The sequence below is a fragment of the Trichosurus vulpecula genome, chromosome 1, assembly GCF_011100635.1.
Source record: "Trichosurus vulpecula isolate mTriVul1 chromosome 1, mTriVul1.pri, whole genome shotgun sequence".
Lineage (NCBI taxonomy): Eukaryota > Metazoa > Chordata > Mammalia > Diprotodontia > Phalangeridae > Trichosurus > Trichosurus vulpecula.
The window spans coordinates 526567124-526697794 of NC_050573.1; the positions used below are offsets into that span (position 1 = coordinate 526567124).

At 37.3% G+C, this 130671-nt stretch overlaps 1 pseudogene; it reads left to right on the plus strand.

The window, feature by feature from the left end:
• Positions 1 to 24572: 24572 nt before the first annotated feature.
• On the plus strand, positions 24573 to 85377 carry LOC118833857 (annotated as a pseudogene).
• Positions 85378 to 130671: the final 45294 nt, after the last annotated feature.

A 130671-nucleotide genomic window follows, 5' to 3' on the forward strand; every position in this document is an offset into this window, starting at 1 on the left:
CTCCTTCTCTTTCTCCTCCTCCTCTTTCTCATCCTCCTTTTTCTCTCTCTTTTTCTTTGATCATCCTCAAAAGACCTTTTTTTCTGGCAGTCTACAGCCTCCCTTAATCTACCATCCCTCTTATCACTACCCTCTGCTTTCTCTTAGCCATCTGTCCCCCTATTTTTCCATTGGGTAAGGAGGATTTCTGTATCCGACTGAGTTTGTGTGTATAGTCTTCATTCTTTGAATAAGTACAAATGAGTGTGATTCAAGTATTGCCCCTTCCCCCACCTCATTTTCTCTTCTATTGGAAAAACTCTTGTGCGCCAGGTTTAAGTAATATAATGTAATTAATTTTTCTTCTCCCTTCCCTCTTGTGTCAATACATCCTTTTGTAAGGTCTGGAATTCCTCTACCTGGGGCACCCTGTGCCTCCCACATAACCATTGGTGTGATCTTTTAATGCCAAAGGAAGAGGCCAAGTATTTTTAGATTGATTATAGGTAGTAGTTTAATCAATTCATTATGAATGCTTACAAAAAGGGTCAATCATCAGTCTCGGCAGCAGCCAGATTGTTTAGTTAATCCCCCACTAAAGAACCCCCAAAATTCCCTTGGTAACCATAGAAAGCAGACAAAAGGAGGAGGAGCTAGAGAGTGAATCACTACTAATTTGTGGATATGTTTGGTTTTCTGTTTAGTAATGAGGTTGGGCATTAAGGCAATGTTATGCCAAAACATTGTTTTTCCTTTCATTGGTCATAGTATCTTAATTTATGACTCAGTGTCTAAGTCATGATTTCTAACAGGTCACCATGTCCAGGCTTCCACCTTTCACAGAGTTTAAATTTTTTATGACTTTTCACTTATTCCTATATTTCATGGCTTTTCCTCAATTGTTATCCCACACCCTCTTGTGCGGTTGTGGCTTGTCCTTCATTCTCAAGGATGACCAAGACATCAGGAAGATGATAACATGACTTGCAAATGAATTGGATTTGAGTGAGGGAGGGCTGTGCAAAGTCACTAGACTTACTTTCTCCCCCAGAGTCATCTGAGTCCAGTGGCCAGATATAGAGCAGGATTATTGGAGATGGCCCAGCATGAAGTGGGAGACCTTGTCCTTTTTAAACTAAGGCAGGACTGTCCAAAATGTGGCCCCCAGGTTGCATGCAGCCCACAGTAAATTTTATGTGGCCCACCAGTGGGTTTTATTTGTCATGGAGAAAAAATAAAATAATAATTTTCATAGAATGCATATTAGATTTTTTAATTCCATTGCTAACAAATAATCTTATCGATGCTAATTTTCTTTGCTGTTTTAAAGCAGTATTACATACAGAACATATTGAATGGAATTTTCAATTGATCTGCGGGATGTGTGCTGACTATATGATTGCAGATTAGTCAGTATGCACCTACCTTTATACTGTTGTGTTGTCACTTTGTTGTTTTGTTTTTGCTTTCCCACTTTGCACCTTTACCTGTTGTACTGATGACATGCATTCCCCCACTTTCTATTAATGTACTGTATTTTTAATTCTGGGTGTTGTCCACAAATAATTATTTTATCTTAATGCAGCCCTAAGATAACCTAAGGTTGGAGATCCCTCAACTAAGGTCTTTCCAAATTCTCACTTTGAGTGAGGCAATGCCCATTCAATGAATAGGTTTATTTAAGAAGTGATACAAGGGATGACCATTTTAACAAAAAAAATCCACCTGGGATGGAAGACCCTCAGGGTTGCTGGCCAAAAGAGACACAATTGCAATTTACTCTCATTCTAAGCCAGGAAGGCTAAAAAGCAACCATTAAGTGGTGTCTGGGCAGGGAACGACCTAATTTTGTCCAATCAATGAGATCCAGAGTGAATTGGGTTTAAGGCAGTGTCTTTAAGAAACTATTCTGGTGAGTGAGAGGGGCGGAGCCAAGATGGCGGCTGGTAAGCACGGACTAGAGTGAGCTCCGTACCTGAGTCCCTCCAAAAACCTATAAAAATGGCTCTGAACCAATTCTAGAACGGCAGAACCCACAGAACAGCAGAGGGAAGCAGGGCTCCAGCCCAGGACAGCCTGGATGGTCTCTGGGTGAGGTCTATTCCACACGGAGCTGGGAGCTGGGAACGGAGTGGAGCAGAGCTCAGCCTGAGCGGCATGGACGATCCAGACCAGAAGCCGGGCGGAGGGGGCCCTAGCACCCTAAATCAGTGAGCTGCGGCAGTAGCCAGACTTCTCAACCCACAAACACCAAAGACTGCTGAGAAGGTTAGTGGGAAAAGCTGCAGGAGTGGAAGGAGTTCGCGGTTCGGCTTCCAGCCCCAGGGGCAGCGGAGGTGGGGCAGCTACGGCTGCTGCTGCTTCCGGCTCCAGGCCCACCTGGTGGGAGGAATTAAGTGGCGGATCAGAGCAGGGGTGCACAGCCTGCCGAAGATCTGAGCCAAGTTCAGGTTGGGGGTCCTTGGGGAAGGAGGAGTGCGGCTCTGACATAGCTGGCACCTCCCCCCCAAACGTGGAACATAGAACTCGTTAGTCTACAAGCAGTCATACCCCACTGAAAAACTCAAGGGTCAAGTTAGTTGGTTGAGAATATGGCCAGGCAGCAAAAACATGCCCAGATTCAGTCTCAGACTTTGGATTCTTTCTTTGGTGACAAAGAAGACCAAAACATACAGCCTAAAGAAGACAACAAAGTCATAGAGCCTACAACCAAAGCCTCCAAGAAAAACATGAACTGGCCCCAGGCCATAGAAGAACTCAAAAAGGATTTGGAAAAGCAAGTTAGAGAAGTAGAGGAAAAATTGGGAAGAGAAATGAGAAGGATGCGAGAAAACCATGAAAAACAAGTCAGTGACTTGCTAAAGGAGACCCAGAAAAATACTGAAAAATACACTGAAGAAAACAACACCTTAAAAAACAGACTAACTCAAATGGCAAAAGAGCTCCAAAAAGCCAATGAGGAGAAGAATGCCTTGAAAGGCAGAATTAGCCAAATGGAAAAGGAGGTCCAAAAGACCACTGAAGAAAATACTACTTTAAAAATTAGATTGGAGCAAGTGGAAGCTAGTGACTTTATGAGAAATCAGGATATTATAAAACAGAACCAAAGGAATGAAAAAATGGAAGACAATGTGAAATATCTCCTTGGAAAAACCACTGACCTAGAAAATAGATCCAGGAGAGATAGTTTAAAAATTATTGGACTACCTGAAAGCCATGATCAAAAAAAGAGCCTAGATACCATCTTTCAGGAAATTATCAAGGAGAACTGCCCTGATATTCTAGAGCCACAGGGCAAAATAGAAATTGAAAGAATCCATCGATCGCCTCTTCAAATAGATCCCAAAAAGAAATCTCCTAGGAATATTGTTGCCAAATTCCAGAGCTCCCAGATCAAGGAGAAAATACTGCAAGCAGCCAAAAAGAAACAATTTGAGTATTGTGGAAACCCAATCAGAATAACCCAAGATCTGGCAGCTTCTACATTAAGAGATCGAAGGGCTTGGAATGCGATATTCCGGAGGTCAATGGAGGTAGGATTAAAACCAAGAATCACCTACCCAGCAAAACTGAGTATCATGTTCCAAGGCAAAATATGGAGTTTCAATAAAATAGAGGACTTTCAAGCTTTCTCAGTGAAAAGACCAGAACTGAATAGAAAATTTGACTTTCAAACACAAGAATCAAGAGAAGCATGAAAAGGTAATCAAGAAACTGAAATTGCAAGGGACTTACTAAAGTGGAACTGTTTTGTTTACATTCCTACATGGAAAGATGATGAGTATGATTCATGAGACCTCAGTATTAGGGTAGTTGAAGGGAATATGCATATATATATATATATATGTACATATATATATATATGTACATATATATATATGTGTGTGTGTGTATATATGTGTATATATATATGTTTATGTATATATATATAAGTGAATGTGTATGTATGTATATATCTATGTGTATATGTATGTATGTGTATGTATGTGTATATATATATATGTGTTTATGTATATATATTATATATATGTAAAAGAGAGAGAGCAGACACAGGGTGAGTTGAAGATGAAGGGAAGATATCTAAAAGAAATAAAATGAAATTAAGGGATGAGAGAGTAACATACTGAGAGAGGGAGGGAGGGAGAGATAGAATGGGGTGGATTATCTCACATAAAGGTGGCAAGAGGAAGCAGTTCTATGGGAGGAGGGGAGAGGGCAGGTGAGGGGGGAATGAGTGAACCTTGCTCTCATCAGATTTGGCCTGAGGGGGAATACCATACATACTCAGTTGGGTATCTTACCCCACAGGAAAGAAGAGGGAGGAAGATAAAAAAAAAATAAAAGGCTGGGGGATGATGGAGTGGAGGGCAGATGGGGGTGGAGGTAATCAAAACAAACACTTTGGAAAGGGGACAGGGTCAAGGGAGAAAGTTCAATAAAGCGGGATGGGTTGGGAAGGAGCAAAATGTAGTTAGCCTTTCACAACATGAGTATTGTGGAAGGGTTATACATAATAATACATGTGTGGCCTAGGTTGAATTGCTCAACTTCTTAGGGAGGGTGGGTGGGAAGGGAAGAGGGAAGAGAATTTGGAACTCAAAGTTTTAAAATCACATGTTCAAAAACAAAAAAAGTTTTTGTATGCAACTAAAAAATAAGATACACAGGCAATGGGGCGTAGAAATTTATCTTGCCCTACAAGAAAGGAAGGGAAAAGGGGATGAGAGGGGAGGGGGTGATAGAGGGGAGGGCTGACTGGGGAACAGGGCAACCAGAATATAAGCCATCTTGGAGTGGGGGGGGAGGGTAGAAATGGGGAGAAAATTTGTAATTCAAACTGTTGTGAAAATCAATGCTGAAAACCAAATATGTTAAATAAATAAATTGCATTTAAAAAAAAAAAGAAACTATTCTGGCTAGCAAACCCCAAGACAATTAGGTAGTCTTGATCCATCAAAATTTATCTTACTTTGAACTGAAGGGCATGATACCCCATGTTGGGGGAGGAGAGAAAAGAACAATACGGGACAGGAATTCCAAGAGTTCCTTAGGGTACTAAACTAGACTCTCTTGTGTTCTCCTGCTATGCTTCTTTACTTGGTAAGTCTATCAGTTTCAATGGATTTAATTACCATCTTTACACCTTTCAAATCTATCTATCCCACTCCAAACTCCAATTCATCTGCAGATGCCTTTCAGACACATTAAACTGGATGTACAATAGACATCTTGACTTCAATATGATCAAAACAGAATTCATTATCCTTTCCCATTGGTGTCCTCCCCACTTTTGCTATTTCTGGCAACATTAGGCTCTCAGATTCACAGCCTTGGAATTACACTTTATTACGGACTATCTCTTACCGCCCCCCCCCATATCCAATTTGCCTCTAAGGGCTTTGAATTTCACCTTTATGACATTTTTCAAAAATGTTCTCTTCACTTCCCTGATGCTGCTTCCACTCTAGTGTACGGCCTCATCATCTTACATCTAGATTATTATAATAGCCAGCTGGTGAATTACCTGCCTAAAGTCTCTCTCCACATCAATTCATTCTCCATTTAGCTATAAAAATGAAGTGCCTAAATGATCATGTAACCCATTCCTCATAAACCCTGTTGACTCCTTAGTGCCTCCAAGAACAAATGAAAAATACTCTCTGGCCATTCACACACCTTTGTACCCCAGGACCCTAATAACTTTCCCGTCTTTTACTACCTTACTCTCTGTCACCTATACTTTTATCTGGTTTCACTGGCCTCCTGAATGTTTAATAAACAAGACAGTCCATCTCAGCTCCAAGCACCTTCTCTAGCTATGCCCCATTCCTCGAATTATTCTGGGTACTGACCTCCCTCTTTTCCCTTAAGTCCCAATTGAAATCTGACCCTCTACTGGAAGTCTTCTTCAGCTCCTCTTAATTCTAGTCCCTTCCATCTGTTAAGTATTTCCTATGTATTCTCCATATTACTTTCATTGTGTATATTCCTTTGCATGTTGACTTTCCAGTTAGAGTGTAAGCTCCGTGAGGGCAAGGAATATCTTTTGCTGTTTATGCAACCCCAGCACTTAGTACAGTGCCTGTTCCATAGTAGGCACTACATAAATGTTTATTGATTGATTGATGGATCTCTTCCAGAATCAGATTCATTGTTCTAACAAGTCTTGATCTTCTTCTTTTCAATTACCTCTTTTCTCTTCCCGTTTTGAAAAACCAGGTTCAGCAAGGAAAACAAGGAGAGCATAAATCCCTATGTGTACCTGCCCTTTGGTACTGGTCCCCGAAACTGCATTGGGATGAGATTTGCACTTATGAGTATGAAAGCTGCAACTTGCCAACTCCTGCAGGAATTTTCCTTCAGAACTTGTAAAGAGACACAGGTGAGGAATCACATCCCTTATTCAATACTTAGGATGGTGTGTTGGTAAGCAAAATGGGCTCTTAGCACTTAGTTCAACAAGTGCCCTTGAAGAGTTTGGCTTTCTTTCCTTTGAGTAATTCAGTGTGTTTCACTGAGTCTTACTAAGTGCTAAGTCCCAGACTCTAACCCCTATTATGTGTTAACCTAACCTATGTGGATGTGAACCTCCCAGGGTCTTAAGGGGAGGGGCTGACCCAAGAGCCAATCATAGCAGCCTAAGTTCTGGTCATTCAGATGACATTTGATGACATCTGAAGCCCTATAAGAAGAGAGGGCAGAGACATTTGTGCAGGGCTCTCACTCATGGTGTTTCTGAGGCGGAGACTCTGGGTAGCTGTAGCTAGGAGCCCTCCACCTTGTAACCTGGATGCTGAGACTTTGTTAAACTCTGGTAACTATGTATTGGGATTTGAATCAGACAAGGTCTGTCTATTGATGTTTGTAATTTGTATGTATTTTGTATGTATTTTGTTCTGAAGTTCAGGGTGCAGGCTTTTTCCCCTGAAATAGGTGAATGACATTTGTATGCTGAATTAAAGTAAGCTTGTCAACCCCTTCACGTAGCTTTCCTTAGTTAAGCATATTTCTATATGCTATATTTCTCTCCTATAATTGAAGGATAGTGATTCCTAGGATTCTGAAAGTAACTTAATTTACGTTACAAACGACAACAAAAAGAAAGTGATTTTTTTAAAGCACAGGAAATGAGTACTTAGATTTTTCAGATGATCTTTTGGAGATCTCCATGTTTGAGGAGGGGTGTCAGGTGTCACAGACATTGATCTCCATCTTGTTCCAAAAAAAATGACCTCCACTCTATTAGAATGTGTTAGTACAAGTTGATATAACTAGACTGTAGTGATACAATGAATGAATAGAAAAAAAAAAACACCATGAATTGAGAGGCTGATTTTTTTATCAACAATTGTCCTTGACAATTGGTGACAATAATACTTTTTTAATATTCTGCATTTAATCTAAGCAAAATATTTTTTTCTTTTCATTTTTTTTTCCTTTGGGTCTGTTTCTTCTTTCAGAACAAGACAAATATCATAATATGTTTTGTGTGATTGAACTTTTATAACCTATATAAAATTGCTTCCTGTCTTTGGAAATGAATAGTAAGGGAGAGAGACAATTTGAAACGTTAAAAATTTTTTTAAATGAATGTTAAAAATTGTCTTTACATGTGATTGGAGAAAAATAAAATGTCATTTCTTTGATATTCTGCGTTGAACAGCTATGTTCTTACAAATCACAAAAGACATTTCTGGGAACTTATTGCCTGATGTCTAGTATGACTTAAAGCTATATGATTCTCTTTTAGTTGGATGCGAAATGTGTTGGTTTTGATTATTTTAATTTTTTTTGATTGCCAATTAACTGATAAGAATGTTAATATGGAAGTCCAATTTAACATTGATAGCTCTGGTAAGGGACAAATATTTCCCTTCTTTTTCCTATTTCATTCTTTTTTACTTTAAATTTATTTATTTAGCAAATTTAGTTTTCAGCATTGATTTTCACAAGAGTTTGAATTATAAATTTTCTCCCCATTTCTACCTTCCCCCCACTCCAAGATGGTGTATATTCTGGTTGCCCTGTTCCCCAGTCAGCCCTCCCTTCTGTCACCCCAATCCCCTCCCATCCCCTTTTCCCTTCCTTTCTTGTAGGGCAAGATAAATTTCTATGCCCCATTGCCTCTGTATCTTATTTTCTAGTTGCATGCAAAAACTTTCTTTTTTTGTTTTTGAACATCTGTTTTTAAAACTTTGAGTTCCAAATTCTCTCCCCTCTTTCCTTCCCAACCACCCTCCTTAAGAAGTAAAGCAATTCCACATAGGCCACATGTGTATCATTATGTATACCCCTTCCACAATACTCATGTTGTGAAAGACTAACTATATTTTGCTCCTTCCCAACCCACCCCCCTTTATTGAATTTTCTCCCTTGACCCTGTCCCCTCTCCAAAGTGTTTGTTTTTGATTACCTTCACCCCCATCTGCCCTCCCCTCCATCATCCCCCCTTTTTTATCTTCTTCCCTCTTCTTTCCGGTGGGGTAAGATACACAATTGAGTATGTATGGTATTCCCTCCTCAAGCCAAATTTGATGAGAGCAAGATTCACTCATTCTCTCTCACCTGCCCTCTCCCCTCCTCCCACAGAACCGCTTCCTCTTGCCACCTTTATGTGAGATAATCCACCCCATTCTACCTCTCCCTATCTCCCTCTCTCAATATATTCCTCTCTCATCCCTTAATTCCATTTTATTTCTTTTAGATATCTTCCCTTCATCTTCAAGTCACCCTGTGTGCTCTCTCTCTCTCTCTCTCTCTCACTCTCTCTCCCTCTTTATATATATATATATATATATATATATATATATATATATATATACACACACACACACAGACACATATATACATACACACATTCACTTATATATATATGTATATATATATGCATAAACATATATATAAATGCATATTCCCTTCAGCTACCCTAATACTGAGGTCTCATGAATCATACACATCACCTTTCCATGTAGGAATGTAAACAAATCAGTTCAACTTTAGTAAGTCCTTGCAATTTCTTTTTCTTGATTACCTTTTCATGCTTCTCTTGATTCTTGTGTTTGAAAGTCAAATTTTCTATTCAGTTCTGGTCTTTTCACTGAGAAAGCTTGAAAGTCCTCTATTTTATTGAAACTCCATATTTTGCCTTGGAGCATGATACTCAGTTTTGCTGGGTAGGTGATTCTAGGTTTTAATCCTAGCTCCATTGACCTCTGGAATATCGTATTCCAAGCCCTTCGATCTCTTAATGTAGAAGCTGCCAGATCTTGGATTATTCTGATTGTGTTTCCACAATACACAAATTGTTTCTTTCTGGCTGCTTGCAGTATTTTCTCCTTGATCTGGGAGCTCTGGAATTTGGCGACAATATTCCTAGGAGATTTCTTTTTGGGATCTATTTGAGGAGGCGATCGATGGATTCTTTCAATTTCTATTTTGCCCTGTGTCTCTAGAATATCAGGGCAGTTCTCCTTGATAATTTCTTTAAAGATGATATCTAGGCTCTTTTTTTGATCATGGCTTTCAGTTAGTCCAATAATTTTTAAATTATCTCTCCTGGATCTATTTTCTAGGTCAGTGGATTTTCCAATGAGATATTTCACATTATCTTGATTTTTCATTCCTTTGGTTCTGTTTTATAATATCTTGATTTTTCATAATGTCACTAGCTTCCACTTGCTCCAATCTAATTTTTAATATAGTATTTTCTTTAGTGGTCCATTGGACCTCCTTTTCCATTTGGCTAATTCTGCCTTTCAAGGCATTCTTCTCCTCATTGGCTTTTTGGAGCTCGTTTGCCATTTGAGTTAGTCTACTTTTTAAGGTGTTGTTTTCTTCAGTGTATTTTTCAGTACTTTTTTGGGTCTCCTGTAGCAAGTCATTGACTTCTTTTTCATGGTTTTCTCGCAACCTTCTCATTTCTCTTCCCAATTTTTCCTCTACTTCTCTAACTTACTTTTGCAAATCCTTTTTGAGCTCTTCCATGGCCTGGGACCATTTCATGTTTTTCTTGGAGGTTTTTGGTGTAGGCTCTTGCACTTTGTTCACTTCTTTAAGCTGTATATTTTGTTCTTCTTTGTCACCAAAGAAAGAATCCAAAGTCTGAGACTGAATCTGGGTGTGTTTTTGCTGCTTGGCCATATTCCCAACCAACGAACATGACCCTTGAGTTTTTCAGTGGGGTATGACTGCTTGTAGACTACCGAGTTCTATGTTCTACGTTTGGAGGGGATGTGCCAGCTCTGCCACACCAGCATGCCTCCTTCCCCAAGACCCCCCAACCCGGACTGGGCTTAGATCTTCAGCAGGCTGTGCACTCCTGCTCTGATCTGCCACTTAATTCCTCCCACCAGGTGGGCCTGGGGCCGGAAGCAACTGCGGCTGTAGCTGCCCCACCTCCACTGACCCAGGGACAGTGGCCGAACCATGAACTCCTTCCACTCCCGCAGCTCTTCCCACTAACCTTCTCTGCTGTCTTTGGTGTTTGTGGGTTGAGAAGTCTGGTAACTGCCGCAGCTCACTGATTCAGGGCGCTAAGACCCGCTCTCCCCGGCTCCTGGTCTGGTAAGTCCATGCCGCTTATGCTTGGCTCTGCTCTGCTCTGCTCCCAGCTCCCAGCTCTGTGTGGGATAGACCTCACCCGGAGACCATCCAGGCTGTCCTGGGCTGGACCCTGCTTCCCTCTGCTGTTTTTTGGGTTCTGCAGTTCTAGAATTGGTTCAGAGCCATTTTTATAGGTTTTTGGAGGGACTCAGCGGGATGCTCACACTAGTCCCTGCCCTCCAGCCACCATCTTGGCTCTGGCCCCCCATTTCATTCTCTCCACAAACCTTTGAGTGTAAACACTGATAAAAATCTTGGCCTTACTTGGATTAAATTCAGTCTCAGACATTCCTTAGAAGTCACACTCTTTTGGTTGTGTCCTCATTCAGGGTTTCACTCAGGAACACCAGCATTTTTCCCCTTTCTTATTCTCTACACAAATGGTAACAGGATCTTCAGTTTCCACACCAATATTTATGTTAACAATTTATCAATTACAGAATAGGCTTTCTTTTAGGTAATACAATTTGTAAAGGAAAGCATTTAAACCTAAGCTTCTGAACAGTCAAAGGAACTCTCCTTACATATATGATTAGTCTCTACTTTACCCAAGAATACATGTGGTCGAGTTACAATCAAATCAGGAACACATTTGGGGCCACTATAAAACCAACAACTATAAAGTTTGTTCCTCTTTACCCAGTCCTTTAGTCCCAGGAATTCTGTTATTTTAAATATTGCCACTCCCACTTAATTTAAGTCCTTTGCCTATTTTATAAGGGCTCTTGAATTTTTGAAAAAAAAAGTCAATAACAGGATATAAAATGGTGCTGGTGAAAGACTAGATGTTCTTCCAGCTAGAACATAATAAGATATTTGATTCTTGTTTCACCATCTCCAATCACCAATCAAGTTTTCTTTTTTAATATCTTTTTTAGTTTGTTTGTCATTGCCATTCTATTTAATCACTGTAGTGTAAACCTATATTATATCATCCCTTCATTGCTGCACTACTGGGGTAGGTTTTTAATTTGTTCTCTCCCTTGAATCTGCCTACATGAATCCTTCTTCTGGATGTATACCACATTACTCTTCCTAAAATGTTACTTGCAAATCCCCATTGTCCCAGCCAAATTTTCCATTTTATTTGTTATTTATAGGGTTAAATATAAACTCCTCTATCTCATGCACACATCTGTGATTAAAAATTACCACAAACATATTTTTGCAATGTGAGTGTTAATGTGGTGTAAAGGTGAAATGATACTGAGCAACTTGGTGGTGACTATTCAGCTTGAAATCTGGAAGACTAATCTTCATGTTTTCAAATCTGGCCTCAGACACTTACTAGCTATGTGACCCTGGTTGAGTCACTCAATACTCTTTGCCTCAGTCCTTAATCTTTAAAATGGGCTTAGAAGAAAATGGCAAATCATTCCAGTACTCTTATCAAGAAACCCCCCCAAGGAGTAAGTCATGAACAGTTGGACACAATTGTAAGAGCTCAACAACAACAAAAAAGGTGAAATCTGTACTGTTTTCAAATGTAAGGACCCATATGATTTCTGACCATTGGCAAGTCCTTTAACTATTCTTGCCTCAATTTTATCTTCCATGAAATGGAGATAATACTTGTCTTATCCTGACTCTTAAGATTATTATAAGGAAACAACATTTTAAGCTTTAAAGTGCTAAATAAACATGAACAGTGATGATAATCAGAATAAAATATTCTCCATGTCCAGGGAGAACTGAATTTAAAAAGTGGCTATATATTCACCTCATCCCCTTGCATACACACACACACACACACACACACACACACACACACACACATCATCTCTTGAGATTCCCTTGCCTGTTTCTATGTTGATCACCTACTAACAATGCTTGTAACTGAGAAGGATCATCTATTATTTCTTTATCTATCAAATGATGATGTTCTTCTAGGTTTACCTTAAGTCCTTCCTTATTCACTGAAGCCACAGTGATCTTGGACTTCTATAGCACTCATTTTATCTTCCATGTATTTGGCCCACATTGCCTTTTGTTTTTAGTAATTTTTTGACTTATAAATGTCTTGTTTGTAAGCTCCTCAAAAGAAAAGATCACCTGTTATTTTTAATATATATCCCCTATGTCCAGCGAATTTTAGTTGGCTTTCAAAAGTTGTCACTAATTGATTAATACAAATGCACTGCTATTATTGTAAACATAACTAAAATACATAAAAACATAATACATACCCTAATCATGGTGGGACAGTGGTTCTAACACAGTACAGGGAGAAAAGATAGTATGCTATCTTTCTTTTGTTCTCAATAAATTTATCAAAGCATCTTGGTGTTGGAAAATGTGTTAAGCAGTCATTCCACAGATTAGAGAAGGAAAAGGCAAGAGACAGAGTAAAGCTGGTGGTGCAGCACAAAAAGACCATTAGAGATTAAGAAATTAACAAATGATGGTAAAGAATTAGAAACTGAGGGAATGCCCATCAACTGGGTAATGGTTGACCCAAGTGTGCAGTATGGGTGTAGTAGAATACTATTGTGCTACAAGAAATCATGAGCAGGTAGATTTCAGAAAAACCTTGAAAGACATATTTGAACTGATGCTGGGTGAAGTGAGAAGAACCTGGAAAACATTGCACACAGTTATAGCACCATTGTACAATAATCGACTATGATTGACTCTGTTCTTCTCAGCCAAACAGCAATCTAAGACAATTCCAAAACAGTCATGATGGAAAATGCTATCCACATCCAGAGAAAGAACTATGGGTTCTGAGTGCAGATCAAAACATACTATTTTCACTTTTTTGTTTCTTTTTCCTTTTGTTCTGTTTCTTCTTTCAAACCATGACTAATGGGGAAATATGTTTAACCTGATCGTGGGTGTATAACCTACATTAGACTGCTTGCCATGTTGGGGAGGGAGACAGAGAATAATTGATATTCAAAATTTCATAAAAATGAGTGTTTAAAAGTAAGAAATAAATAAAAAAATTTAAAAAGAAATTAATAATTAACAAAACAAATATATTTTATTAAAATAACAACCATAGTATTGTACCAATAGATAAAGAATAAGGTCTTGACTATGAATAACACTCATTTTTGTCATAAAACAACAAACCTAAAGAAGATGTGCATAAAAAGATCATTTTTTTTTCACATTTTAACAATATTATATTTGAAGCCAAGAGCTAACATTATTTGCAGGGGAGAAATACTAAACTTCCCTAAAAATAGATGACTAAAGAATGATGCTAATTAGTTCACTTAATTTTAAAAATTCTATCGATAGACATAAGAAAAGGTGAACAACATTGCAGGTTTAACAATGGCAAAGACGACATGAGATAATTCCCATTTTCAGACTGCATTGTTGCTTACTTAGAAAATCTCAGATCATCAGCTAGTAAACTAATTGAGATATACTTTAAAAAAATAAGTCCATAAAATTAATATCATTTCTATATTATTATTACAAAAACCTGGAGGAAATATGAGAAAGAAATGTCCCTCAAAATCTTTCTAAAATTTCAAAAAAAATTCTTGTGGATGTATGTAAATACAACTTTTGTCTTGACTATATGAACTGATGCAAATTAAAGTAAGTAGATCCCAGAAAACAATGTACAGGCTAATGACAACAATGCAAATATAAAGAACATTGAAACCAAAAAATTAAAAGTAAATGTAACAAAAGTATAAAAATCAAATGTGACTTGTATGAAAACATAAGGAAGACATTCCCAAGCTAAACCTTAATAAAGGTGAGAGGTGCGGGGTGTTACCCATTTTATGGGCAAAAATATGTGTCACTTACATCAATGTATTGATCAGTTGGGTGAAAAAGTTTTTCACTATTAAAAACAAAACAAAACAAAACAACAATTTGTTGTATGAGATGGCTTTTGGGAAATGGGAGGTCTAGGTATAGTTGGAATCCTGTGTTGATATAAGAAACAGGAAATACAAATAAAAATTACAAAAAAAAACCCAATTGAACTCCAAAATAAAAATCCTAAAAACCAGAGGCAAGATTAAGAACTTTGAAAGTTAAAAATTGAATTAATAAGTAAAAGTATAAATAGTTTTTTTAAATCAGTAATCAATTAGCTCATTTTCAAAATAAAGAAGAAAATCAAATTGGCTGTATGAAAAATGAAAAAGATGAATTCACAACCAATGAAAAAAATAAAACCTTTATTTGGAAGCCTTTCTGCCATATATGTGCCAATAAAACTGACAATCTAAATGAAATAGAAGAATATTTACAAAATATGAACTTCCTAACTAACAGAACAGGAAATAGAATGCTTAAAGAATTCATCTTAGAAAAAGAAATTAAAGAATCCATAAATGAATTTCCTAAGGGGGGAAAATCTCGCCAGGACTAGATGTATTTACAAATTCTACTAAAAAAGTTTAAGAACAATTATTTGTATAAATAGAGCTCTTGCATCCCAGAGAAAGAATGAATAGAATAAAAGAAAAATTATTCCATATACTGCATACACTGTTTGAAAAATAGCAAAGAGATCTTACTAAGTTCCTTCTATGACAAATAAAGTCTTGTTACTTTCACCAGAGAGAGTAAAAAAGGAAAAGAAAAGTATAGACCAATTTTCTTAAGGAATATTGATGCAAAAATTCTGAAGAAAATACTATCAAAGAGATAATATATCCCAAAGTTGATATATTATAACCCAATTGGACTTATATCAGGAATTCATGATAGGTGTCATATTACAAAAAATACAAACATAATTGACAATAGTAATAATAAAACCAATCAAAATTATATTATCAAGTATTGTTATTGTTGTCATTTTGTGTTAATGCAGCTCCATTCATTTAAGTATATTAAAAGAAACAAAATTTTATAAACATCTTAAGACCTCACAGCGCTGTATTTTGGAGACCAGGGCATAATTCAAATTCAATTATTCAGCTTTTTGATAGCTACCTAGTGTTATCAGATTATTTAAATAAATACAGCCATTTACAAAATACAACCATTTATGTTAAAGCATTAGAAATCATAAGCATAAATAGATCTTTCCTTAAAAAATAAATAATATGTACCAAAAACAAAGAGCAAGCATCATCTCTCATAGACACCAGCTACAAATCTTTCTAATAAAATCAGGAGAGAAGCAAGTATGTCCTTTACCACCATTGCCATTCAATATTATACCAGAATTGTTAGCTGTATCAATAAGACAAGAGACAAAACTTAACGGAATAAGCATAAGCAAAGAGGAAAGAAGTTACCATTTTTTGGAGATGATATGATGGTTTACTTACAGAATTTTAGATAACAAAGTAAAATCCAATTGAAACCATTGACAACTTAGGTACAGAAAACTCTAAGATTCCAGCTATTGGGACAAGACTTCTATATTTGACAATGCTGTGGGAAAAACTGTAAAGTAGTCTGGCAGACACTAGACATAGACCAAAACCTCTTACTATGTATCAAAATAAACTCAAAACTGGTACACGGTTTAGATGTAAAGAAATTAGAGCATGGAAAAATTACCTGTCAGATCTTTGGGTAGGGGAAGATCAAAGAAGAGATAGTTTCACAGGAGGTAAAATAAATAATTTTGAAACTAAAAATTTAAAAGGTTTGCAGAAACAGAACCAATGCTACTAAAATGAGAAGAAAAGCAGGAAACTGGGAAAATATCTTTGTACCATATTTCTCTGACAGAAATCTCATTTCTAATATATATCAAGAACTAAGGCAAATATATAAGAATAAGAATGAATCTCCAATTGATAAGTGGTCAAGGGATATAAACAGGAAGTCTTCTGAGGAAGAAAACAAAGCTATCAGTAGTCATATGAAAATGTTCAAAACCACCAATAATTGGTGAAGTGCAAATTAAACCATTCTGAGACACCATATTCAGTAATAGCAATATTGTCATAATGATCAACTGTGAAAATGTTAGCTACTCTAATTAAGACAATGATCTACGACAGTTCAAAGGACAAATTATGAAAAGTGCGCTCACTTTCCAAAGTGAGAATCAATGAAGTCTGAGTGTAAATTCAAGCAAACTTTTAAAATTTTCATTATGATCCAAGACAACTCTGAAGGACATTATGATAAAAAATGATATCCTTCCCTAGAGAAAGAACTGATGATGTCTGAATACAGACTGAAACATACTTTTCAAAAAAAAAATTGAAATTTTTGAAATTGTTGTTTTAATTATTTGATCTATGTTTTCTTTCACAACATGATTATTATGGAAATATTTTACATGACTTTATTTCATTGACTTGTTTTTCATGGTTTTCTCGCATCGTTCTCATTTCTCTTCCCATTTTTTCTTCTACTTCTCTAACTTGCTTTTCCAAATCCTTTTTGAGCTCCTGCATGGTCTGAGATCAGTTCATGTTTTTCTTGGAGGCTTTGGATGTAGGCTCTTTGACTTTGTTGACTTCTTCTGGTTGTGTGTTTTTGTCTTCTTTGTCATCAAAGAAAGATTCCAAATTCTGAGTCTGAATCTGAGTGCGTTTTCACTGCCTGGCCATGTTCCCAGCCAACTTACTTGACCTTTGAGTTTTTCATCTGGGTATGAATTCTTGTAGAGTATTGAGTACTTTGTCCCAAGATTGAGGGTCTGTGCTGTTGTTTTCAGAGCTATTTCTACACAGCAAGCTCTGCCACACCAGCACTACTCCTCCCCCAAGAACTGCCAATCTGGACCAGACCCAGATCTAAGTTGACTCTGCACTCCTGCTCAGATCTGAGACTTAATTCCTCCTGCCAGGTGGGCCTGGGGCCAGAAGCAACTGCAGCAGTAGCTTTGTAAGAATCCTCAGAGCTGCATCACCTCTGCTGCCCCTGGGGTGATTGTCAGAACCATGAACTCCTTTCACTTTGTCCCCTGCAGGTTTTCCCATTAACCTTCTCTGTTTTCTTTGGTGTTTGTGGGTTAAGAAGTCTGGTAACTGCCACAACTCACTGATTCAGGGTGCTACGGCCTGTTCTGCCCAGCTCCTGGTCTGGTTGGTCTGGGGACGACTCATGCTGGGCTCTGCTCTGTTCTGCTCCCTGTTCTGTGCCATAGAACTTACCCCATGAGCATTCAGGCTGTCCTGGGCTGGAGCCCTGCTTCCCTCTGCCATTTCATGGGTTCTGCAGTTCTAGAATTTGTTCAGAGCCATTTTTATAGGTATTTGGATGGATCTGGAGGGGAGCTCATGCAAGTCCCTGCTTTCCAGGCAACATCTAGGCTTGGCCCCCCAGGTTTTGTATTTCTTGCCTTCTGAATACATGACAGAGGGTATTGAGGTAGGGAGATAATCTAAAACTAAAAAATAAATAAAATAGAATGAAAATGGAAAAATAAAATGAAAAAAAAACATAAAATAAAAGAATTACAGACAAGACAGCACACTTGGAAGTCTACTGCCAATACACAGAGGAATTATATGAACACAATTACAAAATAATGTTTATACCCATAAAATAAGATGCAATTTTTCATGGTTAAACCAAGTCAATATAATAAGATCACAAAATTTCATAATTTCTTTTACTTATTCAGTGTCCCCCAAATAAAACTACCAAAGGATTATTTTATAGAGCTAAAACAATAACAACAAAATTCATTTGAAGTTCTATTCAATTTAATAAACATCAAAGACATACCTACTATATGTCACCAATTAGGATATAGGCTGTAGGTCTAAGTAAAAAATTTCTCTTCCCTCAAATAGCTTTCAATCTCATTGGGGTTGACAATACACCAAAAGAAGGTGAAAACTGGGAGATTTCCAAAAATTAGGAGTGGTGATTTCTCACAGACAACTAGACTTCCTTCTAATGCAGCCCACAGGGCCACTGTTAAAGGGAAAAGTCACTGGGGAAAATGGGCCTGCTTTTTTTCATCTCCAAGGGCAGTAAGTGCTGACCAGCTGCCTCCAACAGACAGATGGCACAGGAGACATAGTCCAGGAAGTACCCCCAAGCTTCCTTTTCTGCTTTTAGCTAGGCATTCCCAGTCAGAATCCTGCGGGGGGGAGAGAATCCTGTGAAGGAGGTACTGCCTGTCCCCACATATTGTCAAACGATTATCTCAAATGTGACAGGCCAGCCAGAATAACTGAATGAAGTGATGCCATGAGGAAGAGTTAGGAGGTGATATGTGCCAGGCAGATCAAATTGCCAGCACCACCACCGCCACCACTACTTCACCTCAGCCACATTGGGAGATAGCCTAGGATAGAGCACCTAAGACACCTACGAATAGCAGCACTTTTAATCTGGTATAAGTAGCCATCATCCTGAGAAGCAACCTCTTTACTGATGCAGCCTGGAAACTGCTCCTGCAGGATACAACTGTCACAGCTTTTAAGGACTCATTAAAAAAATTTTGCCATCGATGATCCATGGGCTATAAAGAATCAGATAAGCAATTCTAGATATTTAGAAAGAATTAGTTTTTGTACTGGAAAGTGTAATAGATGTCCACTACTTATTACATGAATGGTCATGTATTTTGCCCTTTGTTTCTAGACTTTTGATCAAGCAGGGATTTTGGGAAATGCTATCACAATTGCTAAAGATTTCCTTTGGAAGAGGATTTGAACAGATTTGTCTCCAACATTTACAAGCGGAAAACTCAAGGAGATAAAGCAATAGACATTAGTGAGATTCCAGAAAACTGAGTCTTTGGGACAGCAAAAAAAAAAAAAAAATTCCAACGAATTTCTCCATTTAAAGCTTAATTAATAGACCCACAATTTTGAATTTCCTCTAAGGGAATATTTTCTTTCCTGTTTTTTGTGATAGAATGGAGAGAGAACATTGTCTCTGGTGTCAAAGAACCCAATCTTCTATCTCATCTCTGATACCTGTTATCTGAGTGACTGTTGGCAAAACACAACCATTCTGGCTTCAGTTTCCTCCTCTTTTGAATGAAATAATTTAAATATTTGGCCTAGAAGGCTTATTCTTTCTATAGATGTTTGCTTCTTTACATTCTGAAAGAGAGGAATGAATTTATGAAGTACCATTCTGCTTCTTTTGTCTTGGGAAATCTGGTTTGTGTTTGAACTGGGTTTTCACACATAACTATTGTCTTTTGACATTTAGATGTTTCCCATAATTAACCAATATGGAGTTGCATTAGTGAAGAACATGCAGAAGGAAGCAGAGAAAAGCAAGCCTGTAACTCTGAAAGAGTAAGTATGGGATGACAGCTGGAGGAATCTGAGGAGCAACAGGACACCCTGCTTGCCTAAGTCCCTCTCTTGCCAAAATTCCTCAAAAAAAAACCACCTACTTTTAGAATCATTCTTTTGACTTTTTAAATAACAAAACAAGAGTAAAGGACAATGCTGTGAGATCTTCACCTCTGAGGTTAAACACCTTGATCGAGCAATTCACAACTTATGACTCTACTTTTGCTCTTTTTACTTCATCTTTTCGTACTTTGAACTCTGTCTATTCTGGCTTGCAAATTAAAAAAAAAGTTTTTACAAAATGTCTCCAATATTCCTAATGATCTTTTTTACATTGATGAAAATATTTTAATTTTTTTCTTCACCTCTTGTTTTCTTTCTTACAAAATTGTTTTTGAATTTGTGCCAAAGTTGTGTTTTCTTTTGAGGCTTGGTTTGTAGATATTTTCTGGAGCTATTTTCTTCTGGATTTGTGTTTCGAGTGTCTCTGTCACCATAATTGCTTTTATTATGGGACTCTTTTTGTTTTTATTTTTTATTTTCTCAACTGCCTGATCCTATACTTTGTGTTAGGTCTAGGTAGCTTTCTTGGGTTATTGTTTGTTTTGTTATTTCAGGCTCCAAAGATCACATGTTGGAACTTAGTAGCTTTTGATGCTCCAATTAGTCTCATCCATGGTAAAGTCTGATCAGTTCCTTCCCCTTTCTCCTTGACCAAATGAGGTCTTAACTCTGCAGGTTCCTGCCCCACATTTGGCTCTGAATAGCAATAGACTGCTGTTGGACTGAGCCACTATCATCCAGCGGGAAAACTCTGCTTGTTCAGAGTCATAGGACTGTAGGCTTTCCTCTGGATATGGGATTCCTTTCACTTTTATTCCTCAGTGGTCTTCAGATTAATCTAAAAGGTAGAGCCTAAAAAAAAACCTGTTTTCCTGGAGTCATAGGCACATTGTTGTTGCTTGCTTCTGAACTTCCCCTTTGTTTGATAGAGCCTATGACTCACCCTCACATCTGAGTTCTGGTCCCTTCCAGAGTCCCCATTGTGTCTATCAACAGAAAGTTGTGGGGAGTGGTAAGCTGCCAGTTGGAACCTGTTCCTTTACCTTACCTGAGTTCCCAGTATCCCAGTATTTTTAGGCCCTTTTATTTCCCTTGGGCAAAGTCTCTATTTGCTGGAATGTTTCAAAGATTAATTTCTGCCGGTATATAAAGACCCTTATATCTCTTCCTAAGCCAACCTTGTCAAGACTAATGACTCATTGTTTTTTTCTCCTCCTTGGATTTCCCAACCATTAGTCATTCTGTTCCATTTTATAGAGAAGTTTTAGGCTGCATTGAGCTCTCTATGGTTTTTCCTTCTTTTCCTTATCAACTCATCTTTATCACTGCACTCTTAATTTTCAAAACAATGACTTCTTGAGGATTTTAATCCCTTTTTACCCCATTGCAGCATGTGACACTTGACAACCTTCTCTTTCTGGAGGCTCTCTATGTTCTGCTTTTTGTTATTCTGTTCTGTTTTGGTCCTCCTCCTATCTGTCTGACCATTCCCTCTCAACCTCCTTGCTGAATGACCATCCATGAAACTCCTACCACTTAGTGAAGAATAATATATTGTTATTTAATTTATTAAGAAAAAAACATGAAAAAGAAACCCTGTTCAAACCCCATTATACTGTAGACAATATGAATTACCAGGAAGTACACCAGGCAAAAGAAAACCAGGGGTGATATAAACAAAATTACAAGAAATACTTTGTATATGAATAATATCAGATTTAAGTAATTGGAGAAACATTAATCATTCATGGATAGGCAGGGCCAATATAGTGAAAATGTCACTTTTACCTAAAGTAATTTATATATTCAATATCATCCCAATTAAGCTTCTAAAACATTTTGCTGAATTAGAAAAAAATAACAAAATTCATTTGGAAGAACAAAACCTCAAGAATATCAAAGGAACTAATGAAATAATGTTAAGAAAGGATGTTTAGCAGATCTTAATCGATATTAAGAGGTAGAAATTATCAAAAGTATCTCTTACTGGTTTTGAAATAGAATGTAGATCAGTGGAACAGAGTATACCTACACTTTACAGGCACAAATAAATATCATAACTTTTTATTTGAGAAATATAAAGACTCAAAATTTTTGGATAAGAATTGCTATTTGGTAAAAATTATAGGAAATACTGAAAACCAGTACAACAGAAACTGGTCACAGACCAATATCTTATACCATTTACCAAGATAAGGCCAACATGGATATAAGACCAAAATATAAAGAGAGATATTACAAGAAAATATGAAGAACTTGGAACATATTACTTATCAGACTTATGGATAGGTGATCAAGTTATTAATAAACAGAAGATAGGGAGCAGAGTGATGTGGAAAAAGGATAATTTTATTTATTTAAATTGTTGGTTTTTTTTAACAGACAAAACAAATGTAGTCAAGAACAGAAGGAAAGTAGAAAACTAGGGAAACCTTTTTATAGACAGTTTCTCAGATGAAAGTCTCATATCTCAAATACATAAAGAACTCTGTCACATCCATAAAAAATGAATTATTCCCCAATTAATAACTGGTCAAAGGATATGAACAAGTAGTTTTCTGATGAAGAAATCAAAATGATTTATACCCACACAAAAATTGCTCTAAATTACTATTTTTAGTATCTTCTTTAAATTGTCTTTTATTTGAACTATCAGTTCCTTCAACAGACCTTTTGTTTTGAATCACCTCATTATACTAGTCATTGTACCCCACTTGCCTCCAGCTTATCGATGTCCTTTTCCAAATGGCCAGAACTTTGGGCACAGTACTAGGTATAGTCTGAGGAGAGCAGGGTGCACCAGGACCTCCACTTCTTTCATTCTGGTATATATGCCCTTCTTCTTGGACTCTAAGGGCCCATTACATTTCTAAATTATTATTTATTAGAAAATTGCAAGTTAAAACAAACTTGAGATATAATTTAACACCTATCAGATCGGTTAAAATGACTGATAAGGAAAGTGATACATATTGGAGGGGAAGTGTAAAAATTGAGATACTAATTCATTGTTGATGGAAATGTGAACTGATCCAATGATTTTGGAGAATAAACTGTGATTATTCCCAAACTGTTATTAAATTGTCTGATCCAGGATTTCCATACTAGGTCTATTTACAAAGAAGATTAGGGAGAAAGGAAAAGAACCTTTATATTCTAAAACATTTATGGGAACTCTCTTTGTGGTGCAAAGAATTAGAAATTGTGGGGATGCCCATCAATCGGGGAATGGCTGAACAAGTGGTATATGATTGTTAAAGAATACTACTGTTCTATGAGAAATTATGAACTCAATGGTCTTAGAAAAACATAGATAGACTTGCACAAAATAATGAACTGGTTAAGGAGTAGAATGAAAAGAATGTTGTACACAAAAATAATAATATTGTTTGAAAAACAAGTTTGAGTGACTAAGTAATTTTGACTACCATAAATATCCTAATAAATTACAAGGGACATATGGAGAATGACACTATCTACGTCCAAAGAAAGAACGGATAAGTAGAAATGTCTATAGAATGATTTTACACACACACACACACACACACACACACACACACACACAAACACACACGCACACACACACACACAAGACAGAGTAAGTTGAATATGAAGGGATGATACCTAAAAATAAATTTAAGGGGTGAAAGAGGAATATATTGGTAAAAGAAGAGAGATAGAATGGGATAAATTATCTCACATAGAAAAGGCAAGAAAAAACTTTTACAGTGGAGGGGAAGAGTGGGGAAGTGAGAAGATTGAGTGAACCTTACTCTCATTGGATTTGTCTTAAGGAGGAAACAACATGCACACTCAATTGGCTATCTTGCCCTGTAGGAAAGTGGGGGGAAAAGGTTAAGGGGGTACGATAAAATGGAGGGCAGATTGGGGGAGGGCATATTCAGAAGCAAATACTTTTGATAAGGGACAGGGTGAAAGGAGAAAATAAAATAAATGGGGGTGGGATAGGATGGAGAGTAATATAGTTTGTCTTTCACAACATGACTGTTAAGGAAGTGTTTTGCATCACTACACATGCATAACCTATATTGAATTGTTTGTTTTTTCAGTGAAGGTGGGTGGGGAGGGAAGAAAGGACAGAATTTGGAACTCAAGGTTTTAAAAATACATCTTAAAAATTGTTTTTACATGCAACTGAAAATAAGATATACAGACAATGGGGTATAGAAATCTACCTTGCCTTATGGGAAAATAGAATGAAGGGGATAAGAGAAGGTGGGGTGGGGTGATAGAAGCGAAAGCAGAGTGGAGGAAGGGGTAATCAGAATGCATGCTACCTTGGGGTCGAAGGAGGGGAGAGATGAGGAGAAAGTTTAGAACCAAAAACCTTGTGGAAATGAATGTTGAAAACTAAAAATAAATAAATAAGTTGAATTTTCATTTATGCATCCCAATGACTAAGTGTAGCACATTCACACAGCACATAGCACATAGCACATGCAGGCACTTAATAAATGCTGGTCAGTTGCTTCATTTGCCCTTTAGATCTCCATAAAACTTCAACTTCACTCTGTTGTTTCAACCACTATTTCTGATAAGGACTAAAGATGTTTGTATTATGGCATCACACATTTTAAAAGGCTAAGGTTATCTGAACTTTCTTTGCCTATATTTGGTCAATAAAGACAACCTCTTGAGACTTCAGACATGAAGATTTGTATAGGAGCCAGAAAACTTCCCAGCTGGATTATAACTTCATTGGTTGTCCCTTTAACTCCACCCCTTGTTTTAGAGTGTACGTACTCCTTTCAGAACTTGGCAGGGAATTACAACAGCCCTTGAAGTTGAGGTATTAAGAACAAAGGCACAAACAGAGACAAGGAAAAGAGACAGAAATAAAAAGCTGGTGAGAGGGCATGACAATGAACACCATCTCAAGCCTCGGTGCTGGAACCTGGGTACTACTTGTTCTCTTCCTGACTCTCCTGTTTCTGTAAGTGACAATTTCTTATTTCTCCCTATGATTTATCAAGAAATTAGACCCAGCTCTTTTGTGACTGTCACAGGACATTTCACAGTGACTGGCTTTGTGGTTGCTCCTACTCCTTGCTTACTATCTATAATTATATATTTGTTATTTCATATTTCCATAAATGAAAATGCTGATTTTCTTTGTTTATTTAAATGAATTGACAAAATTTGCTAGAAAAAGTATGAAGGGAAAATTATAAACTCTTTGATCAAAGCCTCTATTCTGTTTTCTCAAAAGAATTGACTTTGAAGTTATTCCTTTGATATTGGTTAAGTGATTTAAGAGCAAAGAAAACATCTTAAAGAAACCTTAGTTCACATGAATTGTCTATTTTTCTTACTACCCTTGCAATTTTGCTCCCTATTACTTTACTTTTCACAGTTGAAAAGGTATTTCCTTATGCCCAAAAAGTTATCACTCATTTGCTAATGCTCATCTTGACCTAGTACTGCAATCTTTTGTATCAACTGGTTCACAAAATTACTGTGTGACACATTCATGCATCCTCTTTTTTAAAGACTTTGGGGTGGGTGTGTCACCAAAAGTTGAGCATTCCTGTTCTGCCCTACCCATCTCTTTTAACTAATCACTGTTCTGGAATGGCAGAGAAGTAGAAAACTGGCCAGAACATGTCAGAGACAGAAGCATTTTTGTACAAAAAATACAAGCTGATCAGTTATGTCTAATGTTGCAGTCTTCACAAGGTGATGAGACCCAAGGATCATAATGGCAGGAGAATGGGTAGAGACACAACCTCAGATATTGCAACCCCCTAAACCTCAGCATTCATTGTCTTTATTTTTTTAAAGCTTCTGATGGCTTCAAGGTCTATCATTTAATTATGCTCTATAGTGTATAGATGTTTTGTGCTTAGGTCTTTGTTTATTCCCTTGCATGTTGGCTAATTTACCACAAAATGTGGCAGTGGTCACTGCTCAATGTTAGAGGAAAACTCACAGAATTTTGTAAATTTTCCTTTTATTTTTTCCTCCAGACTCTGCTTCATTCTAATTTATTCAGGTAGAAGAAGTTGATATTCATATGTTCTTGGTGTGTAATAGGATTTTCAAAATTCCCTGTAAGTGAATAGAGAGTACTTGTTAGTAATTCTCCAGATGGATAGTAAATATGACCAGTTTGGAAAAATATGAAGTTGTTATTGAACAGGGAGATAGTTTAATATCATAACCCCAGTAACCAGATTTCTTCCTCAACGCTATCAAGAAACAGTAGAAGGTCAAAGAACTGAGGAAATATGAACAATAGATGACAAAGAATCCTTCTGCATTCATGCTAAAATCACAGTAACACTGGTGGCTTAGGAGCTTCCTAGCAAACTAGAATGATAATGTGCTCCGGAGTGAAAGGGCCTAAATTCAAATCCTTCGCTTGATGCTCGCTTACCTATGTGGCCTTGGTCAAGGACCTTAGATTGCTGAGCCTCAGGTTCCTCAATCATATAATAAGGAGACTCTCAAGATGGACTTGGAAGCCTCCTAAAACTCTAGATTTATGATTCTATCATCTTAAATCCCATACTGGAAGTCAGAACAGTCAATGTGTGCTGCTTTGTGCCATTGGTGGCTGATGGTAATGATGTACTACAGTATTTATAGAAGCATAGAATATGAGACCTAGAAAAGACCTTGGGGATCATCTTCCACAACTCCTTCATTTTCTTCCTCCTTTGACGGTTGGGGAACTTGAGATTAATACAAGGGAAGGAACCTGCTTAATAATATAGTACAAAACAGCAGAAATGTAATGAAAATAACATAATATGATATAGTATATTTGTTAGACCTGCTATGTTGGGTTTATAAAAAGCAAACAGATATGCTGAGCAAAAGGGAAGGGAAACTATACACTAGATGAGGAAATAATATCAACATTAAATATTCCGATGATTAATAGTATGTCAACCAAGTTCTTTTTTTAAAAATTGTAGAAATTCTGTTGTGAAGTCAAAATTTACTGAGTTGAGCCTTTGAAACAATAGTTATAATCTTACCCCACACTGTAGCCCATACTGGAGTAGAATCAGGTGAAGTAATATATAAATAACAGGGATAGAAATGATATAGATCCCATCCAGGCTCACTAGAAATATTTTCCATATTTGAGCCCATATTCCTTTCTTTGTTTCTTTTTTTATCTTTTCTGTTATGTAGGTGAAGTTATTGTGTAAGAGTATAACCATTCTTGTTTTGTTGATTTTGTTATAGGTAATCTCATAATCGACCTTCTGTATTTCCTTGTGTACATTAACCACAATTATTATCAGAAATTTATTATATTTTATTATGATAGCATGCCATAAGTAGTTCAGTCAATTTTAAATATAATATTTGTGTCTTTTTTTTTACTTTTCAAAATGAAGAAGCAATGAATATACTTTAAGTACATAAGTAATTTAAAAATATTGTGTTTATTTCTATGATAATGTCCTGGTAGAGAAATTGCTTGATTAAAAGTCATATTCAGTTTTGTGACTCTCATAATGTATTGGGACATTGGTCTCCAAAATATTTTCTTAATTTTGAATTCCCACCAACAATATATTAGGGTATCTGATTCCTCATAGCCCCACCAAAAGTGGATATGAACATTGTGGATCTAATCACAAGGTTCTGCAATGTGTTCTAGTTTAGGGCAATGAACAGACACTTGTAAATGAGAACATGAGGCACCTTACCGCTTACCATCTCCATTTGGACACTGTTGCCGAACATCCTTCCTATAAATGTCGAACACCTTCAGCAAGCCTGTCTTCTTATTAAGTAGAAAAGCCATTTGAGGCATCAGAGTTGTGGGCCTCCCAAAGCACATTGTCTGATGGTCTTGATGTTATATGATGGTCTTGAGTTAGCTGCAGGATATGATGAGGGAAGAAAGAAAGAACTTTGGAAGGAAAGAAAGTAGAAAGGGAATATGGAAGTGAGAAAAACATACTTTTCCATGAATGTATTGTATTCCAGGTACTGTAGCACACACTTTAACATACTCCTTTGTTCCTCAAATAATCCTGAAAGATATGTACCATTATTATCCCTATTTTACAGCTAAGAAAACTGAAGCAAATAGGATTTAAGTAACTTTGCCACAATTTCACACCTACTTAGTGTTAAAAGCTACATTTGAAGAAAGGGTTTGCTCTCTCTAGAGCTAGAGTTCTACCCACCAGATCACCTAGCTCTGAAGAAGTAGTAGTACAAGGATATCCTGAAAGAGGTGTCTCCCATCTCCCCCCATACCAACCTACTATAATTACTAATTTTGATGTTTTGATGCATAAAATTTGTTTGTAATTAGCTGTGAATGTGTTAGAGTTATTAAAGAGATAGCATCCAAGAGGAAGGGGCGGTCAGTAATGACAAATGGCACAGAGAGATAAAGAACTTTGAAAATTGAGAAAAATTGAATTGAATTTCACAATTAAGAGATTGTTGTTGCCATTGGAGGAAGCAATCTCAGCTGAATAATGAGATCATTAGCCAAAATGCAAGTCAAGTTGGGCAAGTCTGGAATAGACCATAGAATCAGTCCCTAGGCCAGGGCAGAGTTTAGAGAAGTAGCCTGAGATGAGCATCTAAAACTCTGGAGAATGTCTGAAGCACAAGGAAACCTAGAGATAATCTTGAGCTCAGCTTAACTCCAAGCTAGCAACTTGGGTCTTGGGACAGCCTACTTACAAGGCCCTCAGTGCCCAAAGGCCCCAAGTGAATATACTGAGAATTCTGATCCTCAGATCCTCATAATGATGAACTATGAGTCCAAAAGATCAACAATTTAGAATGCTGTCCATCTCCTGAAAGGGGTGACAGTCAAACTATGCGGAGGGAAACATGCATTTTTAGAGATGGACAATGTAATGATGTGTTTTGCATGCGTATTTGTTACAGAGGTTTGTTTATCTTTTTTTAGTGTGTGTGTGTGTGTGTGTGTGTGTGTGTGTGTGTGTGAGTGTGTGTGCATCTGTGTGAGAAGAGGGCATAGGGAGATTGAGCAAATCCTTGCTAATATATAGTTATTATTTTTATGAAAAAGTGAAGCCAGAGTCTAGGAGGATACTGAATGGCAGTGGTTTGGGGAATAGAATTCAAGGTAAAGATGAATAATAAGATTATGAAAAAATAAGACATGGAGAGAAAAGGAATTATAAGATGTTGTCAGACAAAGCAATTTTAAAATCCTTGACCATAGAACTGGAATATTTGAGGTCTTATTGAGATCAGGATTGTTATTATCCCTGTATTTACCTGATGGAAAATGAAGGCATAGGACATGGGCTGTGAGATTAAGGAATAGAGAGGCCAGGGTGTTTTGGGGACACTGAATATTGATGTCACCTGGCATAAGGGCAGGGTTAGATCGCAGAGGAAAAGTGAGGTACTTGAGAAAAGAGAGCTGTAATCCAGTGTGTAACTGCTTCCAGAATTAGATTGGGTAAGATAGGACAGGTTGGTAATACCAGAGGAACTCTCTTGAAGTGGTAATAAGGAACAAGGAAGGGGTGTGCTGAGTCCTCTGCCAGGATCAATATATCTGAGGGCATGAGAACCCAGGAGATGAAGGGAAATGCATGGATAATAGAATGCAGATCCAGAGGACTCAATGAAACAGATGAGTAGCACTGGATTGCTACCTGAGGAGGGTAGGACTATGAGGTATAGGAGAATGGGAAATAGAGGCAGAAGTGTGTGATTTTTACTTGGTGATGTGGGAACCAGCAAGTGGAAGAGTAAGTAGTAGGAGTATACTAGTCAAAGCAAACAGTTATTTCTCTTTCTAGTCTCAAGGAGGGAGGGATGTTAGGAATGATGTAAACAGTTCTTCCTGCATATATAAGGTCTTAAAAAAATAAGGGGTGTGATAGCTAAGTCTTTGGTGTTAGGGTGAGTCATTAAGTTGAGTGAAAGACATTGGAAACTATGATTGTGGTGTCTGGTATTCTGGTTCTGAAGGTGAGTGGTGTGGTGTCTGAGGCACCAGAGCTGGGCTGAATCCTGGAGAGAAAGTCTTCATGCCTGAGGCTCATGTTCTCAGCTTCTTTGGTTGTATATATGGTGTTTTGCCCTTGAACTGAGCTGAGTCTAGCAACAGAGACATGGTTTCAGTCATTACACAATATAGTCAAACTATAGTAGTGATGAAATAAGTTCATACAGAGGGAGATTATATTTCAGCAGCAATGCCAATGATACTCGAGGTTTGCCGAACCTGACTACATATAATGTGTTGTCTCAGACCTTACTGACTCTCTGATGGGACTATAAGGAATCTCAGCTGGGTTGTGTAATGTCTCAAAATGTTTGTGGGAGCCATGAAATGTTTCTTGAAGTCCCCCCTTGCCATCTGAATCTGAGTGAACCAAGCCTTACCTGAGAATTTGCTATATATCTCCTCCCCTTCTGGTTACTGACAAGTAGACTATACATTTATGTCTTTGGTCTTTGCCTTAATTCTAATGTATTTGTATTTTTCCTTTACTTTGTAGATATGGCACCTGGACACACAAGGTCTTTAAGGATCTGGGAATTCCTGGACCATCACCTCTTCCTTTCCTTGGAACTGTTCTTTCTTATCGGAAAGTGAGTTCCTATAAGATTTCCTTTACTTTCTTTGCACCATTGAAAGAGCATTTACTCTTGCCTCACGAGATTTGTTACAAACACCAGGTCTGATGCTTATTACCTATGTGACTCTGAGCAAATAAATTATTCTTTTTAGGCCTCAGTTTCCTCATGTGTAAAATCAGGAATTTGGACTTTCAGTTCAAAGTGTATGATCTTGTGATTCTGTGTAGGACCTCAGATTTCCCAAAGATAAGTTATAGTGCACTTGTCCCTTAGTGTTATAGGATGGGGTGTGTAGTAGTATTTATGCCCTCTTTTCATTGGACAAATGGCTTCATTAATTAGTCTTAGACACTGAATGTTTTATACTAAATTCTGCCTGAATGGATGTCAGTGTTATCAGTACTCTGGCAGATTTAGCCATTGATTTGAAAAGAATTTTCTTTTGAGCCTAGTACACTTAGTCATTGAGTGGATAACAAGAAGAAATGTAATTTTAACTGGCATAAGAATTCCCATGCGAGGTAATGACTATTACTACCTTACTTCTCTCATAATTTTCATAAATGCCAACACTAGCAAACCCCATGTGTCTCAGGATAAGCAGGGGAAGCAACCAGACCTTAGCTGCTGGCACCACCACATACTTCTCTATAGCCCCAGGAAAACTGACATCCTCCAGCAGCCAGACTTCCACTTGCTTCAGCATAGCCCTGGGCAGATAAGGAAATGCCAACTCTACAGGCACCTAAGAAAACAGCCAGAACAGTATTTGGCCCCCACCATGTGCTTCAGTAATATGCCTGTGCAGACGTGTAGATGGCAACTCTCTGGGTGCTGCACCAAACAGTCAGCTCAGCACTTGGCCACCACCACCAGTTTCAGTATAGCCCCAGGGAAACTGGCATCCAGCAGTGGTCAGATCTCCAATGTATTTCAGAACAGTCCGGGGTGAACAGGCAGCCTCCAGAGGCCAGACTTCTACACACCTCTTTGTAACCCCAGGGAAATACAGAAACACCCCATTGGGCACAGTGCATGACAGGCACTGCCACTGAGACCTCATTTCTGACTAGGTAAGCTGCCAGACCCCTATGGTCTCCAACAGCACCAGCAACCCCCTACTTCATCCCCTCAGCACAAAAACAGACATGAGGGTCCCCAGTGGACCTCAAGGCAACATCAATGCAGCATCAGGTAGAAAGTCAGGGAGGTCTAAAACAATGCCCCCTTAAGCTCTGAGAGTAGTCCTCAAATATAAAAGAAAAGAAAAAGTCCAGAAAATATGAGCAAAAAACAACAAAATAAGCATCTGACCACAGAATGTTATTATGGGGTGGGGGGGGGGGAATGGAGCCAAGACAGTGTCTGAAAAGCAGGGACTAGCCTAAAGTTCTCCCCCAAGACCCTCCAAATACCTACAAAATGGCTCTGAACAAATTCTAGAACTGCAGATCCCATGAAATAGCCAAGGGAAGCAGGGCTCCAGCCCAGGACAGCCTGGATGGTCACTGGGTAAGGTCTATCACACGGAGCTGGGGGTGGAGCAGAGCAGAGCCCAGTGTGGGCTGTGGCTGGACCAACCAGACCAGGAGCTGGCAGAACAGGCCCTAGCACCCTGAATCAGTGAGCTGTGGCAGTTAACAGACTTCTCAACACACAAAAACTAAAGACAACAGCGAAGATTAGTGGGGAAAAACTTCAGTGACAGAGTGAAAGGAGTTCATGGTTCGGCCACCACCCTGGGGGCAGTGGAGGTGGTACAGCTACAGAGCTACAGCTACAGTTGCTTCCAGTCCCAGGCCTACCTGGTGGGAGGAATTAAGTGGTGAATTCAAGCGGGAGTGCAGAGGCTGTTCAGATCTGAGTAGCGGTCCAGGTTGGCGGCTCTTGGAGAAGGAGGAGTCCTGGTGTAACAGAGCTTAATGTGTAGAAAAAGTCTGGTAAACAACAGCACAGCCCCTCAAGCTTGGGACAAAGTACTCTCTGCACTACAAGCAGTCATACCCCGATGAAAAACTCAATGGTCAAGTAGTTGTCTGGGAACACGGCCAGGCAGCGAAAAAGGACTCGGATTCAGACTCACAGTTTGAAATCTTTCTTTGGTGACAAAGAATACCAAAAGTTACATCAAGAAGAAGTCAACAAAGTCAAAGAGCCTACATCAAAAGCCTCCAAGCAAAACATTAACTGCTCTCAGGCATGGAAGAGCTCAAAAAGGATTTGGAAAAGTAAGTTAGAAAAATAGAGGAAAAATTGGGAAGGGAAATGAGAGTGATGTGAGAAAAACATGAAAAACAAGTCAATGACTTGCTAAAGGAGACCCCCCAAAAATACTGAAGAAAATAACACCTTAAAAAGTAGACTAAGTCAAATGGCAAAAGAGCTCCAAAAAGCCAATGAGGAAAAGAATACCTTGAAAGACAGAATTAGCCAAATGGAAAAGGAGGTCCAAAAAACCACTGAAGAAAATACCACCTTAAAAATTAGATTGGAACAAGCAGAAGATAGTAACTTTATCAGAAATCAAGACATTATGAAACAAAAGCAAAAGAATGAAAAAAATGGAAGACAATGTGAAATATCTCATTGGAAAAACCATTGACCTGGAAAATATATCCAGGAGAGATTATTTTAAAATTATTGGACTACCTGAAAGGCATGATCAAAAAAGAGCCTAGATATCATCTTTCAAGGAATTATCAAGGAGAACTGCCCTGATATTCTAGAAGCAGAGGGTAAAACAGAAATTGAAAGAATCCACAGATTGCCTCCTTAAAAAGATACCAAAAAGAAATCTTCTAGGAATATTGTCACAGAAATTCCAGAATTTCCAGATCAAGGAGAAAATACTGCAAGCAGCCAGAAAGATACAATTTGAGTATTGCGGAAACACAATCAGGATAATACAAGATCTAACAGCTTCTACATTAAGGGAAAGAAGGGCTTGGAATATGATATTCTGGAGGTCATTGGAGTTAGGATTAAAACCAAGAATCACCTACCCAGCAAAACTGAATGTCATGCTCCAAGGCAAAATATGGATTTTCAATAAAATAGGGGACTTTCAAGCTTTCTCAGTGAAAAGACCAGAGCTGAATAGAAAATTTGACTGTCAAACACAAGAATCAAGAGAAGCATGAAAAGGTAAATAAGAAAGAGAAATCATAAGGGACTTAGTAATGTTGAACTGTTTTGTTTACCTTCCTACATGGAAAACTGATGCATAAATTCATGAGACCTCCATATTAGGGTACCTGAAAGGAATAGATATAGATAGATATAGATATAGATATAGATAGATAGATAGATATAGATATAGATATATATACAGATATAGATATATATGTAGACAGAGGGTGAGTTGAATATGAAGGGATGATATCTAAAAAACTAAAATCAAATTAAGGGATGAGGGAGGAATATATTGAGAGAGGGACAAAGGGAGAGATAGAATGGGGTAAATTATCTCACATAAAAGTGGCAAGAAAAAGCAATTCATTGGAGGGGAAGTGGGAGCAGGTGATGGGGAATGAGTGAATCTTGCTCTCATCATATTTGACCTGAGGAGGGAAGAACATACACACTCAATTGTGTATCTTACCCCATAGGAAAAAAAGAGGAAGGAGATGAAAAGGGGGAACTACAGAAGGGAGGGCAGATAGGGGGAGGAGGTAATCCAAAGCAAACACTTTCACAAAGGGACAGGGTTAAAGGAGAAAATTGAATAAAGGGGGATAGGATAGGAAGGAGCAAAATATAGTTAGTCTTTCACAACATGAGTATTGTGGAAGGGTTTTACATAATGATACGCATGTGGCCTATGTTGAATTGCTTGCCTTCTTAATGAAGGTGGGTGGGGAGGGAAGAGGGGAGAGAATTTGTAACTCAAAGTTTTAAAAGTAGACATTCAAAAACAAAAAAAAAAAGGTTTTTGCATGCAACTAGAAAATAAGATACACAGGCAATGGGGCGTAGAAATTTATCTTGCCCTACAAGAAAGGAAGGGAAAAGGGGATGGGAGGGGAGTGGGGTGACAGAAGGGAGGGCTGACTGGGGAACAGGGCAACCAGAATATACACCACCTTGGAGTGGGGGGGAAGGTAGAAATTGGGACACTAGTTCACTGTTGGTGGAGTTATGAACTGATCTAATCATTCTGGAGAGCAGTTGGAAACTATGTACAAAAGGCACCTAAACTGTGCATACTCTTTGATCCAGCAAGACTATTGCTAAGCCTGTATCCCAAAGGGAATAGGGCCTACATGTGCAAAAATATTTATAGCAGCCCTTTACATACTGGTAATATTTTGTAAACTGAGGATATGGACATGAATGGGGAATGGCTGAACAAAGTATATGAAGGTAATGGAATAGCACTGTGCAATAAGAAATTATGGACAGGCAGATTTCAGAAAAACCTGGAAAAACTTGTGTGAACTGATGCATAGTGAAATAAGCAGAACCAGGAAAATTAATGTAGAAAGCTTCGGCAACATTGTGTGATGATCTACAATGAGTGACTCACTCATGAAGGAAAATGCTATTCATATACAGATAAAGAGCTGATCTCTTATGAATGCAGATTAAAACATAATTTTTTTACCGACTTTATTCTTTCTCATGATTTTTTTTCCTTTTTGGTCTGTTTTTTCTTTTACAATTTTGACTAATATGGAAATATTTTGCATGATAGCACATGTATAAAGTATGTCAAATTGCCTATCATTTTCAGAAGAGGGGAGGAAGGGTAAAAATTTTGGAACTAAAAATTTTGTAAAAATAAATGCTAAAATATTAAATGATATGTAATAAAGGAAAACTAACATATTATTAAGCTTAAAAATCAAAACAAAAAAGAACAATTAATTCCAATACTATATTAACTGTTTGGAAAAATAGGCAAAGAAGGCAAAACAGGCAAATTCTTTTTATGACACATTTCGTGCTGATACCTAAACTAGGAAGAGCCAAAAAAGAGAAGGAAAATTAAAGAATGATTTCCCTGAGGAATACTGATTCAAAAATTTTAAATAAAATATTAGCAAAGAGATTACATCAATTTATCATGAGGATTATATACTACGAACAGGTAGGATTTATAACAGGAATGCCGAGCTGGCTTGATATTAGGAAAACTATCAGCCTAATTGACCATATCAATAACAAAACTTACAAAAATCATATTATTATCTCAATATATGCAGAAAAAGCCTTTGACAAAATACAACATCCATTGCATTTTTAAGAAATGGAAAGCATAGGCTCAAAGGGAACATTCCTTAAAATGATAACCACCAGCAATCATTATATGTAATGGGGATAAGCTAGAAGCTTTCCCAGTAAGATAAGGGCTGAAACAAGAATGCCCATTATCACCACTATTATTCAATATTGTACTACAAATGTTAGCTTCAACAATAAGAGAAGAAAAGGAAATTGAAGGAATTCAAATAGGTAATGACAAAACAAAACTATCACTCTTTGCTGATGATATGATAGAATACTTAGAAAATCCTAGAGAGTCAACTTAAAGATTACTTTAAATAATTAACAACTTTAGAAAAACTGCAGGATATAAAATAACCACACATAAATCATCAGGATATATATACACATACATATGTGCATATATATATTTGCATATATATGAAGCCAACAAATGCCAGCAGCAACAGAAAGAGAAATTCCATTTAAAATAAATGTAGAAAATTTAAAATATTTGGGATTCCACCTGCCAAGACCAATCCAAGGAGTATAGGAATACAATACAAATTCACACAAATAAAATCAGGTGGATTTCAGAAAAACCTGAAAAGACTTACATTAAGTCATGCTGAGTGAAGTGAGTAGAACCAGAAAAACATTGTACTTAGTAGCAACAAAAATGTTTGATGGGTAACTATGATAGAAGAAACTCTTCTCAGAAATACAATGATTTAAGATAATTCCAAAAGACTTGTGATAGGAAATGCTATCCACATCCAGAGAAAAAAGTACAGAGTCTGAATAAAGATCAAAGCATGCTATTTTCACTTGTTTTTTGTAGTTTTTCTAATTTGTTTTGATTCTTCTTACACAACATGAATAATGTAGAATATATATTTAATATGAAGGTACATGGGGTATGGCAAGCAGGGTGGGACTTTTTTGTCTTCTGTTTTGGAGTGCTTCTCAGCAGTAAGACAATTAAGCACCTTTGAGTCTTGCCTTTGTTTCAATCAAGAGTCTTTGGCTGAATTAGGAGTCTGACGACCTGTTTAAGTCAGGGGGAAGGCTTAGGTGACATGTGTTTGAGTCACATAGTTGTGACAACATCTGACCCTAAAGAAGTGTATATATACTCTCAGGTTAGCCTTTTGCTTGGGGCACACTCATGGGAGGAGTGTTGGTGTGAAGACGCTGGGTAACCACTAAAGAGCCCCTCCTATGGCTTTGAAAGACCCATATGTTAGTGCTTCTCTCTATGTTAATTATTTATGTAATATCTTGCTCAGATGGCTAGAAGCCTGTATGTTGATTCGTGTTATTTTGCTCTGTTTATATGATTTCTGTTTTTAATTTCTGTTTGTGTTTTCTCTGAAGTTCAGGGTGCTGACATTTGCCCCTGAACTAAGTCAATAATATGTGTATATTTAACTAAAATGAGATTTTAAATCCCTTCAGTTGCTTTCCTTTAAAAAGCAGATCAAAGAACCTGTGCTAGCAGCCCTCCTGTGTGCTGATGTTACTGGTCTTCCACAGCCACAGTAGCGGCAAGTAGAATTGTTGTTACAACATGTATAACCTATATCAGACTGTTTGCTGTCTTGGGGATGGAGTTACAGATGGAAGCAGAAAAATTTGGAAGTCAAAATCTTATAAAAGTGAATGTTGAAAATTATCTTTACATGCAATTAGAAAAAAATAAAATACTAGTAAGTGGGAAAAACAATAATCATTTAAAAGAATATTAATCATTTACTTTGAGTGACAGACTGTGCCAGGCATTAAATCACAGATTCTTAATACAGGAAATATGAAGTTTGGGGATAACAATTTTTAGAAAAATTGATTTCTTTTTTAATGCTATGTGTTTTAGGCATTTTAAAACATCATTTTGAAAAATGGTCAATAGGCTTTTCAAAAAGGCCGCTAAAAAGGTCTGTGACTCTTAACTGGTTAAGAACCCCTAAAGTAAGGAAAATGTAAAGATAAAAAAAATATCCATCATAGGTGACCTCAAGGGGCCTATTATCCACTGCAGAGAATGACATATGTTGAGATAATTGTAATTTATTTGAGAATATAGTAAGAGCAGAAGCTTATACATTGTATCAATCTATCAATCAAAGAAGTTTTTATTAAGTGCCTACAATGTTCTAGGAACTGGAATACAAATACAATGAATAGAACAATTCCCACTTTAAACAGTCCATTATAGCATAGGAAAAAGGCATGAGAGTTAAATCCAAGTTACCAAGAATCCTGGAGAAATCTCTCTCTGCTCAGAGATCAGGAAAGACTCTGTGGAAGTGATCACATTTGAGCTGGGTCAGATGTCAACAAGTAGTGACTGGGGTGAGCAGCAACCTCTAGGCAAAGTGAAGAACATAACAACAATAGAAAAATATAATTATGTTATTTTTAGCATCCTAATATAAACCATTTTAACATCATTCATTATTAAGTGTTCATGCCAATATCTGATTTTAAAATTCTTTTTGCAGGGTTTGGCAGATTTTGACATGACTTGTTTTAAAAAATATGGGAAAACGTGGGGGTGAGTACTCTAAGTAATCTTTCCATTATACCTACACATTGCTATGGTCAGTCACCCATAGCTTCCCAGTCAAACAACTACATTTGGGAAGATAGAGGTATTGTACATCTGTTTAATGCCACAGAATTCTAATTCGGGCCCATAGCATCATACCAGGTGCACCTAGTATGATATTACCCTTGTTCATGGATTCTGTACATATCCCTCTGTTTTAGTTCAGTGCTATGATAAGGTGAATGTTGAAGAAATAAGGAAACATTGCATAAAGTGCCTACCATATAAATACCTGCTGAGCAATGTAGATACAATTGTATAATTGTACAATTCAACATATAAAAAGAATAGTAGTGAAAAAAGATGATCAGACAAGTAATAACATATAGGTCAATGAAAGTAACCAATATTTAATTGAAAATTAATTTTATTTCAAAAGACTTCCACTTCAATTTACTGTCTACAATCTTAATAATTCTGACCCATGAATTTGGACCCAATGAATTTTTGATAATTCATATTTAGTAAATATCATTCTTAGTGAATATGAAGAGCTAAACAGTAGTGCCACTTTTAGAAATGTTAGAAATATTTTGTGATACATGATTATACATAGAACTGTGAATTACATAATACGGAACTAATCTCACTTTAATTTCCATGAGTAACCAATGATATAGTGGTTAACATTAATGTAGTCCTTGATACCCTGTCAGTCTGTACCTTCCTATCAGCTACCTCAGATAATAGAGAGTTGGGAAGCTGGCCAAAATCCTCTCCAAATCTTGGCTCTTGAGCACTAACACTAATGTTTTACTTTTACTAGTCAGCCACATGACACATGGTCCAATAACAGGGAATATAACTAAAAAGCAATGGAAATTAATCAGCAACAGAAGATGGCTTTCACAAACTTTGAGCTCATCCTCCACAAACACATTAAAATTCAATGAGAAGAAGAGATATTCATTGGAATTGTTCCTGTACTACTACACCTGGGTACTTATGTGGACAGAGTACATGTATGAAGTGATAAGTATATAGGGAGCATATATGAACAAGACATATAGAGACACCTAATGTCAGCAAAGCTGCATAGCTGCCAATGTCCTTTCTGATGCTATTGTGCTACTCTATTAGACTGATACCTCACCAATCATCGTTCACAAGGTTTTTTCTCCTTGTGTTTCATTTTAGTTGCTTTGGTACACTGAGATTCTAAATTCTATCTTAAAGTCTCAAGAAGGTAATCTACTAATTGATTCTGCATACGTATTCACAATCATGGTCATCCATGGTCACTTTATCACTTTAGGTGAAAATACCCACAATGCTTCATCCTGAGTACTTTTGCTTATTCTAATCACTCCAATTTTTTCCCATGCCCACTCCAACCAAATTTTTCATCACCTATTTCTTCTGTCCTTCAAAGAACCTTTATCCTATCACCTACCAACTTTCCTACACATCTCTAAACTTTTCAACTAGCTTGATTTCTTTTTTTTTTAATTTTTTAAATTTTTTGGTGTTTTTTTAAATACATTTATTTAACATATTTAGTTTTCAGCATTGATTTTCACAAGAGTTTGAATTACAAATTTTCTCCCCATTTTTACCTTCCACCCACTCCAAGAGGGCGTATATTCTGGTTGCCCTGTTCCCCAGTCAGCCCTCCCTTCTGTCACCTCACTCCCCTCCCATCCCCTTTTCCCTTCCTTTGCTGTAGGGCAAGATAAATTTCTATGCCCCATTGCCTGTGTATCTTATTTTCTAGTTGCATGACTTTTTTTTTTTGTTTTTGAACATCTGTTTTTAAAACTTTGAGTTCCAAATTCTCTCCCCTCTTCCCTTCCCACCCACCCTCCCTAAGAAGTCAAGCAATTCAACATAGGCCACATGTGTATCATTATGTATAACCCTTCCACAATACTCATGTTGTGAAAGACTAACTATATTTTGCTCCTTCCCAACCCATCCCCCTTTATTGAATTTTCTCCCTTGACCCTGTCCCTTTTGAAAGTGTTTGTTTTTGATTACCTCCACCCCCATCTGCCCTCCCCACCATCATCCCCCCCCTTTTTTATCTTCTTCCCTCTTCTTTCCTGTGGGTAAGATACCCAATTGAGTATGTATGGTATTCCCTCCTCAGGCCCAATTTGATGAGAGCAAGATTCACTCCTTCCCCCCTCACCTGCCCTCTCCCCTCCTCCCACAGAACTGCTTCCTCTTGCCACCTTTATGCAAGATAATCCACCCCATTCTATCTCTCCCTATCTCCCTCTCTCAATATATTCCTCTCTCATCCCTTAATTTGATTTTATTTCTTTTAGATATCTTCCCTTCATCTTCACCTCACCCTGTGCCCTGTCTCTCTCTCTCTCTTTCTCTCTCTCTCTCTCTCTCTCTATACATATATATATATATATACACATATATACACATACATACATACATACATATTCACTTATATATATACATAAACATATATAAATGCATATTCCCTTCTGCTACCCTAATACTGAGGTCTCATGAATCATATACATCATCTTTCCATGAAGGAATGCAAACAAAACAGTTCAACTTTAGTAAGTCCGTTGCAATTTCTTTTTCTTATTCTTTTTCTTGATTACCTTTTCATGCTTCTATTGATTCTTGTGTTTGAAAGTCAAATTTTCTATTCAGCTCTGGTCTTTTCACTGAGAAAGCTTGAAAGTCCTCTATTTTATTGAAAATCCATATTTTGCCTTGGAGCATGATACTCAGTTTTGCTGGGTAGGTGATTCTAGGTTTTAGTCCTAGCTACATTGACCTCTGGAATATCGTATTCCAAGCCCTTCAATCTCTTAATGTAGAAGCTGCCAGATCCTGTGTTACCCTGATTGTTTTTTCCACAATATTCAAATTGTTTCTTTCTGGCTGCTTGCGGTATTTTCTCCTTGGCCTGGGAGGTCTGGAATTTGGTGACAATATTCCTAGGAGATTTCTTTTTGGGATCGATTTGGGGAGGTGATCGATGGATTCTTTCAATTTCTATTTTGTCCTGTGGCTCTAGAATATCAGGGCAGTTCTCCTTGATAATTTCTTGAAAGATGATATCTAGGCTCTTTTTTTGATCATGGCTTTCAGGTAGTCCAATAATTTTTAAATTATCTCTCCTGGATCTATTTCTATATCTATATCTATCTCTCCTGGATCTAGGTCAGTGGTTTTTCCAATGAGATATTTGACATTGTCTTCCATTTTTTCATTCCTTTGGTTCTGTTTTATAATATCTTGATTTCTCATAAAGTCACTAGCTTCCACTTGCTCCAATCTAATTTTTAAGGTAGTATTTTCTTCAGTGGTCCATTGGACCTCCTTTTCCATTTGGCTAATTCTGCCTTTCAAGGCATTCTTCTCCTCATTGGCTTTTTGGAGCTCTTTTGCCATTTGAGTTAGTCTATTTTTTAAGGTGTTGTTTTCTTCAGTGTATTTTTCAGTATTTTTTTGTCTCCTTTAGCAAGTCATTGACTTGTTTTTCGTGGTTTTCTCGCATCTTTCTCATTTCTCTTCCCAATTTTTCCTCTACTTCTCTAACTTGCTTTTCCAAATCCTTTTTGAGCTCTTCCATGGCCTGGGACCAGTTCATGTTTTTCTTGGAGGTTTTTGGTGTAGGCTCTTTGTTAACTTCTTCTGTCTTTATGTTTTGCTCTTCTTTGTCACCAAAGAAAGAATCCAAAGTCTGAGACTGAATCTGGGTGTGTTTTTGCTGCCTGGCCATATTCCCAACCAACTAACTTGACCCTTGAGTTTTTCAGCGGGGTATGACTGCTTGTAGACTAAAGAGTTCTGTGTTCCACGTTTGGGGGGGATGTGCCAGCTCTGCCACACCAGCACTCCTCCTTCCCCAAGAACCCCCAAACCGAATTGTACTTAGATCTTTAGCAGGCTGTGCACTCCTGCTGTGATCCGCCACTTAATTCCTCCCACTAGGTGGGCCTGAGGCCGGAAGCAACTGCAGTTGTAGCTGCCCCACCTCCGCTGCCACGCTGCCAGGGGGTAGTGGCCGAACTGTGAACCCCTTCCACTCCCGCAGCTTTTCCCACTAACCTTCTCTGTTGTCTTTGGTGTTTGTGGGTTGAGAATTCTCGTAACTGCTGCAGCTCACTGATTCGGGGCTCTAGGGCCCACTCCGCCTGGCCCCTGGTCTGGTTGTTCTGTGCTGCTCATGCTGGGCTCTGCTCTGGTCCGTTCCTAGCTCCCAGCTCCCAGCTCCGTGTGGGATAGACCTCACCCAGAGACCATCCATGCTGTCCTGGGCTGGAGCCCTGCTTCCCTCTGCTGTTTTGTGGGTTCTGCAGTTCTAGAATTGGTTCAGAGCCAATTTTTTTATAGGTTTTTGGAGGGACTCAGCGGGGAGCTCACGCTACTCCCTGCTTTCCAGCTGCTATCTTGGCTCTGCCCCTCCTTGCTTGATTTGTAATTCCCTGATTTAATAGAGACCTGACCATATCTTAAAAATAGCATATCTCTTAAAATGCTTTCTGCTCTGTCTCCTCCACCCCCTACTCATATGATTAGAAGATGAAGAAGGCAAATTCCATAACCATCACTGCTGTTTCCAGATCATTCTTCTTCCACTATCCTTTAAACACTTTCCCCTTTATGTGCTCACTTCCAAATAACTTTTCCAACTTTTTTAATGATCTTGGTGCTAGGTTCACCATCTTCTCCTCCATATACTCTCTGTGCTTGGCTAATAAAGTGTAATTCAGCTGAAAGGCTAACCATTCAACTCCTCAACCTCTACAGCTCCAAAGAGTTCCTTTTCCCACCTCTAGTCTGTAGGTTCACACATTTGAACTAATAATCTCACTAATATCAAAATCTAGAACTGAAATTCCACAATTCAACCACCAACTTATTTCCTTTTTTAAAAAAAAGTTTAATTTTATTTTAGACTCAAGGGCCAGGACACAAATATAGAATAGAGAAAAGGAACAAAAAATATCATAAACTTAAATATTGAAACTTAAATACAAGGTAAGAAAGAAAAAAAGCATGTCATGTTGTGTTGAGAATTGCCCATCTTTGCTCCCTTGTGAGGTTTTTTGTTCTCTGCTGTACACTTTTTTACTTTATTATTTTTCCCCTCCCTCCAACCCCCAAGACTGCAATAAATTTTAGATATGTTTCTCTATAGCTATAGATATATACATATAAATATACATATATACATACATATGTAGACATATACTTTCCCAAACATACACTATTCCTGATCTTTGTTTTTATATTTGTGAATATGTCTTGTTTCCTATCCCTCCTGATTCCTCTATTTTAGTACTACCAATCACCTTGCCCTCATATTACTTGCGTATCCCCCTCCAAGGATCCCTTCCCTATCCTACAAGTCCCAGAAATCTAAATGCCCTTTAACCTATTCCCTCTAAACGCTCCCCTCTAAAAATCCTTCCCTTGTTCTCTGCTCCTCTCTATACGCCTACCATTTTATTTCTTTTAAATTATACTCTTCTGAATATATATATATACATATACATATACATATATATATATATATATGTCCCATTCCCAATTAAATTAGTTAACCAGATCTACCAGCCCTCCTACCCCATCTAATTCCACTGTATCTGTTTTTTTTTTATTTCACCTCATTTGTGTAAAATAGTAACTCTTTTTAGTTGTTTCTAAATGGTTTTACTTTTTAAATTCATATCATAGTCCGGTTTACCCCTTTCTTTCTGAAGAGCTCCTCAATTATTACATTATAGCCTTGGGGTATGGGAAATCGTGCCTCTTGCCCCAGATCTTCAGTTCTACCCTCTAGCCTGGAACCAAAGCCAAACCTCCAATGTCCTGTAAGTGCCCACAGCCAGGGCCTTTCTGCCCCACTGCTTCTGCATTTACTGTGCCTGGGCTGGTTCCTTCTCACCCCCACCATTCTTCGCTGTACAGCTGGGTCTGGCATTCTTTGTCAGCAGAGGTTCCCTCAGTCTTCCTGGCCTTAAATGCCCAACTCCCCTCACTTTCCTGGAGTGATAACTTCCTGCAGCTGGGGCTAAGACAGACTCTCAAACCACCTAACCCCAGGACTTGCCACTAGTTGTTTTAGTGGCTTGCCTTTTGCTGCTTGTAGTTAAAATGGAACCTAGCCTGGGGGTGTTTACTCTTTGCAGTAAACAAACCTTGTCCTGGGATTTTTCTTTGAATCTTCTCAAATTGTCCCAGGAAGATCCTGGTTATGCCCCTATTCTTCTTTGTCTCCTCCCACACTTTGTTCACCCTAAGGTGCTATTTTAAATATTTTGTGGGGGAAAATTTTGAGAGCTTGGAATTTTCTGACCTACTCCACAATCTTCCCAGAATCCTCTCTCAACTCATTTCCTTGTAGCTAATCCACTCCCTCCCACCAAACCTAGTAGTCCTCATTCTTATTGTACATGATTGTCCTTTACCATTTTCCTTTTCTGTTTCCTCTCCTTTGGTTTTATTTGTCTCAGTGTTTGGCTTGGACGTTATTTTTTGGTACATTAATTCTTTCCTACCTACCTCCTTTTCTAGTATCCTTCAAACTCTCTTCTTCTCACAATCCCACTTCCAAACCTTCATTGTAGGTAGAATCTCAATGAGAGAGTTCCCTACTTCTGTTATGGGACAATAGACCAATCATAGAAAAATTGGGTCAGTTTTACCCAATTCAAATCCATGGTACATAACCTTAGCTTGGAACCCAGGTGGCATAGTAGAGTGTCAGGCTTGAATCTGGTTGCCCTGATTTCAAATTCCACCTCAGATATTTACTACCTGTGTGACCTCAAACAAGTCACTTAACCCTGTTGGCCTCATTTTCCTCATTTCTAAAATAAACTGGTGAAGGAAATGGCAAACTACTCCAGTATACTTGCAAGAAAGCACCAAATGGGTCACGAAGATTTGCACATGACTGAAATGACAAACAGCAACAATACTGAATTATGTTTTTATTTATTTTGTTAAACAATTTCCAATTTCTTTTTAATCTGCTGACCAAGACTTTTAAAGCTACTTGTAGATCATCTATGAGTTTGAAACCTCTGATATACACTTTTTTTTAATTTTTTGTACCTTTCAGGGCTATATTTAGCTGCATTTTATCCTTCTTGTCTCAGATTCTTTCAGTTTCCTGGAATTTTGAATTTCATCTTGGCAACATCTCTCAAATCCCTTTGATATTCCTATTGACACCACTACCAATATTAGTATTAGTTGTTATTACCAGTCATACACAGTGTTGTAGCCTTCTGATGGAACTGTTCCTGCCTAGACTCTCCCTTCTACTTGGTCCATCAAAAATTTTTTTTTTAAATATTTACTTATTTTTAACATTCCTTTAAAATATTTGATTTTGAAATAATTGCCCTCTCTCCAGTCTCTCCCTGAGCCACTGAGAAGGCCAAGTAATATGACATCAATTACATATATGAAATCATGCAAAATATATATCCACATTAGCATGGTCCATAAGACCCCCAAGAAAAAGAAAGTGAAAAACAATATGGTTCATCAGTTCTTCCTCTGGGGGTGGATGTCATTTTTCATCATGAATGGGCCCTTTGGGTTTTTCTTGGGTCATCTAGTCCATTTTTAATATAATTCCCAGAATAACCTTTCTTGTGTATAAATCTGTTTAGGTTCATATTTCTGCACAGAAGTCCTCCCTGGCTCCCTATTGCTTCCTAAGTAAAATTCAAAAATTACTTCCTGATGTTCAAGACTCTTCCTCACATGCTACCACCTCACCTTCCCAGGCTTACTTCCTATTAGTACCCTCTAAGCACTTTGTTCTTTATCAAGACTGGATGACTCTTTGGTGCCCAAACACACTTGCCACTCATGTCACTTTGACTGCTCAGGCAGTTTGCTGCCATTGAAATGCACTCTTCCCTTCCTTTTCCTACTGAGTGCCTGATCATTCTTTAAAACTCAATTCAAATGTTACCTCCTCAATGAAACTATTTCCTTTCCCCAACATGCCTAACAAGAAAAAGAACAAGAACAGCGGTGATGAAATCTATTCATTAAGGTTTTCAAAGTATTTTAAAAATTTATCTTACTGATCCTCACAACAACTCTCTAAGGCTGATGGTACACTTTTCTTCATTTTGCCAGTGAGGAAATCAAGTTTGAAAGAGGTTTGAAAGAGACTTGCACAGGGTCACAGAACTAGGAAGGGTCTGAGGCTAGATCCTAACTTTAGCATGCACTAAGTGTTTCATAAATATTCTCAGACGAATTTTATTTTCGATTCTTGGTTCACTTCCTCATCTTTAAATAAGACAAATATAAGGCAGCAGTGAGCTCTCATGGCCATCAATTTATAGTTTCTACTTGCAATCTCTGTTAAGAACAGTGAAATTTGGGGAGTGATGCAATTTGTTCCATTTTGGGGTATAGGTTTTTTGATGGTAGACAACCAGTACTGGCCATCATGGACCCAGAGACTATCAAAGCAGTGTTGGTAAAAGAGTGTTATTCTGTCTTCACCAATCGTCGGGTAAGTAACAGTAGAAGAGTAATGCTAGCAGCAATGGGGAAAGTACACTAAGCATATTAAGGATCACACCATAGGCATTTTTCACTATTGACATTCTTGTAGAAGGGAGGGCAGGCAAGATAAACTAGTTGAGGGTAAAGCAGGTTTAACTGGAGAGAGAAGGCAGCTCTTATTGTGTGATTTCAACTCCCATCAACATCTCTTGGGCCCAAAAACTTGGGAATTGTGATGCCTCCCCAACAACTAGACTTGCTTATAATGTAGCCCACAGGGCCACCATTAAAGGGAAAGGTCCCTGTGGAAAATGGGCCTGCTCTCCTCTTCTCCGCAGGAAATAACTGTTGACCAGCTGCCTCCAAAGAGACAGATGGGCAAAGGAGACATCAACTGGGAAGGTTCCCCCAATCCTCTTTTTCTGCTTTTGGCTAGGCATTCCTAGGCATGATGCTTGGTGGAGGTGGGAAGGATTTTGAGGAGGAGGTGCTGGCCATCCCCACCTATTGTCAAATAATTGTCTCAGGTGTGACAGCCCAGCCAGAATAACTGAACTCACTGATTCCATGAAGAAGAGATAGGTGGTGATCATATGATATATTATAGGGGACAACCAAGGACATGGCAACTAGTACACCTGGGAGTAACATTGCCTTTAGCCTAGTACACCCAGCCATCATTCTGGGAAGCAATCTCTGTGGTGCTGCACACTGAAAACAGATCCTGAAGTTACAACTGTCACAGCTTATAAGGACTCAGAAGAGAAAATTATTGCCACCAAAGTCCATGGGCTATAAAGCGTCAGATAATAAACTATAGACATTCCGAAAGAATTGGTTTTTATACTGGAAAGTGTAGTAAACCTTTAGTTTTGGTTGTACTAATTAATACCCAAATGGTCTTGCCTTTTACCTTTCTCTCCTAGAATATTAGTTTAGCAGGGAATTTAGAGACTGCTGTCTCACTTGCTAAAGATGACCATTGGAAGAGGATTCGAACAGTGTTGACTCCAACATTTACAAGTGGAAAACTCAAGGAGGTAAAGAAATAAACATTGTTTCTTTCTAGAATCTAGAAGAGAATAAAAAAAATATATCCCAATGATTTTCTCCAATTAAAGTCTAGCTAAAATGCCCACAAGTTTGAGCTACCTAGAAGGAAATATTTTGTTTCTTACCTTTTGTGATACAATAGAGGAAGCATGGACTCTGGAATTAGAGAACCTGATCTTCAATCTCACCTCTGATGCATATTACCTTAGTGACCATTGGCAGGGTACTTAACCCTTCTAGCTGCAGTTTTCTCTTCTTTAAAATGAAGTAGTTTGACTACATGTCCTAGAAGGCCTGTGCTTTCCATAGAAGTATAATTCTTTGCATTCTAAAACAAAGAAGTGAGTTTTTGAAATATCAGTGTGCTTCTTCAGGCTTGGAAAATCTGATTTGTTCTGGAGCTGGGTTTTCCACCTGTAACTATTGTTATTTGGCATTTAGATGTTTCCCATCATTAACCAATATGGAGATGTGTTAGTGAAGAACATGCAGAAGGAAGCAGAGAAAAGCAAGTCTATAACTGTGAAAGAGTAAGTATGGGGTGGCCTTTGACAACATACAACATTCATTCCTATTAAAAACACCAGAAAACATAGGAATATATGGAGCCTTCCTTAAAATTATAAATAGCATCTACCTAAAACCATCAACAAGCATTATTTCTAATGGGGATAAGCTAGATGCATCCCCAGTAAGATCCAGAGTGAAACAAGGATGTCCATTATCACCCCTTCTGTTAAATTTGGTACTAGAAACATTAGCTGTAGCAATAAGAGAAGAAAAAGAAATTGAAGGAATTAGAATAGGCAAAGAAGAAACTAAATGATGACTTTTTGCAGATGATATGATGATTTCCTTAGAGAATCCTAGAAAATAAATTAAAAACTACTTGAAATAATGAACAACTTTAGCAAAGTTGCAGGATATAAAATAAACCCACATAAATCCTCAGCATTCCTATACATTACTAACAAAGCCCAACAGCAAGAGATAGAAAGAGACATTTCATTCAAAGTTACTGTAGACACTATAAAATATTTGGGAGTTTATCTGCCAAGACAAACCCAGGGACAATATGAACATAATTATGAAACACTTTTCACGTGAATAAAGGCAGATCAAAATAAACAGAAAAAAATAAGTCACTCATGGTTAGGCTGAGCTAATATAATAAAAATGAGAATTTTACCTAAGTTAATCTATCTATTCAGTACTATATGAATTGAACTACTAAAAATTATTTTACAGAACTGGATAAAACAGTAACAATATTAATCTGGAAGAACAAGAGGTCTAGAATATCTAGGGTAGTAATGAAAAGAAATGCTAGGGTAGGTGGCATAGCTATACCAGATGTTAAACTGTACTATAAGGCAGCAGTCATCAAAACTAGCAGGTACTGGCTAAGAAACAGAGTCGTGGATCATTGGAATAGGATAGGTACACATGATGGAGAAGTCAACGACTATAGCAATCCACTCTTTGACAAACCCAAAGAATCCAGCTTCTGGGCTAAGAATTCACTATTTCACAAAAACTGCTGGGCAAACTGGAAAATAGTATAGCAGAAATGGCATGGACCAATATCTTACACCATATACCAAAATAAAGTGAAAATGCGTTCATGATTTAGGAATAAAGGCTTATATTTTAAGCAATTTGGGAGAGTAAGGAATAGTTTACCTATCAGATGTATGGAAAAGAAAAGAATTCATGACCCAACAAGAGATAGAGAGCATTACAAAATGTAAAATAGATAATTTTGATTATGTTAAATTGAAATGTTTTTGTATAAAAAAGCCAATGCAACAAAGATTAGTAGGGAAGCAGAAAATTGGGAAAAAATCTTTACAACCAGTGTCTCTGATAAAGGCCTCATCTCTAAAATGTACAGGGAACTGAGCCAGATTTGTAGAAATACAAGTCATTCCCCAATTGAGAAATGGTCAAAGGATATGAACAGGCAGTTTTCAGAGGAAGAAATTAAAGATATCTATAGGCATATGAAAAATGCTCTAAATCACTACTGATTAGAGAAATGCAAATCAAAACCATTCTTAGGTAGCATATCTCTCCTGTCAGATTGGCTAAAATGACAAAATAGGAAAGTGATAAATGCTGGAGAGGATGTGGGAAAATTGGACATTGTTACATTGCTGGTGAAGTTGTGAACTGATCCAGCCATTCTGGAGAGCAATTTGGAACTATGCCCAAAGGGCTATAAAAGTGTTCATACCCTTTGTCTCAGCAATCCCACTTCTAGGGTTGTGTCCCAAAGAGATCACACAAGTGGGAAAAGGACCCATATGTACAAAAATATTTATTACAGCTCTTTTTGTAGTAGCAAAGAATTGAAAATCAAGGGGATGCTCATCAAGTGGGAAATGGCTGAGCAAGTTGTGGTATATGAAGGTAATGGAATACTATTGTGCTATAAGAAATGGGGATGATGTGGACTTCATAACAACCTGGAAAAACCTACATGATGTATTGGTGAGTGAGTGGAGCAGAACCAGGAGAACATTATACACAACCACAGATATATGGATTCTGTGAGGACTAACCCTGATAGACTTTGCTCTTCTCAGCAACACAAGGTGCAAAGACAACTCCAAAGGACTCATGATGGAGAATACTATCTACATCCATAGAATGACCCGTGGAGGCTGAATGCAGATTGAGGCACACTTTATGCTTGCCTTTTTTTTTCTTTTTTTCTCTTTTGTTTTTGTTTTGTTTTACTTTTTTCATTCTGTTTCCTCTTTCTCATGATTCCTTCCATTGGTCATAATTCTTCTTCACAACTTGACTAGTGTGTTATATGCAGAAGATATATAGGATTCCATGTTGTTTTGGGGAGAGGAGGAGAAGGAAACCTGGAACTCAAAATTATATAGAATCGAGTGTTGTAAACTAAAGTTAAAAAAAATCTCAAAAAAAAGAAAGTCCATATTTTGTCTTGGAACATTATACTCAGTTTTGCTGGGTAGGTGATCCTTGGTTTTAATCCTAGCTCCTTTGACCTCCAGAATATCATATTCCAAGACCTTCAATCCCTTAATGTAGAAGCTGCCAGATCTTATGTTATCCTGATTGTGTTTCCACAATATTCAAATTGTTTCTTTCTGGCTGCTTGCAGTATTTTCCCCTTGACTTGGAAACTCTGGAATTTGGCGACAACATTCCTAGGAGTTTTCCTTTTTGGTATCTTTTTAAAGAAGTTATTGTTGTATTCTTTCAATTTTATTTTACCCTCTGGCTCTAGAATATGAGGGCAGTTTTCTTTGATAATTTTTTGAAAGATCATTTCTAGGCTCTTTTTTTGATCATGGCTTTCAGGTAGTCCAACAATTTTTAAATTATCTCTCCTTCATCTATTCTCAGGTCAATGGTTTTTCCAATGAGCTATTTCACATTCTCTTCCATTTTTTTATTGCTTTGTTTCTTTTTTAGAATATCTTGATTTCTCATAAAGTCACTAGCTTCCACTTGCTCCAATCTGATTTTTATGGTGGTATTTTCTTCATTTGTCTTTTGGACCTCCTTTTCCATTTGGTTAATTTTGCCTTTCAAGGCATTCTTCTCTGCATTGGCTTTTTGGGGCTCTTTTGACATTTCGGCTAGTCTATTCTTTAAGGTGTAATTTTCTTCAGTATGTATTTGGGTCTTCTTTAGCAAGTCATTGACTTGTTTTTCATGGGTTTTTTTTTTTGCATCTCTCTCATTCCTCATCCCAATTTTTCCTCTACTTCTCTTACTTGCCTTTCCAAATCCTTTTTGAGCTCTTCCATGGCCTGGGACCAAGTCATACTTTTCTTGGTGGCTTTTGATATAGGCTGTTTGACTTTCTTGACTTGTTCTGGCTGTATGTTTTGATCTTCTTTGTCACCAAAAAAGGAATGCAGCATTTGAGTTTGAGTCTGAGTTTGTTTTCACTGCCTGTTCATGTTCCCAGACAACTACTTGACCCTTGAGCTTTTTGTCAGGATATGACTGCTTGTAGAGTAGAGAGTACTTTGTCCCAAGCTGTAGGTTCCAAGCACTGCTGTTTTCAGAGCTACTTCTACTCCACTGTCACCTCTGGCTCTGTCACAGCAGTGCTCCTCCTCCTCCAAAAACTGCCAACCAGGACCGCAGTCCAGATCCAAGCAGGGCACAGCAAGAGAACATTCCTTTCTGCCCACAATGAGCTCCTTGCACTCCTGCTCTATTCTGCTGCTAGATTCCTCCCACTGTGTGAGCCAGGGATTCAGGAAGCAGCTGACACTGGAACTCTGGAAGCTCTCCACTTGATCCTGCAGTTTCCCACTAACCTGCTCTTTGGCATTTATGGGTTGGAAAGTCTGGTAACTGCCACAGCTCAATGATTCATGGCCCTAGGGCCTGTTCACTCTGGCTGACTCCAGGTCTGGTCTGTCCTGGCATGGCCCATGCTGGGCTGTGCTCTACTCCCAGCACCATGTGATAGACCCTTCCTGGGGCCACACAGGCTCTCCTGGGCTGCAGACTTTTTTGTCTTTGCTATTTTGTGGGTTCTGCTGTTTTAGAATTTTTCAGACCCATTTTCTTTACAGGTTTTTGGAGGGATTTTTGGGAGAGCTTAAGCAAGTCCCTACTTTCTAGCCACCATCTTAGATCCAGCCACTTAAAAAATAATTTTTATACAAATGAAATCAGATTTAAGTAATTGGGGAAATATTAAGTGTTCATGGGTAGCAGGACTAATAAAACAAAAATGGCAATTTTACCTAAAGTAATTTATTTCTTCAGTGCCATCCTAGTTAATCTCTTAAAAACATTTTACCAAATTAGAAAAAAAAATAAGATTCATTTGGAAGAACAAAAACTCAAGAATATCAAAGGAAGTAATGAAAAACTGTAAAGTAAGGAAGTTTAGCAGATCTTAAACTATATTAGATTTATACACACACACACACACACACACACACATACACACACATATATATATGTATATAATTCTAATGTAGTTTAAGAGGATCTATGATTTACTCCCTCAATATTTTGGAATAAGAATTCACTATTTGCTAAAAATTGTAGACACAGCTGGGAAGAAGTATGACAGAAGCTGGGCATAGACTAATATCTTGCATCATTTACCAGGATAAGATAAAAATAGATACATGAAATAAACATAAAGAGACATATTACAAGAAACTTTGAAGAACTTAGAACTTATTACTTATCAGACTTATGGATAGGTAAACAATTTCTGAATAAAGAAGAGATAGAGAACAGACTATGTGTGAAAACAGATAAAAGAAATATTGCCAGGATCAGAAGGAAAGCAGAAAACTGGGAAAACATTTTATAGACAGTTTCTCAGACAAAGGTCTCCTATCTCAAATATATAAAGAACTTTGTCAAATTTATAAAAATATGAGTCATACCCCAGTTTTAACTGGCCAAACAATATGAACAAGTAGTTTTCTAATGAACAAAATCAATTTGTAGACATATAAAAATGCTTTATATCATTATCTTTACTCATTTATTAAAGCTATCTATATCCTCAGTTCCTTCAAAAGACTTTTTTTGTATCACCTCACCATACTAGTCATTGTACACCCTTTAGCTCCAACTTAACATCATCCTTCTCCAAATGTGATGCCCAGAATTTTGGACCCAGGGGTGGAGCCAAGATGGCAGCTGTAAAACAGGGACTAGCGTGAGCTCCCCACCGAGTCCCTCAGAAAACCTATAAAAAATGGCTTTGAATCAATTCTAGAACTGCAGAACCCACAAAACAGCAGAGGGAAGCAGGGTTCCAGCCCAGGACAGTCTGGATGGTCCCTGGGTGAGGTCTATCCTTCACAGAGCTGGGAGCAGAGTGGAGAGGAGCAGAGCAGAGCCCAGCATGAGTGGCGCGGACCAACCAGACCAGGAGCCGGGTGGAGTGTGCCCTAGCGCCATGAATCAGTGAGCTGCAGCAGTTACCAGACTTCTCAACCCACAAATGCCAAAAACAACAGAGAAGGTTAGTGGGAAAAGCTGCAGGAGTGGAGGGAGTTCGCGGTTTGGCGACCACTCCAGGGGCAGCAGAGGTGGGGCAGCTACAGAAGTACAGCTGCAGTTGCTTCCAGCCCCAGGTCCACCTGGTGGGAGGAATTAAGTGGCGGATCAGAGCAACAGTGCACAGCCTGCTGAAGACCTAAGCCCAGTCCGGGTTGGGGGTTCTTGGGGAAGGAGGAGTGCTGGTGTGGGTGAGCTGGCGTATCCCCCCAAGTGTGGAACATAGTTCTCTTAACTCCACAAGCAGTCATACCCTGCTGAAAAACTCAAGGGTCAAGTTAGTTGGCTGGGAATATGGCTAGGCAGTGAAAATGCACCCAGATTCAGTCTCAGACTTTGGAATCTTTCTTTGGTGACAAAGAAGACCAAAACATACAGCCAGAAGAAGTCAACAAAGTGCAAGAGCCTACACCAAAAGCCTCCAAGAAAAACATGAACTGGTCCCAGACCATGGAAGAGCTCAAAAAGAATTTGGAGAAGCAGGTTAGAGAAGTAGAGGAAAAATTGGGAAGAGAAATGAGAAGGATGCGAGAAAACCATGAAAAACAAGTCAATGACTTGGTAAAGAAGACCCAAATACATACTGAAAAATATACTGAAGAAAACAACACCTTAAAAAATAGACTAACTCAAATGGTAAAAAGCTCCAAAAAGGCAATGAGGAGAAGAATGCCTTGAAAGGCAGAATTAGCCAAATGGAAAAGGAGGTCCAAAAGACCACTGAAGAAAATACTACCTTAAAAATTAGATTGGAGCAAGTGGAAGCTAGTGACTTTGTGAGAAATGAAGACATTATAAAACAGAACCAAAGGAATGAAAAAGTGGAAGACAATGTGAAATATCTCATTGGAAAAACCACTGACCTGGAAAATAGATCCAGGAGAGATCATTTAAAAATTATTGGATTACCTGAGAGCCATGATCAAAAAAACAGCATAGATATCATCGTTCAAGAAATCATCAAGGAGAACTGCCCTGATATTCTAGAGCCACAAGGCAAAATAGAAATTGAAAGAATCCATTGATCACCTCCTCAAATAGATCCCAAAAAGAAATCTCCTCAGAATATTGTCACCAAATTCCAGAGCTCCCAAATCAAGGAGAAAATACTGCAAGCAGCCAGAAAGAAACAATTTGAGTATTGTGGAAACCCAATCAGAATAACCTAAGATCTGGCAGCTTCTACATTAAGAGATCGAAGGGCTTGGAATACGATATTCCGGAGGTCAATGGAGCCAGGATTGAAACCAAGAATCACCTACCCAGCAAAACTGAGCATCATGCTCCAAGGCAAAATATGTATTTTCAATAAAATAGAGGACTTTCAAGCTTTCTCAGTGAAAAGAACAGAGCTGAATAGAAAATTTGACTTTCAAAAACAAGAATCAAGAGAAGCATGAAAATGTAATCAAGAAAAACAAGAAAAAGAAATTGCAAGGACTTACTAAAGTTGAACTGTTTTGTTGACATTCCTACATGGAAAGATTATGTGTATGATTCATGAGACCTCAGTATTGGGGTAGCTGAAGGGAATATGCGTATATATATGTATATATATATATATATACACATATATGTTTATGTACATATATATATATAAGTGAATGTGTATGTATATATGTATGTGTGTATATATATATATATAGAGAGAGAGAGAGAGAGTGGGCAGAGGGTGAATTGAAGGTGAAGGGAAGATATCTAAAAGAAATAAAATCAAATTAAGGGATGAGAGAGGAATATATTGAGAGAGGGAGATAGGGAGGGATAGAACGGGATGAATTATCTCGCATAAAGGTGGCAAGAGGAAGCAGTTCTGTGGGAAGAGGGGAGAGGGCAGGTGAGGGGGGAATGAGTGAATCTTGCTCTCATCAGATTTGGCCTGAGGAGGGAATACTATACATACTCATTTGGGTATCTTACCCCACAGGAAAGAAGAGGGAATTAGATAAAATAAAAGGGAGGATGATGGAGGGGAGGACAGATGGGGTTGGAGGTAATCAAAAACAAACACTTTTGAAAGGGGACAGGGTCAAGGGAGAAAATTCAATAAAGGGGGATGGGTTGGGAAGGAGCAAAATATAGTTAGTCTTTCACAACATGAGTATTGTGGAAGGGTTATACATAATGATACACGTGTGGTCTATGTTGCTTGACTTCTTAGGGAGGGTGGGTGGGAAGGGAAGAGGGAAGAGAATTTGGAACTCAAAATTTTAAAAACAGATGTTCAAAAACAAAAAAAAAGTTTTTGCATGGAACTAGAAAATAAGATACACAGGCAATGGGGCATAGAAATTTATCTTGCCCTATAAGAAAGAAAGGGAGAAGGGGATGGGAGGGGAGTGGGGTGACAGAAGAGAGGGCCGACTGGGGAAAAGGGTAACCAGAATATACATGATCTTGGAGTGGGAGGGAGGGTAGAAATGGGGAGGAAAATTTGTAATTCAAACTCTTGTGAAAATCAATGTTGAAAACTAAATATATTTAATAAATAAATTAAAATAAAAAAGAACTTTGCACACAATACTATAGGTATGGTCAGATCAGGGCACAGTGCATCAGGACCATCACTTCTTTCATTCTGGATAATATGCTTTTCTTCCTATATTCTAAAGGCCTATTAAGTTGCTAAATTATTATTTCTTAGAAAAATACAAATTGAAACTACTTTGAGATTGTTTTATAGCTATCAGAATGACAACAATAATTTGAGAGGATATTGACACATGTTGGAGGACATACGTAAAATTTAGGACACTAATTCATTCTTGGTGGAATTGTGAACTGATCCACACATTTTGGAGAACAAACTGGAATTCTGCCTAAAGAGCCACTAAACTTCCTGTAACCTTTGACCCAGCAATAACATTACTAGAGAAATTTCCAAAGATGATTGATTTAGGAAAAAGGAAAAGAACCTCTGTGTTCTAAAATGTTTACATGAGCTCTCTTTGTGGTGCAAAGAACTGGAGATTGCAGGGCTGCTCATCAATTAAGGAACACCTGAAGAAGTTTTGGTATATGATTGTTATAGAGTAGTACTATGCTCTGAGAACTGATGAACTCGATGACCTTAGAAAAGCATGGATAGACTTGCACAAAGTAATGAAGAAGGAAATGAGAAGAATGAACAGAATGCTGTATATCGTAATAGTAATATTGTTTGAAGAACAACTTTGAGTGACTAAGAAATTTTGACTACTATAAATGTCCAAATTAACTATGAAGGACATATGAAGGAAGATGTCTGCATCTATGTAATAGTAATTAATTTGGGACATTTTTTCTACTCTTAAGTGCATTTGAGGATTCTGGCCTTTGTTTGAATGGGGCAGATAAAGTGTGTTTCTCAGCCTTAAGACAATCAGAGAGTCATTGAATTGTATATGATGTGATACTGGGGATGGAGAACTTTCCCACACCCAGTCTGGGTGAGGTCAGAGCCCTCAGGGCTCTGAACAGGATATAATTGAGGAGAGTTTGGCCTTTGACTTTTGGGGCACACTCATGGAAGGAGTGTTGAGACTCTGGGCAAGCTGCAAACTGCCCCCAGCTTTGCCACCGAGATGTTGGTTCTTCTCTGGTAACTATGCATTGTGATTAGAATCAGACAAAGTCTGTCTGTTGATATTTATAATTTCTGTTTGTATTTGCGTTGAAATTCACGGGGCTGATCTTTTTCCCCTGAACTGTGAATGATATTTGTATATTTGATCATACTGAGATTGTTAGCCCCTTATGGTTATTTTCTTTAGTAAAGCAGATCAAAGAAGTTGTGTTGGCAGCTTTCTGTGTGCTGCTTGTCGGCGGGCCTTACACTCCTACAGCAGATGCTAGCAGATTGTTGCTATAATTTAGACAAAGAACTGTTGAATAGAAGTATATATAGAATGATTTTACACGCAGAAAGACATACACAATTGTGTCTAATGGTAGCCATCTCTAGCTAAGGGTGGGGAAATGGAAAAAACCAAAGGAAACACTAAATTTATTTGATAACTTTATTAAATATTTAAAAAGGAATGGCAAGTTGTACGTAATTGATATATACCTTCATGTGCCCCTTTTTCTTTTACTATGCTATAGAAATGTTTGTTTTGATACACACAAATACACACATATGTACATACATCTTTGTGTCTAATAGTAGCCATCTCTATGGTGGGGAAGGGAAGATAAACAAAGGAAAAAATAAAATTACATGTTAGCTTTATTATATATTTAAAAGGTATGGCAAGTTATACAAAATAGATTTGCACTTTCATGTGCAAGCATCTTTTTTTCTTATATCATGTTATGGAAATGTTGGTTTTATTTCATGAATTAAAATTAAATAAATAAAAATTAAAAAAAAACAATGAAAAAACATGGCAATCAGAATGACAATGATAGAGTGTGAGGTAGTGAGAAAATAAAATGTGAAGAAATCACAGGGAATATATATGTATTAACATATATCTATGTCTATTCATATCTATACTTAGAAATGTTTAAAAATCAAGAAACAGGGTAATAGGGAAGTGGAAAATTCTGCTGAGGCTGTGGGAGTCTGATTGCTCAGCCTCTGGAAAAGTTTACCCTGAAACTTTTTGTTCTTTCTTCTGGTTCTAGTTTAAAGATTTGTTCAGTAGGAATAGGGTCACTGTGACCTGCTTTCCTTTGCTGTAAAGTACTATAGAAGAATGGAGAGGGTCTTCCACTCCCCTTATCCTATTCTCCTTCTTCAGATTTATAGATGTCACCTCAGTTGTAATCATTAACTAAGGGAATGGGAATCGGAGTTTCTGTGCCTTGATTTCCCAGTTCTTTGTCCAGTTTTTCATACTCAGCCCACCTTCCAGCCAATGGCAAGAAGGGTCAGAGGCGGGAATTCTCTTGCATTAGTTATAATCATTGATGCTTTGCTCCTTGTATGGGGGCCTCCCTTGATAGAACTGTTCTGGTAGAGGATGCCCTATTCTCATGAGAATTGAATAAAATTTTATTTGTGTTCCCACCCTGAGATGGCTCCTTATTAAAAATTAACTTTTTTAATTACTGAGGGTTTTTCATCCCACACAATAGTGTAGCTAATCTCAAGAAGACAGAATAATATGTGATCAATGGTACACTGTCCTATGTGTCTACCTAGCATTTCTTCTGTGTTTATCTTCTAGGCATTGATTTATATATGTATGTATGTATGTATGTATATATACATACAAGTCCTATTTTAATATAAGCTTCTAGAGGCCAGAGTATGTTTTTGCATTTTTCTCCTATCTCCAGTGCTTAGAATAGGGCCTGGCACATAGCAAGCATTTAGTAAATGATACCTTATTAATTGGAACTAGAGAGTATTCACACTATGGGGGAAGATGTATCCCTGGTTAAATGAGGGAAAACAAACCTTCTCTAATAGCTTTGGAAAAGAAGTGATAATACCAATCTGCATTGCTATGCATTTTGGCTCATGAACATCCAAGCTATCATTCATTCATTCATTCCCTCATTAATTTATAAAAAGTTTTTCAGACTTCTAAGCAGTTGATGAAAAGAATCAGTATTTTTCTGAAAAAGTCTCAGCTAGTAGATGCTACTGACCATTTCACCTCTGGCCCACCTGCCCTTCTGGCTTGAACGTAGAGCAAATAAGGCAAATCTGGCAAGATAACATTGAAATGTGATTGGGAAATAGGTAATAAAATAAAAATACAATAGAATAAGAGTAATAGTTATATGTGGTTTTCTAATTTCAATGTATGGCTCACAAATATCCTTTGGAATGGTTTAGTGACCTGGCTTCCTATTGAGTTTCACACTATGGGTTTAGAGCCTCACTTTATGTCTTTACTTGGTGATGAAAGATGTGGTTCCTTTTTTGAGTCATTTTTTGCTTTCTCTCCTCAGCATTTTGGGAGCCTACAGCATGGATGTGATCACCAGTACTTCATTTGGTGTCAATATTGATTCCTTGAATAATAAGAATGATCCTTTTATCAGAGAAATGAAGAAGTTAACAAGCATATTTACTGTTCTTAACCCACTCAGATTTACAACAGGTAAGTTAGTTCTTCTTTACAGAAATGGATAATTAAAAATTCAGTGCTCTGAAGATTCCTGAAGATAAATAAATAATTTGGATGAAAATAGATTTAGAGATTGACATAAATTTAGAAGCCACCAAGTCTAACCCCTTTATTTAACAGAAGATTAAACTGCTAAATAAATTACAACACAGTGCCATGAATTATGGAAATTCATTTTTTAAAATTTCTATATATTAGGAAGGGAGTCCTTTCAGACAGCAATTGACCAAAATTTTCATGAGAATTATTTGCTGATTGGTAGTCATAGGTAGCTTTGCAGTTCATCTAGAAGACCAGGGATGGGCACAGGAAACCTGATTTTGGAGAGTGATCCCCTTCCATTGTTGGGCTTTTTGCTGACTTCCACAAGTTCACATAATCAGAGGCCTCAAAAAGGAAATGAGTAAGGCATGCTACAATTTATACCTCTGCTACCATTTCTCCATCTACCCTCCAAATAAAGGGGATAGAATCTTTCATAAAATTCTACAGTTTTGTGAGGATTTTTTTTGTTTTTCATTCTTTTCCTCAGCGCTCTTTCCATTCCTTGTTCCCTTGTTAAAAAAATTGGACATAAGCATATTCCCCAAAGAAGCAACCAATTTCTTGGCAAATTCAGTTAAAAAATAAAGGAAGAATGAAAGAAAAATTCACAGAAGCTAAGTCCCTCCAATGTTCAGAATAAGAATATGTGTCTACTAAAAATAGTTGTGTTCTTTATCCCCAGAGTACAGCAAACAAAATTTGTGTTCCATTTTATGTCATGTATATTTTTGCTCACTATAATTTTTATTCGATTTCATTTGTCATTGTCTTTTGAGGACTTACTGTAGCATGAAGAAATGTTGCTTTGTATCCTCTAAGCTCATTACACCTCAATCTGTATGTTCTTATTATTTAATATTTATCAGAGTTAGTGATCTGTGTCTGTGGGAATACAAAGGGAAAAAAAACACTGTCCCAGCTCTCAAATATTTTACAACAACATATACCCAATATTATACGGCAAATTAATATATATAATGTGTAGCAGCAACCCAAGAAGAGGTACATTTCTCCTTTATTTTGCCCTCTCAAAACAGGCCTTGCTACTAATAAAAAGGCTATATAAGAATGGATAAAAAATTGTAATTATGCTAGTAATGTGGTATTCAAATTCTCCATGTGTGCTCTTGGCTGAAATTTGGAACACTTTTCATTTTCCCACAAAAGTCCTCCTCTCAGTCCTGTTTCTGGAACAGCTATGACCCAAAATTATTTTTTTTTAAATTTATTTTTAGTTTATGACACTCAGTTCCACAAATTTTGGGGTTCCAAATTTTCTCCCCCTCCTTCTCCTTCCCACCCCAGAAGGCATAGTAATCCAATATAGATTTTGCATACACCTTCAAATTAAACTTATTTACACAATAGTCAAGTTGTAAAGAGGAACTATAACCAATGGAATGAATCATGAGAAAAGAGAAAAAGAACTACAAAAGAAGGGAAAAGGAAGAGAGAGCAAATAGTTTGCTTCAGTCTACATTCAGACTCTGTAATTCTTTCTCTGGATATGTATAGCTTTTTCCATCATGAGTCTTTTGGAGCTGTCTTTAAACTTGTATTCGTGAGAAAAGTCAAGTCTATCAAAGTTAATCATCACAGATACCATGTGTCTGTAATTTTGTATGATGTTCTCTTCGTTCTGCTCCTCTCACACAGCATCAAATCATGTAAATCTATCCAGTTTAATATGAAGTCTGTCTACTCCTCATTTCTTATAGCCCAATAGTAGTAATCCATTACATTCATACATTCATATACCACAACTTGTTTAGCCATTCCCCAATTGATGGGCATCCCCTTGATTTCCAATTCCTTGCCACCACAAAAAGAGCTGCTATGAATATTTTTGTACATACATATGATCTATAATTCCTGAAAGCCAGGCCAGAAAAGTACAACCTATTGTGGACCCTTGCAAGCTACAGTCTTCAAGCCTGACCATGGTGGTTCTTTGCATGTTTGCTGACCTAGAATTGATCTAGTTGAAGTGGAAGAGGTATGTCCATTGGTTGACCACAGTAAGATCAATTTCTTTGCCCATAGTAATCCTGGGAAAGTTATTGTAAGTTTTGAAGTTATTGTAAGATTTTGATCAGTAATGTCCACAATTATAAACCATTGAAGCATTATACTTCTACCCTTTCTGTCAGACTTAAAAGAATTCATTTCCTGAAATACTTAATATTTCCTCTTACAGTTTTCAGTGTTGGCTTCCTTTACATAAACCTGGATTGGCAGATCGTCAATGGTTCATAATCTTTTGGTCCTTGGTGGAAATGCCCTGAGTGGAATTTAAACACTGCCACTAAACTGAAACCACAATGTCTCTAATCGTTTGGCCCTCCACTTGTGTGTCCTCTAGTAGGCATATTAATTTTCTGTTTTCATGGCTAATTTATGTGTTCTCAAGTGTTTTTTCAGCACTAGTTTTTTCCATTACTTTTGCAGCACCGGGTAGATTTACTTCAGCTTATGATGGATTCTCAGACTTCTAAGAATTCAGAGACACACTCTCATAAAGGTAATTTGGGCAGGAGGATAGTCACTAAATGGAATCTTGAAGCCATTATCTGCAGAAGTATGAAATAATTTCCAGTTTGCTTAGATGATATACCAAATGACAATAATAATGACAATGATGAGATGATGATGTTACAAGGTTTGAGATTTGGAGGGCGATTTACTTATATTGTTTCATTTGAACTTCACAACAATTCACTTTGCTTGGTGTTATTCTTATTTCCATTTTATAGATGAGGACTCTAAAGTTGAGAGAGTTTAAGCAACTTCCACAGGAAAACTTTGAAGTAGGATTTGAACTCAGATCTGATTTACTTCTAAGTCCAACACTTTGTGGAATCACCTAGACACCTCAGAAGGGTGCTTGATGTCTATAGTATGAACTAAATAGAGATAATTTTCAATTTTTATTTTACTTCACTTGTCAGGACTTGCTCATCATAGGTAAAAGCAGGACACTGGCCGATATGATCATTCAATCTGACCTCAGACCTTTACTAGCTGTGTGACCCTGGGCAAGTCATTTAACCCTGTTTGTCTCAGTATCTTTATCTATAAAATGAGCTGGACAAAGAAATCCCAGACCATTATAATATCTTATCAAAGAAAACCCCAGCTAGGGGCACAAAAAGTCAGACATGACTAAAACAAACGAATAAAAGCCACATAGGAAAGAAGAGAGTACAAGTTTCTCTTGCAATAAAAAAAAAAAAAAAACTTGTGGGTAAATTTCTCAAATTGTTTTTTAATTAGCACAATTATCATTTAACCACAAGTAGGATATTGACTTTTCTTTGCTCTACCTAAGCATTCTTACCAGAACTCAGAGTGAAGGAGGCAGTATATTGTAAGGGAAGGGGGAACTGGATTTGGAAGTCAGAAGGCCAGATTCTAGTCTCAACCTCAGCCACTTACTAGCTCAGTGATGTTGGAACACTCATTTTACTTCTCTGAGCCTCAATCGCCTTTTCTAAGGGATGGCGAAAAGCACTCTTGTGCTAGCAATTTCACAAGCTGGTTATGGTAGTCAAATGAAATAAGGTAGGTAAAATATAAACACTAAGCAATATGTAAATGTAATCAATGTTTATTGTTACCTTCTGGATGCCTTCTCTTTATGGATAGAATGTAGTGGGGTACAGTGGGAAGAGTAGATACAGTTGAAATCTGAGGACCTAGGTTCAAATCATAACTCTCTCACCTATGAGACTTTGGGAAAGTCACTTAGGCCTCAGTATACTGAACTGAAAAGTCAGGTTGCTGGACTATATGACTTCTGTGTTTCCTTCAAGCTCTAGATCCAGGATCTCCCTTCAAACATCATTCCTCCCTATTTGCTTCACTCCGTGTACAACTACCCTACCATAGGCACTTATCCACTTTGGATTATTGCCAGAAACTTTCAATGTGTTTGTCCTATTACACAGTGTGCTAGAAAGAAGAGAGAACTCCCTGAAATTGAATATCACTTTTGTCACTTCCAGAAACAACAACTGAGGATGAGGCAGGTGTGCGAAAAGAACAGAACAGACATAGGATAAAAAAGGTTGAGCAACCTTGGTTAGACTTAATCTCTATCTTCATGATGATGGATTTCAGTGGAAAATTCCTGTCATATTACTGAATGCATTTCAGATCATTTCTAGGTATTCTGGAGAATTAAATAGATGCCTTTCCTAAATTCTTGTGATGTGACCAAATTATATAACACTGGTAGGATAGCTTTGTCTGAATATTTGCCTGTATCTTTTTCAGATCTAAGTGATGAGGAAATCCTGGCCCAGTCCGTTATCTTTATACTTGGTGGCTATGAAACCACCAGCTCAGTCGTTTCATTCCTTTTGTATAACCTGGCCACCCACCCTGAGATCCAACAAAAACTTCAGGAGGAGATAGATGCAGTTTTGCCCAGCAAGGTGAGTGGACGAGAGGAATAGAGATATTCATACCCCTTCCCAACTTACTTTCTATTTGTCCATTTGCCTCATCTCCTAATAGAAGCTTTCTTCACATCACCTTGCGGGTGAGTAGTTGTCCATTAGTAAGGCATGGCTAGGTTTGAAAAGGCAAAGATAAATTGAAACACCATAGATTTACAAATGGAGTTTTGTTTACAGAGAAGGAAATCTCTCAAGAAATAGTGCCAACCCTCCGAAAAATACTGAAAAAGCCCACTTGTCTACTATTCATAGAGCCATTTAGTAGCCATTCTTCCATTTACTCGCATTCATTTCTCATCTGTTTGGGTCTCCTCTCTACTCCTCACTTATTCTCATTCCCCTTTCCTTCTTTCGTATTCTCTTTTCTTGTCCCTTGCTAGTTCTTCCCTTTGCTACTCTCCTCTCATCTCCTCTTTTCAGTATCTTTCAGTATCTGATGTGACTGATAACAGGGATTATAAACTATTCCTGGTGTCAGAAGACAAAAGGTCTTTTGAGTAAACATTGGAGTTTGTACATACCCAGGAACCTCTTTTGGATGCACCAGGATCACCTGTCCCCATCATTCTTTGACCAAGTAGGATAATCCCCATTATGGAAACACTTAAATAGTCATTTTTCTATGAATGTAAGGGATAGCCATGAGAACACATTCAAATAATCCTCTTAAACAGTAATGAGTTATCAAGCTAGAGTGGTGGCAGTAGGAAGGAGGAGATAAATTCTTAAAAGTGTGCATTTAGATTTCATTGATCACATAGCATACCAAACCCAAGCCTTTAAAACACCCTTTTAGCACCATAATATTCTCTAAGTTATATAGAAGTGTTAGAATAGGATGATATGATCAACGTTGTTCTTGTAAACAGATAACTGTCTTTGTTATTTGTTTGGATGGATGCTGGGAAATCCTCTATGCCCTGGACTCCCCCTCCCCCTGCCAATATCTCTTCTAAATTCCACCAATACAGGTGCATCCCTTTGAGTCTTTTCTGTTGCGAAGTCCCTTGGAGGTATAAAATATTAAACTGTTATGAAATAAGACAATGGTATCTCAACATTGATGGTGAGCTGAAAGTGAGAACTTCTAGAGTCTATATAGAAGTTAGTCATTTTTGAAAGGATAAGCAGAGATGACAAGAAATGGAAGCTGGGGAGCAATAAAGACACAGAAGGGCTCTTTTCAGGTTTCAAGTGCTTCGCAAAAAAAATTAACTGAGGTAGATTTTGTCTACTATTCCACTCTAGATTTCTTGGTTGGTGTGGTTTATTGTGAGAGACAACCCAGAAGAACAGAAGAAAAATATTCATCTTAGAACAACTTCCTTCCACTGGGGTTCAAGAGTTTTTTCACAGGCACGAAATAACTCATTTTGTGAAAACGTTTATAGAGATGCAAATCTCATGTTGACAGAGCTCAAAATTTTTGAGTCACTTCATTAGCATGTTGATACAATAATGAATCAATAATGAAAATGCATTTGTAGTTTTCCTCCAGAAGGTATTACCATAACATATGGTGACCAGATGCACAATGGAATTAGTATAGACTCATTCTAAGACCAAGTGAGTAAAGATAGATGTGATATGTCACCTTAGTATTTAGAACTCAGTACTTAGAACTGTTGGTTCTCTTCCCAGGAAGCAGTCACATATGATGCCCTGGCACAGATGGAATATCTGGATATGGTGATAAATGAAAATCTCAGGCTGTTTCCCATAGCTAGCAGGGTTGAAAGGTTTGCTAACAAAACTGTTGAGATCAATGGACTGAGGATTCCTAAAGGCACAGTGGTGATCACCCCATCCTTTGTCCTTCATCATGACCCCAAATACTGGCCAGAGCCAGAGGAGTTCCGCCCTGAAAGGTAAATACTTTTTTTTTTTTAAATAAGGGAAAAAAGTTACTTCATGTGGTCAGTTGAAGCAGTTTGGAGAGAACATTGAGTGGGAGACAGGACGAGAGTTTGAATCCTGCTTTTGTGTCTTGCTTAGATGATGAGTCTGGGTCTGTAACTTAGATTATGCAACAACCCTGGATAATGCCTATAGTAGCTATTTTTGTAGCTTGGATATAGCCACTTTAGGCATTCTTATCTCTATTTTAGAGATCAAGGAATTCAAGCTTATATACAGTAAGTGACATGGCATTCTCCCTTCAGCTAGAAGTGTTAGAAGTAGGTTTTGAATACTGATCTTTGTTAGAGTTTCCAAGTAGAAAAATGAGTTTACAATGTATGCCAACTGAGATCCCTTCTATCTTTAAATTCTCTAAACTATGACTCTTTTAATTAGTTATTTCATAGGTTGTCTATTCCAGGGTCAATTCAAACATGTGTAATTAATTTCATGAATCATTTATTTATAGATTTCTTTAAGCCCATAGAATTGACTAAATTTTTTAGGGCTTATTAGGCAAAGGCCATGGTGCTACATTCATAGTCAGAAAGACTGGAATTCAAAGTCCACTTCTGACATAACTTAGCTATATCGCTAAGGGCACTAATTATTACATTCTACTTAGTGATTATTCCAAACATTTGCTTCCCTCCTCAAACCTCCCATTGCTCCCCTTCTTTCTACTCTCTCAGCTGAGAATCTTCACTCATATTTTACCAGAAAGAAATGATTCTATTCCCAGTGAACTACTTCTTTTCTCCTCTTCCTCAAACCCCATCACTCAGATGCTGAACTTCTGCTGCTTGCCCCTCCATTATGCCTGTACCACATGATGAAGTAACTTTATTCTTCTACTTGTTCAAGTTATTCTGTCTCTTCTCATAGATTGCCCCATCTATCACCCCCCTCATATACTTGTTTTCAATCTCTCCCTGTCTACTGACTCATTTCCTACTGCCTACGAAAAAGCCCATGTGTCTTCTATCCTGAGTAAACCCCAACTTGATCCCTCCCTCCCTGCTGTTGTCCTATATCTCCTCTATCCTCTGTAGCTAACCTGCTCAAAAAGTTTATAATGCAATAAAAGGTACAAAGGTTACCCACAAGAGGTGCCTCCATTTTTCTTCTTTTGCCTTCTTCATCTTTGGATTTTGAAGATTAATTTAAAATCATGTGTTGTGGTTTTCTTGTTGTTCAGTTGTGTCTGACTCTTCATCACCCCATTTGGGGTTTTCTTGGCTCAGATACTGGACTGGTTTGCCATTCATTTCCTCAGCTCACTTTTACAGATGAGGAAACAGATGCATACATGGTTAAATGACTTGCCAGGGGTCATACAGCTAGTAAGTTTCTGAGGTCAGATTTTAATTAGGTCTTTTTACTCCAGGCTATTTCTCGATCTGCTCTGCCCAGCAGCCCAAAAAATGAAATGCTGTTGCAATAAGAGATCAACAGTCTCTTTCCTTACATTTCTTAGTATTTAAAAGTTTAGTATTTCTAAAATCTAAATAATATTGATATTATGATAGTTTGTTGAAATTTCAGCCTTTCAAGCCTAGTTTGGGACTTTTAAAAGTAACAAATATAGCTTCATTGTAGGAAGGAATTGTTCTGAAGACAGCCACTGGTGCTTCAGATGTTCTTACTATATTCTTGAAGCAGGTCCCTTGATGTTTACTTTTTTCTCTCCTTTTTATTTTTATGATGATTTTTAAAATTTTGATTTTGAAAATTTCTCCCTCCTTCTGGTCCCTCACTGAGAAGTCAATCAATATGAATCATTTTACCTGTGAAGTCATGAAAAAAACATATTTCCATTTTAGCATGTGCCAAAAAGCAAGAAAAATAACATGAAAACAATGTGATTCAATGGGCACTGAGAATTCATGATTTCTCCTGGTGCAGGTCGGTGGCATTTTTCACCATGGTAATGTTGGATAATGGTAATCTTGGATCATTGTATCAAGCAGAGTAGCTAAGTCTTTCATAGTTTATCATAATTACAGTTTTCTTGTTACTGTGCAAATTGTTCTTCATTTTGCATCAGTTCATATTAGTCTTCCTATTTCTTTCTGAAATCATCCCTTTTATAATTTCTTAAACCACAATACTATTTCATCACAAACATACCACAATTTGTCCAGTTGTTCCCTTTTTGATAAGGATCTTTTCCATTTGAAATTTTCTTGCTACCCTCCTCTCTGTATTTTAGAACATATAGACTTTTTCCTATTCTACGATCTTTTGGGGATACAGATAAATAGTGATATGGCTGAGTCAAAGGGTTTATAGATTTATCTCCCTTTGGGCATAGTTTAAAGTTGTTCTCCAGAATGGTTGGAGCAGTTCACAACCCCACTATCAGTGTTCTAATGTACCTTTTATTTTTTCCACAATGCCTCCAATATTTGTCACTTTTCCCCTCAAATTAGCCAATCTGCTGGGATTGATGTGGTATCCCAGAGATGTTGTAGTTTAAATTTCTCTAATCAATAGTGATCTAGAGTATGATTTCATGTGACTATTGATAGTTTTGATTTCTGACAATTTCCTTTTCATTTCCTGTGACCTTTTGTCAATATGGTATTGGTCTTCGGTCTTATTTTTACAAATTTGGCTCAGTTCCTTATATATTTGAGAAATGAGACCTCTATCAGAATAACTTGCTATAAATTCCCCCCAAGTCTCATTTTCTGCTTTCCTTCAAATTTTGGCTGAATTGGTTTGGTTTATGCAAAACTTTTAAATTTCCTGTGATCCAAATCATCCATTTTACTTCCTGGGACCCTCTCTGTCTCTTGTTTGGTCATAAAACCTTCCCTTAGACATGTCTGAAAAATGATTCTTTTTCTCTCTAATTTGCTTGCCTTATTTGCTTATGATATCACCTTTTGTACCTAAACTATGCACCCATCTTTTCTTTATCTGGCTAAATAGTGTGAGATGTTTCTGTATGCCTAGTTTCTGCCAGATTGCTTCACAATTTTCATGGAAGTTTGTTGTTGTTGTTGTTGTTGTTTTAATGTTGAGTTCTTGCCCTCAAACCTTGCCTCTTTGGGTTTATCAAACACTGGATTACTATGGTCATTGACTTGTGTATATTGTGTAGCTAATCTACTTTATTGCTCAAGCACTCTATTTATTATACAATACCAGAATGTTTTGATGATTTGTGTTTTGCATAATAGTTTCTTCACTTTTTTTTCCAATTATTCTGTTGATATTCTTGAACTTTTGTTCTTCCATATGAATTTGGTTCTTTGTTCGCTTAGTGCTAAAACATTACTTTAGCAATGTGATTGATATGTCCCTTGAATAATACAATTAATTTTGGTAGAATTATCATTATTACTATGTAGTTTTAGCTTATTTGTGAGCAATTAATATTTCTCCAGTTGTTTACAGCTACCTTTATTTGTGTGAAAAGACTTTTGCAATTATGTTTTTATAGTTCCCGTGTGTTTATTGATAAGTATATTCCTAACTACTTCATATTTTCTACAGTTATTTTAAATGCAAGTTCTGTTTCTATTTCTACCTGAATGCTGATGTGGATTTCTTTTATATCCTGCCAGTTTCCTGAAGTTGTTAATTATTCTGAAGAGATTTTGTTAGTTGATTCTCATGGGTTGTCCAAGCATAAAACCTAATCATCTTCATAGAGGGTTTGTTTTTCTCCCCTCATTCTCTATGCCTATTTCTTCAATAACTTCTTTCTTGTCTATTGCTATAACTAACATTTAGTACAATACTGAGTAATAATGGTGATAAAGGACATCCTGATATGGTCAATTATAGTTTCTCTGTTATTTATCCAGTTTGACATTCCTGTTATAAATCCTACCTGGTCATAATAATCTTTGTGATGAATTACTGCAGTCTTCTTTCTAGTATTTAAAAATTTTGCATCAATATTCATTGCAGAAATTTGTCAATAGTTTTCTTTCTCTTTTTTTGCTCTCCCTGGTTTAGATATCAACACCATAATTGTGTCACAGAAAGAATTTGGTACCACTCATTTTTTAGCCATTTTTTTCAAGTTATTTATATAGTATTGGAATTAATTGTTCGTTAAATGTTTGCTAGAATTCACTTGTAAGTGCATATAGTCATGTGTATGTTATCTAAGGAAGGTCATGTATGGCTTGTTAGATTTCTTTTTATTAGTAATGGTCATTGTAACCAGGATGGCCTGTGTTTTCTTTGAGTGACTCAATTTATCTCAGTGAGCTTTACTAGGTGCTAAGCCCAAACCCCATTAGGTGTTAATGTAATCCATGTGGATGTGAACCTCCCAGGGTCCTAAGGGGAGGGGCCAACTCAAGAACCAATCACCAGAGTCTGAGCTCTGGTGATTCAGATGATGTTTGATGTCTGAAGCCCTATAAGAAGGGAGGACAGAGCCATTTGTGTGGGGCTCTGGAGATGGTGTTGATGAGGAGACTCCGGGCAGCTGTAGCTAAGGAGCCCTCCAGCTTGTAAACCCGAATGCTGAAACTTTGTTGAACTCTGGTAACTATGTGTTGGGATTTGAATCAGACAAAGTCTGTCGATGTTTGAAATTTGTTCGCGATTTTGTTTTGAATTTCAGGGTGCTGTTTTTTTCCCCTGAACTAACTGAATGATATTTGAATGCTGAATTAAAAGTAAGCTTGTCAACCCCTTCACCTTGCTTTCCTTAATTAAGCAGATCAGAAGAACCTGTGCTGTTGGCAGCTTTCTGTGTGCTGGCTGTGGGTGAATCTTATACCCCCACAGAAGCTGCTAGCCAAATTGTTGAAACAGTCATTTAAGTATTTTTTTTTTCTTTTCTGTTAATCTGTGCAATTTTATTTGTAAATGTTCCTCCAGTTCATGTGGAATGTCAGTTTTACTGGCATGTAATTGGAAAAAAAAACTGCTCTTAATATTTGCTTTAATTTCCTTTACATCCATAGTGTATTCATCATTTCTATTTTTAATATTGGTAATTTGGCTTTCTTCTTTCATCTGAAAAAAAAAATTAAGCAATGATGTATCTGTTTTATTGCTTTTTTCCCATAAACCTTGTTGCCATTTATTTTTTTAATTTAAAGTTTTTTTTAATTTATAATTTTAAAAATCTCTTGTTTTTCATTTTTAGTATTTTATTTTTCTGTTTGGATAAAGATTTTTAATTTGTTCATTTTAAAGGGGTTTTTTAAACTTTCGTTCCCAATTCATTGATCTGCAGTTTCCCTCTTTTATTGATCTAATGCTTTAGAGATATAAAATTTCTTCTACATATTGCTTTGGCCCCATTCCATCAATTTTGAATGTTGTCTCATTTTTGTCATTATCTCTAATGGAAATTTTGATTATTTTCATGATTTGTTTTTTGACTCATTTTTATGATAATTAAGGGGGATTGTTTTGTTTTCTCTTTTAGAGTGCTAAGGAGATTAAGCACTTTTAATGAGTCTTGCCTTTCAAATATAATGGCAAGCAAAGTAGGCTTTTTGTTGTCTTTTGCTTCTTTGATTGAATCAAGAGTCTTTGACCTGATTAAGAATCAAGAAAGCCTAGTTCACATGGTTTTGAATGGCATGGTTGTGATGCCCTCTGACCCTGAGAAGGGTATATAACATCTTAAGTTGGTGTTTTGTTTTGGATCTTTCACTCACTGGAAGAGTGTCTTGTGATTTGCCCAGACAAGTCTCTGGGTAGCCTTTGTTAAGAGCCCTGCCCCCCCCAGCTTTGAAAACTCAGATATTGGTGCCTCTCTCTGGTAACTATGTAATTCCCTGGTCAGGTAGCTAGAGGACTGTCTGTTGATTTCTGTGTGTGTTTGCTCTGTCTATATAATTTCTGCTTGCAATTTCTGTTTGTATTCTATCTGAAGTTCAGGGTGCTGGCTTTTCCCCCTGAACTAAGTGAATGGTATATGCAGGTTTAATTAAAGTAAGATTGTAAACCCCTTAAAGTTGCTTTCCTTAGAAAAGCAAATCAAAGCCCCTGTGCTAGCAACCTCCCATGTGTTGGTCTTATTTGTCTTACACAGCTACAGTAGTGGCAAGTAGCATTGTTGTTACACTCATGTATTCATGAGGATTAGATTACTTAGTTTTCACTTAATCTTTAATCAGTGCTTCAAATGCTCTTCATTGAATTTACTGTTTTTTATTATGGTCCAAAAAGAGTGCATTCAATATATTTCTTCTTCTGAATTTGTTTTTGAGGTTATTATGCCCTAACACATGGTCAGTTTTTGTGAAATAGCCATGTAGAATGGATGAAAAAAGTATTTTCCTTTCTGTTCTTATTCAAGTTTCTCCAAAGGTCTGTCATAATTAACTTTTGAAAAATTCTATTCATCTCTTTAAGTCATTTATTATAAGTTAAACTCTTTACCTTATTGAGTTTATGAACTAGATTAATCTAGTTCTGGGTGGTAAATTGGGTAAATTGGACAACCCCAATAATTTAATTTCACTATGTGCTCCTCATTTAACTTTTCCTTATACATTTGAATATGTTTCCATTTAATATATCTATATTTAGCAATAATATTACTTCATAATCTATGCTAACTTTTAATAAAATGTAGTTTCCCTGATAATCTCTTTTAATCAGGTCTTTGAAAAGTTTTCCTTTGTCTGATATCCTGTTTGCAACCCTCCCTATTTTACTTAACTTGAAGTGCAATAGATTTAGTTACAACCTCTTATTTTAAGTGCACATGTGTGTCTTTATGTTTCAAACATTTTTATTATGAACAACATATTGTTAGATTCTGATTTCTAATCTATCCTCTAAACCACTTTCATTTATTTTGTAAGTTTAACTCACTCACATTCACAGTTATGATCACTACCTGTGTATTTTTCTTATTCCCTTTTTTTGTTGTTCTTTTTGCTGTACTTGTTCTCCTTTTTGTCCTTCTCCTTCTCCTTTTTCTCTTTTTCTTCTATTTTACTTTTTCACTTTTCTTCCTGTTCCTCCTCCTCTCTGTCTTTTAATCTCTTTTTTTCCTTGACCATCCTCAAACGTCTTCTTTGCTGCTGCTACTCCCTCTCTTAACCTACCTTTCCTCTTATCACTGTTGCTGCCTTCTCTTAGCCATTTCTCCTCCTACTTCCTCGTTGGTCAAGGATTTCTATATCCAGCTGAGTATGTACATGTACTTTTTCTATGTTTAACTAGTACAAATGAGTGAGATTCAAGTATTGCCTTTTCCCCATCTTGTTTTTTCTTCAATTGGAAAAAAAATCCTCTTCCTCATGCACCTACTTCAGGTGAGATAATTTTCTCCATTTTTTTCTCCCTTTCCTCTTCCCCCAGTGTATCCCTCTTTCTGAGTCTTTTATTTTTGTTCTGAGATCATTTCATAATTGGCTCATACACATGTCCTCCATCTAGTAAGACTGTTTCTAACCACCAAAAATGACAATAAAATTCTTGCAGGTACAAGTATTGTCTTCCCATTTGTGAATATAAAAGTATTAACCTTTTTAATTTTCTCATGATTTGTCAGTCATGTTTACCCCTCTATATTTCTCTCAGGTGTGGTGTTTTTAAGGGCCCATTTTCTATCTAGTGTTTTCATCAATGATGCCTGGAATTCCTTTCATTTTTGGCCTGTAAGAATATACTCAGTTTTGCTGGGTTAGTAATTCTTGGTAGTATTGCAAGCTACTTTGCCTTCTGGAATATCATATTCCAAGCCCTCCATTCCCTTATCTTGCTATTTGCTATGCCTTGCATGGTCCTGACCATGACTCCATTAATATTTGAGTTGTTTCTTTTTGGATGCTTGCCTTGTTTTCTCCTTGATCTTGGAGCTCCAGAATTTGGGTATCTTATGTATGCAAGTTTTCATTTTGGAATCTTTTCTAAAGGTAATGAATGGATTCTTTCAATTTCTCCCTTCTTTTCTGGTTGTGGGACATCTGGGGAGTTTTCCTATATTATTGTTTAAAATGCTATATCTGGGCTCTTTTTTGATTATGGGTTTCAGGTAATCCAAGAATCCTCGAATCATTTCTCATCAATCTATTTAAGAGGTCATGTGATCTTCTGATGGGATATTTTATATTTTCTTTCACTTTTTCATTCATTTGACTTCATTTCATTTTTTGATGGTGTTTCATTTATTCAGTGGCTTCCATTTGACCAGTTCTAATTTTCTTTTATTTTAACATGTCATTATATTTTATTGAGGAAATTATAAGGAATAGAATATAGCAACACTTTCTGTTCTGAGGAGTAGTATTAAATTTGTCACATTAAAATCTATATTTTTTTTTCCTTAACTTTCTTTTCAAGTCATTCAGAGCAATATTCTAACCCTGGTGTATTTTGAGTTATGACAAATTTGGTTATTTCATTAGTTTGCTATACGTTGGGGGAAATTTTGCAAATTATGCGAATGCTTTATAAACCTGAAAGACCGTCTCTCCTCAAACACACAAATATCAATTGTTATTATTATTGCCCATTTAAATATTATTAATTTTGCACTTATCACCACCCCTATTGTACCATATCATTCCCTTCTTTTTTAAAAATTTATTTTTAGTTTTTAACATACATTTCCACAAGATTTTGAGTTAAAAACTTTCTCCCCACCTCTACCCTCTCCCCACCCCTAGATGGCATATATTCTGATTGCCCATTTCCCCAGTGTGCCCTCCCTTCTATCCCCTCAACTCCCCCCCTCCTCTTTCCCATTACTTTTTTGTAGGGCAAGATATATTCCTATAACCCATTGCCTGTGTATCTTATTTCCCAGCTGCATGTAAAAACATTTTTTAACATTTGTTTTTAGAACTTTGAGTTCCAAATTCTCTCCTTTCCTCCCTCCCCACCCACCCTCCCTGAGAAAGCAAGCAACTCAATAAAGTTTATACATGATATTATTATGTAAAATACTTCCGTAATAGTCATGTTGTGAAAGATTAACTATATTTCCCTCCATCCTATACTGTCCCCCTTTATTCAATTTTCTCTTTTGACCCTGTCCCTTTTCAAAAGTGTTTGCTTTTGACTACTTCTTCCCCCAATCTGCCCTACCTTCTATCATACCCCCTCTTATCCCCTTCACCCCTACTTTCCTATAGAGTAAGATAGTCAATTGAATGTGAATGTTATTCTTTCCTTAAACCAAATACAATGAGGACAAGGTTCACTCATTCCCTTTCACCTACTCCCTCTTCCATTCCATTATAACAGCTTTTTCATGCCACTTTATATATTCCCTTCAACTACTGTTATGGTAGTTAAGGTGGAACTTTTTTTTTTTTTTTTACTGTTTTAGCTTTTGGAATGCTGAGGTAATCAAGTACCTTTCATGAGCCTTGCCTTCTTGCAAGCAAAATGAACTTTTTATTGTCTTTCCTTTGGAGTGCTTCTTAGCAGTAAGGAATCTTTGATTGGATTGGGAGTCTATGACGACCTGCTTACATCAAGGGAAGGCCTATTTCACAAGAGTTTGAGTCACACATTTGTGATGCTCTTTGACTCTGAAAAAGTGCTTAGGTCAGATAGGTTTAGGTCAGATGGGGTGGAATCACATGGTTGTGACTCCCTTTGACCCTGAGACTTGTATATAAAAGGTGGTCATTTTGCCTTTGGGAGCTCACCCATTGGAAGAGTGTTGATGTGGAGACCCTCGATAGCCATTAAGAAACACCCCCCAGCTGGGGGGATAGTGCTGGGCACATAAAACTAAACCATACCTGAGAACAGGACAAGGAGCAGGCCCAGAGCTGAAGTGTCCTCTATGGCAGCCAACCCCATCACAGGATGGGAGCCTACCAGAACTATGGGAGATATCAGCACAGACCCTCTGGCCATGGCAACAGCTACTCCTGAAGCTTTCAGCCCAGAGTCTAAAGGTTGGAAACTCGAATTATTGAACTTCTGGGAGCCATGATGACCAGGTAAAATGGTTCTCATCCCTCCCTTCCCCACCCAGAGAATACTGCCCTGGGAGAAGCCCAGGAAAAGAGGAGCCAGAAGGAGGGGTTCAGTAGCCTTTTAGCTCAAGAGGCAGGGTAGACAGGCCCCTCCTGTGGTGGTGGAAGGAAACTAGTGAGGAAAGAAGTGTCCCAGCAGGCCACACCTCAGCAGACCAGCGAGAATTCCTGAGCCCCAGGGGGGTGGAGCCAGCAAGCATCCACACAAAGTCACAAAATGTGCCTTCACAGCCAGGATTAATGGAAAACACAAGAACAGACAACTTCTGAAACAACTCATGCTGTAGTGGTGCCCTAGGGGAAGAGGAAACTTCCAGCAGCCAGACTACCCCTCCTCCACACCTCACACCAGGGTAACACAGAGGAACTCAGAATGTCATTTCCTGGCATCTACCTTGGCACACCAGCCAGCTCCAACTCAGGACCAGGTTGGTGACAGCATTGTATAGCTACTACCTGACAAAACCAGAGGCCACAGAACACAAATCCAGTAAGAAGTCCCCTAGTACCCAGCACAAGAAACTTGGGACAGAGTCCCCTGGGGCCCAGAAGGACTTTAAAAGCCAGGAAAAAGACAATCACCATAAAGCAGCAATTCAGAAAACCAAGTAGTATTGATTCTTATTGTGGAGACAGGGAAGATCAAAATACCAATTCAGAAGAGGACCACATTGACACTATACCCACATCTGAAACATCAAAAGAGATTGTGAACTGGTCTCAAGCCTGAAAACATTCCTGGAAGAGCTCAAGGAGGATTTTAAAAATCAAATTGGAGAGGTAAAATAAAAAATGGAAAAAAATCACTGTTGAAAACAAATCTTTAAAAATTAAAATTGGTGAAATGACTGAGGAGATTAAGAATCTAATTAGAGAGAATGACTCCTTGAAAAGTAAAATTAACTAAATGGAAAAGGAGGTACAGAAGCTAAATGAAGAAAATAATTCATTAAATATTAGAATTGGGCAAGTAAAATCTAATGATTCTGTGAAGCATCAAGAATCAGTGAAGCAAAATATAAAGAATGAAAAAAAATAGAAGAAAATGTGAAATATCTGAATGGAAAAGCAACTGACCTGGAAAATAGATCCAAGAGACAATGTAAGAATTATTGGTCTACCAGAAAGCCATGATGAAAAAAAAAATCCTGGACAGTATCTTCCAAGAAATCACCAAGGAAACTACCCTGAGGTCCTAGAACCAGTAGGCAAAATAGTCATCGAAAGAATCCACCACATACCCCCTGAAAGAGATCACAAATTGAAAACACCAAGGAATATTGTAGCCAAATCCCAGGATTATCACATCTAGGAGAAAATACTGCAAGCAACCAGAAAGAAATAATTCAAATATTGTGGGACTACCACCAGGATCATGCAGGATCTTGCAGCTTCCAAATTAAAAGACAGGAGGAATTGGAAATGATATTCTGAAAGGCAAAGGAGCTTGGACTACGACCAAGCATCAACTCCCCAGCAAAACTGAGAATAATTTTTCAGGCAAGGAGATACTCAATGAAATAAGAGAATTCCAGACCTTCCTGATGAAAAGGTGAGAGCTCAATGGGAAATTTGATCTTCAAATACAAAACTCAAGAGAGACAAAAAAAAAAAGGTAAATGGGGGGGGGGGAAGAAAAACCTTGTTGTTCAGTAAGGGCCAATTGTTTGCATCCTTTTATAGGATTATACTGTTTTACATGTCATATATATACATATATATATATATATATATACACACACACACACACACATACACACACATACATATATATGTATATATACATATATATATATATATATCTCAATCTTAAGAATAGCACAGTTATTATAACAATTAGAAGGGATATACATAGACAGAGGGTGTCAGTATGAAGTAATTGATGTGATAAAAAACATAATTAAGGGATGAAGGGATTATTCAGGGTGAAGAAGTGATGAAGAGGTAGGAAAAAGTGGCCCAAAAACATATTATAGTGGAGGGAAAGAAGGGAGGCAGAAGGGCAGTGTTTGAGCTTTACTCTCATCGGATTTGGTTCAAGAAGGGAATAACATACTCTGAGAAGTATGGAAATTAAACTTTTCCTACAAACAGTAGGAGGCAAGAGGGGAAAGAAAAGGGGGAGTGGTTAGATGGGAGGAAAGAAGTAGCAAGGGGAAAAGGTAAAATAAGGGAGGGGTGTCAATAGGGAAGGAAAATTGAGGAAAGCAGTGGTCAAAAGAAAAACTCCTTTGAGGAGGGGAAGGGAGAAGGGAGAAATAAAAGCATAAACACTGTGTGAAATAGGATGGAAAAAAAGACAGAGATAGTAATCATGACTGTGAGAATGAATGAGGTGAACTCTCCTATAAAATGGAGATGAATAACAGAATGGATTAAAAAGGATAATCCTGCAATATGGTGTTTACATGAAAGACATTTGAAACAAGGGGATACACACAGGGTAAAAGTAAAGGGCTTGAGTAGAATGTATCATGCTTCAGCTAAAGTGGAAAAAAAGCAGGTGTAGCAATGCTAATCTCAAACAAAGCAAAAGCAAAGATAGATCTAATTAAAAGAGATTAGGAAGTATCTGTATCTTGCTAAAAGGCACCATAGACAATGAAACAATATCAGTACTTAACATGTATGCAACAAGTGGTATAGCATACACATTCTTAGATGAGAAGTTAAGGGAGTTACAGGAAGAAGTAGACAGCAAAAATATACCAGTGGTGGATATCAACCTCCCCCATGTGGGAACTTCATAAATCTAACCTCAAAATAAATAAGAAAGAAGATAAGGGGGTGAATAGAATTTTAGAAAAGGCATATATGATAGACCTGAGGAGAAAACAGAATTGGGATAAAAAGGAATAAACCTTTTTCTCAGCCGTACATGGCACATACATAAAAATTGGCTGTATAACAGGGCATAAACCCTCAAAATCCACTGCAGAAAGGCAGAAATAGTCAGTGCATCCTTCTCAGATCATGATGCAATGAAAATTATTCTCAATAAAAGACCATAAAGATAAATGAAAATTTAATTGGAAACTAAATTGTCTAATCCTAGAGAATGACTGGGTCAAAGTACAAATGATAGAAACAATTAATAACTTCATTCAAGAGAATGATAATAATGAGACAACATACCAAAACTTATGGGATGCAGCAAAAGCACTTCTTAGGGGAAGTTTTATATCTCTAAATGCTTGCATGAATAAAACAGAGAAAAAGGAGATCAGTGAATTGGGCATGCAACTGAAAAAGCTAGAAAAAGAACAAATTTAAAATTTCCAATTAAATACTAAATTAGAAATACTGAAAATCAAAGGAGAGATTAATAAAATTGAAACCAAGAAAACTATTGAATTAATAAATAAAACAAAGAGCTGATTTTATGAAAAAAACCAAGAAAATTGATAAACTTTTGGTCAATTTGATTTAAAAAAAAGAAAGAAGAAAATCAAATTACCACTATCAAAAATGAAAAGGGTTAATTCACCTCTAATGAAGAGGAAAACAAAACAATAATTAGAAATTATTTCTGCCCAATTGTATGCCCATAAATTTGACAGCCTTTGGGATATGGATGAATATCTACAAAAATGTAAATTGCCTAGGTTAACGGAAGAGGAAGCAAAATTTCTAAATAACCCCATCTCAGAAAAAGAAATTGAGCAAGCCGTCAATGAACTGTCTAGGAAAAAGTCTTCAGGGTCAGATGGTTTTACATGTGAATTCTATCAAACATTTAAATAACAATTAATTCCCATACTTTATAGATTATTTGGGAAAATAGGTAAAGAAGGAGTCCTGCAAAATTCTTTTTTGTATGACACAAATGTGGTACTAATACCTAAACCTGGAATAGTCAAAACAGAGCAAAAAAGTTATAGACCAATTGCCCTAATGAATATTGATGAAAAATGTGAAATACAATATTAGCAAAAAGATTGCAGAAAGTTATCACGAGAATAATACACTATTACTAGGTAGGATTTATTCCCTAAATGCAAGGCAGGTTCAATATTAGGGAAACTATCAACATAATTGATTATATCAACAACAAAACTAGGGAAAAACATGATTATTGTGATAGATGCAAAAAAGGCTTTTGACAAAATACAACACCTTTTCCTATTAGAAACACTGGAAAACATAGGAATAAACGGAGTCTTCCTTAAAATTATAAACAGTATCTATCCAAAACCATCAGCAAGCATCATATATAATGGGGCTAAGCTAGATGCATTCCCAATAAAATCTGGGGTGAAACAAGGATGTCCATTATCACCCCTATTTTTCAGTTTGGCACTAGAAATGTTAGCGGTAGCAATAAGAGAAGAAAAAGAAATTGAGGGAATTAGAATAGACAAGAAAGAAGCTAAATTATCACTCTTTGAAGATCATATGAAGATTTACTTAGAAAATCCTGGAGAATCAAGTAAAAAAAGAACTACTTGATATATTAAAAAAAACTGTAGCAAAGTTGCAGGATATATAATAAACCCACATAAATCCTCAGCATTCCTATATATTACTGACAAAGCCCAACAGCAAGAGACAGAAAAAGAAATTTCATTTAAAGTTATTGTAGACATGATCAAATAATTGGGGGTCTACCTGCCAAGACAAACCTAGGGCCTATATGAACACAATTACACAACACTTTTCACACAAATAAATCGGGCCTAAATAAATGGAATAACATCAGTTGCTCATGGTTAGGCCAAGCCAATACAATAAAAATGGCAATTTTACCTAAATTAATTTACTTATTCAGTGTCATGCCAATCAAACTACCAACAAATTATTTTGCAGACCTGGATAAAATAATAACAATATTCATCTAAAAGTATAAAAGTCCAGGATATCAATGGAATTAATGAAAAGAAATGCTAGGGAAGATGGATAGCCCTACAAGATATTAAAACCTGTTATAAAGCAGCAGTCAATAAAATTACTTGGTACTAACTAAGAAATGGAGTGGTGGATCAGTGGAATAGGGTAGGTATACAAGACCTAGTAGGCAATGATTACAGGAATCTACTCTTTGATAAACCCAAAGAATCAAGCTACTGGGTTAAGAATTCACAATTTTACAAAGAGTGCTGAGAAAACTGGTATGGCAGAATATGGGCAAAGACCAATATCTTACACCATATACCAAAATAAAGTCAAGGTGGACTCATGATATAATAATAAAAGCTGATACTATAAGCAATTTAGGAGAACAAGTAATAGTTTACATGTCATATTTGTGGGAAAGGGAAGAATTCATGACTCAACAAGAGATAGAGTTACAAAATGCAAAATGGACAATTTTGATTATGTTAAATTGAAAAGTTTCTGTACAAACAAAGCCATTGCAATCAAAGTTAGGAGGGAAGCAGAAAGTTTGGAAAGAATCTTTACAACCAATGTCTCTGATAAAGGCCTCGTCTCTAAAATATACAAGGAGTTGAGTCAAATTTATAAGAATACAAGTCATTCCCCAATTGATAACTGGTTGAAGGATATGAACAGCCAGCTTTCAGAGGAAGAAACTAAAGGTATCTATACTCATATGAAAAAAGGCTCTAAATCACTATTCATTAGAGAAATGCAAATCAAAACCACTCTTAGGTACCATATCTCTCCTGTCAGATTGCCTCGCATGACAAAACAGGAAAATGTTAAATGCAGGAGAGGATGTAGGAAAATTGGAAAATTGTTACATTTTTGGTGGAGTTGTGAATTGATCCAGGCATGCTGGAGAATGATTTGGTGACTTTACACAACCATACCTCACTCCAATTCAATGCAAGTCATATTATCATCTCCCTGATGTCATAGTCCTCTTTGAGAAGGAAGGACAAAACCACAACCTTGTCACATACACTTCGATCCAGTTTCACTGGCCTCTTGGCTGTTCTACAAACAAGACACTCCATCTCAGCTCCAAGCATTTTCTCTGGCTGTTCTCCTTGCCTATAATTCACACCCTGCTCTACTCTGACTTCTGATCTCCCAGGACTCCTTTACATCCTAAAAAAAATTCCACCTTTTACAGAAAGCTTTACTTGACCTCTCTTATTTCTTATTTCTAGTGCCTCCCCTCTATTAATTCTTATTCATCCTTTATATAGCTTGCATTATATAGATTTCTTTTCATATTGACTCTCCCATTAAATTGTTAACTCGTTGAAGGCAAGGAATATCTTTTGCCTCTTTATGTATCCATGGCAATTAGCACATTGCATGACACATAGCCCACACCAAATGAATGTTTATTAATTGATTGATTGATGCCTCTATTATGGAGTCAGATTCATTGTTCTTCTGAAAAGTCTTGGATGTTCTATCTTTCACTGCTCATTTCTTTTCTCCTGCCATTTTGAAAAACCAGGTTCAGCAAGGAAAACAAAGAGACCATGAACCCCTATGTGTACCTGCCCTTTGGTGCTGGTCCCCAACACTGCATTGGGAAGAGATTTGGACTTATGAGTGTGAAAGTTGCAATTTGCCAACTCTTACAGGAATTTTCCTTCAGAACTTGTAAAGAGACACAGGTGGGGAGTCACATCATTTGTTTCAATACCTAGGAAGGCATTTTATTGAGATGATTTTATTTTCAAGGTAGAGAAATGTCCTATGCCATATGGACAAATTTAATTCAACACAATTTTTCTATTGTTAGCAGGTTATTAATGAGTTAAAACTTACCATTATTAAGATGGAAATATATAAAAGGCCAAGAGAGAAACACTTATTGTGTTGTTGGATACATAAATAATTTGATTTAGCTGTAATAAGAATAATATTAATACCAAATTCTTGGTTGCAATCAATATAATTTTGAAGACCAATGTATAGCAGCCCCTTTTTAATTCCTTTGTTTTATGAGAAAAAAATATCCAATGTTAAAGACGATGGGAGCGAATAAAATCTCTTAATTTCAGCAAGATTCTTAATTCTGTTTTACAAGAGATTAGTATTAATAAACCCTGAGTATACAGTTAACACATATTTTATATTTTGTAACAATCTGTGGGGTTAAGCCTACATAGGGTCTCTATACATTGATCATATCAATCTAACTCTCCTTTGCATGATATTCTACCTCGTTTGTCTTCATTTGCTTAATCTTCTTTTCCTTAAGATATTGTTAACATTTGTAACTAATTCTCTTTCTCTCTGTTGTTGAGTACTGGTTGCTTTTTGAAGTCTAATAGTTTTTCTTAATTGTTGCAGGTTCCTGTGAAACTGAGCAAAAATCCAATCCTTTCACCATCTGTACCTATTGTCCTGAAGGCTGTACCAAGGCCCAAGAAGGCAAACAAACAATAGAAATTCTCTTCCTTCTACACAGCCCTGTCTACAAGCATGCTCCTGAGTTCTCTTCTATAACACAAAGACATTCAATCCTTGTATCTCAAAATAACTTAATTTACCTTGTGAACCAAAGAAAAAGAAAGGAGGTTTTTTTGTTTGTTTGTTTTTCTTTTATAACCACAGAAGAGGAATACTTAGATTTTTCAGATGGTCCATGTTTGAAGCTATTGTATAATGTTCAGTGGTGTCAAGAGTCACATACACTGATCATCAGATCATATTCCAAAAAAAACGGCCCAGAAACAATTTATTATCACTTGATATTACTGGATGAAAAGAGAGAAAACCATGAATTGAGTGTCTATTCATTATTTTTATGAATAATAATAGTCTTTGACAATTACAACAAGAGTGAACACAGTAATATTGTGGGGATCATATTTCTTATTATTAATATTCTGCATTTGACTGAAGCATACTATATTTTACTTTTTTTTCATTTTTTTTCTTTGGGTCTGTATCTTCTTTCATAACACGAGTACTATGGGAATATATTTTTCATGATTGAACATGTATAAGCTATATCAGATTGCTTCCTGTCTTTGGGAGAGGGGAGGTAAGGAAAGTCAAAGAAATATGGAACTTAAAATTAAAGAAAATTAATGTTGAAGTTGTCTTTACATGTAAGTGTGAATAAATAAATATAATTTCTTCAATATATTCCTTGTAGGACTACTGTGCTGCTACAAACCAGAAAAGACATTTCTGCACACCTCTGCTTGATATCTAGTATCCCTTAGTGTCATATCATTATCATTTAGTTGGATGGGCAGAGTATTGCTTTTGATTATCTTAATTATTTTTTGGCCAGTTAGATGATCAGTGTGTTCATACAGAAGTTCAGTTTAACCATTTTTAGCTAGCATGGTAAGTGGACAAGTAGTTCAATTAGTTCTTTTTTTCTTTTCCTTTCCTTCCACAAAGATTTGACTGTAAACACTGACAAAAACCTTGGGCTTACTTGGATCAAGTTCAGTCTTAGGGAGTTCTTACAAGTCACCCTCTTTAGGTTGTGTTCCCATTGAGGATTTCATCCAAGAACATCAGCATTTTCTATGCAAATGGTAAAAAGGATCTCTTGTTATTCTTATTCTTATGCAAATGGTACAAAGGATCTCCAGTTTCAACCTGATTATTATGCTAACAATTTACAAAATACAGAGTAGCCTTTCTTTCCGGGGGACAAAACCTATAAAAGAAAGCATTTATACCTAAGCTTCTAAACAGTCAAAACAACACTCCTTGCAGTTCTGGTTCACTTCTATTTTACACAAGGATACCATGTGGTTGAGGCACAATCAAAAACAGAAAAACATTTGGGGCTATTATAAAGCCAACCCCTATGAAAGCTTGTTTCTCTTTATATGTTCAATGGCATTCTGTTATTGTAAATCTCTCTCCATTCCCCACCCCACAAATAAAATTTAAGTCCTTAGCTTATTTAATATGGAATGTTGAGTGTTTGAAAGAAAAATCAGTGATGGACTATAAAAGAGCACTGGTGGAAAGACTAGATGTCTTCCAGGTGGAACATTGTAAGATGCTTGATTCTTTTTTTTTTTTTTTACCATCTCAAATCACTAATCAATTTTGATTTTGTAATGGCTCTTGTATTTGTTTAATCATTGCCATTCTATTTGCTCACACAAGTGTAGCCCTACATTATCTCATTGCTGCATCCCTGAAATACTGGAGTAGTTTTGTAACCTCTCTGGAGTAGTTTGTGTCCCTCTCTTGAATCTCTCTCTGCATGAGTCTACCTTCTGGATCCATACCAGATTATTCTTCCTAAAATATTACTTGTAAAATGCCATTCCTCCATTGAAATTTTTCATTTTTTTTCATTATGTGAAGGGTTAAATAAAAACTCTTTGTATCTCATGTACACATCTATCACTAAAAATAACCACAACCAAATTTTTCCAAAGTGAATTTTACTTTGGTATAAAGGTGAAATCACATTAGCTGCTAGGTTGCATAGTGGATAGGATACTTGGCTTGGAATCGGGAAGACTCATCTTCATGAGTTCAAATCTAGCCTGAGACACTTACCAGCTATGTGACCCTGGGAAAATCAATTAATGCTGTTTACCTCAGTTCCTAATCTGTCAAATGGGCTGATAAGAAAATGGCAAACCCTTCCAGTTCCCTCACCCCCCAAAAAAACCCAAGTCATGAGGATTTGGGCACAACTTAAGAGCCCAACGAAAACAAAAAAGGTAAAATCAATATTGTTGTAAAATATGTGCATCCATATGATTTGTGTGGAAAATATTATACAATTTTATATCATTTTTAATTTCAACTAGACCCAGAGCCTGAATTAATGAGTAACTGGATGAAGATCCAGGACCTGGGCTTCTTTGTTCTCTCTAAAAGTTTGCTCAGGAAATACCCTTACCACTGTCAACAAGGCCAGATACCTGTTAGCCATTAAGGGATGAGACCCTAAACCCAAGAGAGACTACCTCGCTTAATATTAACTGACCTTTGTCAACATTCTTTGCATTAAGGAAAATCCTCTTCTTGTATCATGGTTAAACATACATGGGGGCCATAAACGTGAGGTAATACAGGCTTGCTAGCTCTGCTAAAATAACGTATATAAGTTTTCTCAATCCTTTGTTCAGACAGCCAGAGCCTATGCGCTGACTCCTTGTACATACAAGTAAGCTAGCTTAGCTATGCTTTAAGGGAAAATAATAAACAACATGGATTTTTCTATCACCTAGCTCTGTTGTCTCCTTCAACCAAATTTTCAGTTTAACATTTGTAATCATTGATAAGCCATTTTACCATTCATGCCTCAATTTTATTTTCTGTAAAATGTTGAGAACAGTTATTTTATTCTATCTTTTAAGATTATTATAAGGAAAGCACCTTTTAAGCTTTAAAGTGCTAAATAAACATGAGCTTTGATGATAATTGTTGCAGTTTCATGATGTGTTGTGCTGGAACCATCTCAGAGAATTCAGAGTCAGACCACTTCTAATCCAAGTATTGAGATTTATTTATTCATTTATTGAGATTGATGCCTCTCATGAAGTCGGGTAAGTTCCAAGAGGAACCAGCACCTTCAGAGAAAGCAAGATGGATTTTGATAGGGTAAAGATGCAATTACATAACAGAAATTATGAATATTAAAAAGGCAAGAGGTGTTTGTTAATGGATTAGGTAATAGAGGAGGGGTCCCAGCCACAGAGGAGGTATGCATGCAATTACCCACAATGCAATGGAAGGGTATGTCTATCTATCTATCTATCTATCTATCTATCTATCTATCTATGTATATATATATATACAATAATGATATTGAGCCTTTCTAGATCATAAGTTCACTCTAGGTCAGTTCTTTATTATTAGTGCAAAGGTGCTTACTTAGGGAAAACCCCTTTCATTGTTTCGGGGTCCACATCTTGCTTGGGCATCCTGGTGGTGCTGCTTTCTGATTGGCTGACTATTGTGGTCTTGTCTGAGACTAGATGGATATGGTTGTGGTTTAGTGCATGGATACAGCTGCTATTTCTGTAGGAAATATGAGGAATGGGTCTGGGGGTAGTGCTAGCTAGAGGCAGTGGCTGGGATCCCATCACATGGACATGGCTGCTGTTCTGTGAGAAACTTGAACTCATGGACACACCTGTTCTAGTGAGCAGTGAGGCATATATGAGGAAGTTAGGATATTATATATGTGTGTATGTGGGGGAGGAGGGCGGTGAGTGGCAGATAGGTGTAGTGGGTGTGCTATTCAGTGGGGCTTATAAGGAAGTTAGAATGTTGGTCGTAGGGGCAGCATTATTAGAATTTCATCAATGATCAAAATAAAATATTCTCCATGTCTGTGGAGAACTGAATAAAAAAAGGCTGCTACAAACACAATGCCTTGAAATGCCCTTGTTTGTTTCTACAGTGACTACAGACTCACTGTTCTCCCAACTGGGAATAATCACCTATCATTTCTTTACCAAATGATGACATTCTTCTAGGTTTCCCTTAAGTCCTTCTTTATTCACTGAAGCCCCAGTGATCTTGGCCTTCTATGGCACTCATGTGATCTTCTATCCATTTGACCTGCATTGCCTTTTCTTTTTAGTTAATTTTTAACTTCTAAATATCTTATTTCCACAAGGAATTTCCTTAAAAGAAAAGACCATGTATTACTTTTCATTTAAATTACCCACTCTGTCTAGCTTAGGATCACATTATCAGTTGGCTGTCAAAAATGTCACCCCTACAAATGCACCGCTACCCCCAAAAACATAACTAAAATACATAAAAATGAAATACATGCCCTGATCATGGTGGTGATGGGGTATAGGCTCTAGGAATCCCATGAACTCTCCTTGAATCTTTGCACTTGATCTGGAGTTCACCTGAGGCTATAAGTCTTTCATTCTCTTTATGCCCAATTCTTTGTTTCCCTTAAACTAGCCTAGCCCTCCATTTTCTGTTATCTCTAGATATCCCCTTATCTCCTTTGGCTGTTATCTCCTTTAGCAGCTTCCCACCCTTAATCCTATCAAAATCCCATTCTCTTGGTTCTTGGCATCTGACCTCTAGTCACTGGCCACTCCCATCAAGATCCTCCTAGGACTCCTTCTGTAGGTACCCCACATGACTTGACCACCCCTAGATCCCTCCCTCAGTCTTTTTGTTTATAAGATCTATCTTGCTTCTGTGAAGGTGCTTAGATTCATTAAGAGTCAGCCAATGCTGAGATTTCTTAAGAGTCTGGCCAATATGGCAGATTTTTAACAAACTTTGTTTTTCTTTGGATGAAAGAAGGCTTGAGTTGAATTCAATCAGGCAGGACCTGCATGTCACTATATGGGGGTCCTAGCATCCATAAACTTCCACATATGGTTCCCTAAAACTGGGAAAACTGCTAACCTCAAGTTCTTCTCCAGCTAAGACTAGAAAATATGCAAGCCTCACCCACATCCTTATCCCTTTCTGGCCCTACAGTTGGGTTTGCTCTCCAGGCACCTTGGAGGTACTTTTCTGGCCTGATCTCTCAGGTCCCATTTGGTCAGACAGCTACATGGGTGTCTCAAACTCAGCCTGACATTCTCAGATTCTTGGTCCAGTGGTTATATTCAAAGCCATGGACCTGGGCATAGCTTCTGAAAGAAAGAGGACAAGGAAGTACTCCTTATCTATAAGTGTATGCCCAATTCTCTCAATTCTCCCAAGCTAGGGAATTGGGAAAACTTCAGGTACTTTTTTTTGTTTGTTTGTTTCTTGAGGCTTATTCCCCGATTATTCTTACTGAGGGAGGTACTTCCAGCCTCCAACACCTGTAATTGGTCAATTGTAATTGTAATTGGTCAATCCCTTTCAGTTCCCAAGAATTCACCTTTAGGTTGTCTTTTACAAAATTTGAAAAAAATTAGTTTTTCCAAAGAACTTAGTAATGAAAGGCCAGTTTTCTTTTGCAACACCATTTGGCCTCAATATCAACTGCAAGGCCACAAAGCATAGTCCATTTTTGGGACTTTACAGTGTAATACTCTCATACAGTTAGAGTTATATTGTCCATGAGAAGGAAAATGGATAGAGATACCCTACATGATGGCCTTCATCAAGGTTTCTCAGAACACGTTCTCAGAAAAGAGAGTAAGATGCTATGAGCATAGCTAGAGCCATCCCACAAAGGGGCGATGGGGATCAACTGGACATTTTGATAACCCCATTCTTATGGCCCCCAGTACTTTGGTCCCTCCTCTTTCCTGCCTCCCTTACCCCTATCCTTGGGGTTTAGGGTGTGTTCAGATAACTTTGTTACCTCTGTTGTGATAGCCACTGAGGCCTTTTCAGGGCTGTTTTCCACCTTTGGTGTGCACCTGTTCCACCCAAGTCTCACTTGTGGCTCCAAGAAATTTTGGCATGCACAGCGGCCACACCCTGCTAAACCATTTTGGCAGATAGGTTGAGGGTAACCAAGTGGTCTCAAACCTATTGGTGAATCCACCCCAAGCATGTGAAGACTTCCCCTGGTGGAATGGGTGGAAGAGAACAATTTGTTCCAATGGTCATGAAGGCAGCTTAGAGCTTGGTTATACATTGAAGACACCAAGGCCATCCACTGCATCTTGAACCATCACCATTTGTCTTGATTCTGTCCTGCCACTGGACTGTGGTGGCTCTGGAGGGGACAGCAAGGCCCATGACTTCAGGCAACTCTGCCTCATTTAAATCCAATTTACACACAAATCAAAAGACATGACCCATACCATTTTACCATTATACCCATCTCAAAGTCCTGTGGCTACAGGCAATGATGAAACAGCAGGTGAAGATACACTGGAAGCTATAGTCACAATGCTATACGCAGGTGGCCCAGGCTATAGGGTCATTTCTTACTGGAATCAGCTGAGGAATTTGGCAGACCCCTGGTTGTCTGAGCAGTCCTTTAAGGATCTCACTGCTCACCTAGAAAAGGTGCCCTGAAAATTGTCTGCTTACCCAGCCCTGACCTGATTACCATAGCAGGTGGGAAATCTTACTCTGGTCAAAACACAAAGAAATGTACACAAATGTCTACAAAGATGATTCCACTCACCACTGGCACATAGAATGTGTTCACAGTTGTAGACAACACAAAATCCCGTAGACCTGAAAGTCAAACAGCTCTTGTTGCAAGACAACTCAGTAGGTATCACATCCAAATAGCAGCCCTGAGTAAAACAGGGCTGTCAAATGAAAGCTAGCTTACTAAAGTTGGGGCTGGAGTGGCAGCAGTGAAAGGGAGCCCTGTGAAGCTCGCATAGGTTTTGCAATCAAAACTAACCTAGTCAACAAGCTTATATGCCTGCCAAAAGTAGTGAATGACAGCCTCATGACAATATAATTGCCTCTTACAGGAAAACATCATGCCACCATCATCAGTGCCTATGCTCCCACTATGATGAACCTTGATGATGTCAAAGAAAAATTTTATGATGACCTGGCAACCTTATCATTAATGCACTAAAAGAGGACAAGCTTATAATTCTGGGTCACTTTAATGCTAGAGTAGGCTCAGACTACCAGACTTAGCCTGGAGTCCTAGGGAAGAATGGAGCTGGAAACAGCAACAGAAACGGTCACTTACTACTGAAGACTTTTGCATCTCATGATCTTCTCATCACCAACACTGTCTTCCATTTTCCTAAATGCAATAAAACTTCATGAATGCACCCTTGCAGCAAGCATTGGCATTTAATGGACTATATGATTGTATGGAAAGAAACAGAGAGGAAGTGAGAGTGATGCAGGCAATGTGTGGTACAGAGTGCTGGACTGATCATAGACTTATCCTTTCCAAGCTAAATATTCACATTCAGCAAAAGCAGTGCCATCAAGGCAAAATGACTCCAGAAGAATTAATGTCAACAAATTAGAGCTCTTTTCTGAGCGGGAACAGTGTGCTGCTAACTTGGAAGGAAAATTGAGCCAACACACAGTTGGCAACTGTGGAGCAGAAAAGGAGTGGGCAGCTTTCAGAGATTTGGTGTATAGCACTGCATTTTGCTCATCTGGGTCAGAACACTCACAAACACCAGCACTGATTTGATGAAAATAATGGGGAAATTCAGAAGCTGCTAAATGTGAAAAGGGACCTCCACAGGGTTTACCAGTAAGTAAAACTAAATTTTTTTTAAATCAATAAACAAAAGAGATAGAAGTGTAGACATATTTTAAAAGGAAAGGAAAAAAAAAACACCACCTGTATCAAAAGTAAAAAGGGTGATTTCACAACCTATAGGGGAAAAAAAATCCTTACTGTGGTTTATTTCAGTCATGTATATGCCTGTAAACCTGACAATCTAAATGAAATAGAAGAATATTTTAAAAATATGAACATCCTAATTAACATCACAGGAAACAGATTACTTAGAGAATTCATCTTAGAAAAAGAAATTGAACAAGGCTTAAATGAAGAAAGTTTTATGATTATTTTAAGATTTCATAACAGTGTATTTTAGAGACAGAGTAATTCAAATTCAATTATTCTGCTTTTTGATAGCTACATATTGTTATCAGATTATTTAAATAAGTAGAGAAGCTGTTCAAAACTACAACCGTTCTTGTTAAAAACATTAGAAATCATAAGCATAAATAGATCTTTCATTAAAAAGATAAGTAACATATACCTAAAGCAAAGAGTGAGTAACATTTATCATGGGCACCAGCTAGAAATGTTTTTAGAAAGATCAGGAGAGAAGCAAGAATGTCCTTTATCGCTAGTTCCAGTCCATATTATACAAGGATTGCTAGCTTTAGCAATAAGACAAGGGACAGAATTTAAAGCAATAAGCATAGGTAAAGAGGAAACAAGTTATCACTTTTTACCCATAATATGATGGTTTCCTTATAGAACTCTAGAGAGTAACTAAAAATTAATCAAAACCATTAATAACTTAGGTGCCACTTAGACACACAATATGCAATATCAAATGATGACAATAATCACATGAGTTATAAACTCAAAGATTCCAGGTGTTTTGACAAAACTTCAGTGTTTGACAAAACTTTTGGGAAAACCGGAAAGTAGTCTGGCAGACATTAGGCATGGATCAAATCCTCCTACTATGTGGCAAGATAAGTTCAAAATTGGTATATTGTTTATATATAAAAGGTAATACTCTAAGGCAATTATTGGAGCATGGAAAAATTACCTGTCCTATCTATGGGTAAGGGAAGAGTCTGTGATCTTAGAAGAGATAATTCTGAATATATAAAATTAAAAAGCTTTTGAAGAAACAAAACTAATGCTGATTGTAATGGTAATAAGGGCAGGTCTTTTTGCTGTTCTTCTCTTAAGTGCCTTTAATGATCCTGGCCTTTGACTGAATGGGTCTGGTAAAGTGGGACCTTGTTTTGGAATGTTTCTCAGTGCTGAGGCTATAACCAGTCACTGATTGGATATGCTGTGATGCTGGGGATGGGGAACTTTCACACACCCAGCCTGGGTGAGGTCAGAGCCCTCAGGACTGCAAACAGGATATAACTGAGGTGAGCTTGGTGTTTGACTTTTGGGGCTCATTTATGGAAGGAGTGTTGAGACACTGGGCAAACCATTGTGACTGCCCCCAGCTTTGAATACTCAGAAAGATATTGGTGCTTCTCTGATAACTATGTATTGTGATTTGAATCAGACAAGTGTCTGTTGATGTTTGTAATTTCTTTTTGTATTTGCTTTGATGTTCAGGGGGCTGATCTTTTCCCCCTGAACTAAGTAAATGATAGATAGATAGTTTGATTAAACTGAGATTGTTAACCCCGTAAAGTTGCTTTCCTTAGAAAAGCAGATCAAAGAACCTTTGTTAGTGGCCTTCTGTGTGCTAGTTGTTGTTGGTTTTATATAGCCACAGTAGCTGCTAGCAGATTGTTGTTACACTGATGAAATTCAAAGAAAAGCAGGGAACTTGGAAGTTATCTTTGTAACGAGTTTCTCTGGAAGAGATCTTATTTCTAAAATATATAAAGAACTCAGACAAATGTATAAGAATAAGAATGAATCATCTATTGATAAATGCTTAAGGGGTAAAACCAGGCACTTTTCTGAAGAATAAACCAAAAATATCAGTAGGCAGGTGAAAATGTTGAAAACCAATAATATTTGGAGAAATGTAAATTAAAACCATTCTGAGAAACTGTACATGGTAATAGCAATAGTGATGATTAACTGTGAAAAACTTAGCCATGGAGATGGAGCCAAGGTGGTGGCTAGAAAGCAGAGACATGCCTAAAAGCTCTCCCCCAGGACCCTCCAAACACCTATAAAAATGGCTCTGATCAAATTCTAGAACTGCAGAACCCACAAAATAGCAGAGAGAAGCAGGGCTCCAGCCCAGGACAGCCTGGATGGTCACTGGGTAAGGTCTATCACACCATGCTGGGAGCAGAGCTGAGCAGAGCCCAGCATGGGCTGCACCTGGATCAACCAGGCCTGGAGCCAGTGGAACAGGTCTTAGTGTCCTGAATCAGTGCGCTGTGGCTGTTACCAGTCTTCTCATCCTACAAACACCAAAGACAACAAAGAAGATTAGGAGGAAAAAACTTCAGGGACTGAGTGAAAGGAGTTCTTGGTCAGCCAACACCCCGGGGGGGAGACGGAGGTAGTGCGGCTCTGAGGCTGCTTGGAGAGCTACAGCTTAACTTGCTTCCGGCTCCAGGCCCACCTGGTGGGAGGAATAAAGTGGTGGATTAGAGCAGGAGTGCAGAGCCTGCTTAGATCTGAGTAGCAGTCCCAGTTGGTGGTTCTTGAGGGAGGAAGAGTGCTGGTGTGGCAGACCTGGCTGTGTACAAATAGGTCTGAAAACAACAGCGCAGCCCCTCAAGCTTGGAACAAAGTACTCTCTACTCTACGAGCAGTCATACCCTGACAAAAAGATCAAGGGTCAAGTAGTTGGCTGGGAACATGAACAGGCAGTGAAAATGGACTCAGATTCAGAATCAGACTTTGGAATGTTTCTTTAGTGACAAAGAAGACCAAAACATACAGCAAGAAGAAGTCAACAAAGTCAAAGAGCCTACATCAAAAGCCCCCAAGAAAAACATGAACTGGTCTCAGGCCATGAAAGAGCTCAAAAAGGATTTGGAAAAACAAGTTAGAGAAGTAGAGGAAAAATTGGGAAGAGAAATGAGAATGACGTGAGAAAACCATAAAAAACAAGTCAATGACATGCTAAAGGACACACAAAAAATACGGAAGAAAATAACACCTTAAAAAATAGGCTAACACAAATGGGAAAAGAGCTCCAAAAAGCCAATAAGGAGAAGAATGCCTTGAAAGGCAGAATTAGCCAAATGGAAAATGAGGTCCAAAAGACCACTGAAGAAAACCTTAAATATTATATTGGAGCAAGTGGAAGCTAGTGACTTGATGAGAAATCAAGAAATTTTAAAACAGAACCAAAGGAATGAAAAAATGGAAGCAATGTGAAAAATCACATTGGAAAAACCACTGACCTGGAGAATAGATCCAGGAGAAATATTTTAAAAATTATTGGACTACCTTAAAGCCATGATCAAGAAAAGAGCCTAGATATCATCTTTCAAGAAATTATCAGGGACTCATTTGCATGAGTTCAAATCTGGCTGCAGCACTAGCTGTGTGACCCTGGGCAAGTCACTTAACCCTGTTTGCCTCAGTTTTCTCATCCATAAAATGAACTGGACAAGGAAGTGGCTAGGCACTCCAGTGTCTTTGGGGTCACAAGGAGCCAGACATGACTGAAAACAACAGAAAAAAACAAAAAGAAGAAAATAAGGAACTGGAAAATGTACTTGTTCATCCTTATAAAGGCTTTTTGAGAAAAAAAAATAGAGACTTATGCTGTGTTTTATAATACTTGGATGATCCTTTCAAAAAGATGAGCCAATAATATACTGTGCACTCTCTTGAAAGTATGTTTCCAATATGCTTTTCTTTCAGAATTTAGCTGCATGAAAACAAGGGTCCTATGTTATTTATCACAAAATTTCTTTACTAGCATTGTGCAAGCCACAGTAAAGAAACTTAATAAGCTTTTTGTTTAATGACTCCATGAATAAATGAGTCAAAGAAGTATATAGAACAACTTTACAGACAAAAAAAGAAAAGTTAACCACTCTAATAAAGACAATGATACAACATAGCTTCAAAGTAGTGATGATTAAAAAGTGCTTTCAACTTCCAAAGTGAGAATCAATGAAATTTGAGTGCATATTGAAGTATACTTTTCAAACTTTCATTATGGTTTTTGCTCTTTATTGCTTTCTTTTTGCCACATGGCTAACATGAAAATATGTTTTGAATGACTTCATGTCAATAATTGATATATTGTTTACCTTTATAAGGGATAGCATGGTAAAAAGAAGAAAAGAGAAATTAGAATTCAAAAATTAAAAAAACAAAACAAATATTAAAATTTTAAAAAAATGTAATTGGTTATGACCAGGTAGGATTTATTCCAGGAATGCAAGGCTGGTTCAATATTAGGAAAACCATCAACATAATTGATCATATCAACAGCAAAACCAGCAGAAACCATGATCTCCCCTAGAGAGGAGAGTGAATAGCCAGCAAATTTGGTGCCAAAATACAGTGAAAAGAAAAGAAATGTTCACTGCTCTATTGAGAGCATGGGTAGACTTTGAAATGATAGATGGCATTCCAGCCAATGAACTGTACAGAATGTACCGAGATAAAGGGCTTGATAACAGATGAAACAGGGAAATAAAAACTGCTCTTGTAGACACTACAGACCCTGAACCCTGACACCCAAATGAGTCACATGTTAGGGAATACTAGGAAACAGGCTAAGCCCCAGTACAAATTAAGGAAATACACAGGCTGGATTGCAGACCCCACATTAGCTTGACCATATATTGGAAAAATGGGCCAAGTACAGTAACTAGGGCATTAATAGATACTGGGGCAGAGGCCACTCTTATATATGGAAATCCAGACAAGTTCAGCCATGGAACTCCTATTACCATCACAGGATTAGGAGAGGCTGAAATATCAGCCAGACAAGTTAAATTGATGATGAAAAATGGGCAATTGCCCAAGAAAGAATATACTGAGGTCATTGTGATGATTCCTGGATACATCATTGGAATAGACATCTTGAAGGGTATGACCTTCAATTTACCTGAAGAGAAACACCAATTTGCTGTGAGGAAAATAGGCTTTAGCAGTTTTAGTGTAGAAAATAAAGATGGATCCAATCTCTTTGCCTGAACTTTCTGAAGTATTTACTTTGAACCAATATCAAGTGGGAGGTGGGCAAGATGAAATTGCCAGTACTATAAAAGAATGTGTTGAAGTGGGAGTGTTAGGCCCTACAACTACTCAATGGAACAACCCTGTCTGGCCAGTTCAAAAGTAAAATGGAAGGTGGAGGATGACAGTAGATTATAGACAGCTGAACGAAGTGACTCCTCCCCTGTATGCTGCTGTTCCAGACATGGTTACTTTAATAGAGAGAATACAGAAACATGAAGGGACTTGGTATGCAGTTATTGATTTGGCCAATGCCTTCTTTACGATCCCAATAGACCCCAAGAAATGGGACCAGTTTGCTTTTCCTTGGCAAGGCTGACAGTATACATTTACACACCTGCCACAAGGATATCTTCATAGCCCAACTATTTGCAACAGGGTTGTAGCTGAGCATTTAGATAAATTGAAGTTACCTGGTGTACAGATTACCCACTACATAGATGACATCATGATACAAGGAGAAAATATAACAGAAGTGGAGAGGAGTTTGACCCTATTAACTGACCACATGAAAAGCAAAGGATGGGAAATTAACCCCACGAAGGTTTAAGGGTAAGCTCAAACTGTAAAATTTTGGGGGATACAGTGGAGCAACGGACTGAGAGAAATTCTTCCACAAGTTTGACAAAAAATCCAGGATTTTCCCACCACTACTGATAAGAAAGAAGCCCAAAAGTTCATAGGGCTATTTGGTTATTGGAGACACCACATTCCACACTTGGGACAGATTTTGAAACTCTTGTATGAAGTCACCAGGAAGAAATGTGAATTTGATTGGAGACTTGAACAAAGTAGAGCTTTTGAGGAAGCAAAGGTTGCTATACAATTAGCCCTCAATTTGTGGCCTATGCAAAATGGGCTAGCACAATTATAAGTGACTGTGCAAGATGACTATGAGAATTGGAGTTTATAACAAAAATAATAAAGCTGAAGTGTACCTTTAGGATTTTGGTCAAGGAAACTACCTTTGTCTGGAATGCAATATACACCTTTTGAGAAGCAGCTGTTAGCTGCATATTGGGCTTTGGTAGAAACTGAGCAACTGATTCTGCGTCATGAAGTGGTATTAAGGCCTGGAATTCCAATTGTGACTTAAGTAATGAGTACCCAACTTCCCACAGAAGTGGACATGCTCAAGAGGAGAGCATAATCAAATGGAAGTGGTATATTCAGAATAGGTTGAGAGCAGGCAAAAGTGGAGTTTCTGTTCTACATGAGTCTGTGGTGAACATTGACACTGAGGGGAATGAAAAAAACCCCTGAACCTAAGCAACAGTTGGTACCATCCTTAATGAAATAGAATAATGGATATGATGGACTAACTAAGGAACAGAAGAAACATACTTGGTTTGCTGATGGGACAGCAAAATATTTGGGACACAGGAGACATTGGAAAGCAGTAGCCTATAACCCCTGTTCTAGGTGAATTCTGGAAAGGTCTGCAATAGGTGGAAGTAGCCAGTATGCTGAACCGATGGCAGTACATCAAGCCATCAAGACAGAGAAAGGAGGACAGTGTCATATATTTACTGACTCATGGGTGGTAGCTAATGGGTTAGCTACATGGATGCCTATATGAAAGAATCAGAATTGGGAGATTCATGGCAAACAAGTTTGGGGTAAAGATTTATGGGAAGATATATGGGATATGTCTCTGGTTACAACTTTGTCAGTTTTTCACATTGATGCTCACGTGACCCTGACCACACCAGAACGTGAGTACAATGCACACGTGGATTGGCTAGCAAAGATTGCTACTGAAATTATTGTCACTACTCTGACCCCAACTGATGACCCAACCCTAGCTAAATGGGCCCACCAGACAGCCGGCCATTTAAGGGTTCAGGCCACCCATTGATGGGCACAGAATCGAGGTATTATTAGCTCTCATGCATTGTTAAAACAAATAACAGGGGAGTGTTGTATATGCCAATTAGAAAAAGAATGACTTGTTCCAAAGATAGTAACTAGAGAAATAGCAAGGGGAAAAGTTCTAGACCAGATATGGCAGATAGATTATATTGGACCACTAGCCCAAGTTAAAGGATGTCAATATATATCTACATGTGTTGACACCTATTCAGGTATACTAGTGGCTTGTCCTTATAAGGATGCAACTCGGAAAAACACTTAGAAAACCCTAGATACTGTAGGTTTATACTATGGAACCCTGATGCAGATTCAAAGTGACAATGGGTCACATTTCAAGGGTAATGAAATGAAAAGATGTTGGGTATTGAATAATATGGAGTTGATATATCATATTCCATATTACCCACAAACATCTGGGCTAATTGAAAGAATGAATGGATTCTTGAAAGAAGAGCTAAGAAAATTAAGCTCTAATAATTTTTATCAACATTGGAAGGATAATTTGTCTATTGCCTTACATAATTTGAATAACAGGTCTTTAGGAAGCAGTACACCTCTAGCCAGAATGATGACCCCAGATCTGCAGATTAGGAAACGGCAAACACTTGAGATCCAAAATATTGAATTTTGGACAGTGAGGGAAGATGTCCCACCACCATGACCAGGAACATCTGGTTTGGCAGGATATGATTTACAGTATATAGACAATTTTAGGTTGAATAGGAAAGAGATAAGAAAAAACCTCTACTGGGGTATGTATGAGAATCCCCAGGAATCATTTTGAACGGATGTTACCTAAACCAGGGTTAGCATCTCAAGGAGTACATGTACTGGCTGGAGTGATAGATTCTAATTATCAAAGAGAAATTGTTGTGACACTCCAGAATTTGGGTAAAAAACCTGTACAATTTTGGAGAAATGATAGGATAGTCCAAGTGATTATTATCCCCTGTGAAAAAATACCCTTTGTGAAAACTGACCCTCCTTCCAAAATAACTTTCAGAGGAAAGGAAGGTTTTGGTTCTACTGATGGAACAAAATTGGGAGCTAAAGTATGGGTAAAATGCAAGTCGGATTATGTTCCAAAGGCTGCAAAAGCCATAGCCCATGGAAAGGACAGTAGTGTAACAGTTGTCTATTCAGGGGAAGATAATGACCTAATTGTACCCCTTAACTATATATTTTATCATGAATAGGGCTATAATAATAGAGTCATGGACTCCAGAAGTATGGCTGATGCTGATAAATGCCACAAGCCACTCGGAGGGAAGGTGATCTTGTGTGATTAACAGACAAAAGTTTGTATATCTGAGTTAGGCTATGAGATCGAATCTTTGCATAATTGGAGTCTCAATGAAAACGGAGATGATTTTATTTGAAGGATAATAACCCATAATTACCTACCCTTTTTGTTCTTTGTTTTGGTTAACTTTGTTGCTAGTTCTGTCTCCCTTAGTCTTAAGTACCCTAAGTAGCCTACACTTTCAGATGACTGATTACCTAAGCACCTACCATTCCTGGAACTCCTGCCAGCTTGCTAAAGAACTGACCTCTCCAATGGGACTCTTGACCTCTTGGGGCAGGGACAGCTCTACATCCGATTTCAGCCAGAAGAAGCTATGGAGAATGAGATGTTGGCCCCTTACCCAAGATTTTGAGCACCATTCATTTTGGGGGGGATGATGATATTTGATATTGTTCTGTGTATTTATTTTGTATTATCCTTGTTGTATTGTTTTATTGTTATAGTATTATTGACATCAGTTTCCCATCGACCTATGTAATGAATACAAAGATCTAGGGGCTGACAAGTGAGCCATATGGCCACTTTGATGATGAGATGTTATATTAAGTATTTTGCAAATGTGATGTATTCATTCCAAGGGGATTCTATTGCACTTGGAAAAAAAAAGGAGAGAAAAAGAGTTTGTACCTATTTAGATACAAGTTGCCTATGTAATGGATGTGAAAGATCTTGGGGCTGAAATTAAAGGCAATCAGTAAATGAGAAGATCTTTCCCACCCATTTGAATAGGCTTCAGTTGGGGCTCTCAGGGTCCTGGGGGAGTGCCTAAGACCAGAGCCAATGGTAGATGCCTGAGTTCTGGTCACTTAGATGATGTTCTAGTCAACAGGATGACTATATAACTATATAAAAGGAGAGAACACAGCTTGGAGATGGAGAAGTAATGGAGGCAGGAGAAGGAGAAGCAGTGGTGGTGCAGCAACAGAAGCAGTGGCTGCCGCGGCAGCAGGTGCTACTGAAAGCAGGACACACCCTTGTGCAGACTGGAGAGTGCTGAGGAAGGACTTGAGGCCAGTGGGTAATCTTCTTACTAGAGGGCCCTAGCATTAGGGTGAAGCATCAGTATGGCTTGACTTGTTGCTATAATATTTTTCTGTAACCTCCTGGTCACTACTGTGAGATGGGCATATTGGATTTGGAAGGTTCTTGCCAGGATATCAAATTGGGAACAATTGTCTGTGGGTCTGCTATTTTGGAGCTTGAATAAAGGCTTTAACTCCTCTGTCTTCTACTTAGAGAATTCCTTATATCCTGTGATTCTGGACCATTCAGACATATTCATGATTTTCTTTGAATCTTAATGTCATACTATTATGGAAGTGTTTTACATAATGATACATGTGTGGCCTATGTTGAATTGCTTGCCTTCTCAAGGAGGGTGGGTGGGGAGGGAAGAAGGGAGAGAATTTGGAATTCAAAGTCCTAAAAACAAATGTGTAACAAGACATTATTTTTACATGCAGCTGGGTAATAAGATATACAAGCAATGTGCTACAGAAATCTCAGTTGCCCTACATAAAATAATGGGCAAAGACATAAGTTTGGTAGGGGGGAGTCAAGTGACAGAAGGGAGGGCAGACTAGGGAAAGGGGAAATGAGAATATATACCATCTTGGGGTGAGAGGTAGGATAGAAATGGGGAGAAAATTTGTAACTCAAAATCTTGTGAAAATCAATGTTGAAAACTAAAAATACTAAATAATAAAAATAAATTAAAATAAAGAGACAAGGGACTCCACTTCTTTAAGGAAGTAGAAGAAAAGGTTATTCAGAGCTGGGAATTGTCACCATATGTCTTTACAAAAGGGAAATACATGAATTCATGGATAGTATAATATTTTCTTTTTAAGTGCTAAGAACATTAAGCTTTAAAAATGAAAATATTGCTATTACTGATTATAAATCTGGATTTGGTTTGATTTCAGTCATCCCAAAGGAAATAAGAATGGTGTCTGCAAATGATCTCCTTATTAGGACTGTTATAGTAAATCACAACCTGACAGGAAAGTATTTGTTATTTGGCATTAAGAAATTAATTGCTGTATGGCCCCTAGAAAGTTATATTTATCTTAGTTTTCTGTTCTGGAAGGGGATAATAATAGAACCCACTTCTCAGGGTTGTTGTGAAGATCACATGATTGTAAAGTGCTTGGTATAGGAAAACACTATCTGAATGTTAACTATTCTAATTACATCTTTAATTAGATGTAATTGTTCTTTGTACTTGGTAACTTTATATGGATTTTTAGATGTGATCAGTATACAGTGTCAATGGTGATGAGATGAATGATTTTCAGTGTAAGGTAATTTGGAAAAGCATCCAACTAAATTAAGGTCACCTGATTGGTAACTAATTGGTTTGGTTTCAAGTTTTCAAAACATGATACTGTTTATGATTTAGTTAATGATATTGTTATATTTCTATATTTTCTTGTATTATATAATTTGGCAAAAAAATTATCACTTATGTTGTTAGAAAAGCAATTATCCTTACAACCTAGATGTTAGATTAAGAACTGTATTGTTGGGCAGCTGGAAAGCAGGGACTTGCGTGAGCTCCCCACCATGTCCCTCCAAAAACCTATAAAAATGGCTCTGAACAAATTCTAGAACTGCACAACCCACAAAATAGCAGAGGAAAGCAGGGATCCAGCCCAGGACAGCCTGGATGGTTGCTGGATGAGGTTTATGTGCATGGAGTGTAGGGGAGCAGAGCTCAGCATGGGGGGCAGCAGGACCAGCCAGACCAGGAGCCAGGCAGAACAGACCCTAGCACCCTGAATCAGTGAGCTGTGGCAGCTACCAGACTTCTCAACCCAGAAACACCAAAGAGAGAAAGTTAGTGGGAAAAGCTATGGGGGACAGAATTCACAGTTCGGCCACTGCCCCAGGGGCAGCGGGGGAGGTGCAGCTACAGAACTACAGATGTAGTTACTTCCCGCCCCAGGACCATGTGGTGGAAGGAATTAAGTAGCAGATCAGAGCAGGAGTGAAGAGCCTGCTGAAGATTTGCATCAGGTCTGGGTTGGAGGTTCTTGAGGAAGGAGGAGTGCTGGGATGGCAGAGCTGGCTATATTGAAATAGCTCTGAAATCAACGGCACATCCCCTCAAGCTTGGAACAAAGTACTCTTTGCTCTACAAGCAGTCATACCCTGACAAAAAACTCAGAGGGTCAGGTAAGTTGCCTGGGAACATGGCCAGGCAGTGAAAACACACCCAGATTCAGTCTCAGACTTCGGAATCTTTCTTTGGTGACAAAGAAGACCAAAACACATGGCCTGAAGAAGTCAACAAAGTGCAAGAGCCTACACAAAAAGCCTCCAAGAAAAACATGAACTGGTCTCAGGCCATGGAAGAGCTCAAAAACTATTTGGAAAAGCAAGTTAGAGAAGTAGAGGAAAAATTGGGAAGAGAAATGAGAAGTATGCAAGAAAACCATGAAAAACAAGTCAATGACTTGCTAAAGGAGACCCCCCCAAAAAAACCTGAAAAAAATATTGAAGAAAACAACACTTTAAAAAATAGACTAACTCAAATGTCAAAAGATCTCCAAAAAGCCAATGGGGAGAAAAATGCCTTGAAAGGCAGAATTAGCCAAATGGAAAAGGAGGTCCAAAAGACCACTGAAGAAAATAATACCTTAAAAATGAGATTGGACCAAGTGGAAGCTAGTGACTTTATGAGAAATCAAGATATTATAAAACAGAACCAGAGGAATGAAAAAATGGAATGTCAAATATCTCATTGGAAAAACCACTGACATAGAAAATAGATCCAGGAGAGATAATTTAAAAATTATTGGATTACCTGAAAGCCATGATCAAAAAAAGAGCCTAGATATTATCTTTCAAGAAATTATCAAGGAGAATTGCCCTGATAATCTAGAGCCAGAGGGTAAAATAGAAATTGAAAGAATCCACAGATTGCCTCCTCAAATAGATCCCCAAAAGAAAACTCCTAGGAACATTATTGCCAAATTCCAGAGCTCCCAGGTGAAGGAGAAAATACTGCAAGCAGCCAGAAAGAAACAATTTGAATATTGTGGAAAAATAATCAGGATAACACAGGATCTGGCAGCTTCCACATTAAGGGACTGAAGGGCTTGGAATAAGATATTCCAGAGGTCAATGGAGCTAGGATTAAAACCTAGAATCACCTACCCAGCAAAACTGAGTATCATGCTCCAAGGCTAAATGTGGATTTTCAATAAAATAGAGGACTTTCAAGCTTTCTCAATGAAAAGACCAGAGCTGAATAGAAAATTTGACTTTCAAACACAACAATCAAGAGAAGCATGAAAAGGTAAACAAGAAAGAGAAATCATAAGGGACTTACTAAAGTTGAGCTGTTTTGTTTACATTCCTACATAGAAAGATGATGTGTATGATTCATGAGACCTCAATATCATAGTAGCTGAAAGGAATATGCATATGTGTGTGTCTATGTATGTATATGTGTAGGTGTGTATATAATTGTGTATATACACACACACACACACACACACACAGGGCACAGGGTGAGTTGAATATGAAGGGATGATATCTAAAAAAATAAAATCAATTTAAGGGATAAGAGAGGAATATATTGAGAGAGGGAGAAAGGGAGAGATAGAATGGCGTAGATTATCTCACATGAAAGTGGCAAGAAAAAGTGGTTCTGTGGGAAGGGAAGAGGGGGCAGGTGAGCAGGAATGAGTAAATCTTGCTCTCACTGGATTTGACCTGAGGAGGGAATACCACACACACTCAATTGGGTATCTTACCCTGTAGGAAAGAAGGAGGAAGAAGATAAAAAAGGGAGGATTATAAAAGGGAGGGCAGATGGGGGGAGGGGGAGGAGGTAATCAAAAACAAACACTTTTGGAAAGGGACAGGGTCAAGGGAGAAAATTCAATAAAGGGAGATAGGATAGGAAGGAGCAAAACATAGTTTATCTTTCACAACATGAGTATTGTGGAAGAGTTTTATATAATGATATGCATGTGGCCTATGTTGAATTGCTTGCCTTCTTAGGGAAGGTGGGTTGGGGAGGGAAGAGGGGAGAGAATTTGGAACTCAAAGTTTTAAAAACAGACGTTCAGAAAAAAAAAAGTTTTTTCATGCAACTAGGAAATAAGATACACAGGCAATGGGGCATAGAAATTTATCTTGCCCTACAAGAGAAGAAGGGAAAGGGGGATGGGAGGGGAGTGGGGTGACAGATGGGAGGGCTTACTGGGGAATGGGAAAACCAGAATATATGCCATCTTGGAGTGGAGGGATGGTGGGAATGCGGAAAAAATTTGTAATTCAAACTTTTGTGAAAATCAATGCTGAAAACTAAATATATTAAATAAATTTTTAAAAAAAAATTATAAAAAAAAAGAACTGTATTGTCAGGAAAAGAATATCAGCCCTACTGACCATGTGTTGTAATGTTCTGAAGTACTATAATTTAAGAAATCATGAACCTTCAAGCTTTGTCTATATTTAAAAGGAAGTCTCAGCTAAAATTATATGGCTTTCAATTATGAAAATTATATTATTAAATAAGGTATTTGAAATTATTGTTTTAATCAAGTAATTTACAAAAGCATTTTTAAAAGAGAAAATTGATAATTGTACATAGAAAATATCTTCTAAAATCTCATTTTTAATTGTTATCCACTCTGTGAAAGTGTTTTCTGTGTTGTGAAAGTCCTATTAAGTGAATGGGAATCCTGCGCAAAACAGAGGTGGGGGTTTATGTTACCTAAAAGACATTTTACACCAAAGTAGTTTTGATAAATTCCAATTTTAGAGGCTTCCAAGTAATTTACTTCATGAAAGTTAAGTGACTAATCTCTTTATCATCAGGATAAATTTTAAGCTGTTTTTAAGAAAGGAGAATACTTTCACCAAGAAATATTTTACAAAAAAGCTTTGTGTGGTTTTTAGAAGGCCTACTAAGTTTTCATTTGGTAGCTAAATTATTATGATAATAATTTGATATGGATAACAATTTATGTCCAAACTTACTATGAATTTCCAAGTTTCATTTACATGTTTGTTGTGTCCTTGAACTGGCCTTAAATGAGTGCTTTCAGAGAAACAGAATAGAATCAGCAGCTCACTGAAAGCAAGATCAGAAATCTAAAGCTAGAGATTAATGTTAAAACATCTAAATTATTGTAATGAGCTGTAAGTGGGAAAGATCTTGCTGTTTTGATCTGACTTTATGATCATTTCATGGCCTAAGAAAGAATTAAAATTAGGGTTTGGATTTATCATATAAAGATTCTATTCCTGAAGTATCTTGTTCTTTCAGATTGAGTATGATTAGAGAAGCATAAACAAGCTTGAGAAACCAAGATGTAAATCTGTTAAGTTGTGAGATTAAAGTCAGGAAGCTCTTTTATCCTGTTTTAAGGATAGGATTTTAGTATAGACAGTCATGCTAATGAACAGTAGTAATTTGTGAAGTATCTTGTATTATGTTAATGGGAAATTTGATTTTGCTTATGTTTGTTATTTAATCTGGAATTAGGACATGTGTAGAAATGTATGCAAACTACTTAAGACTTACCTTAAAGATATTCCCATTGTTTAAAGGGATTGTGAGAGCAGTAGTAATTTTCTGTGATGAATCTCTTACTCTTACCAATATGGGATTACAGTCAGATATACGATCCTTGAGAGCTGAATCCACCTGCAACTCTGATTATTGAACTTGCTCTTTAAGACCTTATGGTACTATTAACTGATGTTATTCTGAGTCTGACTCCAGGTATGATCATCAAGGAATGCTACTGAGCCAAGAAACCATGGTTCTAGGAACTCCATAGGGTACTATATCCATGAACCACAGAGAGTGTTCTTGTGGGAAAGACTGGGAGGATGACTATTGGCATAAGTTGAGATAGGATACTCCTGATTGAATTTCTCCAGTATGATGCCCAGGTTCCCTCAATGCAATTAGTCATCTACATAACTTCTGCCTGGAATTGACAAGAAGTTAGGGAAGCATTATTCCCTTTCTCTATTAATTATGTCCCTAGTCTTTAATGGCAAATTCCTATGATCAACAGTTTTGTAAATACATTATTAAATCTATTAAATAATATATTGATGCTGGGATATCTCTGAGTTACTATAAAAGGGCTAGTTACATATTTCTTTGTAAGTTATGATCCTTTAATTCCTCATAATATTACGGGGATAATTAGGTCAAAGTCTTGTGAAACCAGGATACAACTCTGTTATTTAGTTAACTTCACTGTCTCAGGGATGGAGGCAAGATGGCAGAGTAAAAGTAGAGACTCCCTTGAGGTCTCCCCGAAATCCCTCCAGTTACCTGTAAAAGAGGACTATAAACAAATTCTAGAGCTACAGAACTCACAAAATGACAAAGTGAAACAAGTCTCCAGCACAAGACAACCTAGAAGGTCGATGGGAAGGGTCTATCGCACCATGGTGGGAGAACAGCACAGTCCAGTGTGGACCGTGCCAGCACACACCAGGCTGGCCAAGGCTCAAGGCACTGAATCGCTGGTGGTTTCCAGACTTCTAAACCTGGAAACGCCAAAGACACCATCAAAGTTCAGTGGGAAAACTCTGTCAGGCCTGGGTGAGAGAAGAGCATGGTCCAGCCTCAGACCTGGGGCAGCACACATGGCAGCAACAGTGACAGTGGCTGCTTCCAGAGCTCCAGGCCCACAGACTATAAGGGGTTCAAGCATCTTATCTGAGTGGCAGTATAGCGATCTCTTTGTTGGAACTAAGTGAGGATTCTCTTGATTTACCCTGCTTGGATCTGGATAACAGTCCTGGGTGGTGGTCCTGGGGTGAGGTGTAGTGCTGCTGTGGCAGAGTTTGTGGTGACTGTGGAGAGGGAATCCTCACTGTTCCAAAACAGGGAAGAGTGCTTGAGGTGACTCATTGAACAAAACACAGGCCAGGAGAGGATTAAACACCTATCCTTGTATCACACCACCTCAGAAGAACTGAAAATTTACAGGTGCTTAGAAGTAGGTCTGAAAAAAAGCTGCACAAGATCGGAGATGAATAGAAAATTTGACTTTCAAGTACAAGAATCAAGAGAAATAAGAAAAGGTAAACAGGAAAGATAAACCATAAGGGAATATTAAAGTTGAATTGTTTGCATTCTTACACAGAGAGATGATATTTGTAGCTCATCAGACCTTTCTTGGTATTAGGGTGGTTAAAGGGAATATGCATATATATAGAAAGAGGGCACAAGGTGAGTTGAATATGAAGGGATGATATCTAAAAAAATAAAATTAAGGAGTGAGAGAGGAATATATTGGAAGAAGGAGAAAAGGAGAGAAAGAGTGCGGTAAATTGTCCCACAGAAAAGAGGCAAGAAAACACTCTCATACTGGAAAGGAAGTGGGAGGTGAAAGGAAATGAGTGAACATTACTCTCATTGGATTTGGCTGAAGGAGGGAAAAAAATACAGTGTCAATTGGGTATGTTATCCTACAGGAAAGTTGGAGGGAAATGGATAAAAAGGGAGGGATGATAAAAGGGAGGGCAGAATGGGGGAGGGTGTAGTCAGTCAGAAGCAAACACTTTTGCAAAGGGACAAGGTCAAAGGAGAAAATGGAATAAATGGGGGACTGGATAGGGTGGAGGGAAATATAGTTAGTCTTTCACAACATGATCATTATTGAAGTGTTTTGTATAATGACACATATATAATTTATACTGAATTGTTTGCCTTCTCAATGAGGGTGGGTGGGGAGGGAAGAAGAGAGAGAATTTGTAATTTAAAGTTTAAAAAGAAATGACAAAAAATTGTTTTTATATACAACTGGGAAATAAGATATATGGGCAAGATATACAAGAGAGTAAGTGGGAAGGGGATAAGAGAAGTGGGGTGATAGAAGAGAGGGCAGATTGGGAAAAGGGATAATCAGAATGCATGTTGTCTTGAGGAGGGGAGAGGGGAGAGCTAGGGAGAAAATTTTAAACTCAAATTCTTGTGGAAATGAATGTTGAAAAATAAAATAAATTAATCTGAAAAAAGAAAAAAAACTCTCAGTTCTGTTATGATTAGTTATCTTAGAAGATGAATGGTTTGTGGTCTATCTTGTTAATGCCTTAAAAAAATCTACTTCAATTAGTGGTTATTTTTTGAATGTGGCTAGGAGTTTAAATTAATTTATAATTGATTTAATAATGTTTTTATATATGCCATCCCTGAACTTTTTGTTACAGTTGGTAACTTTTAAATGAATTTATAAATGTATTGGAATCCATATTCTTAAAAATGGTCTTCTGTTATTAATTCCTTAGTAGAATCTCATCCTCGTAATGGATGAATGAATAATGCAAAGTATAAAAACTGGGTTCTAACTTTTATATTTTTAGATATATCAACATAATAATTGACCAATTTAAAAATATGAGTTCCCTGATCCAAAAAGTTCCAAATTTGATTATTATAATGATAGAAACATAAGGGTTGAGTTAAAACTTTCATGATTTGACCTGGTTATTGGCAAAGTAATTTAAAGTTGCATTAAGACCAACTGCGTAGGAGATTTTTAACAAAGAAGGAGGATCCCTACAAGGAGTCTAAGAAGACAGTCAGCTGAAATCTGCTTAGAGCACACCCAGACCAGAGAACTTCATCAGATGGTGTCCCAAGAAAACTAAACAGTTGTATGAGATAAGATTTCTGAGCCTTAAATGGACAATTTTATTCATTGTTTCCTTTTTCACTTTGCTTCTTTTATCTGTGTTGTCTACTAACTAAAAGGGACTGCCCCCTTTGATTTTGTTAATGTGTCAGTCAATTTCTCTCCCTCCCCAACATTGTTACCAATCATATGTTCAAAAACCCATGATAAGTTAATAATTCATTAAGGAGGCAAAATCTTTCCTTAGAATGAGATGGGGGAATTTGAAAAATAGGATTAACAGGTTCCCCCCGTCCTGTTCTTCCAAAGTCCTCACTTTAACTTCAGTTTTCCTTCAGAAGGACATTATTGATCATGATATTGCATTGACTTTCCTTATTCTGGTCAGCCCCAATCCAAGTAACCAAGTAATTTACTCTAAGTTTGGGAAGCCCCATTATTTTCCACTCAGCCATGGGTCCAAACAGATTATTCTATCTAGATAGCCCAAGGCTGGGAGTGGTCTGGTATGGTTGGGAGTGGTCTGGTGTAGAGATATGTTCTCTGTCCAGGGATGAATGATGATGGTGTGACACCAACTCCTATTGAAAGGGCATATACACTGTTTAACCTAATTCCAAAATGAGTTTAGTTCTAAACTGTCTGCCATGCATGCATGCTCTCACCTTGAGAGGAATAAAACATGGGTACAGCCTAGATGCTGTTTGGCTTTTATAGACCAAACTCTTCAGACTGACAATAATTGTTATGTGTTAAGAATTAAGCTAAGTTCTGTAGAAATAAATTAAAGAAGATAGTATCTTCCCTCAAAGAGATCATAATCTAATTGGAGAAGATACAAAAAAGAAGGAGAAAACTGGAGTGGTTGGAAGTGGGAGAGAAAATATGCAGAATAGAAGCATGAGAATGGTAGAGTCAAATATAGGGAGTGAAACTGGTGGGGTAAGGAACAAAAATTCAAGAATATCCAGGGAATCAATGAAAAAATAACTGTAATAAAGGAGCTCAGCCAGAATTCAAACCATACTACAGCAAAAACATATTTGAAAAACAAAACAACTTGGCATTGCATAATAAATAGAGAGATTTGTTAGTGGAAAAAATTAGGGACACAATAGAGAGAAACAAATGAGCATAGTAACAAGTTTTTGATAAAAATGAAGAACCCAGATTTGGGGGCAAGAACTCAGTGTTCAACAAAAGTTGTTGGAAAAATAGTCTAGCAGAAACTGGGTATATACTAATACCTCAAATAATGTATCAGAATAAGCTCAAAATTAATACATGAGTAAGATGCGAAGTGTGATATCACAAACAAATTAGAGGAATATGGACAAATTCCTTCTCATATGTATGAATGGGGGAAGAGTTCATGACCAAATAGGAGATAAAAAGGTCCACAGAAAGTAAAATGAACAATTTTGGTTACATAAACTTAAAACTATTTTGTATAAATAAAACTAGTGCAGCTAAAATTTGAAGCAAAAAAGCTGGGAAAAATGCTTGCAGGAAATTTCTCTGACAAAGGTCTCATGTACAAGACATGTAGGGAACTTGGTCAAATTTATAAGAACAGAACCATTTGTAAATAGATAAATGGTAAAAAAGATATGAATAAGCAGTTTCCAGAGAAATAAACCCATGCTATAGTGAATCATATAAAATGCTCTAAGTCACTAATAATTAGGGAAATGCAAATTAAAACAACTGTGAGGCACCATTTTGCACCCATCAGATAGGTTATATTGACAAAAGTGGGAATGACGAACATTGGAGGGACTGTGAAAAAACAGGTGCATTAATGCCCTATTGGTAGAGCAGTGATCTGGTCAAACCATTTTATAAAGCAATTTGTAGGTATGGACAAAAAGCTGTTAATCTCACCATATACTTAGAATTCTTCCATACTGGTACTAGGTGTATAATGCAAAGAAATTATAGAATGAGAAACATGAACCATATGTACAGAAGCTCTGTTTATGATAGAAAATAATTGGAAACTGAGGGGTGAAGTATCAATTGGGGAATGGTTGAACAAGTTCTGGTACATTAATATGGTGGAAAAAATACCATGCTGTATGAAAAGAAGAAGGGGATATTTTCAGAAAAACCTAGAAATCCTTATTTGAACTGATGCAGATTTGTATCAGTAAGGCAAGATTCATGACCTCAACGATGACCCTGAATATGCCTGTATAGTTCAGAATTGCAAAGTATAAGAGATCCTCAAGGTAACAGGCAGAGGAAGTATAACATTTATTTAGATACCAGAAGATCAAACCCCAAGACCAGTAACTGCAACCTGACATAACACTAAGCAAATTCCAAAACTAGGAAGTCCACCTCAAAGTAACAACAAGGGTATTATAAACACAGTATTACAGCAAGGAACCAAGTCATCCTGTAACCTTCCCCCATATGGGGCCTTCCCATAAATACTCATGAATCCCAACTGTTTACCTGCCTATGTTCTCTCCCCACCTCATTTCTCTGGCCCCCAGCTCCCTGGTTCCACTCTCTGTTTTGCACTCTCTCTACTCCTCTGTCAACTTAGAGTTATTACTACTTCTCCTTTGGCTGAATTCTGAATTCTCACCTTAAACTGACTATCTTCTGGGTATATATATATTTTTTTGAGGCTCAAGGGCTTCACACCCAATCAGCATGTAAGGTTGGGGCCTAATAATAAGTTAAAAATGGGCTTAGTGCCTAATAAGTACAGGGTATAGACCTGCCTACAAACAACCCTCTAATCAAGCGTCCCTTAACTGGCCTTACATGAGGCCTATTGAATGGGTGGCAAAGGTCTTTAATCAATGACATCACAAGGGTGTAGGCCTACCTCTACTCAAGCCTCCCTTATGTGGTCCCAACTGAGGCCTATTGAATGGGTGGGAAAGATTTTTAATCACTGATTGGCATCACAACATTGAGATGAGCAGAATCAGGAGAACAATCCATACAATCTCAATATAGTAAAAATATTCCACTTAGAAGTCTATTGAATTCTGGTAAGCACTATGACCAATCACTTCCAAAGGACTCATGATGAAGTATGCTATCCAGCTTCAGACAAAGAGCTATTGTACTCAGAGTACAGATTGAAGCATACTTTTTTAAACTTTCTTTTCCATTTTTGGAATAGGAATATAGCTAATGTGGGAAATTATTTTGCATCAATACAGACAGTTGTGATTCATTTTGTTTTTCTTACCTTCCCAATGGGTAAGGGTGGAAGGAAAAGATAAAAAAGAATTTGGAGCAGAAAATCAAGTAATATTGAGTTGGAAAAAAGAAGAGGCTATCATGTCTTGTATGAGGAAGATGTCACTTACATTGTGCTCTGCTGTAGTCATATTTAGTACAAAACACTGTGCCAGTCATAGACTCCATATTTGAGAAATGAGCTTAAAGAAAAGAAAATGTCTAAAGATTGGCAGAGAGCTTTATTCTATGGCATCTGAAGATCAACTGCTTGGGGCAGAGACAGTTTAGGAAGGTGTGGTAGCTGTCTTCAAATACTTTAAGGGTTGTCACATTGATGAGGGATTTCTATGACAGCAGAGCACAGAGCTAGGACCAACCACAGAAGTAAAAGGGAGATAGATGTTGGCTTGATGAGAGTGTAAAATTTCTGAGGATTAGAACTACCCAGAATTGGAATAGGGTTTCCTCAGTAAGTACAATGTTTGCCTTCTTTGGAGGTCCTCAGAGAATGGCAAGGTGATGCAGTGGATAGAGTACTAGCCCTGGTGTAAGGAGGCCTTAAGTTCAAATCTAACCTTAGAAATTTACTAGCTGTATGACCCTGGGCAAGTCACTTCACTCTGTTTACCTTAATTCCACATCTGTAAAATTAGCTAGAAAAGGAAAGAGTAAACCATTGCAGTATCTCTGCCAAGAAAACCTAAATGCAGTCACAAAGGGTACGACAAGATAGAAATGACTCAACAACTAAGAAGAGAAGAGATGGATGAGCACTTGCTTGGCCAGCTGCAGAGAGGTTGTACGGATTAGCAGAAAAATAAATAAAATACTTAAATTACCCTACCTTAGAAAAAGAAATTTAACAAGCCATAAATGAGCTCGCTAGATAAAATCCATACCTCTACATGGATTTACAAATGAATTCTAGAAAACTTTTAAAGAACACTTAATTCCAATACTATTTTACTCCTTGAAGAAAATAAAGAATGAGTTCAGTGGGGTGGGGGTGGGGAGGAGCGGGCAGAGCCAAGGTGGCTGAGTGAAAGCAGGGACTTCCATGAGTTCTCTAAACACCTCCAAAAACTTGTAAAAATGACTCTAAACAAATTCTAGAGCGGCAGAACCCACAAAATGACAGAGTGAACAAATTTCTAGCCTGAAACAACCTAGAAGGTCAACAGGAAAGTGGTTGGCTGGGAAGATGAACAGGCAGTGAAAATGGACCCAGATTCAGACTCAGACTTCAATCAATGCTGAAAACTAAACATATTAAATAAATTTAAAAAAAATAAAAAAAAATAAACTTGACTCAGTTCCCTGTATATTTTAGATATGAGGCCTTTATCAGAGGTACTGGTTATAAAATTTTTTCTCCCAATTTTCTGCTTCCCCCCATCTTTGCTGCATTGGCTTTGTTTATACAGAAACTATTCAATTTAACATAATCAAAATTATCTATTTCACATTTTGTAACACTCTCTATCTCTTGTTGGGTCATGAATTCTTCCCTTTCCCATAAATCTGACAGGTAAACTGTTCCTTGATCTCCCAAATTGCTTATAATATCAACCATTATTCCTAAATCACGAATCCATTTTGACTTTATTTTGGTATATAGTGTAAGAAATTGTTCTTTGCCCAGTTTCTGCTATACCATTTTACAATGTTCCCATTTTTTTTTTTGTGAAATAGTGAATTCTGAACCCAGAACCTGGATTCCTTGGGTTTATCAAAGAGTAGATTGCTATAGTCATTGAATACTGCCTCTTGTGTACCTAACTTATTCCATTGATCCACCACTCTGTTTCATAGCCAGTAGCAAGTAGTTTTGATGACTTCTGTTTTATAATATAGTTTAATATTTGGTATGGCTTGGCCACCTTCCCTAGCATTTCTTTTAATTAATTGCCTTGATCTTTGGGAACTTTTGTTCTTCCAGATGAATTTTGTTGCTATTTTATCCAGCTACATAAAATGTTTTTGGTAGTTTGATTGATATTGCACTGAATAAATAACTTAATTCAGGTAAAATTGTCATTTTTTACTACATTAGCTCGGCCTAACCATGAGCACCTGATTTTTTCCATTCACTTAGATGTGACTTTATTCGGGTGAAAAGTGTTTTGTAATTGCTTTCATATATGCCCTAGATTTGTCTTGGCAGATAGACTCCTGAATATTTTATAGTGTCTACAGGTACTTTAAATGAAATTTCTCTTTCTATCTCTTGCTGCTGGGGTTTGTTAGTAACATATAAGAATGCCAAAAATTTATGTAAGTTTATTTTATATCCTGCAACTTTGCTGAAGTTGTTTGTTATTTCTTGTAGTTTCTTACTTGATTCTCTAGGATTCTCTGAGTAAATCATCATATCATCTACAAAAAATGATAATTTAGTTTCTTTTTCACCTATGCTAATTCCTTTGATTTCTTTTCCTTCTCTTATTGCTAAGGCTAACATTTCTAGTACCAAATTGAATAATAGGGGTGATAATGGAACATTGTTGTTTCACCCCCAATCTCACTGGAAGTGTGTCCAGCTCATTCTCATTACATACAATGGTTGTTGATGGTTTTAGGTAGATCCTATTTATAATTTTAAGGAAAAATCCATTTATTCCTATGCTTTCTAGTGTTTTTATAGGTGTATTTTGTTAAAAGCTTTTTCTGTATCTATAGAGATAATCATATGGTTTCTGCTAGTTTTGCTATTGATACGATCAATTATGCTGACACTTTTCCTAATATTGAATCAGCCTTGCATTCCTAGAATAAATCCTATGTGATCATAGTGTATTATTCTCCTGATAATTGCTGCAATCTTTTCAATAATATTTTATTTAAAATTTTTGCATAAATACTCATTAAGGAAATTGGCCTCTAATTTTCTTTCTCTGTTTTGACTTTTCCTGGTTTAGGTATTACTACCATACTTATGTCATAACAAGAATTTTGTATGACTCCGTCTTAGCCTATTTTCCCAAATAGTCTATAGAGTATGGGAATTATTTATTCTTTAAATGTTTGATAGAATTCACATGTAAAACCAACTGGCCCTGGAGATGTTTTCCTAGGGAGTTCATTGATGGCTTGGTGTATTGATAATTAAAGTGGGTTTTTAGCACTTATTCAATAAAATGCCCTTTAAGAGTTTGGCCTTTGTTTCCTCGATTAAAGTAGACATCCTTGATGACCTCTTTGCCTCAAGGGAAAGCCTAGTTTACATTGACTTGGGTGACATGTTTGTGACTTCAGAGGCATTTAGACCACATGGCTTTCAGTCACATTTTTGTGATGTTTTTAGGTCATGTGGATGAGTCCCATATGTTACTCACCTTTGATCCTGAACAGATATATAAACCCAGAAGCTGGCATTCTCCCTTGGGTCTCTGAGCTACAGGAGGAGTGGTGTGTGACTCTGAGCCAGCTGTTGTTAAGAGATTCCTGGCTTGTCAACCCAGATGCTGACGGTTTCTTGGTAACTATGAATTGTGATCTGGTCTGTTTATATTGTGTATGTTTGTAACTTGTTTGTATTTGCTCTGAAGTTCAGGTTGCCAGCTTTTCCTCCTAGACTAAGTGAGTTTATATGCATATGTTGCATTGAAATAAGACTGCTAACCCCTTAATGTTGCTTTCCTTAGTAAAGCATATCAAAAGAGCCTGTGCTGGCAGATAATTTTTATTGCATCATGATTTGAAAAGGACACGTTGACTATTTCTGCCTTTCTGTCCTGGATTTTGAGGTTTTTATGCCCTAGAACATGGTCAATTTTTGAGTATGTGTCATATACCATTGAGAAAAAGATATATTCCTTTTTATCCCCATTCAGTTATCTCCAGAGGTCTATCATATCTACCTTTTCTAAAATTCTATTCACCTCCTGTACTTCTTTCTTGTTTATTTTGAAGTTAGATTTATGGGCAGGTTGAGGTTCCACACTAGTGTAGTTTTGCTATCTATTTCATCCTGTAACTCCTTTAACTTATCTGAAAAAATTGTGTGCCACACCACTTGGACCATATATGTTAAGTAATGATATTTTTTCATTGTCTGTGGTGCCTTTTAGCAGGATATAGTTCCCTTCCTTATCTCTTTTAATTAGATCTATCTTTGATTTTGCTTTGTCTGAAATGAGGATTGCTACCCACACTTTTTTTTTAATTTAACACAAGCATAATGTATTCTACTCCTGCCTTTTAACTTTACCCTGACTGTATCCCTCTGTTTCCAATGTGTTTCTTTTAAACAACGTATTGTAGGATTATGGTTTTTAAGCCATTATGCTATCTGCCTCTGTTTTATTGGAGATTTCATCCCATTCACATTTACAGTTATGATTACTGTCTCTGTCTTTTTCTCCATCATATTCCCTCTCCCTGTTTATGCTTTTATTTCTCCCTTCTCCCTTCCACTCCTCAAAACAGTTTTGCTTTCGGCTACCATCTTCTTCAATTTTCCCTCCCATATCACACCCCTCCTTTATCTTACCCTTTTCCCCTTGCTACTTCTTCCTTCCCTTCTATTGATCCCCCCTTTTCTTTCTCCTTTCCCCTTCTCTTGGCTGTAGGACAAGTTTGATTTCCCTATTTATCAGAGTATGTTATTCCCTCCTTGAGCCAAATCCAATGAGAATAAGCTGAAACACTGCTTTTCTCCCTCCCTTCTTTCCCTATATGTTTTTGTGTTTCTTCATGTGATGCAAATTACCCTTTTCTGCTTCCTCCTTACCTCTTCTCCCAGAACAATCCCCTTAATTATGTTTTTACCATCACATCAGTTACTTTATACTGCCACTTTAAGTCTATGTATATCCCTTTCAATTGTTGTGATTACTGTACCATTCTCAAGACTGATATATCTATCTATCTATCTATGATACATAAGACAATATAATCCTATATAAGGAGGTAAATAATTTGCCCTTTTTGAATAACATAGTTTTTCCCCCCACTCTGGTATGCCTTTCTATTTCTCTCTGAGTTTTGTATTTGAAGGTCAAATTTTCTGTTGAGCTCTGGTGTTTTCATCAGGAAGTTTTAGAATTCTCTTATTTCATTGAATGTTCAGCTCCTCTCCTGAAAAATTAGTCTCTGTTTTGCTGTGTGGTTGATCCTTGGTTGTAAGTCAAGTTCTTTTGCCTTTCAGAATATCATATTCCAATTCCTCCTGTCTTTTATTGTAGAAGCTGCAATAACCTGCATCCTGACTGTAGTTCTGCAATATTTGTATTGTTTCTTTCTGGCTGCTTGCACTAGTTTCTCCTTGAACCGGGAATTCTGGAATTTGGCTACAATATTCCTTGGAGTTTTCAATTTGGGATCTCTTTTAGGGGTTAATTGGTGGATTCTTTCAATGAATATTTTACACTCTGCTTCTATGACCTCTGGCTAGTTTTCCTTAATGGTTTCTTGGAAGATACTGTCTAGGCTCTTCTTTTCATCCTGGCTTTCCAGTAGACCAATACTTCTTAGATTATCTCTCCTGAATCTATTTTCCAGGTCAATTGTTTTTCCAATCAGATATTTCACATTTTCTTCTATTTTTTCATTCTTTAGATTTTGTTTGACTGATTCTTGATGCCTCCTGGAGTCATTAGCTTCTACTTGTCCAATATGAATTTTTGACAAGTTGTTTTTTTCATTTAGATTCTGTACCTCTTTTTCCATTTGATTAATTTTACATTTCAATGAGACATTCTCTCCAATTACATTCTGAACCACCTTAATCATTTTGCCAATTCTACTTTTTAAAAAATTTGTTCTCATCAGTGAATCTTTTCCACACATCCTTTCACCTCTCTAATTTCGTTTTTACGTTCCTCTTTGAGTTATTCCACAAATGCTTTTTGGGCTGCAGACCAGTTCACATTTCCTTTTGAGGTTTCCCATGTTGGTATGGTATCCATGCTGTCCTCATCTGAATTGGTATTTTGATCTTCCCTGCCTCCATAATAAGAATCAGTAATGTTGCATTTTCTGCATTACTTTTTCATGCTGTTTGTCTTTTTCCTGGCTTCTAAAATGGATCTCTGCTTCTGGGGCTCAGGGGGCTCTATACTGTTTCTTTTGCTGGGAGCTGTGGGCCTACTCACTGGCTTTATGTGCTGTGGCTTCTGGTTTCATGAGGTGTGGTGGAGGGGGTGTGTGCCTACTGGAAGTCCCCTCTTCTTGTAGTGCTGCTTTACAGCATGGATGGTCTCAGCAGTTATTTCACTGCTGTCTGCTACCTCCCCTGGGTGTATGAAAGCATGTATGGAGTCCTGGTGGAGACTCTTGCTTATTCCACCCCACTGGGGCTCAGGAACTCCCTCTTTTCTGCTGAAGTGGGGCCTGCTAGGACATGTCTTTTCCTACACTAGTCTCCTTCTGGCACCATAAGAAGGGCCCTCTCCCCAGTTTCCTGAGCTAAAAGACTACCGAAGCCCCACCTCTGACTCCTCTATGCCAGGGTTTCTCCCAAGGGAGTATTATCTGGGAGGGATGAGAGCCATTTTACCTGGACATCATGGCTCCTGGAAATTCAAGAAGGTGGGTTTCAAATCGTTAGACTGTGAGCTGAAGGCCTCAGAGTTAGCTGCTCCTGTGGCCACAGGTTTTCTGTGCTGGTGTCTCCCATAGCTCCAATAGACTCCTGTCCTGGGCTGAGAGTCCTGGGGACCACTGCTGTAGCTGGTACTTCCACCCTGGGCCTGCTCCTGCTCCTGCATTTTGCATGCTTTTCACTCACCCAGACCAGCTCCAAATACAGTTTTGTGAAGATAAAAAGTCTTTGCTTTTATCGTACTTGTTTTACTAAGTACTTGAGTGATCCTATCTTTTCATTTGTCTGGACTTCCTTGTCATAGCTAAAAGCAGGGAATTAGGCCAGAGGATCACTCAATTCTTATGGAGCTCTAAATTCTATTGTAATACTCTACTGCCTTAAACTTCTTTTGCGTGTGTGCTCAGCTAGTTGGGCAGCTAGGTGGCAGTGTGGACAGTGTAACTGGTCTCAACACCAGAAGATGTGAGTTCATATTTTGTTTCTGGTCTATCTGTGTGACTATGTGAATGTCAGTTAACCCTATTTGCCCCAGTTTCCTTATCTTTAAAATGACATATAGAAGGAAATGGCAGACTACTCCAAGATCTTTGCCAAGAATATGCCTACTGGGTTCACAAAGGGTTAGACAGGACTGAAAAGCAACTGCACAGCAACAACACAGGAAAGAAAAAAGAGATTATTTTGAGATACGAGTTGCTCCAGCAATATAAAATTTGTGAACAAACTTCTCAAACATAAGAAAGGTAGATATGGAATCTCCTATGCTGTACCTAAGCATTTTTACAAGAACTCAGCCTGAACGAGGTAGCATATTTTAAGAAAATTGGCAAATGGAGTTAGGAGGCAGAAGGCCAGATTCTAGGCTCAGCTTTAGCTACTTGGTTGCTCAATGACTTTGAAAGATTCATATTACTTTTCTGAGTCTCAATTGTCTTATCTGAAGAATGGAGAGAAACATTCTGGCACTAGCAATTTTGCAGTCTTGCTATGGCTACTCTAATGAAGACAATGATCCAAGAGAGTTTTAAAAGAACCATTATGAAAAGTGCTGCCACCTTCCAAAGTAAGTATTAATGAACCCTTAATGTAGCTTGACACACACTTTTAAAACTTTCATTATGATGCAAGACAGGTCTGAAGGACATTATGATGAAAAATATATCCATTCCCAGAGAAAGAACTGATGGTGTCTGAAAACAGATTGAAGCATCCTTTTTTTAAACTTCATTTTTCTTGAGGTTTTTTTTTTTTTGGTCTATGTTTGTTTTTGTTTTTTGTGACATGACTATTATGGAATTGTTTTGCATTACTATACTTGGATAAGCTATGTAAAATTACTTCCCATCTCAAAGATGGAGCTGGAGAAGGAGGAATGGAGATAATTTGGGACTAAAGTTTTAAAAACTAATGTTAAAATTGTTTTACATGTAACTAGAGAAAATAATATACTAAATCTTAAACTTACATTATGTTTTATGCTTTCCATTACTTTCTTTTTGCCACATGGCTAACACTGAAAAATATTTTGGATAACTTCACATCAATTTGATTTAGTAAAGTCTGGGAAAGTGAGGAAGCAGAAATTGGAACTCAAAATTAAAAAGGAAATTAATGTTAAAATTTTATTAAAAATCTAATTGGGAGGGTGGAGCCAAGATGGTTGAGTCAAAACAGGGACTTACCAGGGCTGTCTTACAAATTCCGTCAGATACCTTTAAAAAAGTGAATCTGAGAACATCTGAGAGAGGTAGAAGCCACTAGGAGTCTGTGTGGCAGAATTACGGAACAGTAGAGTCCTCAAGGTTGACAGAATGGATCCGTATGCTGGGAGAGCACATGGCATGGAGAACTGCACTTGACCACACCAGAGCAGGAGCAGCAGCAGAACCCAGCCAGTGGACCAGGCTAGGAGAGCATACCAGAGCAGGAGTGGGAGCAGCCAAGGGGCTGAATTTCTGGCTGTGGTTGCCATATACAAGCCAATCAACGCAGAAAGGAAGTGTATCAGAGTTAGGTGGGAGGGCAGTGCAGAGCCTGTAGCCATGGCAGCAAATAATCTTGAGACTTTTAGCCCACAGTCTAAAGGTGTGAAACTCACCATCTTGAACTTCTGGGAGCCATGATGGCCAGGTAAAATGGCTCTCATCCCTCCCTCACCTTGAATGACCCAGAGGTTACTTCCCTGAGGGAAAAATCCTGGAATAGAGGAGCCAGGAGTGGGAGTTAAGCACTCTTTTACCTTTGGAGGCTGGGAAGCCAGCCCCTCTTGTGTTAGCAGAAGGAGAAGTGTTGTGCTGGGTTACATCCCAGGAGGCCCCACCTCAGCAGACCAGCGGGTGTTCCTGGGTCCCGGGGTGGAGCGGGAGGGTTGAAGCCCACAAGCATCAACACCAGGACACCAGACATACCTTCATATAGCCAGGGGAAATGGCAGACACCGACAGACAAAGACAATGGCTGATATCACCCATGCTGTAGTGCAGCCATAGGGGAATGGTAGACTTCCAGCAGCCATACCACTCCTTTCCCACACCGCACACCAGGAACTTCAGGGTAACCCAGAGGAAACTCAGAAAGACATCACCTGGCCTCGACCTTGGCACACATCAGCCAGCTCCAGCTCAGCACCAGGTATTATATAGTATTATATATTATATATTATAGTATTATATATTATATATATATTATATAGTCTCTAGCTGACAAAACCAGAGGCCACAACACACAAAGCCATCAATCAAGCCCCCAGTTCCCAGCACAAGAAGCTTGAGACAGAGCCCCCTGTGCCTCAGAAACAGCAATCCCCTTTAAAAGTCAGTAAAAGAAACAAGAATTATATAGAAGCAATCTAGAAAAATCAAGGACCATTGATTCTTATGGAAACAGGGAAAGTCAAAATACCAATTCAGAAGAGAAAGACATGGACACTATACCCACATGTGAAACCTCAAAAGGAAATGTGAACTGGTCTCAAGCCCAAAAAGCATTCCTGGAAGAGCTCTAGGAGGATTTTAAAAACCAAATTGGAAAGATGAAAGAAAAAATGGAAAAAAAACACTGATGAGGACAAATCTTAAAGTAAAACTGGTGAAATGGTTAAAGAGATACAGAATCTAATTGGAGAAAATGACTCCTTGAAAAGTAAAATTAACCAAATGGAAAAGTAGGTACAGAAGCCAAATGAAGAAAACAATTCATTAAAAATTAGAATTGGGCGAGTATAATCTAATGACTCCAAGAGGCATCAAGTATCAGTCAAACAAAATATAACAAATGAAAAAAAATAGAAGAAAATGCAAAATATTTCATTGGAAAACAACTAATCTGGAAGTAGATCCAGGAGAGGTAACCCAAGAATTATTTGTCTTCCAGAAAGCCATGATGAATAAAGGAGCCTGGGCAATATCTTCCAAGAAATTATCAGAAAAACTGCCTTGAGGTCCTAGAATCAGAGCATAAAACAGTCATCAAAAGAATCCACCAAATCACCCTCTGAAAAAGATCCCAAATTGAAAACACCAAGAAATATTGCAACCAAATTCCAGAGTTGCCAGGCCAAGGAGAAAATACTTCAAGCAGCCAGAAAGAAATAATTAAAATATTGCAGAATTACAGTCAAGATCACACAGGACCTTGCAGCTTCTATATTAAAAGACTGCAGCGATTGGAATATGATATTCCATAAGGCAAAGGAGCTTGGAGTACAACCAAGGATCAACTACCGAAGATAACTGAGTATAATTTTTCAGGCAAGGTGATGGATATTCAATGAAATAAGGGAATTCCAGACCTTCCTGATGAAAAACTAGAGCTCAATGGAAAATTTGATCTTCAAATACAAAAATCAAAGAGACATAAGAAGGTAAACAGGGAGAAAAAAAACCTTCTTATATATGTCAATATTGAGAATAGCACAGTTATGACAATTAAAAGGGATCTACATAGACAGAAGGTGCCAGTATAAATTTACTGATCTGAGAATAAAAAACAATTAAGGGGTTTAAAGGGATTTTTCTGGGAGAAGAGGTAAGGAGGAAGCAGAAAAGGGTAAATTGTATCACATGAAGAGGCACAAAAACATATTATAGTAGGGGGAAAGAGGGAGGGAGAAGAGCAGTGTTTGAGCTTTACTCTCATAAAACTTGGTTCAAGGAGGGAATAACATACTCTCATAAGTATAGAAATCAAACTTGTGCTACAGGCAGTAGGAGGGGAAAAGGGAAAGAAAAGTCAAGTGTGGTTAGAAGGGAGGGAAGAAGTAGTAAGGGGAAAAGGGTAAGATAAGGGAGTGGGTTTATATGGAGGAAAAATTGGGGAAGGCAGAGATCAAAAGCAAAACTCTTTTGAGGAGGGTAAGGGAGAAGGGAGAAATAAAAGCATGATCAGGGAGGGAAATAGGATGGAGAAAAAGACACAGATAGTAATCATAAGTGTGAATGTGAATGGGATGAGTTCTCCCATAAAACAGAGGCAGATAGGAGAATGGATTAAGAACCATAATCTTACAATACATTGTTTACAAGAAACACATTTGAAACAGGGTGATACACACAGTGTAAAGGTAAAAGGCTGGAGTAGCATATATTATGCTTCAGCTGAAATAAAAAAAAAATCAGGGGTAGCAATCCTAATCTCAGACAAAGCAAAGGGAAAGATAGAGCTAATTAAAAGAAATAAGGAAGGAAACTATATCCTGCTAAAAGGCAACATAGACAATGAAGTAATATCATTACTTACCATAAATGCACCAAGCGGTATCATACAAATTCTTAGAGAAGTTAAGGGAGTTATAGGAAGAGATAGACAGCAAAACTATAATAGTGGGGGACCTCAACCTCCACCTCTCTGAAGTTGATAAAACTAACCTCAAAATAAACAAGAAAGAAATTAAGGAAGTGAATAGAATTCTAGAAAAGGTAGATATGATAGACCTCTGGAGAATACCAAATGGAAATAAAAAGGAACATATCTTTTTCACAGCAGTACATGGCACATACACAAAAAACTGACCATGTGCTAGGGCATAAAAACCTCACAATCCAGTGTATCCTTTTAAGATCATGATGCAATAAAGATTATTTGTAAATAATAAAGGACCATGGGGCTGTTTTTGCTTCTGTATAGTTCAGTGAAGAAAAACCCTGGTCTCCATTTCTATAGTAACTTTCTGTAGTTGAGTTCTTTCTCTCTTGCCTGATCATCATTTTTTTATTTGTAGCAGCTTATTATTATAATCATCTCTACTTCTGGAATAGGGGAATGGTATCTCTGACCTCAGATCCTCCTTCAGTTCTCCCCTCTGGCCTGGAAGAAAAACCATGACCTCCAGCCTGCTGTAAGTACCAACAACCAGCTGTGTACCTCTGGCACTGCTTCTGCACTCACCAGGTGTCTGTTGGTTCCTTTTTATCCAAGGTCATGTCTCAGAATCACAGGTGGACTTGGTGTCCCTTATCAGCAGAAGTTCCTTCAATCTTCCCCCACTCAGGTGCCTGGCTTTCAACACTGTCTGGAAGGTAAAGATTCCTGTGGATGAGGATGAGCCTACCTCCTAACACAGCTAGCCCCACGGATCACCAATTACTGTTTCAGCAGAACTAGCCTAGAGGTGTTTAGACTTCAAATGGGCAAAACCTCTATTCTGGGATTTTTCTTTGAATATTCTCAGGTGTCCCAGGAAGACAACTGTTCTGCCAAAACTCTTGGGTTTTTTTTGTAATTTTTTACTCTACTCTGTGTTTGTCCTGAGGTGCTTTTTATAAGGCTTCTAATGGCTTCAAGATCTATCATTTAATTATGCTCTATGGGATATAAACATTTTATTCTTAGGTCTTTATTTATTCCCTAGTTTGGTTAATTTGCACTCTGAATCATACTAATTTAGCCAGGTAGTAGAAGTTGATATTCCTATGCCCCAGGTAGTAGAAGTTGATATTCCTATGCCCCTTGTGTACAATTATTTTCAAAATCCTCCTGTAAGGGATTAGAGGAATTTGGTGGCACTTCTTTACATGGATATAAATAATGAGCAGCCTGGAACAAATGAAGCTGTTATAGAACAGGGAGATAGTTTAATATCATAAGCTCAATATCCAGTTTTCTTTCTTAGAGCTATCAGGAAACACTAGAAGGTCAAAGACCTGGGGAAATGTGAACATTAGATGCCATGAGAACCTTCTGCATTCATGGTAATATCAGTGCAACACTGGTGGCTTAGGGAGCTACTAGCAAACTAGAGTAAAAATGCACTCTGAGGTCAAAGGACCTAAAATCAGATTCTTCTCTTGATACTCACTTACCTATGCGACCTTGGCCAAGGATCTTAAATGCTGAATTTCAGTTTCCTCCTTCATATAGTAAGAGGACTCTGAAAATGGACTTGAAAGCCTTCTAAAACTCTAGATTTATGATTCTATCATCCCAAGTCACATAATGGAAGTCAAAAGAATCAATGTGTGATGCTTTGTGAAATTGCTGGCTGAGGGTAATGATGTACTACAATATTTATAGGAGAATAGGATACGAGACTTAGGAAGAACCTTGGGGATTATCTGTTACAGGTCCCTCCTTTTCTACCTCATTTAGCAGACAAGGATAATGAGATTAAGATAAGAGAAGGAGCCTGCTTAATAATATAACACAACACAAATAAAATATAAAGTAATGTAGTATGATATAGTATATTTATAGAAACTGCTACTTTGAGGTTATAATCAGCATACAGATATGCTGAGCAAAAAGGAAGGGAAATTACACCCCATATGAGAAAATAATGACAATACTAAATATGCCAATGATTAATGGTATGTCAACCAAGTTCTTTTTAAACATTTTACAAACTCTGTCACGAAGTCAAAACTGAATTAGTTGAGCCTTTGAAACTATCATCATAATCTTACCCCACCCTGAAGACTATATTGAAGTTGAATCAGGTGAAATACAAATAACATGGAAAGAAGACAATGTGGTTCCCATCCAGGCTTGCTAGAAATATTTGCCATATTTGAGTCCATATTTCTTTCTTTGTTTCTTTCCTTATTCTCTTTTATGGAGGTGAAGATACGGTATAAGGATGTAACCATTCTGGCTTTGTCGATTTTGCTATACCTGATCTCATAATGAACATTTCTTATTTCTTTGCATACAATAACCTTAATGATTGTCGGACATCCTATTATATTTGATCATGATAATGTGCCACAATTAGTTTAATGAATTTTGAAAATAATATTTGCGTTCAATTTTTGCTCTTCAAAATAAAGAAATGAATATATTTTAAGTGCATAAGTAATTTTAAAATGTTATGTTTATTTTTTTGATATTGCTCTATTAGAAGAATTGCTTGATTAAAAGTCATATTCAGTTTTGTGACTCATGATATATTGGGACATTGCTCTCAAAAATATTTTCTTGATTCTGATGTCCCATCAACAACATATTAGGATATCTGATTCCTTATAACCCCACCAAAAGCAGATAGAACCATTGTGGATCTAATAGTAAGGACAATGAAAACAAAGGCACTCGCAAATGGAAACATGAGACACTTCACCACCTTCCATCTTGATTTGGACCCTTGTCAAACATCCTTCCTATCAATGTCAGATATCTTCAGCAAGCCTGTCTCCTTACTCAGCACAGAAATCTTTCAGGAATTAAAGCTGTGAGACTCACAAAGCATATTGAATGAGTATATGATGATTTTGAGTAAGCTGAAGCATATAATGAAGGAAGAAAGAAAGAAACTTAGGAAGGAAGGAATTTAGGAAGGAAGGAAAGCAGATAGGAAATATGGAAGTAGGAAAGAAAGACTTTTCCAAGCATGTACTATATTCCAAGTACTATGGCACATACTTTACCAATATATTCATTTGATCCTCAAAACAATCCTGTAAGGTAGGTCCCATTATTATCTGCATTTTTAAAATGTTATGAGATGTGATCAGACAAAGCAATTTTAGAATCCTTGATCATAAAAGTGTAATATTTGAGGTGATAATGAGATGAATGTTGTTATTATCCCTGTATGTGACTGATGGGAAATAAAGCAATAGGATATGGGAGTTGAGATTAAGAAATTGGGAGGCCAGGGTGTTTTGGGGACTAAGTTTAACTGAATATTGATGTCACTTGGCATAAGGGCCGGGTTAGACGGCAGAGGAAGAGTGAACTAGTGTCTGAAGTGCAAGAAAAGAGAGCTATAATTCAATGTCTAATTGCTTCCAGAATTGGATTGGGTAAGATACCTCAGGAAAGAGTGAATCTCAAAGGAGGGCAGGTTGCTAAATGATGCCAGAGGAAGGGCCCAGGAGTGGTAATAAGGAGTAATGGACGGGTGTACTGAGTCCTATACCAGGACTAGTACGTCTGAGGGCATGAGAACTCAGGAGAAGGGAAATGTGTTGATTATAGAGTGCAGATTCAGAGGACACAATTGAAAAGGTGGGCAGAGCTGGATGGTTACCTGAGGAGAGTAATGAGAAAACATAGCAAAATTTATGGGATACAGCCTAAGCAGTAGTTAGGGAAAATTGTATATCTCCAAATATTTACATTAAAAAGAGAGAATGAGGGATATGCAATTAATACAGCTAGAAAAAAATAAATCAAAAATCCTCATTTAAATATCAAATGAGAAAATCTGAAATTCAAGGGAGAGATTAATGAAATTGAAAGAAAACTATTGAACTAATAAAAAAAACTAAGAGCTGGTTTTATGAAAAAAAAATAAAATTTCAGTTAATTTGATTAGGAAAAAGAAAGGAGAAAACCAAATTGCAAGCATCAAAAATGAAAAGGGTGAATTCACAACTAATGAAGAGAAAATTAAAATAATAATTAAAAGCTATTTTTCCTCAACTGTGTGGCAATAAAGATGACAATCTTATTGAAATGGATGAATATTTACCAAAATACAAATTGTGCAGGTTAACAGAAAAGGAAATAAAATGCTTACATAACACTATTTTAGGAAAAGAAACGGAGCAAGCCATCAATGAACTCCCTAAGAACAAATATTCAGCAGCAGATGGATTTACAAGTGAATTCCACGAAGCACTTAAAGAAAAATTAACCTCACACCTATCAAATTAGCTAATATGAGAAAAAAGGAAAATAAATGTTGGAGAGGTTGTGGAAAATTGGAGTTCTAATGCACTGTTATGGAGTTATGAACTTATCTAGTTATGAACTGATCTAACCATTCTGGACACCATTCAGGGAACTATGCTCAAAAGGCCCCCAAATTGTGTGTACCCTTTGATCCAGCAATACCTCTACTAGGTCTGTATCCCAAAAAGAAAAGGACCTACCTGTTCAAAAATATTTATAGCAACCCTTTGTGTAATGGCAAAATTTTGGAAATTGTGGGGATACCCATCAAATGGAGAATGATTGAATAAAGGGTGGTATATGAATACTGCTGTGCAATAAGAAATGATGAACAGGCAGATTTCAGAAAAATCTGGAAAGACTAGCTTGAACTGATGCACAGTGAAATGAGCAGAACCAGGAAAACATTGCGTACAGTATCAGCAAGATTGTGTGGTAATCAGCTATGAATGACTCAACTCTTCTCAGCAACACAATGTTATAAGACAAGGACGAAAGATTCATGAAAGAAAATAATATCCATATCCAGATAAAGAACTGTTGGACTCTGAATGCAGATTGAAGCATATTTTTTCACTTATTCTATCTCATGTTTTCCCCTTTTTATCTGTTTCTTCTTTTATAACTGTGACTAATATGGAAATATTTTTGCATAACAACACATGTATAAAATATACCAACCTGCCTATGGTTTTCAGAACAAGGGAAGGAAGGGTTAAAATTTTGCAACTCAAAATTTTATAGAAATGAATGATATTATTTTTATTTACATGTAACAAAGGAAAACAATAACACACTATTAAGCTTAAAAACAAAGCAAAAAAGAACAATTAATTCCGATAATATACAAATGATTCAGAAAAATAAGCAAAGAAGGCAAAATAAACAAATTCTTTTTATTGTAAATTTCATGCTGGTACCTAAACTAGGAAAAGCATAAACAGAAAAAGAAAGTTATAGAACAATTTCCCTGAGTAATATTGATTCAAAAATTTTAAACAAAATGTTAAGAAAGAGATTAGAGCAATTTATCATGAGGATTATACACTATGAACAGGAGAGATTTATAATAGGAATGCACAACTACATTTGGAAAACTTTCAGCATAACTGACCACATCAATAAAAAAACTAACAAAACTCATGTGATTATATTAATTGATGCAGAAAATGCTTTTGACCAAATACAGCACTCATTCCTATTAAAAAATAAACAATCAAAGAAACTGGAGAGTATAGGAAAAAAGAGTGTTCGTCAAAATAATAAGTAGTCTGTATCTGAAAAAAAACAGTAAGCACTTTATGTAATGGGCTTAAACTAGAAGCTTTTCAAATAAGATAAGGGATGACACAAAGATGCCCATTATCAACACTATCATTCAATTTGTACTAGAAATATTATCTTTAGTAATAAGAAAAGAAAGGAAATTGAAAGAATTAGAATAGACAATGAGGAAATAGAACTATCACTCTGCTGATGACATGATGGTAAACAGAGAATCCTAGAGAATTAACTAAAAATTACTTAAATGATTAAGAACTTTGGAAAAGTTGAAGGATTATAAAATAAACCCACATAAATCATCAGCATTTCTATATATTATCAAAAATTCCCATCAGCAAGAGAAAGAAACAGAAATTCCATTTAAAAGAAATGTAGAAAATATAAAATATTTAGGAGTCTACTAGCCAAAACTAACCAGGAACTACATGAGAAAAAATTACAAAACACTTCACAAAAATAAAATCAAGTGGATTTAAAAAAAAAAAAACCATGGAAAGACTTATATGAATCATTGCTGAGTGAAGTGAGTAGAACCAAGAGAACATTGTCCACAACAGCAGCAACACTGTGTGATAATCAACTATGATAGAATTAGTTCTTTCCAGAAACATAATGATCCAAGACAATTCCTAAAGACTGTGATGGAAAATGCTATCCACATCCAGAGAAAGAAGTATGGAGTCAGGACAAAGACTGAAGCACACGGTTTTAATTTTTTCTTTCTTCTAGTTTCTCCCTTTTTTCTGATTCTTCTTTCACAACACAATTAACATGGAATTAATATAATTGTACATGTGTAACTTCTATCAGATTGTTTGCTCTCTCGGGGTGGGTGTGCAGGGGGAGGGAGAAAAATTTGGAAATCAAAATCTTATAAAAGTGAATGTTGAAAATTATCTTTACACGTAATTAGAAAAAAGGAAATGCTATCAAATGGGGAAAAATAATAATAAAATAAAAATAATCTTTTTAATGAATATTTATTAATCATTTTCTTTCAGTGATATACTGTGTTAGGCATTAAATGACAGAATCTTAACAAGGGAAATATAACCTTTGAGGATAACTATATTTTTTAGAAAAATTGGTTTCTTTTGCAATGCTATGCATTTTATGCATTTTAAAACATCATCTTCAGAAATGGTCCATAGGCTTTTTAAAAAGGCTGCTATCACACTTAACTCATTAAGAACCCCTGAAGTAGGGGAAATGTAAAGATAAAAAATCCATCATAGGTGACCCCAAAGGGTCTATTATCCAGTACAGAGAATGACATATGTTGAGATAATTGTAATTTAAATGAGAATATAGCAAGAACCTTGGTTTATCGATTGTAAGAATCCATCAATCAAAAAAAAATTTTTATTAAGTGCCTACAATGTCCTAGGCACTAAATTATAAATACAGTGAATAGAACCGTCCCTACTTCAAACATTCTATAATAGCATAGGAAAAAAGCATTAGAGTTAAA